This window comes from Poeciliopsis prolifica, unplaced genomic scaffold (assembly GCF_027474105.1).
Source record: "Poeciliopsis prolifica strain line A6 unplaced genomic scaffold, Auburn_PproV2 SCAFFOLD046, whole genome shotgun sequence".
Taxonomy (NCBI): Eukaryota; Metazoa; Chordata; class Actinopteri; order Cyprinodontiformes; family Poeciliidae; genus Poeciliopsis; species Poeciliopsis prolifica.
The window spans coordinates 1,548,886-1,692,362 of NW_026562421.1; the positions used below are offsets into that span (position 1 = coordinate 1,548,886).

General features: G+C 36.2%; 6 protein-coding genes across 6 annotated transcripts; 4 read left to right on the forward strand and 2 right to left on the reverse strand.

The window, feature by feature from the left end:
* Positions 1-1,997: 1,997 nt before the first annotated feature.
* On the forward strand, positions 1,998-23,798 carry LOC129377197 (ankyrin repeat domain-containing protein SOWAHB). The gene is made up of 12 exons (XM_055056989.1): positions 1,998-2,267; positions 6,183-6,244; positions 7,719-7,934; positions 9,222-9,344; positions 13,972-14,028; positions 14,377-14,478; positions 15,292-15,303; positions 16,434-16,436; positions 18,144-18,230; positions 20,908-20,980; positions 21,208-21,303; positions 22,238-23,798. Exons 1-12 carry the CDS (start codon positions 2,132-2,134, stop codon positions 22,408-22,410), a joined length of 1,140 nt encoding a protein of 379 aa, XP_054912964.1. The 5' UTR covers positions 1,998-2,131; the 3' UTR covers positions 22,411-23,798.
* A 6,508-nt stretch (positions 23,799-30,306) lies between these two features.
* irx7 (iroquois homeobox 7) lies at positions 30,307-32,634 on the forward strand. The gene is made up of 2 exons (XM_055056918.1): positions 30,307-30,555; positions 31,669-32,634. The coding sequence occupies exons 1-2, from the start codon at positions 30,325-30,327 to the stop codon at positions 32,404-32,406; spliced, it is 969 nt and encodes a 322-aa protein (XP_054912893.1). The 5' UTR covers positions 30,307-30,324; the 3' UTR covers positions 32,407-32,634.
* Positions 32,635-34,198: 1,564 nt separating this feature from the next.
* On the reverse strand, positions 34,199-39,646 carry cd40 (CD40 molecule, TNF receptor superfamily member 5). Its single transcript, XM_055056868.1, has 9 exons — positions 39,514-39,646; positions 38,927-39,008; positions 37,782-37,901; positions 37,557-37,700; positions 37,360-37,453; positions 36,373-36,431; positions 35,821-35,910; positions 35,693-35,724; positions 34,199-34,753 (listed from the first exon to the last, which is right to left on the reverse strand). Exons 1-9 carry the CDS (start codon positions 39,550-39,552, stop codon positions 34,463-34,465), a joined length of 951 nt encoding a protein of 316 aa, XP_054912843.1. The 5' UTR covers positions 39,553-39,646; the 3' UTR covers positions 34,199-34,462.
* A 2,939-nt stretch (positions 39,647-42,585) lies between these two features.
* LOC129377190 (uncharacterized) lies at positions 42,586-79,583 on the forward strand. The gene is made up of 17 exons (XM_055056978.1): positions 42,586-42,764; positions 43,396-43,503; positions 44,037-44,123; positions 44,817-44,990; positions 45,067-45,224; positions 46,393-46,581; positions 46,768-47,422; positions 47,983-48,145; positions 54,866-54,977; positions 56,064-56,154; positions 60,315-60,401; positions 64,425-64,577; positions 67,089-67,218; positions 67,359-67,391; positions 67,556-67,653; positions 68,787-68,870; positions 76,051-79,583. Exons 1-17 carry the CDS (start codon positions 42,618-42,620, stop codon positions 76,150-76,152), a joined length of 2,571 nt encoding a protein of 856 aa, XP_054912953.1. The 5' UTR covers positions 42,586-42,617; the 3' UTR covers positions 76,153-79,583.
* Positions 79,584-88,038: 8,455 nt separating this feature from the next.
* Positions 88,039-96,399, forward strand: cbln4 (cerebellin 4 precursor). Its single transcript, XM_055056984.1, has 3 exons — positions 88,039-88,696; positions 93,222-93,338; positions 95,220-96,399. Exons 1-3 carry the CDS (start codon positions 88,430-88,432, stop codon positions 95,415-95,417), a joined length of 582 nt encoding a protein of 193 aa, XP_054912959.1. The 5' UTR covers positions 88,039-88,429; the 3' UTR covers positions 95,418-96,399.
* A 26,749-nt stretch (positions 96,400-123,148) lies between these two features.
* LOC129377192 (N-acetyltransferase family 8 member 3) lies at positions 123,149-124,755 on the reverse strand. Its single transcript, XM_055056983.1, has 2 exons — positions 124,654-124,755; positions 123,149-124,118 (listed from the first exon to the last, which is right to left on the reverse strand). Exons 1-2 carry the CDS (start codon positions 124,670-124,672, stop codon positions 123,373-123,375), a joined length of 765 nt encoding a protein of 254 aa, XP_054912958.1. The 5' UTR covers positions 124,673-124,755; the 3' UTR covers positions 123,149-123,372.
* Positions 124,756-143,477: the final 18,722 nt, after the last annotated feature.

Sequence of the window (143,477 nt, forward strand, 5' to 3'; positions counted from 1 at the left end):
AAGTCCGGTACATTTAATATTTACACTGCAATCGCTCAATTAATCTGACAGTGTGTTCTGTGCTTAATACCTGAGCTGAGTGGATGTCCTGATTTATCAGTGGTGTGCACAATGGAGGGGGTAGCCAGTGGTTTCAAAACAGTGACCCAAATGCAACATACCTGAAATATAATCACAGAAAACAATGATTTGCGTTTAGTTTTATTAAAATGAATGTGGTATCCATATTTATTGTCTTTCTTTTCTCTGATACCCATCGATAAAAATCCAGGTGCCACAAGTTGTATTAGAAGTAAACAATTATAAAAAAGTGTATTAATTAATTCCCTCTCAACTTAACAACATTGAACTACTTAGCATTTTTCTATGACCCATAATAAGAAATGAATACATGAAAATTTGTGGTTGTAATGAGACAAAATGTGAAAAAACTGCAAGACTCGATTCTGAACAGTACCGGTAAATTATAGAAAGAAATAATTAAAATCTAGTCATGCACATTTCATCAAATGAATCCAATAAACTACATATTTATTTTCCCTTCTATTTAGCTCCCAGTCATCTCAGCAACAAAATTACTTCCTTTTTAAAATGAAGTGAATTCCAGTGCGAGAAAACCTGACAGGATGGCCAACTTCATTGGAAGGGCCAGAGGGAATCAAAATACTGGAAATGAAATCTAACACAAGCAAAATGACTGAACATATACACTTAGTTTTTTAAATAAACCAATATAAAATAACTTCCTTTAAGTATTTCAAAGACCTGGCTGTGAAAGAACAGGGAATGTTAGAGGCTAGACTCTTTGCCTTTGATAAAGAATGTTTAGACTTCCATTTAGGAAAATTAGTTTATCAGCAAAGATTTTTTTTCATGTTAAGACAATGTTTAGTCCAATGTTTAGGGGGATAGAGGGCTGACTTGACAAGGAAGGTAAAACACAAAAAGAAAGTGATTATTCACAGTGCTTTCCATTCAAGCATGTTAAAAGAAAGTTGAGTGGAAAGAAAAATTTGGTACGGAAAAAGGGGCACAAACAACACATTTTGCAAAGTTTATGGAGATGTTGATTTAATTTTCCACCAGATTTGACACCCTCATAAACGTCCATATGTACTGACAGATTGTTTAATAATCATTTTGTGGCGGCTTCCACAATGTCACTGTATTAACGGCCAGAGAGCTTTCTGACCGAAACCCGAAAGAGAACCAATAAATCATAGCTGAGAAAAAGATAAGACACATCAGACTTAACAACCAATATGATGTGATGACAACTAAAATGCTACATTTTTATTCTAGGTTAATGAGCTCATAGATAAAGCAATTATTGCATAAAACTAATTTTAAATATCTATTGTAGTCAAAATCTAATTCTCTCAAAACAGACAGACTAAATTTACTTTCAAGAGTCAGAAATGTTTTTTTTTAAATAAAGGTCTAACCACTTTACTCATAGTTTTTTTTTTACAGACTTCATGGAATGATGTCAATATTTTCTTGTTTCCTAGCAACAGGGATGACTCATCTTAGCTCACTTTTTCCTACAACATGGTACATAAACATACTTTTCAGCTGGCTAACGCTTTTAATTAATCTTCTGTAAGATTAAAAAAAATTATGTTGACAAACAGAGGATTGGATTTTATTTGATGTAAACCATGATCAATAACATCTACAGCAGCAAAGACTTGAAATAATCTGTGTAATGGATGTAGCTATATGCTTTATAATAATTCAACCATAATTTCACCAGGAAGACCCTTGAGATAAAATCTCTTTTTGAGGGAAACCAACTCCACAGCATAGAAAGAACAATAAAAAGGGATTAATTTCAATAAGAAATGTTTGAAATAACGCATACGTGTGCGTTTCAGCTTTTGAATTCAATAACTGACATCAATTCATTTTTTGATTACATTTACATGTGGGGGATACTTAAACGCCCATGAAGGGGATGCACTTAAAGGGTTAAACAGAAGGAGGCGCAGCAGCGGTCAGCTCGTCTGGGTGGAGTGAACTTTAGACATGTAGTAGAGCTAATTAGCCCAACAGAGAGCGTTATGGCAGAGTAGCAAAAGCTCCAAAAGACAAAGAATATCAGCGGGAAAAAGGAACAAGAGGCTGTGAGATGATGGGTGATGTGACTGAGGAGTCGCTGTTACATTATTTCTTCTCTGCCGGTGGGAACTCCGGCAGAGTGAAAAATGCAGATATGCTGAAGACGTTCAAGCCCTTCATTGGCCACAGTGACCCGCAATTACGCGGTAAGTAGACTGAATGTGACATTACTAAGCTGAGACCACCGGGGTGATTTTACTCTGCGTGATGCGGTCGCGCGGCTTGTCGGTGAGGATGAAAGAATCGTCCGTCCGCCCGCGTGCGTCTGTCTATTCTGGTTCAGTTTGAATCTGGGAGCATTTTTGTTACACTATCACATTTATCTGTAATAGGCAGCCTTGTTGCGATCTTTGCGTTGTTTCCGTCTGTAAAACCAACATCTGGTTAGCATTAAAAAGCGCCCATTCACTCCCCCGACTCCTTTCAGCAGGAATTGTGTCATTTCCTTCCACGAGCCCGTTGGTCACAACATTGAAGACCCATCAGCAAAAATGCAGTGTCACATGAACCCCCCAGTTCCTGCCAGGAGCAGCTCAGTGATCATTACAAACTACTGATAAAATATCTGTTTTTATCCACGCACATATATTAAGATTATGCAAGATCGACCTGATTCTTTGCTAGCACTGCAGTTCTACTCATTTTTGGACTCAAGTGACTAATGGGTATTGAGTAACTCTTTGGATTTTTCCCGAAAACAGAAACAGTTTAAGTAATAGCATAATTTTCCCAGCTAAAAAAATAGTTTTTTTTAGCTGGGAAAACAGCTAAAAAACAGTCAAAAACAGCCATCAGTTAGTTGGCCAACTGACTGCCGACTAACCAGTCAGCTGGCTCCCACAACTGACTGTTAGTTGTGAAAGCCAATGTAATGGCTTCACATTGCTTGAGCTTTTTCCCAAATTGTCACAGGTACATCAGTGAAGCTCAGTGTGTTTTGTTGGGATTTTATGAGTTGGAGCTGGAGCATCATAAAGTTATACTTCATTGGGAAGTATGAGGACAGGATGCACAGCTGTTTTACATATCAATAGACTGAAATGTTGAAATGATCAGTCCAGTAAGATTAAATTCACAAAAAACAGAATCCAAACACAAAGTGAGAAACCAAACAGTAAAGGAATCAACTAATGTGGCAACACCATACTAACAATAATGAACTCTTAGAAAAGAACTGAAAACAGCAGGATCTACTGAACATAACAAACAACAAGATAATGATCAAAAACAAAACAACCAAAGATTATGACATGTCCACTAAGGTACAAGTTTGTACATGTGACATAAAACTGAAACAAGTAGTAACTGTAACTGTATGAAAAGGCATATTGTCTTTTTTTTTCTCTAATTGTGTCAGGACAATTAAAAAAATACTAAAGATGCTTGTTTGGAAGGAATACAAAATAATAAAAACTATCTAAAAGTAGAAGAGAATAAGAACAAGCAAAAATCCTTCCAGCTGCACAGCATCCAAAGACAGAAGGAGTAACTAGCCAAACATTTGATGCCTCAACCAAAAACAAAAATTATCAAAGGTCTGCAGAAAGACCAAGTCAGAATTAATGTCATAGAGCTACTACAACATGCTGTCACTGTGAGTTGCTCAGTCCTAGAAAGTAAATCCAAAGTCAAATTTATGAAAATCAGTCCACCGGCGAGAAGTCTACTATAGAATGACTTAAAAAGAGGAAAAAATGAGGTGTTGCAATGAATCAAAGTGTCATCATGCCCAGACCTCGAACTGTGTGAAATTCTGTAGTGTGACCTTAAGAGAAGAGTGCTAAAAGAAATGCCCGCAAACCTTCAGTGAACTGAAGCGACAGAAGAGAGAGGGTCAAAATTCCTCTGCAATGTGAGACTCGTAAGTTTATACAGAGAACAACTACTGAAAGTTATGGCTGCTAAAGATGATTCAATAATGATTTAATATTTTGTATTTCACTCTGACAGGTTGAACCTATAATTGAAGGATTCTTTTCTTCATCTATGAGTGAATTAGATAAAACAGATGGTCCAGGATGTAGTGCTTTATCAACCAAAACCAGACACATGGCGCTTAGCTCCGATTCTGCAGTGCCTATACTTTCCACACAGGCCGAAATGAAGACATGCTGTGTTTTAACCCCCTTAAATGATTATCTAAAGTGACCTTGTGTCTGCAGCATGTACAGTCCAGATGCCGTGTCAGCACTGCAGTTGTTGACAGAGGTTTTGAGCGCTGACATCTGACATGGCTGTCCAATTAGAAAAAGTGCTTCCCACACATTTTAAGTCTGTCGTAGCATGTGGCTGCAGCATTTTATGTTGTAATTGTAATGATAGTGTTTTAATCATAATTAAGTCCATGCATGCATGACTGGATATAGACCCTTTAATGTGGGCGCTTTTTCATCAGCTTGCTAAAACTGGGACATGGTTTGGAAAATATGTGAAGGAGGGGGTTGTTGGATTTTTTGTGGAGACCATTGGCTAATAAATGACTAGTTTGTGTACTGTGTTACTGCCCTGGGCAGGAGGTTCTTTTGTTGGGACAGATGTAAACAGCTGCTTCCTGTGGATTTCCTGTTGTGAGAGCTGCCCAACTGTCTCGTTGCATAGCTCTCATCAAGAAAAGGAAATGCTTCACATGTCCCGAGATGGAAGCCCTGGTTTACCACAGGCATGTAGGGAATACCTATGTTTGCAAAGTGTTCTTAATCACACATCCTGCACAAGCCAGACATATCTGCTCTGAGAGGTAAACAAATAACTTCGACTGACGGGCTCTATCCCACAGGACAGATAAGCTGAGGCTTTTGAAATAACTCAGGTTTTTGCCACTGGGCTGCACAAAGACTGAAGATACTTCCTCTCTGTTTAGATTAAGGGTTGTGAACCCACACGGGCAGATAATATACAGTTTCTTTGCTAACTTCTTTTTTGTAAAAAAAAGTCACATCATGTTTTCTCTGACACTCCTGCATGAAAACAAGTGCAACCAATTGCCTTCAGAAGTAATCTAATTAGAATATTAGTAATAAACATGTGTGTAATTTATTTTTTAGTCATTACAATTACAGCTGGATGTTTTTTAGATAACAAGCAGCACTATGAAGACCAAAGGAACACACCCAGGGTATCTGCAGGTTTCAGCAAGTCAAATTGAAGACTTCTTAAGACCTTTTTAATGCCACCTTGAATGAAATTTGAGACAAAAAAAAAACTACAAATATAGGGGATGGTTGTGTAATCCTACTATAATACACTACATTTGGCTTTTTACAGCATTAACCCCATTGTGCCAAGTTTAAACGTCTTTTTTTGCACAAATGCATCTCGCCTAATATGGGTTGGCAACAAAAGTGAGCCAGTTTTTTTTAAAAAAAACGTCATTCAGCCAACTGGCAATAAATGTATCTATAAATTTATCCTCTTGCAGAAAAGCTAACAAGAGTTTGATTAGCAAGGAATTAGCTTCAACTTCAACCGCCTCGAGTCATGAATGCATCAAAGATGTCTCAGTGCAACTTAAATGTTTGCCTGGCAGAAATGTCCCATGAGAAACAAAAAACATGTGCAATTAAATAGTCGTGTCATCGCAAAATTTACGATCTGTGGTAAACGTCTTTAAGGCCAACTTACTTTAAAAAAAATTAACAACACTTTTTAAGTCCTTACTTTTTAAATACATGAATTTAAGACTCCCTATTATCCCAAAGCATGGCCCCATTGGGATGAACAAATCCCACACTTTGAAAAGGCCTAGTTTAGTCTGGTTTAATGCATATTTAGTAGCTTAGCGTAACAACGGAACAGTCAAAGATCATGGCTATTGTGTAGAATTGGTGTCAATCAAAAACTGCTGTTTGCCACATCTTTTCAGATTTTTAATTGTGAAAGTTTTAAAACCATAAATTATGTCCTTTCTACACCATAGTTTTAAAAAACAAAGAACACATTGCAGTTCATGACAAAAAGTAAAAATAGCAAATGGAAATACTTTCTCATGAAACTGTGTGTGCAATATGGCTCAACCATCCGTACAGGTTCAATCTTTTTGACCTCTCATATTTTTTCTGCAGCTAAATACAGAGAGGAATTCAAGCTTATCATCGACCGAATCGCTGTGGTGAAGTCAGAGAATGTAAGTGAATATTTTTACCTTTTGTGGAAAAAGGACTATCTAGGAAAAAGTTCCCCATTCGATTTGTGAGGAATGCTGACTCAGAACTGGCACATGTTACAACCGAGGAGTCAGAGGATTTAGTTTCATCCTCAGTGTTTCCTCTTGAGACTGCAGCTACATTTTTTCTATGTTTAGAAAGACTACTTTTTAGTTAATGTTCCCATAATGATAATTTTATTTGCTGAGCAAATAAAATCAGGAGGATTTGTTATTATATGTATGTTTTATCAAAAACAATTTTTATTTTTAAGTTTTTACTTTTATTTGCTTTATTGTACATATTTTTCTCTGGAATTGTATAAATAGTACCCTTGTCATATCTCTTTGTGAATAACGGAGCCTTAAATACACATAAATCTATAACTATAGGTTTGCTTCATACCTGGCAATATCTAATTAGTTTTATTTTAATTTAAACAGATAGTTTAATTTTTCACATTACCAATAGACAACATACAAAAAGCGAATCAGTAAAACAGCAAGTGGCACAATTTACTTGTTCAGGACAACTTTTAAGTACAAGTGGTTGGTTAATCTAGGTGTCAAACTCCAGTCCTCAAGGGCCGATGCCCTACAGTTTTTAGATGTGCCATAGGTTCAAAACGCTGGAATTAAATGGCTTAATTACCTCCTTGTGTGCATCAGTTCTCCAGAACTGATCTTGCTAATGACCTAATTATTCTATTTAGGTGTGGTGTAACAGAGACACATTTAAAAGTTGCAGGACTGGAGTTTGACACCACTGATTTCTAGTCCTAAATGTCCAGAAGACATATAGCAGAGTTTCTAAACATCAGAATTGTGTCACATTAGGCCATAACTGTGTTTTCTCTTTAGGTGTCAACATATATGTGGAGAACGTTGTTGACATCAGCAGGCAAAAGGACTAAACGCTTTTTCACTGAAGCTAGGAGGGTGGTGGTGTTTAGCATGCTGATGTTTAGTAATGCAAGTAAATATTTTCCCAATATTTTTCAGCCTTGCAATTGAGATTGATTTTGTTTATAGGGATCACAAACCTCACAAGGAGCAGGATTAAAGAAAAAAAAATTAGGAAAATGTGTTTAAATTTGCAACAAATGTTATTGCAACTTAACAAATTGACAGTGTCATGTAAATCTAATCTCTCATGTTTGTTCCAAATGAACCTTTAGTTATCTGAATCCTTTATTTTAAAAAAAATGGGTCACTGCACTGCCAAATGGAAATGCTTGACTGTTGTGCTGATTTGTTTATATATGAAGCTTGTTTTCTGGTCTAGAGATTTTATCTAAAAACAGAATTTTCCAACATTACAGTTTGCTTTTGCTGTGTAACTTTTGCATTACATCAGTCACAATACATTGTGTCTTTGCTACAACAGACAGAGCCTCCAGCAGCCAAGGCTTCTCATCATCCTTTTTAAAGGCTTGTTGCTCTGTTTAACCTTCAGGGAGAGAAATATCTCGTCCTAAAGAAGAAGTACAGAAACTTGCTGCAGGAGAGAGAAACCAGACATCATGAGACAGACAGAAACGCTCAAAGAAATCAGAACCTGGCCAGAGTCACAGCTGCTGTGCAGCGGGAGGCGACTTACATCCTGACATCATCTCCTTCCAAGAGAGAAGAGCAGGACGAGCCAATGTCATGTGGAGAGCCTGATGAAGAGGTGAGTTGTAGGTTATTGTTCAAATTAAAATGTAAAAAAAAATAAAATGAATGAGGCGTTACGATGCAGGAACAAATACTGGGTTCTGAAACGTGCTTTATATCTGCCATTGGTGCAGCTCTGCATGTGTCTTCTTTATGCATTTAGTCTGAACAATGTCCACATTGTTGGTGCATCCAGCCTTTCCTTTCCAGCCTGTGTCAGCCTAATGAATGAATGTTTGCATTGACAACTACTGATGGAGAAAAATGAAAAGCTAGTTTGCTGTGGTGAACCCAACATATCCTCCCAAAGAAGAGACAGGGTCAAAGATTGTAGGCCTTCACATAAAGACCGGATTTGTTCAACAAGGTTTCATTCAGAGTTGTTCCCTGAAAGTATTTTGCATATTATTTTTGGAGTACCGACAAACTCTCATCATAATTTTGGAAGATCAAACCACCAGTATGCTGTCGGTAAAGTGTCTTCACGCATGATTGTTCAACACCAGTACTAAAGCAAACATCTGCTGGCCACACCCAGTTGCATATTAAAGAAAGAGCAAATGAAAATGATGACGTTGATCCAACTGAGCGAACACTGTAGTCACACAGTGGAACGGAACCAACCATGCTTTTACACTGCATGGATCTCATCAATTCTAGGCAGTTAGAGATGCATTTAAGCCATTTCTTTCAATGAAATCACAAAAAATAATGTATTAGAGCTTCTCCCCACCCCACAAAGGTTCAGCATTCTGCACACAAGCTCGAATACATAAGTATGTTCCCACTACACCAGTGGAGTAGGAATGTATTGTTCATTTGGTGGTCTTTTTTTTCTTCCACTTCCTCTATGTCTGCTTCTTTAAGTGAAGAAGCAGACACATATGGTGTTTTTTGTAACTCTCTTCATCCTTCTTTCTCTCATCTATTCTTATCTTTTGTTTTCCTTTTTAACTTTTGCCCCATCTCTTTTCTTTGTCCTTTTTCCATGTTCATTGCATTTGAAATAAAGTCAAAACATTTTCTAATAATTTGTTTTTCCTCCAGTTGAGTATTATAGATAAAGCCATAATTCTCCACTTGTGAAAGTAAATCTGTTGGGATTCTCCTCAGACAACAATTCTTAGGTCTATCCTGCAAGACAGAAACATGTTAGTAGTAAATACATACATTTGCTTTGAAGATCACAGAATAAGCCTTAATTGACTTCTTTAAATGCTAAAAGTTGTGTCTGATTGTGGTGCAGATTTGCTTTCTTGCATTGCGTCATTGTTTACGCTGAATGTTCTGTGTTCTAATGTAGGAACAGCAGGCTGGAACAGACAGTGTCCATCACTCTTCACACCCACCTTCTCCTGCCCACATCAATGATTCCTCAGCACTAAATAACGGGGAGGATGAGCTGGACAGAGATTCAACATCAAAGGTAAAAATAAATTGTGTTTTAACCATACAGATGGCAAAACCAGCCACAAAAGTCGACTTCTACATGCTGATTCACTCTGTGAAAAACATGCCGATTTGTGTGGTTAAAATCTAGCCTGTTTTAGCTTAGCAAAAGCTTTTGATCCCAACACCATTGTGCATTTTAGAATCAGACAGTAATGGGGGAACATGATACACCAGGGCATAAAAATAGGATTGGTATTGCTTTAAGTGCAGTCATTAAAGTATCCAGATAGCGCTATCAATCTGTCCGAGCCTGGTGAAGTTTTCCATCCTGGGTTCAAAAAGTCCCAGGGTTCACTCCTAGTGATGTCTTTCTATCAGTTCTTTTAAGTTCAAGTTTTACAGTTTTATTCCTAGCAGAAACCCATAGATCCTACTTTTCCATGTGGTGTCAAATAGATCCTGTGGTGGCTGAGTAGGCACAAGCAGAATTCATTGGCTGTGGTTCTCTTCAGTTGTCCCTGGAGGGAAACAGGAGCTTGTGCCAGACTGAGAGTCCAGCTTTACCTCCATGTCCATTACAAGCACACTTTCAGGTTATGTTTCTGACATAATGCAGCTAGCTATAACTATGAACCTCCCTATTAAGTTACTTTCACCATAAATCTTTTGTGCTTTCACACTGAATAAGAACAAAAGGGGTGTGGCCTACACCATGGAGCCTACACCATGGAGCCTTCATCTGCGCAAAATTGTGTGGGATTTTTCCTACGGGAGAAATGTAGTGCTTTGGATACATCACATTTGTTGCGCATGCCTGTACTGCCCTGTGAAGTTCAGAGTGATTATGGCTTTATAATTACTTTCAAAGGTGGATCAGGGTACTGGTGGCTTACTTCAACCCCCATTCTGGGTCGGAACCTTTTAGTTGATCATAATTTTAATGAAAACTCAAAACAAATAATCTCAAAAGAACTGAACGCTCAATCTGTAAACATTTTTACTAGGGTTTTCTTTGTCAATTTAATGTTAAATCATTGTTGAAACTCCCTTTAAAATATGATTAGCACTTAACACAAGAGGACCACTAATCAAATGCTGAATTGTCTCTGATTGGAGCCATTTTTCACCTTCAAACGTTTTTATGTGCAGTATGAAGATCACTTAAAATATGAACTTTTGATTGATGTTTGTTCTATTTATTAGCCTGGGCATCTAAATTTATTAGATGGAGTGCATGTCTTGGTGCATGCACTCCAGAGTTAAACAATATCCAAAAAGATATGCGCATAATTGTGGTGTATTTTTTTTAAAATAGTTTTTATGCTGATATCACTGTGAAATGTTTCAGAAACAGAGTACTGAAAGCTCTACAGGATGATTGACTATTTTCACAAAGGTTTTCATTTCATAATTTCTTGGAAGTATTATGAGATTACATCATCTTTCTCAAATTTCTGGATGGTAGTGCACATGTTCAAACATCTAACAGCTGGACTGCTTTGATGTTGGTGGAACCAAGGATACAGTGACTTTAAAAATTACTCGTCCCTTTGGATGGTTGACCCTTTAACTCCAATTAATCATGATCAGGAAAATTTGGCTTTTTTGGCAAATGAAAAGACAAAAAAATGTTACTGTCAAATTGAACTGTGTTCAACAAAAATAATTAAATCAAATAATTAAATAAAAAGCATAAAATAAGTGATTGCAAAAATGTTCAGATAATTGGTGCTACTGTTTTCACAATGACTGAAAGGCAGAAAATACAATGGATTTAGCAATTTATTGGGAATGCTGGAGGACAATTTGTTTCCATTTGCACTGCTTCGGAGAAGCAAGATAATGAATTGATGCATCCAACTAAAGCTACCCAGAATGGTTTGAAGAGAACAGGATGAATAGTCTAGAGTGGCCCAGTCAAATCTACTTGATGTTGCATATTTGTATATAACTGCATTATTTTATAGAAATCAGTTTTCACTTTGACATTTAAGGATTCTCTAAAACCAGCATTTTGTTGATTGATTTGTGAAAACAATAAAGAGGGTAGTACATCCTGGGTTATTCCATTTTATAGTGCTTCTATTATTAACTTAACAAAAAAGTAATTCATTGGTAGCTTCTAGCATCAGTCTAAACATATTTGAAGCAAGAAAAGCCTTCATAGCCCTAAGTGATTCCTTGTTTTACCCACCAGGTGGAGCCAAGTAAATTACCCAGATCTTCATACTTCAGGAGGTTGTAGCAGAAAGTGAGGCCACTAAGTGTGGATAAAAACTGAATTTAAATGAAGCTGCCTGTTGTTATGCTAAGCAGGAGCGTTGGTGGAGGCTTTAGAAAGATAATAGCCATTTGTGCTCATTACTGCAAAGAGAATTGACCCACAGAAAAAATAGCATGTGGCTCTCATGACCTTCTCAGTGGAAACATTAAACATGCTGGACTTTGTTAATATAACTCTTAAACTGGATTAAGTGTGTTTATCAAGAGTATGACTCTCCACCTTAACTGTTTTAGGACTTGCTAACCTTGTTTAGACTGAGGTCATTTATATATATCAGTAGGAATACAACACAGTTCAAATTCACTAATAAAAACATTTCATAGGATGTTTTGCCTGTTCAGTAACAACATTGCGTAAAAGTAACAAAGATAGATGCTCCCATAAAGATTTGTCACTGAGACTTTAAAATGTGAAAACGAAACAAAACTAAATCCCAAAAATTAAATCTTAAAGATATTTTTTTCATACTTTGTACCAATGTTCTTTTGTGAGTTTTCATGCTTGAGACCTTTTGAGTGCACAACAAATACAATCTATTATACACAATCCTGGTCACATTAATCTAAAACACACATTTTCAGTTCATTAACTTGACAAAAATCAATGTCATAATAAACATAGTAAACTGCTTTACCGTAATGAAACAAACAGCAAAAGTCAGACATAAAGTTTTAAACGGAGTTAGAAATTTCTGTGGTCATGCACTATTTATATAAAATTAATTTGTAAAACAAATTAATTTTGTAAAACAAACATTTAAGATGTTTATTTAACATCTTAAATGTGTAAATAAAGTACTTGCATAATTTACATCACAGCAATTGTAAAGCCACTTTAACTGTCCTATGCATTTTTTATTCTTAAACTCATTTGAAGAAATACCAATTATTAATTGTGTATGATTTTTTTTAGATTTTGAAGTGAGAATATTATTATATCTTGTTATAGTGTCACATCTCTCATCAAGAACATACCTGGACTGTCGCCACCTTCCGCCCGCCACACACACACACACACACACGCACACACACACACATACCCACACACACACACGCACGCACACACACACACACACACACACACACACACACACACACACCCACACCCACACACACACACGCACGCACACACACACACACCCCCACACACACACACACACACACACACACACACACACACACACACACACACACACACACACACACATCTACACAGTTTCTTTAAGCTAGCGGCAGCAGCACTTAGCAAATGCTTAGTGGAAGCGTGAGTTTATCATAAAAACTACTTCTCAGTCCAGCGCTCCTAAGAAAAGTTGTAAACAACATAAATGGAGGAGCATTGCACTGAATGGGAGTGTTGAAAAAGAGGTGGCTCTTAAGCAGACAAATCAAGGGGTCAAAGTGCAATGTAAAATTTCCTTTTAAGTCACATTTTATATATGTAGCATTTCCATAAAAATTGAAAGTTAAATAGTAACTTGATAATGTTAGGGAATGGCACTATGTGCCTGAAAATGCATAAAGCTCCCCTTGTTTAATAAGTTCAAGTTGTTTTATGGATACAAATGGTGTCAAGAAATCACCTAAATATTTTACGTTGAGTCTTGGAAAAGTATGATGGATTATTTTAGTTTTGACAATCTGCATCAAATAGGAGCAAAAGTTATTCTTAATAGCTGATGACAAAATTTCTAGTTTTAGGCCAGAAGCTGTTGTGGTTTTAATAAAATGGGAAAATGCTGAGAGAAAATTTGAGCCCTCTCTCTCTTTCCATCCTTTCATGACCACCAGTGTTATTTTGTTTCTTCTGCCTGTTATTACTGGTCTCTAAAAGACGGGATGAAAAAAAGTACTTGTCAGACTGGAAAAGGCTGGATAAATACCGAGCCTCCACTTTTCGTGTTCAGAATGTTGACATGTGGCAGTTTGGGGTGGCAGACATTAAAGGACTCACTGTTTTACCGTCATGCGTCTGTGTGATCTGAGAACAATTTGTGAGTTCCTCAAAAGAGTTGAGAAGAGAAAGAAAAAATTCCTACTTCCCATAAATCAGCCTAATGACAGTTTTATAAACGGCTGGCGTTTTCTCTTGAGCTCTAAATGGATTAAAAAATCTTTTTGCCTTCCTTTTTCTTGTTAATTTTTAATCGGGTCGTTATTTATTACCGCCTATGTGTGAAAGCATCACCTCTGCCTCGCTCTCTTATTACCTCCCTATCTGTCTGACACTCCTTTGGTCGCATCACATCAGCTGGAAAACAGCACAGCAGTGTGACCAGTGAGCGTGTGTCTGCCCCAGGACAGTTGAGCCGTGTCAGAGATCAGCTTTTTTTTTTTGTCACAGATGAGTAATGCTCTGGTTTGGTTTGTGTTTTCAGTCCGAGTCGGAGCATGACGAGGAGTCCACTGGCAGCATGGGCTCCGCTTCTGTCGCCGTAAGTCCCTGTAATGCCTTTTCCAATATTCTTCCCTTTGCTTAATATTTACCAAAGAGGTAAAACATATTAACAGCACAGTTCACAAAGTCAAAGTTGCTCTACTTTTGTCTACATTCAGAATGACCTTTTTAAGGTTTGCCTCTTGCAAATAAAACCCACCTTGCCTGTGGTGTTGGTCCCCGTTAAACAAATATGAGGAGTAAAACTTTTGAACTCAACGGAGCGTGATCGTGGGTGTCTCCCACTATGTGTCACTTGACTCTGCCGCTTGTTGGAAATGGATTAGAGGTTTGTGGTCTCAGCATTGTCAAAAAGAGTCCCCAACAGGATGTATTTCTGTTGCAGCTGGATCCTACAGAGAAAGAGTGGATCTACCACGCTGCCACCGCTCGAGTGTCTTATCTCTCGCAGTTGCTCATGCAGGAACCCTCACTGGCAAATAAAAAGGTAGCACCTTCTTATGGCCTGGCTTATAAAGAGCAATTGCAATAAATCAAAGAAATAAAAGTGGGATTTTTTGTTTTGGAATGATGAGGGTAACAAATAGGCTTGGCAAGGTAGCAAATTTTGTGATAAACAACAAGCTGCAGTGATTGGTCTAGCAAGATGGATGTACAGAAAATATTGAGGTGATTGGCCAGATTTGCAGAAAAGTTACAATGACTTGTGAAAATTGCATGTTTGTGCAAGATTTGCGACTGATAAGCGAATTTGCAATAACAGGAGGGACTGACTAGTGCATTTTAATTACATACCAGCCTGTCTGTGGCTCAGAAACTGTTGTGTAAATAGAGGGCATTCTATTCAACACTAAATTTTAAATTTCTACTTGAAATACAAAATTCTGACATTCGTGAACCTTTTCTGACTGAAAGTGTAATGCATCTACTTTACCTTGTAGAGTTATATTTATAGATTTGCGTTCTGAAGTTTCAGTACATAAAAGTTTAATCTATTTGATTTATGTGTTTTTTTTTTGGTTTTCAAGTGATTTAATGAATCAAGTAACTAAGTTCAGTTATTGAGTGTCTAGGTCATTGGTTATTAAAATAGGCACAAAATGTCCCAATAAACTGGTAGATGACTTTTTCCTGCCTGAACAAATTGGGTATGAAACAGATAAACTTGCAAATATGAGAAGTACAGATGTACTAAAATGATCAAACATATCTCTTTAAAAAATATGAAATTGGTGAATATGTGCAATTTGATTAATTCATGGTTGTTGTTTTTTTTGTTCGTTTTGTTTCTTGAAACCAGGACTTCACCTCTGTGAGTATATTGAGGGATTTTTAGCAGAGTTATTATCATCTCTGTTCTGGATTCTTGTTTAACCTGAAGATTTTCACTCCCACATTCCGACGCATAATGGCTGCTGATTATGACCATAACTACTGCTCGCAGGGGGTAAGTTCCATCCATAATTTAAAAAAAAAAGGCCTCATCTGTTCAAGTTCACTTTCTACTGTCTTTAACATTTTTCTCCAGTCTCAAACCTGCTCTTTACTTTTCCACTGCCAACAATCTTTCTCCTCAGTGCTTCATCCAGATCACGCATTTCAAAGGTCCACTATCAAAAGGATTATGAAAGATAGCTTTTTAGCTCCTGTGGCCCCCTGACAACCTAAATCCCTTTATTTGTCTCCCAGTGCGCTTAAGAGATTTGAGCTCATGTTTGTTGTCCCTCCCCTCGTGTCACAGTTCTCACACCGTCCTGTGGCCATGGCAGACCACCTTCTAAGAGGCGCCCTAAGCCTTTGCCATCTCCACCGTGGACAAGATAGCTTGGCTGCCATTGAAGTGTTGGGAGCTGGGGAGGCGGCGGGGTCCAGATTAAGGAGAGTCTTAATGCCTCACAAAGACTTTGCCCATTTAAAGATAATCTGAAAGTAATAGAGCAGGCTGGGATTAATTGTAGAACAATGCTGCATGTGTCCCTGGGAAGGTGCTAAGTCCCCCTCAGGGCTCTTTGATGTTTCCGCTCTCAACCTGACACTGCTCAGCAGAGGTGAAGATAACACAGGGAGATACCGAAAATCAAAACAGTAACCAAAACTCTCCTGAACAGAACCTAAGAACTAAGAAATAGAACATTTGATCTGATGCTATCACTGCTAAGTTTTATAGGAAGGAGTAACAATCCAACACAAACCACATGTTTTATCCTTTTTGATTCAAAGGATAATGTTGGTCCATAAATACTTTGAAGTTTGGAGTTATTTTGTAGTAAAATGTGAGAAACCTCAATGAGCATGGATATGTTTTGGCACATTTAAGATTTTAAGGTGGACTGACTTATCTGATCTGAATTTAGTTCTCATCAAAGTTTCACCATATTTTTCTCTTCCTCCATGTGACGCATGCCTCCGTTCCTGCTGTGACGGACTTCCTCCCACAAACAGTTTGTAAGTGCATCACTTCCCCATCAATCCTCTCCATCTTTCCTCCACATCCAGACCAGACAGGTCTTTGTACTTCTGTCACTATGAGTCTTCTTTGGCCACCACTTTCTTCTTTGGGAGACTCAGTGCTGCCCCCTGAGTGATCCGACAGCTGGGTGGGAGTGGGAGTGGGGGGAAAAGGAACAGAAACGAGGGAACAAGCATCCTGTTTTGGGGCTCATACATCATTCCTGCTCACCGGGAAGCCCAGCCAGCCGCCTGTCAAGCACCACTTTGGACGATCTGTCTTCTGATGTGACACTGAAGATCAGGAGATACTCCAACCACGCTGCGTCTGTCACAATCTGAGCCTCTGACGCGTCAGATGGAGCCATACGAAAAGCGGATGTTTCTGTTATTGGCTGCTGGATGACCCTGTTGTACATTATTGTGATCAGAGGTTGTAAAGAGAAAAAGACTCATTCAGACAGTAATAAAATAATCACTATTTGCCTTGTGTTTCACACACAGGAAGGTAAAATAAGAAAAACATCTGTCGCCTCAGCTTTTATCCCTTTAAGCTGCACATAGTGCCTATAAAAAGTTCTTACCCTGCTGGATGTTTTACCATTTTTATTGCTTTTACAAATGAATCAAGGGGTGAATACTTTTTTTATGCATGGGATCATACAATATATTTTACAGTTCATAACAATGAACAGCATGCAGTTGTACAATATTATCATTGGATTATGAAAACAAGCAAATTGTAATTGTCCTGAAGGTTAGTACCTCAGCTTCTATGGCAGTATGATGTTTTCTTTAACCTAAAAATGTAATCTTAGGTTAAAGAAACAAAGACTCAATTTCAAGGCATTAAATTAAAAATACGCACATTTCTTTTATAGCAACTGAACATAGTTACTTGATTGTGCTATAAAATGGCTCCATGTGTCTGGAAAATACATAACACTGCCCCTCTACAAATGTTATTGCTCTCATCTTGATTGGTGAATAAAGTGTGGAGCTGTTTCTCAGCAGCACATGCTCAATAACAACTAGAGGTCAAAGCTGTTTCATCCATCCACTGTTAATATACAATTGTGAAATGATTGCTGTTTGATTTGCTGTGTGAAGGGTCAGATGGCAGAAGGGATGGATGTGGTTACTGAGCTGACATTTGCACCTACACAGATTTTACCTGTTGATAGCCCATAATTACACATCTCTGAGTGTAGGAGAAACAGGGGATCACAGCTGCGGTCCAGCAGGTGGACATGGTAAAACTCATGTTTTCACTCTGCCTTATTGGTTCATGTGTGTTTTTGTTTTCACATCCGAGCGTCTATGCACGCCGCCGTGTGGGTGTGTCTGTTGTGCGAATGGTGGCTCGGGTTTCTGTCCTCGACGTGTGCTGACAGTAGCGCTGTGATGTCTGGGTAGGTCTCCCCTCCCCAGGGTCACACTAACATCATCAATCTTTCCGTGTGGTGACAGGCGGCCAGGCCCTCCAACTGTGAGCACAGTGCTGTGTTGTTTTGTAATTAGGCTGCGTTAGATGGCAGGAAACCTTCCCCTTTTCTTACCGCTCCTCCATGCATAGACTCCTCTCTACATACACCTGGACCTCTGACCTCTGACAGCCAATAAGATGCATAGCAGCTTGTAAAAATGCTACAACAGTTGTTATATGTGTAACACCTTTTTTTTTTTTTTCCCTATTGCAAACAGACCGCTCTGCACTGGGCCGCCAAACACGGCAACGAGAACATGGCTGTCCTAATGGCTGACGCTGGAGCAGATGTCAACACTAAATCTGTAAGTAACATTTTTAAGGAGAGGTTTTAGGTGGATCTCTTTAAACTTAATGCAAATCTGGCAAAGTAAATGGCTTTTTTTGAAACAAAGATTTACAGACTATTTTGCTCTTAATAGGTCATGTGCAACATAATCCAGCACAAATTTCTGTCTTTTATTGCAATTTTATGTGGTAAAACAATACAAAATAGTACATAATCATGAAGTGGAAGAAAAATTTTCCATAAAATACATTTCTGAAAAATGTGGCATACATTAGTTCACAACCTCTGTACTGATATCCTTAAGCAGTGGTGGGCACTGCTATCTAAAAAGCTTCTTGCACTAACCCCAAAGCACTAATTATCAACATTAGTTCTGCTAACGCTAAATTGTTATTCAAACAAGCTATTTGGTGGAAGCTAATGCTAAAGCACTAAATATGATCATGTTGTATCGTCCTCTAAGGGAACAAATTTATTATTACACGCCTATCAACCCGGTTGCGCTCCATGAACAAACCTTTCACTCATAGTTTCAGTTTAATAGTCATTGAGTCTTGCTAACTCTGGTGCTGATATACCTATTTGTCAAAGTTTCTAAAACATCAAGAAAAACAATTGCTCTTAAGATATTTTTTGAAAAAAAATAATAATTTGGAGAAAGTTAAATGTGCTAAACATTTTCAAAGTTAGCAAAGAGGCTAAAGCAATAAACAAAAATATATGCTCCACTCCTAGCTCATTTGTAGATTTGCGAAACTGCAGCCAGTAAGTAAATTTGTTAGACTCTAACTCTTAATGATCTATTAAGAGCAACAGTTAATCATGTACTATAATACGCTTCCTATTTTTGGAGAGCTCTTCGCTTGCATTCACATATGCATTCGAACCGTACCAGAGGTCACTTCAACTAAACCAAGACGTAGGTTTTTAGGCTGACCAGAGTTCTCTTTTTGAGTCCATATTAGAGTTCGATTGCACATTTACACCTCCCAAAATGAACCAGGCTCTCTAGACAAACACATTGATTAAAGTGGACTAAACAGGACTGGTGTGAATGCACCATAAAAGACTTTCTGATTCTGTAATTGCAGCAAAATGCGGTTATAAAATGAAAAATCCCAATGGATCCACATTTTGTATTTTGCATGGATTACATAAAACAGAATTAATTACATTGTAATGTAGCTATATACAAAAAAGCTGGTGGTGTGTTTACTTTTGCAAGGCACTGTATTCACTGTATTAGATGGATATTTCCTGACAGCACAACAGCCTTCAGGCTCCAAACATGCACTTAATCACACGTCCACAATAGATTCCTTGGTAAACATGCTTGATCTCCTTAAACATTGGAACAATATAGTGAGTGTTCTGCTGAGGTCAGACTGTACAACATTAATTCCTGTTTCCCACCTCAAATAAGAAAGTCAAGTCCAGGCTGAACCGTTTCTCTACCTCGTGCTCCTCACAGCTATCCTCTTTTACTTGGTCTGATTGGTCCTGCTCACTCTTTATTATAGTTAGTTAATATTTTATCATCTGGAAACTTGCAAATACATGTGAAAGTCTGCGGTTTTGGACACTAAAAGTGTCACTAGAACTTTTTCTTATCAAGGCAAGACATATCCAATACCATTAAATAAGATGTCCAAATCTGAGCTAATTAAAACTAATGAAAAAGTAAAAGTAAAGTAAAAGAAAGGAGATATACTTTATTACATCAAAAATTAACAGGATGGTAAAAGATATCTTTTCCAGTTATAGTCACACTCATAAGGCCAAAAGTTCTTGGAAGATCACACATTATTAAATAACCTAAGCTTAGATGAGATTTCTCTTTCATTCTTTGCTTCTTTTAACCTCACGTTGTAATTTCTCCAAGACAAATATAAAATTGGTTAAATTAAGCTCCAGTTTTCCCCTTTTCCCCTGTAGAAACATAAATTTAAAGCAATTAATACACAGACCTTTATGTTTAAAAACTGACCATAGCTCATTCTGCTGTTGCAGATTAATATCTACAATTTTTTAATATTCACTTCATCCTGTTTGTGTCTGTCACCTAAAATGTGCACAGTTTGTTTATTTTTGCGCTCTTTGCACCGATCTAATTGCGGCACTCTTCTCTCTTGCAGCATGTGAGTAACCAGCCTTTCATCTGGCGGTGACAGGGATGTGCAGTACAGTAGGACGTTTGACTTGAAAGGTTGCTGAGGTGCCCCCACTTTGCCCCTCTCCCCCACCTGTGTGATGTAATGCCCCTTAAAAATCTCTGTGAAGATCCAGCTGTGCAAATGGATTACAGCAGAGAGCGGTGGGGCCGCAGGAGGACGCCGCTAATAAATCATGTCATGTCATGTTAATTGTCTCCCAAAACAGAGCGCCTGTTTGCCAGCATGCAAGTCCACGGCTGTGCAATTTTCAGCGAATTACTGAGCAATTATGTTTTTATCATTATCTGGTGTTTCCATAACCTTTCCTAATTTGTATCTTTTTTTTTCCATGATGTTTTCATTGGATGCATTTGGACATGGGAAACTCAAGGGGGTAGGTATTAAAACCTTCCATTACTTCAGCAGAATTGCTCTCTAAAAGTAAAACTTTAACCAACTCTTTGTATCTGCTGCATTTAGAGTTACTACATATTTAAAGCTTCCTCATGAACATTTTGGAGTATTTTTCTTCTCCTGCAGGGATATACACCTCTGCACATTGCAGCGTTGCATGGTCATCGTCACATTCTTGATCTACTCATTGGAACTTATGGTAAACATTTAACCACACTTTAAATTGTGCATTTTTTACATTTCACTACAATGTCAGTGTTGCCTTACCAGCTGCTCGGCATCGGATTCCAGGAAGTGTTGTTTACCTTCAGCTCTCAGATTGTCGCGATAAGCCATTGGTGTAAGGTGTCAGTAAAGTAGATTATATGCGGCCTGTCTTTCCTGACCACTCTCTGTGTTTTGGGGATTTGTTTCTCATGTTATCAGGCGCAAAAGAAAACGTCCGAGACTACAGCGGCCGTCTTCCCGGCCATTATCTCAACATCAAAGACCCTGAAGGTCCCCCGGAGGACTGCGACCTGCGTGAGTGTTTCGTCCCTTTTTCCTGATCAACTCTTAGAACTAAAACGGCTTTGAGTTTTTCTTAATATTTGTTTCTAAAAGAAATATTAAGAAAGATTATTTTTTGTTGTATATTTTTTCTTTAAACTTCAGACAAAGCTGATGGTTTTGTGAGATTTTTTTTTTTTGCCTTTGCCAGTTGAATAACAGCTCATAGTGTCAGAGGGGAATCACTGACTTATAAGTCCTCATGTAATAAAATATTATTAAAAGGAACTGGAATTTTAATAAAAGTGTGGCAGATTTTTTTTAGATTTTGAAACCATGGCATTTTCTGTCTAGATACCAGAAATTGATCCCTGCCCACATAATGGTATTATTTTAAATTATGTTATTTAAGATAATTTTTGTAGTTTACATTTAAATCTATTTTGTTTGCAAAGTAAGTGTTGGGAAACTCACTTAAATCCACTGGATTATTTGTACCTGACGTTTAACTTCTTTCTTATAAATAGTTTAATTAAGAAGTGAACCTCATGAAATGAACTTGAACTTCACCTAAAACAACAAGATAATTAAGCGAAACTAATTTAAGATAGAAAACATCTAAACCAATATCTTAGAGAACATCTATTACTGATTTTGATCATTTTGAAGTTTCCAGTTTGACTTTTTGCAGACGTCATTTTGAGTTGCTATATTTGGCATTGTCTAAGAAAATTTACAAAATAATCACCAACACTCTGAGCAGACAAAAATTATCTCTTGGTTGAGTTCATAATATCCATTATATAAATTCCACTTTGGTAAAAATGTTGCTTCTCTGAAAGTATAACCAGTAGAAACCATTATGAAGCATTTCAATAAAATCACATTCAGAATCCTGATGGATGGTAGTTCGTTTTGATACTGCGGATCTCCATCAACTTCAATCTCTCGCTTTTCTCGGTTGCAGAATTTCAAGTTGCTCAGGCCAGGGAGAGGAACAAGAACAGGAAATTGGTGTCATTGTTTCACTCCAAGAAGAAGTGGGGCTCAGCGGAGGAGCTGGCTCCGATAGAGGAGGAAAGGCCGGCGTCGCATCAGCTCGCCCTCCCTCCTTTCAGGCCCAGAAAGTTCTCCCGCTGAGGACAAACACCCATTTAACTGTCCTTGTTCACACACACACACAGACCAAACAATACTGCATATAATATGAGCAGACACATAACCTGGAAGCGGTTAATAACACAACTAGAAGGCAATATGGAACACAGATGCTGCAACGTTAAGTACAAATTTGAACGTGCTGCTTTATTCCTATGTACATTATGATATTCACTGAAGTATTTTTGAAGCTTGCAAAGTTTTAATGATGTTACTAAATGTTACTTATGATGTAACGTCTTACAGGGTCACATCAGTTCAGGCTGCAGGATTGTCAGAGCTTAACATTTTCATTTAGTGTAATTTGGGAGAGGTTGGAGGTGAATGGAAAACATTTAGTTACTGATCGTGTTCTGGAATTTAGTTGGAATTCAGTGTTTTAGTTTCTTAGCGTCTCCTGAGTTCAAAATCTGAACAAGAAAACATTTTCAAGTTATATATTTTTTAGTTAAAATTTACAAGGAATTAGGGATTGCAGAATGAATTATGAGAAAACAAACCCACAACTCTGTTAAAATGTATATTAAACAGGTTTGTTGCTATTTCAGTTATTAATTAAAATTTTTGTTCCTAAAAAATATGTGAACATTTTGCAAAAGATAGTATCAATTTACAGCTTTAGCTTTACAATGTGCCAAGTTAGGAATTCATAACCTAAAAAAAATAAACCTTTGGTTTGTGACATGTCAAAAATACTGGTGTCACAAGGATCAAACCTGCTCCAGGTTTTATTAAAGACAAAAATGTATTAGAGTTAAAATATTTGGAGCACCAATTTAACGCAAAAAGGCAAAGTGTTGAAAATTCAGTCCTACCTTATTTTAATACTTAACCTGTTTTAAACTTTATTCTAAATATATTTTTAAAATGTACCCTTTCATTACAATGTAATAAAAATATCCCACAAGAACAATCCTAACAAATCTGGCCTTAGGCACAATGAGGAAGCTAACTCTGCTCTAGCAGTCATTACTATAATTTCATAAACACTAAATTTTCTTTGGGACAATTTTGGGGAAACTTTTCTGGCTTTGCAAATGTTTGCAAAGAAACATGTAGTTCAGAGTTTTCAGACAAGATTAATGACAGTGTTGCATTTCAGCCATTGATTTGCATGTTTAGCATTTTATGGCATTGTTGTTCTCTGTTACTTAGAATAGATTTCATGAAAATGTTTTTCCATGTTCTGTACATTATAGTTCTTGTCAACATTTGTAAAACAAAAAAGCACTATTCTGATTTTCATTATTTTAATTTATTTTACAACTGAAACATCATTTTTTTGCAGTCTGCCTTATTAAGTCGTGTAATCTGAACATTGTATGCTTTTGTCCACCATATTTATATCATAAAATTATTTTTGAATTAAACTTTCTTTTATATAAAACTGATTTCTCATGATTCTTGACTTTGATGCATCAAAATAGTTTATTTTAAATACCAGATAGAATCTGAAGTTGCTGGAATCTGCAGCATCTTCAGATTGTATTCTTACTTTCTTTCCCTCGTTTCTACCCAGTAACCTGAGATTCAGAGCAGCTTTGATCTCATTTTAACTACCTGACTTTGAGGGCTGCAGATGGAGTAAATATGTCCCCCTCCGACTTTCCATACAGCTTTGGACTCCTAATTCCTGATTAGCTGAAAAAGGGGCAGCACTTGCTTTTAGATCTTAGATATCAGACAACACAGAGGGGAACAGAGGCAAGTGTTTTTGTGCTTCATTTTTGAAGCGGGGATGTTGGAGGGATAAGAGGGGAGTTTCTGTAATAGATACTTATCTCACTGCCCTCAAGCCCCTCAAACAAAGTCCCCTTCTGAAGAGATTATAACCCAGGGAGGGCACATTAACTTTAATCCCATGCTTTGAGGCCTTGCACCCCCACACCAGGCCTCTGCCCCACTTATTTTAACCCTTCTGTTGTTGTGTTGGAGAATGGGGGGATAGCACCTTGTTTCTAGTGCATGTATGTGTAAGTTCTGTGACTACATATAAGGGTTAGGTCTGTCTGTCTGTGTGTGTGTGTGTGGGTGTGTGTGTGGGGGTGTGTGTGTGTGGGTGTGTGTTTGTATGTGAAGCAGGAGGGCAGAGGGACTGTTTCAGTACCACGCTGACTAATGAAAAGCATTGAGGGGTGCATACTGCTGTGTAACTGATTCCCCTCTCTGAGGAGATTAGGCGCTACATTGTTGGTTTGGTTGCTCATTTCCATGAGAGCGCAGCCTCCCGCCAGCGCCTGCTCAGCTTTGTTTTTTTGAGTCAGGACAGCACTGGGCCCAATGTCCCGGGCTTCCTTGTTGCTATTGTTTTACAAATGGCCAAAATGTAGATGTCACGTCACAGATGCTCAATAACCTCATTAGCTACTCTCTGTGAGGCTATAGATGGAAAATAATGGATGGACGAACTTCACTTTGTTCATGGGATTCAGGTATGGTAATACGAATCTAATAATGTTCTGGGGTCCTGTGAACTTACATAATAAACTTTGGGTTGTGTAGTTTTAAAATGCACAATTTCTGCTCAGAAGTCAGGATGTCAAAGTTTCAAAATGCTCTGGACGTCCTCTTAAAGTTGGAGTTAATTTGGAGTCCTGGAGCAATCCTCACTAGTGGTGAAACTATTAATCATGACTAATCATAATTGTCAACTAATTCAGTAAAATATTTCTAAAAGAACAATATATTCATAGCAGTAACTAAGCCAAATTTGAACAAAAATAACTACATTTTGCATTTGAGATAAAAAATATATATTTAATAAATTAATTAATTGTTCAGTCCAAAAAATAACTAACAGATCGGCCTTACACTGCACTGATGTTAAATACAGCAGAAAGAGCTCCAGATGCATCATTTGTTAGAAATGGTCAATTGTACACCAAATAAATGTTATGTTGTTGCATTTTAGGCAATAAATTGTTTACTTTAAAAGTTATTGCCTTCTAAAGTGAATATTATTTTTAATTTATAGACATCTTGTCTTAAATTAATCTAAAACATAGTCCTGTTAGACATCTGATAATGTAAATGCCTGATTGTAAAGTGGTGCAGTGGCTGCTGCCTTGCTGCAAGGATACCCAGGATGGTTCAAATCCCATCCATAGATGGAGAAAAAGATCAGTGCACTTAGGGTAGTTAGTTAGAGGAGTTAGAGTTGATCCTGCTCTACCGCTCTGCAAACTAAACTTGACTGTTTTATTTTTTTTTATAGGATCAAATTAGTCGATACAATTGAGCTGAATTGAATACATATTTCTGCACATTAATTGTTTTTTTCCCATTCTATAAAGCTCTATGATACAACTTACTTACTTACTTTTTGCCAAAGTTAATAAGTTATTAATTAGCAAAAGAGCAACCAGTAGCTTAAGAGCCTCAGGTTGTAGACCCCTGGTCCAAAAATTTGGATTTTATTGGATTAGTCATTTATTTGTATGTGAAAATTGCATCTATTTCTCTTCAAAAATGTATTAAGATGGTTTACTGATAATTAATTGTGTCATCCAGGACATGTTCCTCGGAGCTGTCAGCATGTCATGACAGACTTCAGTCAGAGGGTTCTTCAGATTTGTTGCAAGACTGACTGCTACATGAGATTCTTGCCCTCATAAATAAAGTAGCTTTGAACTGAATTAAACTACAAAATGAACATTTTGAGGAATCAGACTGGGCATATTTTCAAGAAAAACCTACATCTGCTTGAAGAAGCAGGGAGCTAACAAGCTGATCTGTAGTGACAAACACACCAGGGGTATCAGCACTGACCGGAGCTACAGAAATCAAGCTGTGGAGCCCTGCGTAGGGGCCCCACCAGGCGGGGTCCCGCACTAAAGGCAGCAGGACCAGCTGTCACAGCGGCCCTTCCAGTCCATACCAACGCTGGCTGTCACTCACCCAGCAGAGGGCCGTCAATCAGCCTGCACACAGGAGGGAGCTGGGAGGCGGGCCGCCGGCCAGCCTTAAACAAAGACATACTTACATCTCAGGACATCTACTATTTTCTAAGAATGATAGAGTTGCCTTGATAAGAGTAATGACAAAGGATGAAGAGTGGAAGGGGGTCTGGAAAGAGGGGGGTCAGACAGTAAAGAGGTGGGAGAGCTTGATAACATTCACACTTTGCTTACATCTCCCATTTGTCTCGGTAACCCCAGGAAAATCCTATTAGGCAGGAACAAGGGAGCTGCATGGAGAGCAGCATGTAATTACAGATAACTGAGTCAGATGATTCTCAGTGAAGAAATTCACCCCAAATGTGCACTTTTTTTTTTACAGGCTTTTATAATTTTACACAATGCAGATCAATAAATTAGCAACTTTGGTTATTAATTCTAAATATGTTATAGATTATTCACACTGACAAAAATAATTTCCCTGTGTTTATTTCTGTTTTTTTATGATAGCTATTCATAAAAAAATATCTTTTGGTTTTATAGGAAATATAAAAAATTACTGAAGACCAAATAGAAAAAGGGTTTTTAAAATACAGAAATATCAGTCTGCGCAAAAAATCTGTATATATTTTACAACATATAAACTCAGTATTTGGGTTTGAACCCTTTTGCAAAAATCACAGCATCAATGCAGTACAGTGTCTTCAGCTTGGATGCATTGCTGCCTCTAGTGTCTCTAGTTTTTAAACTTTTCAAGACATATTTTCCTTACACTGAACTTTCTATTAAAATCTTGGATACAGCATTCTATAAACATTCAGCTTTTTTATATTACCACCCTGATGGAGGCAGTTAATCACTGCTGGACAATCATCAAGTCATTTTTGAAACTGAATTATCAAAATTGCACTCATTGCAATCAATCTATAGAATACAACAGCTTTGTGTTTGAATCGAAATATGTCAGATCAGAATTGTTTAACCCCGTCCCATCCTGTAGTTAAAATGCATGAGGCCTTGTCATGTTGCTTTGATTTAAAATCAAGTCCCACAAAAATAAACTAACAAGCAAAATGTGTCAAAGACGGTGTTGATTCACCGCCAGCTTTTGTTGTCTCATTCACACCCACCTATGAGTTATTCTAATTGCATGTTTAGTTCCTTTTGTCAGCCTGCAGGTAGCGGATGGCCTTCAACTGAGCTCACACCTACAGCTGTTGTCCTTATCTGTTTGCTTGCACTATCATCCAGCATTTCATCCAAAAGCACAGCTCTTTGTTTGGTTGATCAGAACATGGAATCTGCAGAGGATTTGCAGATAAAGAAAGTCACAGAAAGCACAGTTTCAACAGAGAGCGCCGGCTTACAAAGATAAAGCTAATTTCATCGTCTTTGTTATCTTGTAGAATCTCTTCAATCACTGAAGACAGCCGTCTTCCATTTGGCCACTTTTTCTTCTCCTGTAAACGACCAACATCCCAACAGCAAACAGGTCAGCCGAAACCTGTCGGAGCAGGACCAACACCTGCATTGTGGCAGAGCTGGCAAAAGAGGAAGAGAATGAAAGACGTTCTACGAGAAGGACAAAAGCTGCAGCCCTGAGCTGTTTGGATTGGCAGATGAAGATTAGCAATGCCATAATCCTTCTTTCTCTTTACTCTCTGGTCAAACCCATTGTTGCTCTTGTACAAATTTGCTTTGGGCTATGTGGATCCCACCCTAATAAATTCCTCCCCTCCCTTTACCTTTACCACTTTTTTTCTGTTGCTACCACAGCAGCTCTTCCTCTTTGCGTCACGGCCTTACCTTCCTGTTTGGTCTGTGAGAGGTCAGAGAAATAAAAAACAAATTTGAGAATCTGAAACACCAAGCCAAAAAAACTATCTGAAAGGGTCATCACGAGGAGCAGGAGCTTGAGCAAAATGTTTCCATTTTAATAAAACTCTTGCATGAAAAATCTGTGAAATGTTTTAGCTGAGTCAGTTTTAGCTCAGTCAGTTATGTCCCTTCACTTTTTCTTCATGAATATAAATGAACTTCATTTGTGAGGCTTTTATTTAACACCAATATCTAGATGTAAAAAAAAAAAAATCCCTAAATGATGTCCAAACATATTTAAACACAGAACAATTTTGTTCAGATTAAAATTTAAGACACTTTATACAAAACTTGTCCTCCAATGAAGTATAGTGTTTAATAAAGCACACCTCATAATACTTTATGAAAATGCTTTGTTTTCCTCACATAAAATCCAGTTTAATGATATTCTGGAAAAAGAAATATTTGAAATTACTATGCCAACTTTCTTTACTTTCTTTTAATAAAACCAACACGTGTAACATTTGTATTTGCTTTTAACAGCAGAATTTTTTTTCAAGGAATCTAATAAAAAATAAAAAACTGATTCAACTGATATCCATCTGACTGCATTGGATGGGAGATAATTCAATACAGTCAGACGTAGCTGAATTTTTATACAAACATTATCAGTTGATCAGGAAATCAGCAGACAGAATCCAGACTTTGAGGACAATCAGATGAGAAATATTTTACCTTTAACTGGAATGAACTTTCAGCGCCAAAACACAACAAATTAACTAGAAATAAAGGCATTAAGAAATTATTTCTCAGGTGACTTTTTAGGTTATGAATTTAAAAGGTGGTTTCTTTCCTCTGAAATGTTGCACCATCAAAGCACAGTAAGCAATCACTGCTTCTTTGAAATGTGACAGTTATTCTGCAGACATGAAAAAGGAAACATCAAGGGTTTCTGACTTCAGAAACGAACTGCACTTTAAATAAACACGCCACGCATTAAAGTTCTCAAAGTTTAAGAGCTCAACAGACAGAAATCCTTTTAAAGATAACAAAAAAGAAAATCATTTATTTACTTAATTTAAAGCCTGTTCCTGATGAGTAAAATCAAAAATATTATGGTGATAATAAGTGGGTAATTATAACTATTTTCTATTTGAACCGTTTATGTTGTCAAATGGGAATTTCTATTAATTTTCAATCAGAATAAAAATATTTATGACAATAAAACTAAAAATGAACTTGCGCATAAATTCTAACATATTTATTTATTTGAAGATTTAATGCATGGGTTTTCTTTTGAAAGGGAAAAAACCATAAGACGAGTAATCTGTGTTCTTATCTGTGACGCACACTCACACTTTGCATCTGCTATTTCACAGTTATCACATACATTAGTCAACACCTGTTTACCATAACCTTGTTTTAATTAGGACAATCTAAGCGCCACATGCAGAAGGAGCAGACTTGTGGTCCGCGCATGGATTTTACGCACAGAGGAAGTTATATTGGAAAACCATTTTCTTAATGCAATACGTGACACTTCTCCATTGTACTAAAATCTTATTAGTTTTTTTTTTTTTTGCGCAAGTGCGATTCCTTTTTACGCTGTTGAATCAAAATCCCAGATGCGTGGGCGCCGAAAGTGTCACAGCAGAGACTGGCAGGGGTTTGCTAACCGAATTGGAGACATTTTTCTTAAGTGTTCGTCGATCAGTGCGAGACATGAGATGTGTTAAAATCCTCATAAAACATCAAACGGCCTGGCAAGCAAATTAAGCACTTAGAATAGACAAATAGTGGGGATTCTGAGCGTAAACTCATCCTGTAGGCTGGAGTTGGAAATGTTTAAAGTTTTATTTATTTATTTTGTGAGTTATGTCATGTCTTGTGTTTTGCATTCATGAAAAAGTGTTGCACTTCAGTTGGAAGGGCGACTTTCCTGCAGAAATTGTCGATAAGAAGCGATAAAAGGAACAGCGGAGAGCTTTGATGGGATTTGCTGCCAGTGAAAGCTGGAGGTCTTTTGAACGGAGTTGTCAGTCAATACCAGTTGGAACTGCCCCCCGCCTCCCTCTTCTCTCCTCTTTGCACACACAGGGGCAGCTGGTTGTGTATATAAATAGAGCCGACAGGCTGGAGTCCCACACAGACTTTTTAAGGAACAGTTGGGGAAACAGGAAAGATGCCCGCGTCGCAAGCTGGATTTGGAAACTTCTTCTTAGAGAGGAACCTCGTAATGCCGACTGGATATCAGATCCCGGTCCTGGGGTGTCCATCGGGTGTACAGCAGCAGCAACAGCAGCAACAGGCTCAGCATCTGGCAGCTATGGCAGCAGGAGTTCCCATAACATACTCAGGACTGCAGGGATACAACTTTGTCCCTTATCCACACCACAGGCACATCGCGCACATGGTGAGCTCAACTTTTATAAAATATTCTCATAAGACTTCTTGTTTCACTTTAAAAAAAAAAAAAAACGTGTTCCAATCGCAACCATACGTGCGCTCTGAATAAACATTCGTTTACCTGTTGCCAAACTAACCACTCCGATATATGGGAAGCAATTAGTGCAAAACGTCGGTACTTTTCCCAACTGGTCTGGTGAGGAAATAATGCAAAAAATTGTTTTTTTTAAGTTGGGATTATGAAAAATTATCAAAACCCCCATAAGAAGGACATGTAATGTCAAGTAAAGGGTGCTGGAGAACCAGAAAAAAAAAGATGATCAAATGGTAAGCGTTGTTTCAGAACGATTCTGGTAAAGAAATTGTATAAAAATCACTTTCTAAAAAGTTAGGATGCTGCAAAACTCCAACCAAAACACTTAATTTAATCAAATAACTGCCATTTTAAACACAACTTTCTAACCAGCAAATTACCATTGTTGATTTAATCAGACAGTCAATGAAATAATGTGGAAATAAAACAGTGAGTCATCTGGTCATTAGACTCTGGTGTTCATTGTGATGTTAAGAAGCTGTTTGGTTTATTAATATATATTTTTTCTTCTGGTACTCTGAAGAAAATGATCAAAGTCATGTCATGAGGTACAAAGTTCTGTCCCAACGTGAAGGTGTCCTGATAACCATTTTAGATGATCTTATTTCCCACTAACTGCTTAACGTAAATTACTCTGTATGCATGGTATTTTGTGGAGAAACTTTTCCTCAATTTACTCAAATTCAAGTAGCTGAGGAAAAGTTTGATGTTTTGTTCACAAGTAACAACCGAAAAGTTTGTAATCGGGTCAATTTATGTGCAAATAATTACTCATGAAATCTGTCTCCTGGCTCAGACACATAACATGATAACATGACCATTAAGAATTGATTTATGAGGAATTCTATTAGTATGTGAACACTTGCCATATTTTTAAACCTGGTTTGTGTAAAGTCAAGTGGTCTCCTGTTGGCCTGGACCAACAGGAGAAGAAGCTACTATAAAACCTGCTTGCTCTTTTTGGCTGACTCTGGTTTGTTTTGTGCTCTTTAGCTTGTTCTCATGTTCTGTCTTTCTGTCTTCCAGAGCGGTGGCTTTGACTTGAAGGCTGCCTCTTCATATCATCATGCCCTCCTGGCCCGCGGAGGGGTCCTCTACCCTTCCTACCGTCCGGGTGCCGCGGAGGATCTTGGCAGGGTTGCCAAGGTGGCGACACGTGAGAGCACTGGTGCGCTGAAGGCCTGGCTGAACGAGCACCTGAAGAACCCGTACCCAACAAAGGGCGAGAAAATCATGCTGGCCATCATCACTAAGATGAGTCTGACGCAGGTCTCCACCTGGTTTGCCAACGCCAGGCGGCGCCTGAAGAAGGAGAACAGGGTCAGCTGGGCATCCAAAAGCAAATCGGATGAAGAGGATGAGGAGCAGGAGGGGGAGAGTGACGAGGAGGAAGGTGCCCTGCAGAAGTGCAACTTGGAGAAGCAAGATGATGAGGCAGAGCATCATAATGAGCAGGAAGCCGGAGATGAGCCTGAGCCGGAATGCTCTGCAAATGGAGAGGAGCGTTTGGAGAGACAGGAAGCTGGGTCAGAGAAGAAAGCTGGAAGCGGCGATTCTGACCACACATCATCCACTTCAGAAAGCAAAGAGAACATGGTCAGTCAGAAACCCAAAATCTGGTCGTTGGCAGAAACCGCCACCTCAGAGGTCTCAAAGAAAACTGTGGATGGTTTTTACCACCCTGCTGGGAAACTGTGGGCAGACTGGGCTTCACGGACCGGACTCTTTGTTCCAGCTTACTACACCGCTCATGAAATAGTCTGAGCTGATCAGAAGACAGTTACAAAAACCAACATTTTGCACTTTAAACCTTCAAACCTCACAGATTTCCTGAAGTTTGTTATGGTATAAAATCTGTTGAGAGACCAAAGACTAAGGATGTTCTGTCACTGTAAATAAATGTAGATGTATTTTTCCACCTGGATGATGTAAATAATATTTCCTTAGTCTAACCATAAATAAGTATTTTGTTAAAATAAACTTTGGCTTATTCCAAAATTAAGGTGTCTTTATTTGTTCTGACAAGAACTTTAACATAAGTGATAGAAAATAGTTTATGAATAAAAGCATAATTTGAAAGAAGTGTTTCACTGGGACATCAGCATCCGTTTTTATTATACCTTTAGAGTCTGATACAAGAAATAATAGTCAGAAAATTATTAACATCTTAATTTTTCTTAGTTTTTTATATCATAATTTATATATTAGGCATTTAAGGGAATGTCTTCATCATAAAATTGTTTGGAAAAAAAAGTCAACAACAAAAAAGATGGCTTACTTAAACCATATATTTGCCGCTTTTATAAACTATTTCAGAACATTTCCTTTCATACTTTTTGCATTTTCAGTCATATTATGTAATGATTAAGTATATTTTGCACAATTGATGATAATTAAAATGATGAAACTTATTTAACAGTATTACATTATTAGACTGATAAAATATGTACATATATGCTGTTTTAATCAGGATGTGGTTCCATTTGTGTAATCAAGTCAAAATGAAGTTATAAATATATATTACTTGTTTTATTTTTGGGTACATATAGTATATATTAAAGCAATTGATGCACTGAGCCTTAACAAAGCTATGGATAACTACAGTTTCACAATCAGCACAAGGAGCCATTAAAGTTGTTCTTGGAAATGATTTTAAAATTGTTTTATGACTCAATTAAACAAATATTTAAAGACAATCAAAGATCACATTAGATCACATTTAAATTGCCAAAAACATGATTTTAGAATGGCCTATAGACTCTTAACGGGTTCGCATGATTTCAGTATGTGTTCACGTTGAAGCATCAAAGTCTTCAGATGTGAACTTGAAGCAATAGAAGTTCCCACTGAAGACAAACACTGACTATGAGAGTTCTGCTGTGATACATGACACCCAGGTGTTTGGAGTAGATTCTTGATTGGCTATAGATCTGACAAGTTTGTAGACAAAATCAACATTTCAAAGTTTTCTGATCATCAAACCATTTCTGAACCAGTTGTGGCAGGATGGGTTAATTCACAAAAAGAATATACTATTACCTTTTCACTGACGTATTTGATCTGATTAAATTCATACGAAGGTGGTCATAATGTTAAGCCAGATTAGTGTTTCCGTGGGGCTCCATATAAAGCTACTGCAAGAGCACTGCTAATAGCCAATAGCAACGCACTTGCGCCTCTTTGAGGATAAAAGAGGTAACTGCAAGAGAAGTAACTAAAGCGATCGGCCAAATCAGAATTTATTTTGGTTGGAAGCTCTTTGCCATAACCCTAATCTTTAGCTTCCACCAATCCATCAATGTAAATCCTGAAAGTAACTATAATGCGACATAGTTACCTGCAGGATTAGCATAGATGCATTATTTGTTAGTTTAAAACACGTATAATAGCTCAGTCTAATTATACTACCTATAGTTTATTTGACAAATTTATATTACACCAACAAATTTGCTCAGTTGTTGTTGCCAAACTATTTCCTTAGTTAACCCTACATTTTTAAGGTAAACTATGTCTGCTGAAATTATTTGTATTTAGTTTGGGTAAAGTACACACGTCCTTAAAAAACATTAATAAAATTTAATGCAGTTTTTACTATAATTACACAGTGCTTCAGCACACCAAAAAAATGAATAGCAATAATGTGTTTCATTGCAACAAGTAGAACATCTAAGTACAACATGCAATAATACAACAGCGACAAATGATTGTACATCATGGACATCGATTCAGCAAAACATACAGGCACATTAGGGTTAATAAATACAGCTTTATCTTCGAGAAAGTCCGTTATGACACAACCAATTCTCTCTCCCCAGTTACATTACGAACTGAAGCCGACAGTAGAGGAACTTGATATTTGTGATTCCTGACGGGGGAGACGGGCAACTTTTCCTTCCTCCTCCACAGAACACACAATTTTTCCGTTCTCACTTCTTCCGTGCTCCCCAGCGGAACCTAAGGACATCGCACAAAAGCTTCTTGTATCTTCCTGGGAAGGGATGCTTCTGTCTTCGTTTTCCACCGGAGTCTGTGGTCCAGGAAACAGTGAGGCTTCTTCATGTGGCTCATTTGGCCTGTATATTGCCGTCGGCCCGATGGATTCAACAGAGTCCTGTGAGAAGGTAAAAGAAAATCAAATAGATGTTTGAAAGAAAAATAGTACATTCTATCATTTACTGAATAAGTAATCTTTAAATCCACATGTGCTTAGAGCCAAAACTGTTGCTTTTTCTGAGTTTGAATCAAAGCTTGATTTGAATTTGAACAGCATTAAGATGTTTTCTTTTCTTTTCTTTTTGGTTAAAAGAATGATGGGTTATTCACAGGTTTAAACTGATCCAATGCTGTATGTCTAATTGTTTTTTAATTGAAACAAAAAACAAGTACAAGTTTAATTATATATGGTTTAATTTAAAAATAACATTTTTGTGTCTAAAAGGTAAAACAATTTTCTACATTGAAGTAAAAAAACCTCCTAAAGTAATAAAAATACACCGATAGTTTTAAACAATAGCAAATTTTGCTGGACAATAAAAGGTCAGAGTAACTATTGTGATGATCGGTAATATTGTTATTTTGAAACCATTTTCAAGTGACATATTGACAATGGCATAATAATCTAAGGCATAATAATGCAAGGAACTAGAAATATAGTCACATTGTTGGATTTTTCAGTGTGAGATTATGCTACTGCATTAAAAAACATTATTTCATTAAGCTTTTTATGTATGTAATTTTGGAGTTAGCTGATTTATCAACAGCTTCCACATTCTTGACCACGTCTCTAACGTTGCTTTATGATGCTCCTCTGATATTATGAAAGTCACTTGTTATTCTCTTTTTATTTTATGCTGGATGTGTTATTGTTGGGTATTAATGATTCCCAGTCTATTTTATAATCATTATATTTAGAAAATACAAATAGTATTTCCATGACTTAAAGTGCATACAATTCTTTTTTTTAAAATAAACAGACAAAGCAATCAGCTACCACCAAAATATATACAAATATTTATTCAAACAAGTAATTTGAAATAAAACTCATATTTACCAATTTTGTCCCCTTCTCTGAATTTGATTTACCTAGAATGAAAAAGAGACAAAATAAAAAAAAAAACATTATAAATGGTTGATCAACAGTATTAACAGCACTATGTGAACTTTCAGAGTGAAGCTTACGTTGGCAATACAGAAACACTCCAAATATACAACATGCAACTCCAAAGATTCCCATCACAGAGCCAACTATGATATGGACCCGGTTCTTTACTGAAAGAGAAGCAGACAGGAGAAAGCAACAATTACATACTGACACATAAAGTCATCCCTAACAATGTCAGAGATCTTACTTTACATTTTTAGTGTAGGAAGTTAAAAGGATTGTTTTTCATTTCATAAAGAATACATGCAATGGAACCCCTGTAGCCTCCCAAAGAGTATAAAAAATAAAAAAAATAAATTATTTGGAGTTACGTGCCACAGAAAAATCCCTGAATCCTGAATGAACGGGCAGAGGTACTTTCAACTTTTCGTCTGTCCCACACAGATCTAAACAATGCTTTAGTAAAACACACTGCTGCTCCCAGTCTCGGGACCGTATTGCTAACAGGTTTACACGCCTGTGTCAGTGAGAAAGTTTCATTCTGAGCAACTCGACAAAATTTCTAACCACAGAGGCAACAGATAAATGTAAGGTAAAGGCGAAAAACCTCTGAGTCACACAAAACTCACCACATACGGTGTCAGATCGGTCGGTTCCAGCTTCCTGAACAGAGGAATCCAGGGGACATCTGGAAAGAGTTTTACAGAGTTAAGGTTTAATACCTACTTTATACTGTGAGTCACATCAATATCTGGCCAATGTGTGAAATCCTATCTCTTTGTATGCAGTCATAACTCATGAACTATAAGTTCAGTGTATGCTATTGGGATTTTATATAAAAGACTAACACAAAGTAGTAAAATATTGCTTTATATTTCAAACTGGATTTAGTTTTGTACTTCAACTACCCCTTCTTTATATTTCAGTTAATTGTTCTTGCTAGAAGGTGAACCTCATTCAGTAGACTCAAGTCTTTGTAGCTTCTTCCAGGATAGCCAAATACTTGTTTTATTTCTCCCCCCAAGTCCTTCCAAATAATAGCAGTTCAACAGCATTATGCTGCCACTACCACTGTGTCTCACAAAGGGAGTGTTGCATCATGATACAAAACAGTGAAATTGAAATTATGACATGAAATAGCTTTTAAGAAGCCCAGCATATTGCTTTAGGACCTTGCAGCAACATACTATGTGGCATGAAATCCAAATAATTCAATTTCCAGATATCTATGTCCCATGCAATGCCTGCTGTAACCATTAAGCAATAGCCGAATGACATTTTTTGAACAAATGTTTGCGTTTTCTGGTTGTGTCATACTCTTTCAATTTTCAGATGGGAGCTCTGTGTAATGTTCAGTGGTTGGAATGCAGTTTTATAACCTGAGTGGTTCAAATTCAATCACAACTTTGTAGTAAAATAAAAAAGGAGACACTTATATTTGATACATTAGCTCAAAGGTGATACTAAATGATTAAATAATTAAAATAGTGAGTGAAAAAGAGAGATCACAGTAGTCACCACAGTCAAAATTCAAAACAAAGAACTTTTGTCACCCTCACTGAATTAGAAAAGTATTCTAAGTGTTGTTGTCTCAATTTGTGGGCATCAACACTTACTTTGTATGTTCAATGCAGCTGTCATACATGGAGGTTACATTGGAAAATGTTCCCTTCACACATGGGTGGCACACTGTATCGTGCTTTTGATCCCCTGAAAGTCAAGAGTGATTTTTTTTTAAAATAGTGTCAAGACGAAAATAAAATTGTTAATTGCTCTATATAAAAATGACATAATTTAAACATTTCTGTCGCACCTTCGGACGTAACGCCCTCTCCTGGCCCACATTGCTTGTGTGGGATGCAGGTCTCACAGTATTCACTTGAGCAGTGGAACCCTTGTTTACATAGGCAGACAGCTTTCTTCTTCGTGTCATGGACTCCAGCATTCATGTTTTTATCTGAAAGAAAAAGGGCCACACTTTTAAAAGACATGAGGCGACAGAAAATACAAATATGTGTGAAATGTGCAGAGGTCTTACTTGGGTCACAATATGGCTGGGCTTCACACTTGTTTTCAGTGGTGTATGTCTCCTGATATTCATCCAGGCCACATGGCTCACATGTTGGAGTACCACAGTTTTTCACTGTCATTTTTGTTCCTGAAAAACATGTTATGGGACAGTGATTTATTTCCTTAACCACACATGAAAAATCAACTTATTCTGACAGGGAGGATCAGTTTAACCTGTTCTTACCCAATAGTGACAAACAACTCCCAACATATCCTCTGCAACTTATTTTCTAGCAATTCTTGCTTTTCCACTGCATTATTCTGATTATATTAGCATAACATCGGAACCCACAGCTGCTAATATTGAGATATATGTGGTATTGGTTGGATTTAGTGCAACTCCATCAACCCTAAAGTACAACAAGTGGGAACAATTCACGCGCTTGGGTCAGTTTACACGTCTGAGTTTTCATACAGCAGGCTTCAAGTTAACCACAACTGTAATATTTCTTAATATTTACCCAGGGTTTTCTGGCCGTATAGTAAAGTCATGCATGATTCTAAGCTTTTCCTGTGTGAATCCACCTAATTTAAAATACATGGGTCATGACAGACTGAGGAGATAATTCAACTTTGTCAACAGGATGCATTTAACAAAAACGTAGGATACTGATCTTCTATGGTTGGAGTTTTCCATCTTTGTTTTAATGACCTCAAAAAGAACTAAGAGAGAATGTGGTTTTTAATATTTCTGTTTTTAGTATGGCTTCGACTGCCGTAGGACATGTGAATCAGATGGATGGGTGAAGTAATGGAGGGACTTTTTTTGTATTTTCTCTAAAGGCTATTGTGTCATAGGAGAACTTTGGAACCTCACACTGGACTATACAGGAGGAAAAAAAAGACAGTCTCTTTCAGATATCTTTATAGATGAGTGTGAAACATTCAGAACCAAACTCCACAGGGAGGATGTGGAAATTCCCAAAGGCTGGGGAAGTGAAAGCAAAGGAGCAGAGGAAAAGTAAATGAAAGCAAAAGCGAGGGGATCTGCAGCTGGTGTAAAGGCGTCATCATGTGAACAGAGCCTCTTCACATCTACCGTATAAATATCATACATGAACTCCAACTTATAGAGCAACTTATGGAAACGATGTTTCCAGACTGGTTACATACCTGGTTGACACTTCATGCAGCACTCGCCATTATCTTCATACTGGGTTATCGGGTCGCAGTAGGACTGAGCGGCGCTCACGCCCTGCAAAGCAGAAAAAACCCCACTCTAATGATTAATTATTCAACTCGTGTCCTCATGTGATCCCTGGCGCAGTTTCTGTGGGTAAAAGTAACTTCACTTCCTCAGTCCACGCTGCTGGGGCTGGGCTGGAAAGTCCCAAAAATTAAACCCATTCAACGCTTCAGGGGAAGCAGCTGCAGGGTTTTTCTCTTGTTTTTCTTGCTGCTTATAACGTTATTTAACGTGTTCGGTTTCACTCATGGACCCGCGTCGAAAGTGAAACTAAAAGCCCCTCCTCCTCCTGCAGGGAGCGCTTCATCGTGAATAGACACAAATCAGCCTGAATTACCAGCATTAAAGCGACGCGCTGGCGTTCAGGTTCAATAAAGATTTAGAAACATCATTTAAAACCAGATCTGAGATAAAGCCGGGGAAACAATGCTGTTCGAGCTGTCGTCGGTTTAAAACCGTCCCCTTTTTCAACTGCGCAATACAGAAATACACATGAATTATGATTATTACTCACCATACGGACGGTCAGAAGCAGCAGCAATAATCCCAACATGATGATAGAAACAGATGAAGTCTCTCACACTGCAGCTCCTTCTGAATAACAGTGCAGCTCTAACCCTGCCTGTTTGTTCATGGGCTAGTTACTACTAAAGGGGAGGAGCTGAAACTGGTTTTCCACGTGATTTTTTTAATTCTTGACCGTTTCCTGTAAAAGCCGTAAGTACCACGTAGTTTCCGCCTTCCCATCCCAGTTTGTCCTCCTCACGGTATTTTCTCAACCAAAACGTGAAAAGTTTTGGGATCATTATGGAATGTAATCCCCCTCCTTCAGTATCTAAATGGGTTTATTTTGCAAATATAAGGATAAAATAAATCATATTCACCTATCAAAAGCCTTATAAAATGACTTGGATTATTCTAGTTCATCTTTAAAACATTAATGCTTATATTTTAGTAGGTTTTGTTCAGTTTCAGCTGCTTCACTCTGTTACACAACATGCAACATGTCATAACAAGTTCATCCTTCCTCATATTTGTTCCCTCTGTGTGATTTGTCTTCAGCAAACATATTTCCAGTGATATTTCCAGGCGAATATTCTAAATGTCAGAGTATTGTATTCAAAATATTATGAAATGCACCAAAGAAAGGCTAAACCACTTGCAGTGAAATAAAAAAAAAAAATTGGTTGTTTGGTTGTTTTGAACTGGATTTACGGATAACAACAAGAGAAGTAATAGAGCTTCTATTCGCATGCCATCAGTTCTCAGGAAATAGAGCATGAGTTTGTTTTTGTGTCCTGAAACAATCTGTATTATTGATTGTAGAGCAAAGGGATTCCCCAAAAACTTTTTATCAGGGGGATTTCCCATCTCTAGCTGCTGTGGCGGATTCCCCTCAGTTGCTCGAAATACACTTCCCTAAAAACTGATCATTTTACCAGCTCGGCTGAGAGTTTACCTTATTTTTCTTGTAGTATTACGTAGCCTAATGTAGTGGGAGGAAAAATTTTTTCAGGATATGAAAATTCCTAGTTATTGTCCTACTCTGGCTGTATGTTACAATTGTTCAAAAAATTATGCGAGAAATAGCAACACAACTAGATGTGTACTTTTTTAGGAGGCATTACATTGTTGTTGTTGTTGTTTTTAAATAAAAGTAAGTGAGGAGATAAAATCCCCTTCTTTCATTGTTTTTTTAATAATTTGTTTCTTTCTTCCTTCCTGAAAATGTTTTTGGGAAAATTCTTAGTTTTAGGAGCAAATTTACTATACTCAGCTTTTTACTGCAAAGAGCAAACTTTATCTGCATAACATATAGATAAAGTATATGTATCTAATACTATAAGCATTATTTTCATATTTTTTTATCATTTGGAAAATGATTCTTATGCCTCAATCTGTTATTTTATATTACTTACATCATATGTAAGTAATATAATGTATTACTTACATTATAATTAATAATGTTATTTATTTGTATTAATTTTAGTCTTTTAAATACCATAATCTGTACATGACTGTACATATTTGTCTGTCTTCCTCATATTTGTTCCCTCTGTGTGATTTGTCTTCAGCAAACATATTTCCAGGCGAATATTCTAAATGTCAGAGTATTGTATTCAAAATATTATGAAATGCACCAAAGAAATGCTAAACCATTTAAAATGATGCAGACGACATCATTTTAAAATATTTTATAAGATAATCCAATCAGTTACTCAGCACTCAAATAGCTTTTAAATAAAATACTTATTTTTACTCTTAAATAATTTCTTGGACAGTTATTTTTTTTTTTTCATTTTACTTGAGGAAAAATATGTTGAAGTGGTGTAACACATATGAGAGTATAGGTTTAGGATACTGTAGTGGACTCTTTTTATTAATAGGGTAACAAGGTGGTATTTTATTTTAAGGGTACTGGAGTAAAAGCAGCTGATGGACAGATCCATTGGGACTTGCCCCAGCTGAATACAAAAGCTCACAAATATTCAGAAATCTGTTAGAGAAATGATTTTTGATCATTCAACTTCAAAATGATGTGCTACTTAATGGGTCAACCATATGAAATTGAAATGAATAACATTGAAGGTTATAGTTGCAAAATGACAGCAAACAGGTGAAAATGAAAAGTCTGAGGCGTATGAGTACTTTTATCTGAATTGTGCAGCTGCACTATTTTAAAACAAGTATCATTCTTTAAACATTCAAGTAAAAAGTTATACATTTAAAGCCAGAATTGATTCTCCCTAAAGCTGTAGAGTATTACATATTTCATACATAGTAACATTTTGGAGAAGCTCTATCAAGTTAGTTCTAAGTTGTTCTTTTTCTACACTTTTATTTATAGTTCTTTGGTTTAATATGTTTTTTTTTTTTTTTGGATAGCTATTCCCTCTGGTTTTGGATTTTGTGCAGCTCTAAGGTTTTTTTGGTCATTCTTTTTTATTTTTGGACACTTTATAAATGGGAGTAGTGGAATATCAACTCAAAATCTGAAATCATGCCTAAACTGTGACCCCAAATTCCAGAGGAGTTCAAAATCAGGCGTGTTAAGATTTAAGATTTACATTTATTCTTAGATTTAAAGAGGAGCAGCAGAAGCAAATAAAGTGGATTAGCAGTGCTTGTTAACAACTGATGGTGTCAACCAGTAACATAATATTCCACGTCACTGCGAAATATTGTCTCTGCTGGCCAGAAATTACGCTGTTAGCATTGATATATTAATATAGTAAGAAGCCTCATTAGATTTGATGCAAAACTAACTGGATAATATGATAGTTTCCTTTGGAATAAATAAAGTTAATTTCTATTATAATCTTTTTTAAATTTATGAAATTTAATCTAAAGTAACGTCCTGACTTCCAACTTTGTTCAAAACGACTCAAGGAGAATATAAAGACATTGTCATGCAAGTGAAGACATATCAGCTGAAATCTCTGCAGGTATGCACAGAAAGCCTCTGCTCTGTAGGTGTGGCTGAACAGGCCGAGCCTTTTAAGCGCAACAACAAAAAACATGTAACCTGAGCTGAACGAGGGCGGTCGCAACAAGAGAGCCACAAATCAGTGCAGTTTCCCTCTCGCCGAATGAGACAGATGTCTCTGGGGTTATTGCATGACAATCAAAACAAAACTAAGCACTGCATCTGTGAAGCAGCACCGTGATCTGCTGGATAGATATTTGTTTGTAATGCCTGGTTTAGGATCAAAGAAGAAAGACTATGTGTCCAGACCGGACAGATCCATCGGGGACTTGCCTCAGGTAAGACTCATAATTTACAGTGGAAGGCTGGAATGACTACAGCTCTATTTACAGTAACTAGCAGGTCATTTGCCATGCTATTGACATCTGTATCTGTTCTTCTGCTACTATGTACCATCAGCCTGACTTTATCTTTGTTTAACAGAAGGCAGCCCTCTCACTTTCATTCACGTCACATCAGCACAGAGAACTTTGGTTGAGTTTATGGGGCTCTTTCAAGCATTTCTCACTTCCTCATTTCAACAAGACTTTCCTAAGATTAGTACTTTCCCACAATGGGACAGTTTATTTACTAAGAAATGTGTCACATGAGGACATTTTTGGGGACGATTCCTGATAAATCACATTATGTGTCTGGTTATTCATGTTACAGCATGATGATTTTCCACTGAGTGCCGACTCAAACATGACCAAATATGAAAAGTGCACGTTTGTGTGCTCTCATCAGTCACAATGAGGTTCTGTAAGAACAGTGTTTGTTCTTACTTTTTGTTTACATAAAAATTGTAATTAGTCATGAAAGTCTCAAAATAATGAGGAAAATCACCAAATTTTGCTCATATGACATCTGCATAAATATCCATGTCTTGTGTTTTTAGTCAAACCTCTTATCTCTGTGTATTTATTTCAGCTGAGCAATGAAATGCAGCTTAGCATCATGAACAGGGTCAAAAATGGAGAGATATCCATTGATGACGCTCTGAATCAGGCAAGAAAGGAAAGAGAGCAGCTCCGCCAGGTAGGTGTCCAGTCCAATCACAAACAGAAAGCACTGAAATGAGACTCCTTTTAGGATGAGTCATGCTTCAGGACAGGTCTTAATATGCTGGAGAAATGAAGATTATAATGACACCAAAAGAAGGGGTTAGAGAACAAAGAAAACACTGAAAAGAAACTGAGTCTGAGAAGCAATTACATAAAGAGGAGAAAGGACACGTTTTATTGTTCTACTGCAGCTAAACATGTAGTAGAACAATGCATGCAGTTGTAACTGAATGTCTCAGTTACAAAGTCCAAGCTGAAGAAAACTTCTTCTGTTTATTACAAGCTTCTAGCTTTTAACGTTGTCTTTGCTAGTATGTTGCTCAGCCTGCTGAGTCAGTTTGAAAACAAGCCGTTTTCTGACCAGTTTCCTGGAGCCAACTTATTTTTGCATTTGGATTAAGGAATGCCAAGTGTGTCCTTTGAGGAAACAATGAATTGTTTATGCTATTCTTTGAAATGTTGTTTTTCAAAAGTGACTTCCTCTTTGATCTATAATTGCTGTTACAGGAACAGCCTGAGAAAAGTTCAACACAACAGTACAACTTCAGCGTTCATAAACATGGCCGCTACATGTGGCAGAAGCGGGTCCTACAGGTGAGTTTGAACAGGCGCTTGTCTACTTGCTGTAGCACAGCAGGGCCATTAACAGCTCAAAGGGCAACATGGTTTGTAAGTTTAAGATAAAGCACTTTATAAAGGTTTTCCTACCTCCTAAACTTTATCACACTTTGTCATTTTATGAACACAAACTGGAGTGCAGATGCATATTTTTAAATCATAGACTAACCTGACACGACTTTTGAAAAATGTTTTACAAATTAAAATCCAAATTGGACTCGATGCATTATTCACTGCATTAATGACTGACCCCTATCTAAGTTGTTTTTGTTCATTCCAATTTTAAGTCAAAAATATTTTATTTATCCCAAAGGAAAATTAAATGCTGGCATAATTTATATCTTCTAAGTATCTTCAAATAATTGTTAGGATGGTGATGATTTGGACAGGGAGGACCTCCAGTATCTGTCAGCGTAGCAGCAAATTTGAAGAGGCCTCTGACTGCAGACTGTTGATGTATGGCTATTACTACATGTTAACAGCTCAATTTCTGGCCGGAGGAGACAATATTTCATAGTAACTTGTCCTAGATATACAGTCAGCCACTAGAAAGCACTGCTTGTCCACCTCATTTGCTTCTGCTGCTCCTCTTTAAATCTTTTTCTGTTTTTTCCATGCCACTTTTTTCCAGTCTCATATCCACTAACTTTCAACCTTGTGTGCATCTAGATTGATTTCAACACCAAACTGCTGTGCAGCATAGAGAGAGGCATCGTCAAACGCCAGCTGCCTTTCTCCATTGTCAAGAGCTGTGATGATGGGGTTGGTTCCAGGTTCTCCATTTCTTTTAAAGGACACCATGACTATGAACTGGAGGCGACATCGCTGGAGGACAAACACAAGGTAAAGTTGTGGAAAATCATTATAGAATTGAATGTGTTGAGATTTTTCATGCTTACAGCGTTCTTTTGTTGCGTAGATGATGCAGCTTGTGAATCAGATAATTCATGGAAACATATACAGCGGTTCTGAAAGTGGGAACTCAGAATTGCAGCAGGAGCCTCAGGCATCACAGAGCCTTAAAGAAGGAGTATTGTTACTGCACAGAGGAGGACTAGCATCATTCAAATGGGTGAAGTACGAATGCATCCTTCTTATTTCAAGTTTACAGTTTAAAGAACAAAATGTAATAAAAATGTAAATATCATTAGAGAGAAATTTAAGAAATCTTGACCACAGACTCTAAGTCCTGCAGGCCCTGATATCAACTCTCTGAATTTGAAAGACATAATTATTATCTATTCAAGAACAGTTACTATACACTGGATTTTATCTGTTTTCTCTCTTGGCTACTTTCTCTTTTGTCTTGTACTATTTACATGAATAATGCCACAATGATGTATAAGAGCTTCAGTCTGTTCAACAGTCTGCAGTTGTTTATGGTAATTCTACTTTACGGCAGAATTCACGACAACTTTAGTCCTCAAGAGCTGCATCCTCCAGCTTTTTAATGTTGTCTATTCCTATCAGTCTGTTTTTTTTAGACCAAACTGAGAAAACTGGTTGCAGAAATTCCTATTATTGTGTCTCCCTTTAATTTTTTATGCTTTGTAATTGTGTTGTGGACTATTGAAAAAATACAATAAAACTAATCACTGAGGAAACGTTAGTGAAATCCTCGTGAGTCTCTTCATTCTGAGTCTCACCTGCATTGAGTACAAATAAATGCTTTTTAAAGTTTATCATTAAAATGTGATGCATATTCATGCATTGTTATCCATCTACTCAATGCTTGAAAGGGCTTATACTCAACTTTTGACATTGTTGTAAAGAGCTGTGCATCATCAGCAGGCTACTTATCTTATTTGATATAGTCAGAGCTAATGGGAACATATGTATACACAAAATGCCTCTTTTTAAAGGAGAAAACAACAAAAATAGAAAAGGTTAAGACAACAAAGACAGCTCTAAATTACTTAAAAGTGCTATTTTTGACTTGGAAAAAACTAAAATACACAAGGACACATTTTATTTCATTCATATAACCAAAACCAAAGTTATTCAATGATACATTATTATTATTACATGTTACAGTAAATTTAAAGTTTATAGATCAGAGCAGAGAAATACATGACTCAAACCACACAGTTTAAAACAATGAAGATGTTAACGTGGGTTACCCACACAAACAATGTGCAGCAGTTCCTACAAGGTAATAAAACTTCTGGGTTGTAAACAGTGACAACTTACAGTTAAAATGGTTGCTTCACTTTGCACCACATATTTCCCCTTTGTTTTGTTTCAGATACAAAGCTCAGCTCCACCCAGGGGAGCTAACACTGGTCTCACTCAGGCAGCGAAGCAACGGAGATGGCGACGTGACATCCTCAGTTCCTCTTTCCACTGTAATTCACTTATCAGACGGTGACACCAGTGTACAGAAACCATATGGCAATGACACATTTGTTCTTATCACCCACAGAAATGAGTACCAGTGAGTAAGAATGTGTTCATTTCAGTCTGACATGTTAATACCAAGCGTTTAGTTTTTTTTTTTTCACATCAGTTATTGTCCAACCTAGTTTGATTTGTAGACATAAATATGATGTTTTTAGAGTTACTTATCAGAGTTTTTCAGTTAAAAAGGGAAGTTGGGTGAAGTTTTATTGATATGTTGCAGGTTTAAAGTCCCCACACAAGAGGAAGCAGTTTCTCTGGGCAGTGTGCAAACGGAGCGTGATGCCTGGGTCAAAGCCATCCACAATCTGTGTTCACATTGGAAAAGGAAGTCCAGATCTGAACACATGTTTGCAGAATCAAATAGCTTACAACATCTCAGTATACCAGAAGATGATGATGACAATGACACTGATCTCGAGGACAGTGGTAGATTTGCTGCTGAAAATTTTGTTAAAGAGGACGATAAAAATTCAGATTCCACATCCAGAGATAGAGAGTGCTCATTATCTGAGGAAGGTCTGAATTCTCCCTCAGCTGATACAAAACCAGTCGCAAAACCCCGCATTGGCAAGGCTGCCATTCAAGCTACTCCTGGATCGAACAATTTGAGTCCCCTCCCGTCACCAACCTCTCCGTCTGCCTCAAAATTACCCATGTCCCCTCCACCCTCAACCTGCCATGCTGGCCTCATGTCCTTTCCTTCAGGCCCAGAGCCTCAAAAACCAGCCTCGCCAGATGTGAAAGTACCTCCACCAACGTTCATCCCACCTCCACCACCGTTCATCCCACTTCCACCACCTCTGCCTGTTAAGCGAAGTACTCTTAAAAAATTCCGGACAAAGGCTTTCCACTGGGACCTCATTGGGCATGAGAAGGTACAGCCATCTTTTTTTAGTTGACCTTCTTTCCAGAAGATGCTGAATGAATAATATTTTGATATCATTTTGGAAAAAATAAATATCAATTAGAATTACATCATATTTTCTTCCTTACAAAATTCTTGAAAGGAACTGGAATTAGGGTTAAACGTAGGGTTGGAATTAGAGTTGGTCAGAAATAGTGAACATTTTCTCAGTAATTTAATTTCTCAAAACCTACGCAAGGAAGGGTTATCAATTTTTCTGTTTGCTGCAATCATAAAATGTCAAAGGAAAAGAATAAAAGTTCTGTTCTGTTAGAAAAATTAGCTATTGGTGATGTTTGCAACAACTTTTTCATCAATGATTCTATAAAGCTCTATTTCTTTGCATAGGATTCCTCCCATCCCCACTGAATAAATTGACTCAAATAAATGGTGCATTTTTCATTTTGTATTTATCCTATTAAAATGAAAGAATATTTTTAAAAGCCTGCTTTTTACTTTGCCAAGGGCACTAACAAATGGACAGAGAGTATGTGTGTTTTCCCCTGGATTATAATATTTTTCTTCCAACAGATTGCAAAAACATTTTGGGTTCAGGAAAAGAGCAAGAAGCCTGAAATCGACACATCACGGTTGGATGAGCAGTTCACTGTCATAGACCTGGGATCATTTGGCACAACAGACTCAAGTTGTTCGCAGCACATCATGCTCAACAAGAAGATTGCACACAACTTTAGTGAGTAACTACTCTCTGATTGCATTTCTGAGTTAATTTTTAATAGCATTTGCAGCAGCATGGCAATTATTAACACATTATTAGGAAGATCAGAAATCTTCATTTCCTGTTGCTGCAAAACCAATTCTTCCGGATTAAGTCTAATAAAAAAGCTCATTTCCATGGGAGGTAATAGGCTACCTGTTCCCACCCAGTAGATGGCAGCACCACACAAACAGTAACAATAATTTCTACAGGAAGGCAACAGATGGCTCACAAACTTTGGAGGTAAATTGAGGACCAGTGTGAAATAAAAACAGGTTAACTGGAAATTCAGCAAATCCTCGGGTTCTCATTGAAGACTGGGACATTTTGGCTGCTAAGCAAACAGATTGTTGTTCTTTATGTTTGCCAGCAGGGGACAGTGTTGTACCAATCTTTAGCGTCACTCTTGCCCCTGAGGGAGATCCACAGTTGATTGTAAGACATTCTATCTCGCATCTAATGGCTTTTCACTTTTGATTACCTGAGGCTTGTACATTTCAAGACCTCACCCGAGGGAGAGTAATTCCAAAACCTCCCCTCAGAGGTCCTGCTTGTAGCTCAGTCCCAGCTGGTAAGACGTACAGATGTGGTCGTGGCCGGCTGCTAAATGGAATCAGTGCGAATGTGCAGACTGGCAACATAATTCGAGTTCATATGTTCATAAAATATAAATAGGAGCATGTCTAAGAGACAGCAGCAGAGATTTCCGGCCCTCGTGCAGAACACACTAATACTACTCCTAGACTTGTTAACTTTTGGTTGTGTCAGGAACTGAGCGATGACAGCCTGCAGACAACCTGGGGCCATGCATCCTTCTGCTTCCAGCTTTTTGAAAAATGTTGACATTTGATAAACAAGGGAGTAAGCCTGGCTTGATGTTCCTCCTTCCTTTGTTCCTCTTTATATCAGCACAGAAAGTCACGTATTTGCTTTGAAGCATAATGAACCCTTGCAAAAGTCTCAATAAACTGGATGTGTTACAGTACTTTCAGAGTCATTCATTTAGGAAAGAAACACATGAATATGAACATGAAAAATTTAACTGTTAATGTTTAAAAAGCATTCTATAGTCGCAGCAAATTTAAAAATGCAAAAATATCAATACATGGCTAAGGTATCCTTTACATCTGAAATGAAAAGTATAATGTTTTCATAGAAAGTTCAAATAGAATAAAACAGAACTATTGTTTATTGTTCTTTAGTGGGGGAATTAAAGTTTAACAGCAGCAAAGTGATGGGCAAATGGAAGCAAACATATAAAAAAAAATATTACTATATTGAAACAAAAAATAACAGCTAGAGACTGTCCAGTAAGAGCAAATTTACAACACCCGAAAATAATACTGCACACTTAATAAAAATAGCACACCCAAATTAAAAGAAGTGTATAACCAAGTAAGATAAAAATGCTAATTTATGCAGGACAAACATACATTTTACATGAAATGAAAAACTGCTTGTAACAGCAGCGGTGAAAACACTTACTGGTATTCTGATTTTTGGGATGACTAATTATAAATCTATAAAGTGCAATAGTTGTTGTGTATTTGTACAAAGGATTCATACTCCTTGATTTTTCCCCCATTTATCACACCAAGTTCAATATGCTTCATTGAAATTTTGTGTTTGTAACATGATAAAACATAAAAAAACAACAACAAAAAACTTTCCAGTGGTGTACATACAATTGACATTGTAGGATATAAGTTATTACCAGGACTTTAATTTGTGAAGATAAAGAGGGGGAAGTCTTACAGTGCCTGTGGATCAAAGTATTTTTTATCTCTTAAACTTTTTCCACAAATTTTCTGATTATTATCAGAAACCTTAATGCACTTCTTTAGTATTTTAAGCAAAATATGGTATAACAAAAGCAAAAAGAGACATTTCTTTTTCATTTTCTAGAATCAAATTTTGAAAAGCATATTTTGTACTTCTATTCTGACCCTGGAGTCACCTTTCATTGTAAGCACAGCTGCAACTCCTTTAAGATGTGTTTCTACCAGCACTGCACATGTTGATATTGCAATTTAACCCATTATTCTTTAAGTATATCACTTGTATGTAGATATGCTTAAGTTAGATCATTCTAACTCAGTGCAATGCTCAGCAGTGCAGTGTAAGTTTTCCATGAAGCCCAAAAAGTTTAGTTTTGATCTCATCTGATCACAACACCTTTTTCTACTAATTTACTTTGTCCCCTGCATGACTTGACCAATAGTCTTGACTCTTTGCAGCTTCTTTGATTCATACTTTCATTGGACATGTTCAAGTAGTTTTGAAGTTCCTCCATACTGTTTGTACTTCCTGTCATCGGACTGAGCAGAGCTCCACAAAGTATTTACAAATGAGATAACTTCTGAGGGCAGTTGGTATAAAGCAAAAGAGAAAAAAAAGGTCAAAAAATCAGAACATAATGCTCACATGCCTTTAATCACAAAAAGAAAAATACAACAGGAAAATATTTTTTTGTCCTTTATCCAAAGAATACATTCATTCGGTCCTGAAATTTTCTTTCTAAAAAGAAATAATGAATGACATATTCTATACTAACATTACTTAACTGAGCTCCAACAATGAATAAGTATCGTTTTAGCACTTTCAGCCTTTGTACAGTAAACTTACATTAATTTCTTAGACTGTGTTGAGTGCTCTGCAGTACAAAATATTTTAACCGCTTTCTGGCAAGGTCTTTAAACTTACATAAAACATTATTTGGATTATTTATAATAGATCCTGCTGGGAGGAAAATACTTTTTAATCTAAATCAGGCAGTTGTTTGAATAATTTTGAGTATTGCATTAGCCAATTACATAAAATCTCTTCAAAGTTTATGACTAAAATGTGACCAAATCTAAACAAATAATCGCTTTAAGAAAACTTTGAATTATGGAATTTTTAAGTGGCTTGGTTTCAGAACTGTCTTTACAGGCCAGTGTGAAAACCAGTTGCAACAAAGTATCCAGAAGAAAATCCTACAATTATGTGCAGATTTACAGCATTCAATGTTCATCAGCAGCAAAAAGGTTTTTTTAACACAATATTTAGGTGAATTGATTTATCTTCGAGTAAATTCAACAAAAACAATACAGAAAGATTTTAAAAAAAAAGGCCGGTGTTCCTGCTTTGACTCCTGACTGAATCTTTTATAAGTTGACTATCTTACCAGCTCATGTAGGTTAAACTTCAAGACCTGATTAATAACAACGCTCTTCTTTGTTATTGCTTTCAATTGGACTTGGAGGCAAGAAGACTATTATACCTCAAAGCAGAATATTACCACACGTCTTTCTGTTTTGATTTTTATTTAATTGGTTTTAGTAATGTTACATAGACGAAAATGTTCAGAGTTCTTCTTCTACCACTGACTATATAAATATCCAGGTGCCAAAGGTTATAAATGAAGCAAAACAACTTGTGTTTGGCATTCCCCTAGCACTGCTCTGTAGATGATCTTCATCATCACAAATCTTGTGATCTTTTTCAAATGGAATCCATGATTAGATCTCTAAAAATATTTAAAAAGTGTTTCCAGTAATGATCAAATTGACCAAAATAACATTTGGTTTCACTTGAGAAGAAATAATAAAAGGCTAATAAAAAATAATTGTCTGTGCTACATCACATTTGAAATATTGATCACAAAATAATTACTTTTAAAGTTGTTCACTGTGTTGGAAACTTGAATTTACTGAACTCCCCCCTTGATGACTTTGTGTTTTTGTGTTTTGTTATTATATATTTCTTCAACACTAGCAGTGGCACTAGACTGTTTTGTGGTATGAAGATGATGTTTTAATTGAAACTTTTGGGGTGAGCCAGTGGAAAAAATACAAATTTCTTGACCAGGTGAATGCAATACTAACAAGACTGCAATGTACAAATCTGCTCAGAAAAAACCCCCTCAACACTCAGTTCTGGAAATAAGTTGGCAAAGTCTGGGGATTTTCTGAGCAATGATCAGACAATTACAAAAGATGTGTTTGACAGAAAAACAACCCAGCAGGGCAACAAATTACCTCCAAATCTAAAATAAAACATGACATTACCATAACCGGGTTTTACTTTCTTTTATAAGGAACTTGAAATTTATTGAAATACATCCAGAGCAACAACATGATGTCTTCACCAGAATAAAATTAAAGTTTTGTATGACCTTACCATATGAGAATCAATATCTAAATTTTGTTTAAAAAATCTGTGACTAAAGAGGGAAGTGGAAAAATCTCACAATCTGATAAATTTGGAAAACAGTTGAAAAGTAAGGAAGCTAAATGTTGGCATGAGATAATGCAGGATAATTGCAAAAGATTCAATTTCTTCACAAAAAACAAACAAAAAAGCAGCCTTTTAGAAAAGGAACCCTGGCAGTTTTTCACTTAAACGACACGTATTTATGGTAAAAGTCACAGTAACAACACAGCAGCTAAAAAAACTCCTAAGTCCTTTCAAAAGAAAAAGAAACTTAAAAGAAATGTAGAAAGCAACACTGTTTGAAATGTTAAGAGGCTTCTGCTCCTTGCCTTTCCCTTTATGTTTGAAAAAGCTACAATTCCTGTATTTGACTTGCATACTCGTTATGTCATTCCATCTCTATATCAGTAAAATGTGTTTGGAGGGTGGCAAGCCAGCCAGAAACACCTACAGAGCAGATGACAGGACGTTTTTGTGTGATTTTCCTTTGGATTGCTATACATTACATCCCAGCACTTCTAAAGGCCGTGCCTGCTTCCATCGTGTTTAATGTTTAAATCAGTCAGGTGCAATTCAAAGGCTTAGACAGCATTTGGGTCTTGCTGTCTTTTGACTTTATGCATGATGATTGGGTGTAAAAGGACATGACATTCTCCTTTCAGAATAAAAACTTCCATGCTTGACAGTTTTTAAACTCATGCCTTTCTTCTGCATTTCAACTGAATTGTTATTCTAGCAGCTGTAATTGACAATTACTGCTTAGACAATTAATGAAAAATTAATAATCAAAATGAAGCTGTCATGGAAGTTCAGAAAGAAATAGACTCTTTAGTGTAAATGTGAGAATTTGCCAGGAACTGATTGATGTTTTTGAAAACCCACATATTATTTTAAAACTAAATCCCACTCTGGTGAAAAAGCGCAGATGTCAGAACATAGCTTACAAAAAAAAAAATTAAAATCCAGTTTTTCTATTTATATATGCAACAAATTAAAAAAAATGAACCAAAAATGAAAGAAGGGTAAATATTCCTGATAATAATGATTAAATAAAATTTAATGCAGAATTGTATGACCAAAGTGCATTTATCTGTAGAATGTCTGCCTGACCCATATGAACATTTACCTTGATCGTTCCACTGCATGCAGCCTTTTCAATGGCAGGACATGTCGCAGTCCTAATTAAAAGTACACCTGTGGCTTCCTGCCCCCAGTGGGATACCCTCCCTGTCTCTGTGCTTCAATATACCAGAACAATGCCCAGTTTGTCTGAGTGCCAGTCGACAAAGGGCTTAATTTGCACTTACATGTTTGCATGTGAGGGATTTTTGGCTGGGAGGACACACTGGTCTATGACTAGTGCAAAAAAAAAAAAAGAAAAAAAATGATACAGGATGTTTGATGTCATTTGAAAATGGGACATGAAAGACCTAACTTCTGGGTCTTTCATGTCCTAAAAAATGGGACTTGCCCACATGAGGAAACTGTTGTCTCAACTTCAATGTCAAAGACTCAGAGGTCTGCAGAATAAAATCATGCTAAAGAGAGAAGAGTTTAGCACTGTTTTATCAATCAGTCATGAGAGAATTTTCAACAATGAGTTCATTTAGGGGGATAATCTGGAGGTCTGTCTTATGAGCACATCTACTGGAGCAAACATTAGAAAGACAAAATAAAGAAATGAGTCTGTTTTCAGTTTTACCAACAAGTCAAAGACTGCAAAGAACTTTGCAGTCTTTGCCTGCAAAGACAATGTTTTTGCAGGTTACTTGTCAATATTACATTGACAAGTAACATTGTCAATGTTACTTGTAACATTGATCGAAGTAACAAAAATCTTTGGCTAACTTTATTTAAAAAAAAAAGAAAGTGAAAGAAAATCAGATTATGATGACATCCTCCAAACACCAGAAATCATTATGTATATTTTTATTGCTTTATTGCATGAAAACATGCACTAAAATCTGAATATTGTTCACCTTATATGTATTTGTTGTGACAAATCCTACCCCCAAAATTATATAAAAAATACATTGGAAGTCAAATATTGTCAGCATATTTGATCGGTTCCAAATTCAGCTTTAGAAATGCAAATGTTTTAAGAAGATGCAAACATCATTTGGCTTTTCACATAAAGGGTAAACCACAAAAAGACACTGCTTAAGAGCTGGTTGTTTCCAGTGTTCAATCAGAGTAATTGAAAGCTCAGGGGAAGAAATGAAGTCTTAGACACTAAGAGAATCTTTACATTAAATCCTGAATCATCCAGACGTTTTACCCAAAATGAAGAAAAAAAAAGACCCATACGCTTCGACTTGATAGGATGCAAATGTGTGCATTTGCCCGAGGCTTCAGGGAGAAAGTAATTAAGTAAAGGTCCCTTTGTCTTCGGAAGGTTTTTTTTAATTCATTTCATCGTTGGATAAGAGGACTATCTGTCAAGAGGAAAGCTTTCATGTACCATAGTGTGTGTTGATTTTTTCTAATCTATTGTTCTTCCAGACATTTTCCTCAAAAGTTTTCCGGTGCAACCAGGAGAGCTGAAGGACAAACTGTTCATTATTAATGAGGAAGATGGAGGTCTGTCTGATGAGCACATCACCTCTCTGAGAAGGTATGACTTTGTGCCAGAAAAAGTGCTAATTTGTATTCCAACCCTAGTTTTCTGCATAATAAGCAAAAGTTGAGAGTCAAATGACATTTGGTGCCCTAGTCTTAGTGTGTTTGATACTTGCTTGAGTGGGTGTAAACAAAACTAGCAGCTCAACAAACACCCAAGAAGGTAAGCAGGTGTGAGATATCCAGGATGATGTGAAACATATAGAACCAGAACCAGATGATGCTGTGCAGGAGACACAGTTTACACAGCAGCCTTCACAATCTTCTAATTCTAAAAATAAGCTTTTATCAGAGTGGCTTACTACTAAAAGTTTTATTTCTGGTTATTTGCGGAGATGGAAACTATTGACTTGCCCCCAGGAGTAAGGCACTGAAAGGAGGTAGAACACTTCCTGGCTCTTACCTGCAGTTTACTCCATAGCTTGGGAAGGTTTCCTCCTGGAAGGCAAAAGTGATCTAAGGTACTCTCCTATGGTGCTTTTTATTTATTCTATCAAAACGTAATATATATTTTAATGCTCTCTGGCATAGGCTCGAGGAAAGAACCACTCCCAACAGGTGCTGCAATATTAATGGACACTGCTGTTCTCCAGCGGCACGGCGGAAGACTTTTCTCGTTGAGAAGAGAATCCCTCTAGTTTTGGGGTCAGAACGTTCAGAAACGACAGGAGAATGAACTCCAAATGAGAATTCAGATTCAGTGAGATGGCAGCTCCAATCAGTGTCTTGCTGCTTTATAGAAGCTGTCAAAAACCATCAACCCAACTTGGTTCTGAAACATTCCTCAAGGCCGTTGTAATAAATCAAAATCAAATCAAATTTTATTTGTATAGCACATTTCTGCAGCAAGGAATTTCAAAATGCTTTACATCATTACAAACACAGAAACACAAAGTCATCAAAATTGTCCCTCACAGATTTTTGTGCAATGTTTTGGTACCTGTTAGGGTCTAGAATTTACAGGGTTTCTGTTTCACACAATCACCCCTTGAGGGCACTTTATGTGCAAAGAAAATAACTTGATGTGTTTTCAAGATTTGTTTCATATCCACATTGAAAAATGTTTGTTTTTATTTTCAAGGTACGTCCCCACTTTGGAGGATGTGGAGATGTATAAATCCCACAAAGGTCCAGTTTCAGAGCTGCATATTGTGGACCAGTACATGATGGAGGTACAGTTTACTGTTTTACAGATGTGGGGACTAAAAGAAAGTAAACATGTTTTGACTCGTATTTCTCAGTAAATATCTTAGGCCACAAATCAAGTTTTGTGCAATAAAATGGAGTGACAAATGAAGAAATATTGAACACATGACAAAAACAAGAACTGAAAAGGAATGAAAATCACAGAGCTCTGCCAACATTTGGAAAGCAATCCTGCTTTCTGTCAATGCAATTGAATTAATCAGTTGATCTAGTTCTAATTGACAGTCCATAGCAAGCCTTCTCATCTGCAAAGAATCACAAAACAAGCATAGTTAGGCATAGTTAGGAAAGAACTCTATTAAGATCTTCAAAACCTTATCGTTTAAAATATACTGGCTAAAACATTGATTGTAAACTTTTGGCTGTTCATGCAAGCCTTTTATGGCCACAATATGGAAGGAGAAACAATCTAATTTCATTACAAACCAGGTCACAACAAGATGCTCGTCACAGCATTTTTGACTGAGGAGCAAAACCCTGATCAGACAAAGGTCACTTACAAAGAAACCTGAAAATATCAGGTGCAGTTGTTTCAAATAAACAAAAACACATTCAAGTGCTGAATGTCATGACTTCTATTTATACTCATTTCAAAAGACTCTGCCAATGAAGTTTGTTCAAGGTTTAATTTATTCTGATCAATCTAAAAACATCTAAGTGCACAGAAGAGGCAACATGTATCCTCATGTATCCTCATCCTCAAACACCTTCATGATCCAAGCAAACATATAAATGTTGATGTTAAGCAATCCATGCAACTTTTCTATTTGGTAGGGGTCTACGGCTATGTTTGATGTTTTTCATTGATCCATTTCAATTCCCTATATTCCACTAGATGAATTCATTGACATATGATAGCATGTCTTTGTTTTGCTTTATCTGAGGGCATTCTGACATTGATTGTGGTTTTCATATCTGCAGCCCAATTCTGTAAAATTTACATATTGAGGAAAAGTGTTAATGTGTCATAACCTGTTACCCCCATTTATTTAATATTTACTCATGTTGAGTAAAGATGCAAACTTGTTACAGAAACTTGAAAAAGTTAATTCCCAAAACGTTCTTATTGTAACACGGCAGAGCTAACCAGGACGCCACTTTTCTGCCTTACTTAGTATTATAATTACCATAATTAAGGCAGCTAGCGTTTTCTGCAGAAACACTTTTTGAATCTGTTCACCTTCCTCCTCATTCACACAGTGGGTGTTATGACAAGCTCCATTTGGAAATCATATTCCAGGAAAGCAGATCACCTGGACTGCATGCGGAAGATTAGTGGAGAGATAGCAGATGATAAAGCTGCTGAGAAATATCCGGCACCTGACATAAGGGCTGTCAAATGCAGAAAACAGGTTTAGTCCTTATAGAGATCTGTTGTCGATTGGAGTGGAAGTCCAATTGGGTACATATAGTTTAGTTCTCATGATTTATAAACTGTTTTTTTTTTGTTAGTTCCATGACAGAAAAACATTTTTAAAAGAGGTAGGGCAGCAATTGCAACAATAGAGGGAAACGATGAAGTGGGAAATTGCCTTAAAATGGAGAACTTTGAACCAGCTTGTTTGAATTTGTGCCAAAGTTTGCTGGGAACAGATCAGTTCTGTACTTGCCCCTTTCTACTCTATTAACCAATCCTTTGTAATGTGTGCAGTACAGAGGTTTAAGTTTCTTTTTTAGAAAAGTGCATCTACATCTCAAGAAGGAGATGACATCTGAAATCACAAGAAGCTGTTGTAAAACCGCTCATGAAATTTTCTGCTTTAGTGTTCACTTTTATAAGAACATCAGCAATTTAAGAAGAGTCTGGCTAAAAACAGTTCATTTCTGTATTTGGTGACAGCCTGGAACTTCCCTTCTTATCTTCTTTTGAAAATAAACACAGAATTTGCTTTTGTACCAAATCATGACCACAACCTGATCTATTTACAATGCCTCTTGAAGGTAAATCCCAGCAGAGTATTTCAATGTACTCTGCTGGGATTTATATGACAAAATATACACAGTTGTACACAAATGAACTCTGTTTACTAATAAAGCCACTTCTGAAGGCATCTGCTTGAAATTAGGGGTATCATAGTTAAGGGGATGCAAACACCAACTAAGCTTTACTTTGTTTTGGTCTATCACATAAAATCACAACTAAAACACATTATCAGTCAGCCTTCTCAATCACATTGAGTAGAACAGATTCATGTAATACTGTGAACAACTATAAAATTTCACATTAAATTAACTTTTGTTTTATTAAGTGCAAATGTTATTAAATATATTAAACTTAAATGTGGAATTTGTTTCAAACATGTTGACTAAGTTGCGTGTGGAACTTCAAAAGAAAAAGCAATTATTTGGTCTGTGCAACGTATTTGTATGTAAAGAACAAAAATGTCACATTTACAGTCCTAACATTAAATCTTCACAAAACGTTCAGTGTTTGGGTATGTCCCCAGTTAAACTCCACTTTGCACACATTGCAAAGGACTTGTTATCTTTATAAAATATTAAATGTCAGGAATTTCAATGAAGAAAATCTTTGTGATTTATATTGTACTGGATCATAAAATCTGGCAGCTGGAATGTTTCCACAGTCTGATTGAAAAACTATGTTTGCTTTCACTATCTGCCAAACAAAAACATATTATTTTTGGGGGGCTTTCACCACAGAGTATGAAAAATAGTACATGAAAACTTTTTCCTTATTTCTTGCTCAAATGCATCCTCATCCAGCAGAGAAATAATCTGCATAGTTTTAGCCCTAATGGAAATTGTGCTGTTATCACAATTTTTCCTAAATATTTCTGCATCACGTTATCAGGTATATAATTGGAATTGTTTCATTGCATAATTGCCCTATGCCACACTGTGTGTGTGATGCAGTGACATTAAAATGCGTGTAAATTAAGTGTATAGCAATTGTTAACAACTTTATGCTGTTATAATTGAATCTGACAAAACAAGACCTCAGAAAAAGTTAAACACCTAAAGGTGTGATTTCCCTACAGAATGTTTCTCATGTGTGAACGTGTTTAAATTCTGCAGATGTTTAATATGTAGCAGCTATCTTTACAGTTATCATGAAAAGTAATTAGACCTTATTACAAGTAGAATATTTAACATATCACAAAATGATAAAACTTTGATCCTAAGCAAAATAAACAAACAACAAACAAACAAACAAACAAATAAATAAATAAATAAATAAATCTCTTTATTGAATTCCCACTTAGGCTGAGCCATTGTCCAGTCAAAGTTCAAATGAGCCAATCGAAGTAGATTCTTCGTTTTCTACTATTCCTTTGTAGGTTTGCTGCTGAATGGCTTATTGACCCAATTTGAATAATGTTTTTTCCGTTTGGCTGAAAGATGTATAGGTTCACTGACTACAAAAGAAGCCCAAATTATCACTCCTCCACTACCGTGGCTGACAAAAATGGTGCTGTTCATTTTGAGCCAACATCAATATGCAGCGTGGACAAATTAGCCCTGTGATGGATTAGCAGTCCATCACAGGGCTAACCAGAGATGGAGATTAAATGTAAATAACAAAAAACACACACACTGAGGCATAAAACTCGATTATTTTAAAAGGTTGTTATTTGTTTTCTCAGACTGCACATTATTCAAATCAGGAATATCAAATGTTTTAAAAAGCATAGCATGAGCAAATAATGCTACTTCTGTATGAGGAGGAATTCACCCTTCAATATAACTACAAAAAATAAAAAAAATCCAGATGATTACATGGTTGGGATTTCCAGCTCTAATCCTAATGTCTTTCCGTAAGTATCTGTCAGACAAACTGCCCTTTGGCTTTGGGGAGATGATATGTGAGCATCAAGCAGACGGTCTGACAATGTGGAGTGATTTATTAGAGGTTAGGTCAGACACAAAGGTCAAACCGGCGGTCCAGTCAATCGTTTCAAAGTGTCAAGCTTTCAGTTTGTCTGTTAAATCAGCCTGTCAACAGACCTGGTGCACAGCAGGAATGGGCTGAAAAAGCATGTGTAAATTGCATCAGCAGCTGCTTTAGATCATTTGGAATAATCACATGGAAATGGGTTGTCTGATGGTATGATAATTGGACTCTTCCCCATGCACTCATTAGTCTTACGTTTTTTCTCTGCTGCAGATGTGCAACATCTCCTACGTGAGCACGCAACTCGACCTGCTTTTGACGCTGAGAGAGCTCCCGATCAGCATGAAAGACCTGCAGCCTGTGAGTTCACTTCATCATCCAGAGTCAAATCTTTAACTACTGTAAATCCCATTTCCTCATTCCTTGACAGCTAATTCAGGTAGTGTTTAAAATATCCTATTGCATGCTGTCAGAAGGCTGATTTCCACTACATAGACAAATAAACATGCTGGTATGCGTTGATTTGTGGTATGAATTCTGCAGCAGATGTAGAAATGTATTATTTTACATGGTTGTTGAAGAACAAAAAACATAAAGCCAAGAGTATTTTAATGATAAAAAATTTTTTCAGTCAATTTACATTTTCAATAATGTGTTGAAAGCAATCTAACACAAGATATTTGAATATTGTGGGAAAGTTAAATTATTTCAGTAATTCAATAAAAAAAATCTAATAAATTACATAGACTCATTACATACAGAATTATGGATTTCAATTATTTTTTGTGAATTTTGATGATTGCATTTCCAGCTAATAAAAACCCAGCATTCAGCTTCTTGAAGAATGTGAACATATGACATGTATTTGGAAGATGATGGCCGTGGCATGTTTTGTAAGGATTTTTTAATGCTGATTAGTAATAATTAATAGAGAAACATTGACAAGCTATGTCAAATATTATTATACATAAGTCAGTTTCGTCATCTATCAAAGGAAAGTCTGAAGGATCAAATGTTTCCTTCAAATTAAATTATTTCTCACAAATGAAAAAAGCAAACTGCTCTATAGTTCTCATTATCAAGATTTAATTCAGCCTCAATTAATGATAATTACACTTCAGTTAAAATGGAGAAAACAACCAGACCTTCTAATCAAGATAATCAAGACTTAAATGTATTTTAATCAAATTAATGCTGATGATAGTTTATTTCTGTAGGAAATAAATGAAGATAAAACAAATGCATTCAGTCTTTCGTCCAAAACGGAAAGAAGTGAATGTCTAAAATACATTAAAATTGATTAAAAATATAACTTTTATCAACTTTTGCAGTATTATGTTGATTTGATTCCCCCTGCATAATTTACTTCATATCTTCCTATTATTTTTTTCAGACCTTTGTTTTATTAAGCTACTAGTAGCCATTATTGAAACAAAAGTCTACAACAAGAAAGAAACATCTGAAATGATGCATTCAGAATACGTTAGCTGGAGAAGTATTAACATTTGAGAATAGATTTGTAAATCTTACCCATTCATAAACACAAATCTGTTTTTATGAGCTAGATTCCTCTTTCTGTTTGGCCCTTTCTTGCAACACCAGTTTCTAAGGAAGAAATGTTTGGGAGACGGATAAAAATGAGGTGAAACAAGACTCAGCTTTAAAGGTAAAACAAGCAGGAGATGCTTTATATTCTGATCTGCATCGCAGCTGCAGGTGATTATTAAAACATCTTTCTCCTCTGCAAAAACACCCACCCACACAAAGATCCTTTATTCCCTAATGCAAACCTTAATTATGACTTTATAAATGGATACAAGTAAAAAAAAAAAAAAAAAAAAAAAAAACATCTGTGGAGCAGTTGAAATTATTACATGAAAGCTTTTCTCCTAACTTTGTCTTTTATGTTTAAGGGGTCATTTAAGAATATGTTTTTGTTCTGTTCACTGGTTAATAGTCTTGAAAATAGAAAGGTATGAGGGGCACTTTCAGACACTTCTGTGATCAAAAAGAAAAGATAGATCTTAATCAAATCAGGTTCAATTGTTCTGTGGTTGGCAGAAAAGTGCTTTAAACTCAATAAAAACCCACTCTGGAGTTTTAACTGTGGGAAAAGTGGAAACTTTTACTTTTGTCTGCAAACTGCTGCTGCCTGGTCAAGTGAAGACTTAAATTAATCCAGGCAGAGTGAAATAAAGTCACAACTCAAACATATTTCTTAATATTCTTTAAAACAAAATATTTTAGCCCTGTTCAATAGGAGTAAATGGACATTCCCAGTTTATCATTAGTCAAAGTAATCTTTAACATTCTCATAGTGGGTTGTTGTTATTGGCATTGGGGTCCGCAGGCTGTGAAAATATTGCAGTCACACAAAAATACCTCCCAGCTCCTGCGTTTTTATTTTTTTATTTGATTCTCAAAAGCTTTTGTTTCTTTCTGCTCTGCTGATTCAGTCCTAATCTCCTGTCTGCTAACCACCTGAAAATGAAGAGAAACAGCAGATAAGAGTGATGGCACTGTGATCCATTCACTGCAATACTAATTTTTCTTTGTCTTACACACAGAGACAAACATATTGTGTGCCTGGAAGATGACTAGAGAAGAAAGATTAGCAATTTCATTAAGTTTCAATTTACTCCTGGCTCTTTCCTCCTGTTGTTGTTTTCTCTCTCCTCCCTCAGATTTGTTTGAGAAAGGTCACTCAATCTTAAGTATGGGATTTGCATGCATGTGCTTTGGGGAAAAATAACCCTGATCCTTAATCTTCAACATTTTCCTCTATGTTGTGCTCAAAGTTTAGTGTCCTATTAGCTGCAAAATATTCTAAATCCCTGAATCCTCGTCGATTGACGTCCATAAGCCTGAACACTAAGATGATTTACATTCCACCTGTCAGAGAGAGAACAGAGTCGCCAACCAGGGGAATGCTTCTCACCTGGGACGTTTTTTTCCCTTGTTTCCAGGATGACAGGTTTTACTCTGTGTTGTGGCCCTAACTCCTTCTTTAAACTATTTGATGTGCCCAGTTTGATGCCGAATGTATTAGAAAATGTCAAAGGCACACAGCTTAAGCTGATGATGCAGCAGACAGTAAGGTGTCACCTGAAGCTGTGATGCACGGCATGGCAAAACTAAGTGCAACATTTCAGGAAATGAATGGAGAAATGTATTCATTTCTCCATTCAAGAGCAAAGCTTGAGCACCTATATTTGTTTTTATGTTAAGTGAAATCACAAAGATTCAAATTAAGCAGTTCATTTACAGTAAGTATGAATATTTATGTGAATTTAAAGCAACACTACTGATGATGTTTTTTACCCATTGAAATAAAATGCTATAAAGACGAGCATCTCGATCTCTCTCCCTTATAAAAATATAAAATGTAACAGCAGTTGCCATGTTAAAAAATAAAAACTTTTTTCTTTACATTTTATTTAAAATGACTCCTCAAAAATTATTGAATTCCCTCCCTAATAATCAATGTAAATATTATTTTTGACATTACAACAGTCAGACTCTTTGTATCACTATCGACTGGCATTTGTATCACTATCGACTGGCATTTTTTAAAATGTTTCCACTATTATTTTGATGAGTTATAATTGGTGACGAGGTCTATGTCTCTGGGATTGGAAGGCCTCTTTCCCATTACCCTAAGCTTTAACAATGGATTTACACAGATGGTTGTGTTCCAGCCAATTTATATGTTGAAGCTGGATATCTGATTTCCCCTCAGTTTAATTGAGACTGTCCCAACTGTAGACATAGGGAGGTTACTCTTGAAATAGAAACATATGGCACGATTGTTGCTGGCTGGCATGGGCCTGAGTTGGAAAAAAAAAAAAAGTTTTTCGAGTGGCATAATTCCCACAACACCAACTCCCCTTTCCTCTCATAAATCATTGGCAAAACCCAAAATCCCACTTTGATTTCTCTCCAGCATGATTTCTATCCATATTCAACAGGATCTGTTCAGAGATGGTTAAACATGGAAATTGTGTGATATTCTTGGGGGATATGTGGACTTGACACAAATGCATACCAAATAATAATCTTACCCAACAACAGGAAGCTGATTATTCATTTTATGAGATCAATTGAGGTGCTGTGATGAGGCTGTTTATGCTTGTAGTGTAATGATTTTTGTTAACTGTATTTCCATTGACTACATAACTGCACAGTTTGATATATTGAAAATGCATTTGTTTAATGGAAAAAAGAACTTGTCTTTGGATAAATTGTTGTGGTGCTAAGATAACGTGATTTTGTAACAGAATTTCTAACAGAAACACAACTACTGTACACAACTACATGAGTGAGACATAGGAGCTTGAATTACATGAATGACTTTAGTCTGTGTTCCTTGTGTTTGTCTTGCAGCTGATTAACCAGAAGATCAGAATGTGCAAGCAGCTGTGCAACTCCAGGTCGTTTGTTTCTGTGTTGGAGTACCTTCTCACTATAGGCAATTACTTGAATGAGAACGCCGGAAAGGAAAAGGCCAAGGGATTCCGCCTCTCGTCCTTAACCAAAGTACGATTCCAACACTCTCGTCTGACCTTTGATTGAGGTTCGCCTCTGCCTAATAACTCTGCTCATTGACATACACAGCCTGGTCCCTGAGCATCTTGCCATTTTCTCTTGGCCAGGTAGGTTCAATCAGAGCTGTGAATGTGTCGCTGCCTGGTTGGCACTAAATGAGAACTCCATGAGAACTAAATGAGAACTGAGTGGCTTGGTGCATAAGATCATAGAGCAGAGCCAGTGGATCTTTACATCAAGTAAAAATTTATTTACTTGGACTGGATTAAAAAGGTTATGGTTATTACATCATGGTTTCACATTTGCACCAAGAAACCTTTATGTGGTATTCTTACTTCCTGGATTTATCAAAGTATGTGGATAAATGTTTCTGAAACATAAAAAAAAAGTTACAAAAAGAAAAGAAATCTGATCTTTAACCACTATCCCAATTTTAAGAGAGACCTTGAGCTCCACTACAGTTGCTCTGAAAACCTTTTTATAGTGTTTTCCAACATCCTGAGTTTTAGGCTGTTTTAAAGTTTGTTAATAGAGAAATTAAAAGGTGAAAAGAGAAGAAATATTCAGATGTTCAAGAAAAAGGTCAAACGCATCCAAAATATGTTAAGAACAAATCTCAGTGGAAGTCACTTTTTTTATTTGCACTGAGACCTTCTTAGTTTGTCACATCAAGGAATGGTCGATTACCTGAGAAACAATCAGCTTAATTGTATTTTAAGTTTGATTTAGTTAATTTATACGCATTTTTTCTCCATGAAAACGTGATGCCGGTGTTCTTTTTATTTAATTCCTCTGCATTTAACTTGGTCTGCTCTTTGGAGTTTGACTCTCTGCTGGGGGAGTTTGAGGACCAGGGTTCTGGGCACAGAAGTAAAGCATCCTCGGCTCTGTTTAATAAAGCAGAGACCTTGTGTTCCCTCAGAGGAGTTTCCAGGTCTAATTGAGAAGAGTAAACTGTTGCTGCTAAAGACAGACTCTCTTCAAATTAATGACCAGCCGCTTTCAAGAAAATGCATCGAGGTTATCTCAGATCTTTTTTTCTTTTCTTTTCTTGTGAGCATCAATACTTGCTGCAGGTGTTGCATATGTAGCCCTTAGAGGCCTAAGCTGGTAAACAACATAACCTAGAAAGAAAAAAGGACGAAGTTTGTTAAAGGATAAGGGAGCTACCTTTGGAATTTCAATTATCTGCCAAACCAACATGGTTGAATTTGTATCATCGCTATTATTTTATCAGACTTATTACCATTAATTTGAAAAAAAATTGTAGAATTTCACAATCATCTTTTTGTTTAATTATTATATGATTCACATCAAATTTGGTTCTTATTTATCAATATTAGGACATTATGACATCTGTTTTGTTACAGTTACTGGCAAATATGTGTATAACATGTTCTTTCATGACAAAGAACATGTTATACACATGTATCAGCATACTCTCACACAACATTTTTCACAAATGTAACCTTTAAGTACGAAGGTTATTTATTATGAGTATTCACATATTCATAATTTCTGTTGCCTCAAACATCTACATTTCTTTTTTAACTTGATGTGAAATTAACTGTTCAGGAAATGAACAGTTCTTTAGTAGACATTTTAGAATTTTTTTATAGATCAACTGACATTTGCCTTTCTGATATGACATGTTCTCTTGTTTTAATTGTGATTAAGAAAAATTGGCCTCTTTTTCTTTTTACATCACATTAAAACACCGGGGAGACATGAACTCATTAATTGTAAAGTAAAAGTTCTGAAACACTAATCAAATTAAAGCAAAGTTTAAATGAGGAAAGATAGTTACAGATACGTTTTTGGATAAAAGTTGCAAATGTGAATAAATGTGCCTCCAGAACAAATGTTCTCTAATGTTGGATTTTTTTCCATACTAAATAAAGGCACTTAAAACGAGGTGGAATTTTTCTTAATTATTTCAGTGTGAGCACAATATAACACAGTGCTGCATGTGTTTATATGGGTACCTTGTGTCTCACCATCATCTTCCAATCCACTCATATCTTAAAGCATTTTATTTCAACATAGTTCTCAAAACAACACATTCTTAGAACAGTATAATGATATTAACACACTGGCAAATCTACAAAGAAATCAGCATTTTACCCTATAATATTTTCCACTGATTGATAATTATGCAATATATTGTATATATATATTGTTGTTGGTCCCAGCTTCTGATGGGGAATTTATTTAATTATTCCACAGATGAATATTGCATTGGTTATACTTGTATCTATATTTAAATATATTTTTGAATGTAACAGCTATTTTACTTTCTGTGGTAGTCGATTGCCCTCTAATCAAATATTTGCTTTTAAGTGTTTGTAAATGCAGTGGAATGTGCCTATCTTTTTCAATACACTGTAAATGCACACAAGAAAATAAATAAGGCAAATTATTACAGAAACAAAAAACAAATATATAACCTTTAGTCAGCCGGTGTGTTTTCCAAGCTTCAGTCGGCTTTTTCTTTATCTCCAGCTTTCTCAGCTGCGTGGGAGGGACAAGAATTTCACCTTGCTTCATGCCCTTCTGGAGCAGATCATGTTGCAGGAACCGGGCCTGGCCACTTTTACCCAGGACTTGGCAGAATTTGAAACTGTCCCTGGAGGTATTCGCTCGTCAAGATTTGATCAAAACAGCAGAAGAAAAAAATCTGTGGGGTTCTTTTGAGTTAAGGGCTGTTAAATGAAACATACATTTATATTTAATACCACTGTGGGTTTTTTTCTCCCCCTCTCCTTTGGAAAGCTTCCATCAAAGGCTTGACCGCAGAAGTGGATGGTAAGTAGATCACATTTTACTACAATATCCAAAGTCTGGTGTTCACTATGCTGATCCTGCTGCAGGTGGAGTTGTGAGAAAGCATTGCATCTCTCATTGTATTTCAGTATATTTTGTGAAAACATTATGATGAGGTCTGAGCTGAGGCTGTTATGTTTTTACAGTGCTGAAGAACGAAGTGCAGAAAGTACTTCAATACAGAAAAACCATCAAGAAGAAAAACATTGCAGCTCATCACCCAAACTTCTCTAAAGATCTTAAGGTGAGGTAGACATGTCTTATCATTTCTAGTTACCTCTACAGTCAATAGGAAAATATCACCATTAATAAAAAACAAATCATTTTGGTGGACCATAATTTCTTAGAGCTGCACAATACATTAAATCTCACTTGTCTTTGCAATATCAATATTTTCAGTATCCCAATTTCTAAGAACTGTTTTGGTGCAGGATTTGTTAGGCCATTTTACATGTATAAGCATCTTGAAATTTTGCAGCTCTGTGGTTTTCCACATATTGTGCAGCCTCATCGACATCCTCTAAAATTGACAGGTACCAAGAAATTATAGATTATAATGACTTATTCAGAAAATAAGAGCACACTGCCTAGCATCTTCCAAGACAAATAAGCTGCAACAGATTTCAGTCTACAAGACATTTATGTATTTATTCTTTGGGGTGAACACAAGTTGAATTTTGTCACAAGCACAAGTTTATATGGCTCGGAAAGGCGACAGGAAGATTCTTGGTGAAACTTTAAAACTCCTTTAAATAATTTCTGCAGAGAGACAAAAACAAACTTGAGTATTACTGGCTGCTTCAGTCATGTGGCAGCAGACTAGACCTGCTGTCAGAAACTATACATCAGAAAAAACAAACATCTAATTCTGTTTCCATGTATTTTTGTGCTGAGCAAGCAGCTTTGGCAAAGCATCATGATATGATGTTGATTTGCATCTTTCTGCCCTGCATCTTATCTCTTATTCTGTACTTTTTCTTCCAGGTATAATTTGCAAGAATTTGTTTCTACTGTGTTAAATGCAAATAAATGGCTATGTAGTCCAAATAGCTCTGCCCTTTTTTATTATGACCATAGTTTGACATATTCAGAAATGGAACAAATAAATGTAAATGTAATGTTGGAGAAAATAAATTAATTTGAGTTCCTTTTTTGAATATGCTTGAGTTATTTCCACTTTTTCATATAATCTGAAAAAGAAGCCAATATGTAGTTTTTGAAGTTCTTGGCATTCTGTTCTAACATCTTTAAATCCTTGAATCTTTATTAGATTTTCAATTTTGCTAAATTTTCGCTTTTTAATCACATCAGTTTTACAACGCATAGAGTTGTGTGTGGTTTGCTCACAAACTCCTTGGGCTCTCCTCTGTATTGCAGATGGCAATAGAGAAGTACAACGTGCAACTCGAGTCGCTGACGAAGACTTGTGAGGAGATGAAGAAACTCTACTCTGTCATACTGGTAATCCCTGAGTTATTATTTCAATCTCTCTTTTGTACAGCTCCAAGGATGGATGCCCTGGGCGCCCCCCGTCCTGGTAGTGTCTAGATTGCCGTCTTCAATTATTTGTCACCTCATCTCCCTGATCCTATGCTGTCACAGCTGCATATAATTCAAAGGGGCAAAGGTTAAAGCACCAGATGTTCATAATGCATATTAAATGGTGTTTATTGTAACTGCATTTGTGTAACGTTAAATCTACAGTGCCTTGCAAAAGTATTCATGCCCCTTTGTCTTTTTCACATTTTGCCATGTTAGACTTCTGGTATTACAATGTGATCTTTTGTGAGTGATCAACATAAAGTAGGGAATGCATTTGCAACAGCCTCTTAGTACTTGAATCATTAGACCAAAGGAAACACTTGAATACTTTAAACGTTTTTTAGCTTTGGCTGGATGTTTAGGTTGGTTGTCCTACTTTAAACCTGCATCCCAGCTAATAGAAAGTTTTCTTCCAGCATAAACTGTTAGTTTGCTTCATCCTTCTTCCTATCAACTCTGACCAACTTCTGTGTCTCCACTGAAGAAAAGCACTTTCTTTGTCATTGTGACAGTATCTCCCTCATGGCTTGTGCCATGCTGCAAAAGGGACTTATATAGTTTTATTTTAACAATGGCTTTCCATTGTTACTTTTCATGAAGACCAGACTTATGGACTGGACAGCTCTCAATTTTTGCAGCTCCTCCAGAGTTACCATCAGCTTTTTGACTTGCTCTCAAATTAATGCTCTCCTCACCCAGTCTGCTGGGTTATAAAGGCAACCTTGTTTTTGTTGATTTGCAATTATACTATTCTTTTAATAACCTATCTTGGCTTTAAACTTCTTCACAACTTTGTCCCCAAATGTTCACTTGAGCACAGTAGCAAGTTGTCCTGCCCACTCTAAATATTGAAAAATTATTTTGAACATTTTTTTTTGTCATTTAATAAGAAGCCAGGAAGTTAAGCTAACCTAATACAGGTAATTTAAGGGAAAGAATTTTATGCATAAAATAAAAATTGGCTTGAATCAAAAATTGGTTCTGAATCAAATCATGACCCTAAAAATTGGAATCAAATCACCAGACACTAAAAGATTCAGATCTCTTTGTAAAAGCAGTGGGTTGCACTGAAGTTCATTTGAATGTGTTACAGTAAAAGAGGCTGATCACACGTTTCAAACTTTTTATACTATAGGTGTTTTAAGCCACTTCACATGTTGCTATAGATGTGTTTAGTGATTATTTCCAAAAAAGCCTCTATAGAGGTGTAAAGTATTTCTGACGTGAATCAGCCTCTAGAAACAATGAAATCTCATAAGTCTGTTTGTGGACCGCCATCTCCTCTGAACATTCATCTCAACAAGAAATCTCCCTTACAGCAAACTCCTCTGTCACATATATCAGATTTAGTGGAATCGCTGCTCCCTTTGTACTCTTTCATCACTCCTTCTTTTAAGATGAACATTTTGTTTGCTCACTAAACCGTCGCAATTAAGCTTCTACAGCTCAGTCCCATTTCTGACACCTTACCTGGTGCTATGGCTTTTTCTTATAAAGTTCCCACAAAAAACAATCAATACAAAAAGTGGCTGCAAGTTTCTCATCACTTTTGTATGTCTGAGGACAATCTGTCATCATAGAGTCCACTCACCCTTCCTGCTGTATTTGAACACTGAAAGATGATAGTGCAAGATGGAGCTTTAGGCCTGTGAGGGAATTGTGTTATTACACCCACTGAAAGTCTCCACTGCACTCCAAACAGTCACATAGACGTGGATGCAGAGGGACTGTCAGCATCTCTCTATATAGCTCTTTTTATCTGCTGATGGATGAGCTTATTTGGTGGCTTTCGAACAAAAAATTCTGAAACCTTTGCAAGTTCAAGAAATAGATCATTGGGCTCCAACATGCTTTTTAGAATTTAATCGTAAAAACCATGAGCACCTGGAAGTCTCAGTTCAACACAAAGACAGGAAATAGTTTGTAAACAACACATTTTTCTGACTTTATTGAGTTATGCATATTTTCCACAAAACTCAGGAAACTTGGGCAAAATCATCCTCTGATAATTTTTTGTGTTCAGATTGCTTCTAAATCAAGGTCTGGGTCTCTCAAACTATTAGTGTACCAGTGCCTTGAAACTACACCAGAAAAACAAAACAAAATAGATCGAAAAAAGCTGTTTGACTCCAGGACAACAGGTTTTTATATTTTCTTATTAGCCAAGAAAGTGTACAGCATATTGACTGTTTAGTTTAGCTTATTAGTTTCTCAAAAACAAAGACAACGTGCAAAAAAACATTAATGACAGATGCTTTGCACCAGATTTAGCATAAGCTAGTTTCCATCTGCAGTCCCTGAGCTAGCAAAACAGTCAAATATCATAAAAGATTCACTGAAAGTCTCCATATACCCTACATACAATCACTATACAAGGTCATAAAAATATGACATGATCAATACTTAATGCCAAACTTCTGCTCTGTAGTCATTAATGCAGAGAATTATTTTTCAATGTGAACACTGCTGGTTTTCTACAAACTGTTTTGAGACTTTACAAGAAAAGTCCTTCAAGTTAGCAGAAAGCTTAAGATTTTCTGGGAGTTTTTTTCCATTCAAAGGTATATGTTATATACCTTTGAACCTTTGTATATGTTATATACAAAGGTATATGTTATACCTTTGAATGACAAAGCTGCCTGTCAATTGCTGAGGAACATTTGCTGGAAAAAAAACCCCAGCCAAAACAGCAACAAAAAAATTGTATCCATATTTAGTGTTTGAGAGTTGGTAGACCTACTTACTGCCATGCATGTGGGTCAAACATGAGTTGTTGTGACTCTTTAATTAGATCAAATTAAAAGATATTTTGAAAAAATGTGCTTGAGGGTGAGGGCCAGTCTTAATAGAGTTAACAGCCAGTGCTCACTTTCTCTAACATGGAAGATCTGTTATGAGGACTTAATCGGTGTCATAAAGGTTCAATAGATTTTTCCAAGTTAAAGTAATCACAGAGCAAAGCTCAGAAACCACTCGGTGGATTTGGGTGCAAATATCACACTTCCTGAAAGCAAGCTTTCCGTTTTGGAAAGGTTAACAGGTTAATATTTGCATAAACTGAGTGAAGGTTAGATGAATTAAAAGCAGACTCCTTAGAGAGGTTCTGAGTTTGGAGGAAATGTAATTAGGCAAAAAAAGGGACTTAATAGAGAAAATGTATAATGCATTTCTCCACATTTAGTTTTTGTAGAGATTTGGGTTTCCTGTGTGTTTATTTAGGTTTCTGTGTTCTGTGGAGTCTCTGTGTTGTCCCGTTTATCCCTTGATTGAGTGTTCCCTGTTTCCCCTGATTGTCTCCCTGTGTATTTAAACCCACTTGTGTTCCTTGTTCTTTGTCGGGTCCTTGTCTAGCTGTGAGTAGTTGTCATGCCTGCTGTCAGTTTCCATTTTTACCAGTTGCTACCAGAGATTAGCTACTAGCCCTGCTCACTCTGTGCTGCCTGGATCTTCATTTATGCTCCATAATCTGGGTCTTCTGCGTCTACCATACCACTCAACTACTGCTCATCATGGCATCTTTGCCACAGGATTAGGATGATCATCAGGGATTTTTTAATTTAGTCATAACCCCAGTCATTTACAAAATATAGTTTTGAAATGATTTAATTTATCATTGAAAAATCTATTAAAACAAACTTTGTCTAGTGTTATTTTTGCTATAAAATAACAGTGAATAACCACATCCATTTTATGGACTGTCAATAGCTACAATCAGACCTGCATAATCAAGAAATAAAATTTAAAAGAAAAATCTGCCTGACAACATGACATAGCCCCAACAAAATCTGAAAAAGCAACACAAAGAAATTGTTAAATTAGAAAGCAAATGACAAAAATATGTAAATATCATTTTACAAAGACTTTTTAAAGGCTTTAGGAAAAGCGGTAAACCAAGGTGATCAGTGCTCAAACTTCACAGGTGTGGACGGTCACATATTTTTTAATTAAGACACCACAGGAGTACCTAACAAGGCTTTTCTTTTAAGCAATTTCAATGCTACTCCTGCTCAGCCACTTCATTCTTTTTCAAGATGGGCTCAGTAACATTTGAAGCAAGTTAATGATGTGAAAGAAAATCTACAGAGTGGCAGTTTCACAAAAGCCAAATTAACAACTTGAGCTCAGAGTAACACTCAGCAAGCTTGTAGAAAAAAAGGGGGGTAGCAGTTTGTAGCAGGCACCATCTTTACCTAATTTTTCTCACGTAATGCTTTTAACAGACCACTGAAGCCAGTTTGTAACATTTTAATCAAAAATCGGGTTTAATAAGTCTTGGCGTCTTTGTGTCTCCAGCTCTGATTTACTTAAGTTGCAAACTGTTGCTAAAAATGGCCAGTTTTGCTGTAATATAACCATCTCTGATTTTTTATTGACTTTTCTATACCTACGGATACATTAGCAGCTTGAGAAAGACTTTTATTATTATTATTGTTATTATTGTTATTATTATTATTATTATTATTATTATTATTATTATTATTATTATTATTATTTTAGTTATGGAAGATAGTGGTGGAACATTATTTGGCAAAGGCAGCTTTTCCATTGATGCATTTGAATGACAAGGTAGATATTCAATAGGAGTAGGAAAAAAATTATAAAGCGATTGCTGAAAAAAGTAGAACGTACAATGGATGAATGGTAACAAGATACTGTATTTTTTGTTTCCTTTACTCAAAACTTTTCACACTAAAATATAATATTAAGTGCTACATCAACATTATCTTGAATCTGTTTTCCCAGTGTTATTAGTAATGGAGCCACAATAGCTGTGACATTTAAAACGTTTAACACGTTGACCTTTAAGTGTAAAATTTTCCTCAGGGAAAGAGTTATAAGTTAATCACCAGGGAGAGTGGCCAAAATATGGCATTATACCTGCTGGTGTTTGAGCATCAGCATTTGCCACTGGAATCTTGTTATTTGAAAAGTGCTGTCTAATTTCTCATAGATCTTCATGCACCTGCCACTTTAACATTTGACTTTTGCTACTGTAGCAACCTAGGAGCTGATTTGTTTTCCCATTGGCCATTAGTATTCTGTTTCCTGTGTGCTAAAGTTGAGGATGAGGACAAGTCTAAAGCCCTGACTTGTGTGGAAAGCACCTTTTAGTTCAGAAAAAGAATAATCTGAAAAACTGTCACATTGCCCTTTTATAGTGAGCATAATAATAGTGGATATAGTCAACAGGGAGTTGGGGAAAAATAAACAACAACAACAACAAAAAATCTCAGAAATATATTTTTTAATTGGTTGTATTGACACTAAATGTGACATAAAATACATAATTGGATGCAATCTCCATAAAGTGTATTGCATTTTTTAGCAGATGAGCATAAGTTTGCAATCTTCTCTTTTCATTATCACATAAAGTAAATTAAGACAACCCAATTTAAATGAAATAAGGATATTGTGCCTCTTTATTCATTTCATAAAAATATGATATATTTTTTCTGGTATCCACAGACAACATGGTTGTAATAAATGTAGAAGCTTTTACACAGCATAAAATAACTGTTTTATTATGCATTTATTAGGGGAAATGATCATCTGAAACATTTATTGTCCAAAAATATAAAGGCCTTATCAATTTGAAATGAATTGTCTACTTAATATTTCTGCACAAATTTGTATTTGGCATCTTTGTTACCTTAAATATGTATAACTGTCCTAAAAAATGGTGTACAAAAATATTCAGAAAAAACACATTTAATTGGTTTTTGTGCAGTTTAAAATACTAATCAGAATATGTCAAGGAAACGTGAGTCATGAGTCCATGCACACATGGACTTGCTTCTTGTCTGCAGTTTTTCTAAAGAACATTGATGGACTAATAAAAAGTAAAACACAAAAAATGTTTTTTGTTTAAAATCAAAGACAAAAAATAACCCCAAAAAATTGTTAGATGCCTTAACAAACTTGAAAATGAGGTTTTCCTTCCAGAATGTCAACAATGAACATGAATATCCATGTGTTAGAATGGCCTAGTCAAAGATATATTTGGCAGTTGATGCTCACAGGTGTTCTCTATCTAATATATTATCTAATATTTTTTCAGAAGAAAATAACCAGAAATACTTGTTTTTAGATGCGAGGGACACATGTGACTGAGTCCAAAGAAGCTAACATAATGAAAGGAGTTTCGACAAAGTGTTTTACAGGAATAAGTTGTTGTTTTTTCCCCACCGGAAATATAAAATCAGGCAGAAATATCTGGTATATGAAAAAAAAATTCCTTCTTCTACAGATAAAGATAATAATTCCATTACAAATAGTACAAGAACTCTGGACACAATTTAGAAACTGTCTTTGTAACATTTATCCATTCGCACATTGTTAAAGGGCTGAACGTTAAAGGCAAAAAGGTAACAATTTGTTTTTTTGAGGATTATGTATCTGAAAGAGTATTGCTTTTAGAGCAGGTTCTCATTAATAGTGTTATTAATACAAAGCAGGATCTTATTCTGAAGGAATCCAGCATTGTTGAATGATATTTGATATTGTTCGTACTGTTTGTGTGTATTTATAATGAATGATGACTGCAGTAGCATTTCTTGAGCTTAATGCAAGACAGTCAGCATGTTAACTAAATACATTTTCATCTCCTTTATGAAGAGTTTATTTTTACTTTTGATTTCTAAAAGTTAATAGAGGGAAAAGTGCAATAAATATCAGAGGAGTTCAGATCTGAACTCCAGGCTGTGTCGTTGTAACAGCATTCAATAAGTCAATTAGCAGGGTTTGCTACTGTGACCCTTTCAGGACAAAATTTGACTTAAGAAATTCCAATGCCAGTGACCCTTAACCACCACAGGGTAAGTATTAATTAGGCAGTACATAACTTCCTCATTGTACGAGTGCACTCAAGAACATGAATGCATGCTGAAGCAGTGTATGAGCTAATTACATCAGAAAGCCATGCACAGAAAGAGCATGCTGTTCTCAGACACCAAATCATTAATGAAAGTAAATGTAGTTATTAATTCTTAAACTGTTTTTGCAGACCCAAAGGTCTCATGAAGTGTAATTGCTGTCAAGCTGAATATTCAAGGAAGTAATCTTGTTGTTTTTTTTTTCTTTTTTTTTCAATTATGTGTAGGTTAAATTTGGAGAACCACAGGATCAGGACTCCCAGGAGCTGTTCGGGACGATCTGTCAGTTCCTCCATGACTTTCAAAGGGTGCACGCTGAAACGGCTTGAATTGAAACTGTGAGGGCATAAATTAGTGAGGCGGACATTTTCCGGGTTTTATTTAATCCCATTGTGGTATGATTGATGTCAAAGCTGATTTTGTACAACTACCAGTTTGGATTGTTGATTTTTAACATTTTTAATGGTCATACATATGTATACCGTCTTCTTTAAAAGTTGAAAAAGTAAATGAATGCCGAAGAAGACTCTTGAGAAATGCAAAAACATTATATTTTAATTTTATAACCTCTTCTGCAGCATTTCAAATCATCATGAGCCGAGAGAAATGTTCCTTTGTTACAGCTTTTTAAAGAGATCCTTAAGTTCCCTTTGTGATATTTCCTATCATGTGCGCTCAAGATTAAAAAGCTGTCAAAAGATGAAAATTCAAGGGCTCTGTAGCTTAGTGATAGCAGAAAATAGTGAATCATATTCAAGGCTGGCGTCAGCATGTGAATCACTTATCAAGACATTTTGACAATGTTTGTGCAGGGATTATTGTTGGAAGGAGACCATATGAGGGATTTTAAGAAAATCTGGAGTTTTGTCGGACATTTTTAAGATGCTGAAGTTGGTCAAATATGACTAGTATAAAAGCCCTTAACTATACAAATCCAGCCAGAAGCATCTCTGTCATGAAATCAAGTTTTTTTTCATGCTTATGTTAAATGTAAACATATAAATGAAAGCACTAAGCCAGTAACACAAAAATAAATAATGCAAAAAGAAGAGACTTGAGTTTCAATGATCCCTAAAAACAGAATTGTCAATTAAAATAAGTCAATGTCACGCTGACTACCCTCCACATTCTGCTCATCGTGACATTAAAAATGTTTCAGTCAGTGTCTCATTTACTGCAGACAACACTCTGAAGAGTCTTAGTCTGGATAAACAGGCCTTTTGACCATCAAGCTAACAAATAGTCAGAGTGCAGCAGATTCCTAAACAGATTAGTTCCTTTTTAAAACAACCGTAATCATGAAAAACAGAAAATTCATAGCTTTTAATGTAATAAACACTATATTGATTTTTTTCAATTCTACAATTATTTATATAAAAAGTGATTCAAATTAATACACAAGTTGGTCTGTCATCCATGAGCAAGAATTTTCCAAGCATATCTTAGTCTATTTTAGTCATTTGTCCCTATACAGTTTTACATTGGAGAGGGATTTACTCAGTTCCATCACATCACACACACACACACACGCACACACGCACACACACAGCCACACTGACAACTAAGGTCAATTTGGAGGGACTATTTAATCTGACATGCTTGTTTTAATATTCTCTACTCATTCACATGCAGAACAGGCAGACTTTTGAGAGAAAAAGGCTCCAGCTGAGATTTGAATAAACCTTCTTCTTGCTATGAGGCAACAGTGCTTCCTGTCACTCCATGGTGCAAGTCCTTCAGGTGAAAAATCTATTTCAAAACAGAACAAAACAAAACACTGCTCATATATTTTATTCTGATTTTGTTTTGTTTTACACTACATCAGACTTACATTAGAAGGTAAAACTGGTCAGTTAGTTTTCAAAGGTGCTGTTTATCTTCCACATAACTTGTATCTAGAACACATGAAGTATTTGCCTGTGTTTACTCAACGGGGCAGTGTGATTATTTATGTTGTGTAATAAAATAATCATACTGCTGTGCAATACTTCTGCAGCATACATGCTCAAGAAAATATTCATATCATCCTCAATACCAACCTGTGCAAGCACAATAAACTTAAAAATCCTTCTTTATTTAACCAGGAGAAACCCACAGAGTTTAGAGTCCCGTTTAAAGTGGTGACAGCAGCTTAAAAATCCATAAGAAACTAATAATGAGAGCAGTGACATGCACCATGATCCAGTCAAACAAACAAAATAATTTATCATAAATCAAAACATTAACATCCAATATCGACAATTCTTACATAATGTTTCAGACTAAATTGATAATTCAGCTTATGAGAGACAGAGCATTTAAACTTTTTTCCCATCTCAGTCTGAGCCCTTGGCAGAGTGAGTGGATACAGGTCATCTGAACAACCATAGTAATATTCCAGACCTTGGACGGGAGAAGGCCAGAACTTGTTTTAAAAAAAGTATAAGCCAGTTTTTATTTTTATTTTTTTATTTTTTTTTATCTTTGCACCAAACCAAAGAGAATGTCCAAAGTATTACTACTACAAAGAATGAGGAGTCAGACTTAAATCTCAGAACTTTGTCAGTAGCGTTTTAAACAAGCATTATATAACGTCCATATCTGTTATCAATCGAAGACCTATTTTAAGATCTATTGCTATTTTTAAGTAAACAAAAGCTTTAAATGAGAACAATAAAAACCTTAGGAAGTAGTCTATTTTTAATGGGAGTTTTTATCCAAATTGAATGCCCTTTCAAGGAATAGTAGGACATTTACAAAACAGGTTTTGTTAGATTAATTTCAAAAGAGCCACAGTTGATATCACAGAGGACAGTTTCAAATTTCTGGTGACTTCTTATCTGATATTGACAACCTGGTACTATTCTTTAAAAAAAAAAACATTGTGACTAACAGCATTCTAGCAAACGTTTCTGTGTATATAATTTATGATGGAACCTTTATTTCCTGAAGACTCATGCAGATATTCTTGTTATCTGTAAATGAAAATCAATTCATTAATTTAATTTTTGCTACATTACTACATGTGAGAGGTTCACTTGATATAAATTAATGTTTTGCTTGCTATTTTTGTTTGCAATTGAGCTTTTTATTCAAATTCTTAAGGTTAAAGTGAGGATGTATGCATGAAACTTGGAGTAACTTGGAGTTATTTATTATTTATTTATTGAACTACAAGACTTTTTGTGGAAATAAACTACTACATCCTGCGTCAAAGTACATCCACAAAATGCATCTACTTTGGTGACAGAGAACAGTAGTAGTTCACCTCAAATGATTTTAAAGACACCATCACATTGGTATTTCTTTGTAGGAGATAATTGAAAGATTGCAGCATACATATCAAATATAACTGCACCAGTTCTTTGATAGAATGAAAACTGAAAGAGACAACCTTTAGTGGTGGGTGTGATTATTTTGAACATTTAGTCAGACTCGGGGATTTTTCTTCTCCTACTATTACAAAGGAAGCTGAGTCGAGAGCATGGCTTTACTGTAGAAACACCAAACTTTTCCTTAGGACAGAAACGTGTTTCCAGTGATGGTAGAATGTGATTTAAGGGTCTGATGGCATCATGAGTGGAACCATTTAATTCAAAGAAAAAGTTTGACATTTTTATTTTAGTGAGAAAATGACGACTTTAATTAAAACTCAGTGTGCAAAAACTGCCAGTTCATTAGCAAGAAAGTCAGAGAAAAGTATCATTAAATGTTTCTTTCACCGATATTTATCTTAAGACTTTTTTTTTTTAATGTGTTAAACTGGCATCCAGACGGCTAATTAAATGTGATTCTTCTGCTGACATGGTGACAGTTTTTTTTTTTCGTCTTGCTTTTGGAATAAGTGAGATTCAACACAAGTAAATTATTTATTTATTAGGAAAAAAAACAAAACAGATGAAGAAACAAAAGTAAAATTTTGACAGATTTTCCTTTCCTTTTGTCAAATTGCAAAAACAGTTGAAAAGTTAAAACTGGACAGACAAAAACATTGAAATTTATACAATAATGATTGAAAAGTTTTCAAATTTGGATAATATCCACTAGCATGAACAAGACTTTCGCAATCTTTGATTATTTGTGCAAAAAATTGAACAGAAAGTAACATTTTAAATATATCTTTCTCGGCTAAATAGGAATAATGACTAGCTATTTTTAAATAACTGCAAAATTGTTGCTCATAGCGGATTTTCAGCTTTACAACAATTTGTATACATAATGCATCATCTGGTGACAGAATGAATAGGAAGTGTCCAAGTAGTTTGCACAGACATGTTGGAAGACAAGTGAAAAAAAGGACACCTTGTGCAGAAAATGGAAACGGAAAATGGAAATATCGACAGATTTTTAATTGTGCCTTTAACAGGATTTTCCACATCTCACAGAATAATAAATATCTAGTAAAAATCTGAAAAACATTTTAAAAGAGGATTTGACTGGTCAAGCTGTGAACATTTACGAGCAAGATGTTGCAAAGTGTGTTTGAAACCTTTTCTTAATGTGAGAGAATGAAAATTGCAAAGTTGCAATGTCTGATATTTTCTAGTGGTTTTGTGATGAAACTGAAACATTATCACACAAGCTCCACAAAGAGAAAGAGCACAGAGAAAGTGAAGCTCCTTTGTTCCGTGCTGAAGCCACACAGCTTTATCTGGGTTATATTCCCAAACACACCAGAGGCAGGGAGTGATAACTCCTCAACACATCACTCCTTATTATCTTATAACAATTCAAATTTATGTAAAATACGTTAATTTACTGACTAAAACTGTTTAAGACAGTTTTCATCTGGATCTGGTGAAGATGATTTAGGATTTTGTGGAGCAGTCGACACAAGATCTCAAATGTCATTGAAAACATCAGCAAATATGCTTGACTTTAGCAAATATGAGCCTCTTGTACACTGCTTTCTCCTCATTTATCACTATGACATATCAGATTGCATTTTGATGTGAACTGTAATATTTAGAGTGAAATAGCACCCTGCTTGATATTCCTAATGTGTTACAAACACAAGTTCCCACATTGTATTTTTGCATCTTGTCACTCTCCCTTTTCAAGATCAAAACACCAATCTACAATACTTCCAGTTGTGAGATTGTGGCTCTTCTAAACATGATCTGTATTTTGGGATGTAGGTGATGAATGTAAACTCCTGCAGATAAAGTCTGGGGATGATTTGTCAGATATTTATTAAAGTCCAAAGCTATATTTAATGCATAAGTCATCTAAAATTCAGGATTTTTCTTTTTTATTGACTCGCTTTTTACCTATTTTCTCCTGCAGAAGAAAGTCATTAACAAACAGCAAAAAGTGTACAGAGGTTATTATAGAAAAACAAGGCTTCAGGTTTGTTTCAGACTGTGGCTCATAACAGCAGATTTTGTAGAGTAGAAATTTCTTCTTTAAAAGAATATCCTGCAAGTGGCAGCAGCACAGATCTAAGTAGTCACTTAGAGATAGACACACTTTCACTGATCAACAACAACATCAACATTAAAAATTCAAAACCTAGGTTCTAAAGCAGCTTAAAAGCAATGACACACAGATTTCTGCCAGAATCAGTGCAGACTCTGGGAACCGTCAGTAAAAGCAGGTCCTGTGAGTGCAGGTGAAACATCCCTGCAGGCCTTTGGTGGATATAAATGTTCAGGTAAGGAAGACGGAGCCCCAATACTGCCTTATACGTAAAAATATGCCAGTGAATCAAACAGTGAATGGAAAGGGAGAACCAGCCGAGATGAGAATACAGTAGACAGTGATTAGAGAGATTTTAAATTTGTGATGAATATCAGTGCCCATGAAACACAGAATCCAAACAAGAACACTTTGGACACTCAGAGGTAGCATGAGCATATGAAATAGTTTTTAACATCCTTTGTGAAAATTATGGTAGTTGATTGTATAGTAAAAAAATTATGGCAGATTTCATAGAACTGATTATTATAGAACTGAGGGTACATTTTCAGCAGTGTTCTCGTCGAGGTTTTTACAATGATAAGAGACCAAATAGCTGTGGTGATCAGATATGGGAAACCACATGTAGCTGTAATTTAACCATTCTCAACAAAGTCACTCAAACATAGCAACCCTGCTGTAATCCATTTGACCTTGCTGTTGCGTGCAGCTGCTTCAGCCTCACAGTATACTCAGTGAAGCCAGTTTTATATCATCAATGGAAGAGGGTAGCAACCAGGCAAGAAATTTCAAAATCAAAACCTTCAAGTTCAGCTGAAATTTACAGCTACAGGGCATTTAGCTTGTGCATTGACAAGCTAAATGGCAAATATATATTAATGATGGGGAAAAAACCTTGACAAAGACAAGACAGGATTGTAATAAATGTCAAAATTGGTGGTGGTGGTAGTGTCATGCTAAGGATATGTTTTTGCAGCCATATATTTAGCTATTGAAGAAAATACATACCATAGGGAATAAAGAGGTATTTGTCAAAATTCTTAAACTTCACCTCAAAACACCTTGGGGAAATATGAATGCAGCAACAGAACAATGTAAAAGCAGCTTTTCCAAACATTCAAAAGTAAACCTGGATTTACTTGGCCACAGAACATTTTATTCACTATCAACCTGATATATAAAGTCATCAATATGTAGTGCTGGTTCCGTTTACATCCATTAATGAAGTGCTGCATGTGCTTGAGTGTCAACAGTTTAGTACTCTCCACCCCAAGTGTTACCTCAGGGGGCTTTGTGTTGATTTTACAAGCTTCTATTCTTTAGGTGATACATCACAATGTGGGAAAAAAAAATGTTTTCATTTAATCAGGCTGTTTGGAAGAGCTTCAGCAGGTTTGGGATGTCGTTGTGGTTGGAGATTTCACTTCACAAATGAAAAGCTAGCTTCTTTTTCAGGTACACAAGGCTTTGAGGTTTGGCAGAAATGAAAACAGCCCTGACCAGCTGATTTATAAGCAATGTGTTTTCAGACAAGCCGAGGAGACGTTTACGGCACCGTGTCACCAACATGGAAGAAAGTAATTTTACAACTTGAAAGAAAATACAGATTCTAACATCCTTTTCTTCATTTTGTGAGACTTATATTTATGTGAAGCTGAACATTTTTTGCCAAAGATCCATGTCTATGTACCAATGTAAACATAGCCACATAATCTGGATGTGATGAAAACTTCGTGAAGACTTCTGAACACCTAAAAGGGTGGCTAAAAATATTTTGCATGCAAACAGTGAAGAAAGTATTTTTACTGTAGGAAAGGTTTGACTTTTATTTATACTAAACCACTAAGACATTCAATTGATTAATGATTACCTGAAGAGGTCTCTACATAACAAATTTTATGATGATGCTGACGTACAGGATCAGTAAATTTCCTCAGTAAAATGTGAAAATATTATTGATGATATTTTACCTTATCATCTCTATCTGAGTCATGTGAAGAATATACCATAAAGCCGATTTTGACTTTGATAATAAAATAACAATGGACCTTGTAAACAAGCATAAAAATGGTAAATAAAATAATTCCACTCTTGAACACCACTTCACTCATTGTGTCATGAATCAAGTTACTCTTATTTAGTGGAAGTAACAGCTGTACTTTATATCTAAAACAAGAGACTAGAAGATACAAGCTACTCAGGAAAATTAACTATTAATTAACATTAAAATAATTATGGAGCTCATGTCAACCTTTGAGCAAATATTTGTCTGGAAGCTGCATATGTTATCATAATACATTTGTCCCTGGTATAATGTTGTATTATCAGAGCAAATACTATGTAACATTCTAAAGCAGAACAAAAAATTCAAATTAAATACTATATAGACATTCTCAACCATTTTAACTGTTTTGTTTTAATTGCAAATGTTTCCTATTGATCAGCTTCGAATTAATGTGAAGACATAACGACATAGATTTGTTTATGCAATACGTCTCTTGAGAAGCACGGCGTAACAACTTTTATTTTTTAAAATTAAGTCTCATTCTAAACATGCAGGCTACCAGTAAACAGCTTTTTATGAGGGAGGTCAGAGGTCACTATCATTCTAACGGCCCACTGAAATCACAGTGCTATCAATGCAGAGATTTTAACCTCTTTGACATGACCCATCCGGGGTCAGAGATCCAATCACTGCTGTGTGATAGGTCAAAATAACAGATTGAATATAAAATGTTACTTGTTTACTTGAATTTTTATTCAGAATTAAAATATTGGGATACCTGCAGAGGTTTAATTTGGCTGCAGGTGGTAAAAAGAAAATGTGTTAGTATCCTGGTAACCTGCTTCTCTTCAGTCTGGCTTGGCTTGATTCTTATCTTATCCTGATTACTGAATTATGCTTTAGAGATGTGGTGACTATTACTGTGTTGCAGAGTCTGATATTGCTGCATGAAATGTGGAGAAAATGCATTCTTAATTTTTGCTTGCTTCACAAGGTTGATAGAATACTAGCCTAAAGATGTGATGGAAAACTGAACATTTTAGGGCAGGAGAGAAGATGTCAGTCAGACATACAGCACTTATGGCTTAGTTAGTCAGGATGGCTTACAGTTTTCTGCTCCAAGCTGGTGCCACTTCTCACAGTGAGGTTGAAGAATATGCAGGAAAGTGGCATTGTGAGCTTCACTGGTGGATAATTTGGCATTATTTGTTAGATATTTATATTTTGTACTGGGTTCTTTAAACATAAATGCTTAAACTGCTGAAAAAATTCTGCTCTTAGGGCAATTTAATTGAAGGCTATTGACAAAATGTCATACAACCTTTTGGTCAATATCCTTTAAAGCAACAATATGTTACTTTTGTTACATCTATCATTATGAAAAGTTGAGCTCCTACACATCCTGCCTGTGCTACTACTGCCATCTGCAGAAATCTACTGCTCCTGTCAAAAACAATCTTAGGAGCATCTTAGTGCTGTCAATCAAACTGGTGAACAGCTCGCTAAATGTGCTAAGAAACAACTCAGCATTACAGAAAAACTGATTATTGGTGGCTATGCTAACTCTTATTAGCATTCACGACAGGCTTTGCAAACGGGAAGAAGAAGCTCCACAGCAGAGAGTAAGTGGGACGGGGGTGTGTGGTGCACACAGTCTTGACCGACAGCGCTAAGACTCGCCTCTAGGCTGTGATTGTTTCTAGTCAGCACTATAAGCACTGGAAGAAGGCAGAGGAGCTTGATTTTTGCGTAACAGTTTCAACAAAAATGTAAATATTTATTTTTTTAAATAAAAGTTACACACTGCAGTTTAATTTAAGCTTAAGCTGAAATAATGAAATAAAGTGTTTGAAGTCATTTCTTTTTTACTTTAGCAGAGGCTAATTTTCACCCTGCAGACAATGTAACAAATCCTAAAGGTTGCTAATATGTTTTTGATCAAATTTGATTTCTTTAGGAGGCTTCACACAACATTGCAGAGATAGAAAAAAGGTGTGAGTCACCTGACCTTGGGGGTCTGGGTTACTACCAAAGCTGCTTGACTGGAATTTCAAAGAAATAAAAAGGCACTTAAAATCTTTGTGGTGGTTTAGCAGTTGTTTTTGTGGAGCTTATGAATAGAAGGTTGAGCTTTATGTCACAGACCTCCCTGACTTAATAAATACAAAGACATTCATTATTTATAATCAAAGCTTTATTTAAAAAGAACTCCAGAAACTTAAAATTTTACACCGTGATGTGTTAGAGGAAGATTTTTGATTTTTAGATATGAGGTTCTGTGAAACCAAAATCAGTAGCAGTATCCTTCATTTGAGAAGTGAAGAAGTATGAAGAGATGTGGAGGCCGAACAGATGGTAAGTTGGACCTGCAGTTTGTTAAAATTCTTTCCAGTTCTCTACTTGTTTGGAAACTCAATTAAGTGAGAGAACTGATTGCCTGTTTGGGTGGGAAAAAAGAGTCAAACTCAATTGTCTCTTACAGAACAGTAGATGCTAAATATTGACAGATACATTTGTTATAACTTTACAGAACATCAGCGAAGTGTCACCTTAGTGTGCCGACTGCAGCCATGCTTTTAATTGTCTTATGTTTGAAAAAGTAAAGTTTATTTTCATCTTTTTTTCAGCAGGCAAGTAGTCGTCTTTGTATTTCGCTAAATAAGGTATTTCCAGAAACCTGCTGATTATTTTATAACTACAGTTTCAGGCACAATTTTAAAACCTGAGTATTTTTAGCTTTCCCATATTTTTGTGTGGGGACGTCTGAAGAGACTTTTGCCTTTTTAACTTGTGAGACCAACAACAGCACCTTGCTATCTGCATCAGACACAAACATATCTTAACTGTAGCAAGGTTTCAAGAAAAAAGAAAGAGAAAAGGTGCGAAAGCTTTTCAAAAGGGACATGATTATCGGAGAGTGACTCATTAGTAACCATGTTAATGAGCTTGTTCATTTGGGAGCAGCTTGTTTCTTTGGGTGGTGAGACAAACAACTTCACAAAAGACAGAGTCATGAGGTGACAATGTAGGTTCTCCTTTGCTTCAGTAAAACTAAAGACGGAAACTAATCATCTCAGGCTGCTATATTACATATCATAATATTAAATCATTCTGACTCCTGATGGTATAAAGAAAACCTTTGAAAGATACAGACATAATTAACTTAATATAAAGAGCAAAATGGGTAAATGAATAGATGTGTGCAATCATCTGGGTTAGAACTTTAACTCATATTGAAAAACCCAGACAGGCATGGAAAGTAAATAAAACCTCATCTAATAAAAAGCCTTTAACTGAGGCTCAAACCAAGATCCTTCCTGCAGTGAAGCAAGAGTAATTACAGTGTTGACATGATCAGAGCTACACAACTGTCCGTCATCGCCAGACTCTCTGTTCAGCTCCTTCTGTTCCTTTAATGTTGAGTGTTTACTGAAATAAGGAATTACCTGAAGAAGAAGAAAACCTGATCACTGCTGCATTGACTAAACTCCCCAAAATGAGATTATTTTTACACTTTTAATCTGAAAATGAAATGCAACCTCAGACGTGTTGGATAGTTCTTCACTCCAACAATCTGAAATACTGTAATGTATTCACCACAAAAATGCTATTATCCATCCATCCATCCATCCATCCATCCATCCATCCATCCATCCATCCATCCATCCATCCATCCATCCCATCCATCCATCCACCATCCATCCATCCATCCATCCATCCATCCATCCATCCATCCATCCATCCATCCATCCATCCATCCATCCATCCATCCATCCATCCATCCATCCCCAGTCAAAGTCACTGCTATACCACAGCAATGATGGTAACAACTGCATTGCATTCTACAGAATAACTATTAAGATTCTAGACATGTTTCTATTTTTGTCTCACAGCAATTGTTTCTCTGTCCTTTGAGATTCTTTGTTGTCCTGGTATGAACTGTCCAGCTTGTATCTTGATTTAATTCTGCTGAAACTGAAAACAATCTACCAAACATCCTAGCAATGTTTGACAGTGATTTTTGGAAAATCTTCTAACAATACATTCAGCAGGAGCAGTTGATATAATGTCTTTGAAAAAATATCTGAACTAAAATTCACTGCTTTTTAGATTGAAACCAACTCTTGAACTAGCAGTGAATAAAGATCTACAGACTTTAAATGCCAAATGAGCTGAACACTTATTTTATTTTATTGACCAGCTTTGACTAATTAGACTTGTAAACATTTGAGTTTCATATTGTTCTTACAATGTACATATTAAAATGCAAGAAATCGAGTTGATAACAGGGGAGAAATTCTTTCATCTTATGAAAAGTTCTGCCTTTTGAAGATATTCATAATTTGACAGTAGATTCTGTGATGTCAGGAGCCATGAAGGTTCCTTTGAAAAACCACAGATCAACGCACTAACTTTGAAAAATGTCCAGTCCAGCTGCGCGCGGTGAGACTCAGACGAATCACAATATTACACTGAGACTAGTCTGGACAAATCTGGACAGATGCAGATGTCTTAATGAAATATTCTTTATTGCACTCAGGCTCCCAAAGCAGAGACAGAAAATTACCTGGGAACAATTTTCTCGAAGATTGTTCCCCCCTCCTCATTCTTCATCCAGTGCATGTTCTTATTACTGTCCGCGGATCAGAGTGTACTTTGAGATTGTGAAGATCAAATAAATTTTGAAGAGAATAAGAAAATGTAGCGTAAGCTTTGGGACATTTACGCACAGATAGTTAATTATTCTTGTGGCACACGTGTGTGCGTAAAGTGGAAGTCTGAGCGCGCACAAAGGCGGAACATCACTGCGGGAGCAGCTGTTACCAGATGCGTTATTCGGAGTAGGAGTGAGGGCTATGGACGGTTCATCGATTGATTTAACTGGAACCATTTTTCATCCAGCTTCCACGGTGGTCCACTATGGTCTCATCCACGATTTCTGAATGAATTCTAACTGAAAATGTTAACATTTTTGTTTATTTTGTTTCTGCGGGACGTGATTTAGATATAGCCTAATAAGGATTCATTGTCACTGACGTTTCGCTCGATTATGGCTCTTTTTTGGGTCCAGTAAGAGAAGCTCACAGCGTCAGACGCGTCTGCGGCGGTGAAGACCGGTGGTGGGACTGGAGAACTCGCGGCGCGCAGGAGAAGGTCTCTGCCTCTCTACAAATCGGAGCTATTACAACAGAAATAGGAGCGCCATGGTGAACTGGCTCATACTGCTGCTCAGCTGGACGATGATCTCCAGGGTTGCGAGAGCTCAGAATGATACGGAGCCGATCGTCCTGGAAGGAAAATGCCTGGTGGTGTGCGACTCCAACCCGGCCACGGACTGGAGGTCCTCGTCCTCTCCGCTCGGCATCTCCGTGCGCGCCGCCAACTCCAAGGTGGCTTTTTCTGCAGTCCGGAGCAACAATCACGAGCCGTCAGAAATGAGCAACAAAACAAGAATAATCTACTTCGATCAGGTTCAAACTTTTTTATTGCTGTGATAATTAATGTAATTAAAAATGTGTTTGAAGTTTCAATAGGCTATTCTGTCAATATGTTTTCACACCAGTTTTACTCATTTGGCTTTTTCTTAGTAGTAAAACTTGTCTCTGACGTGATGCAGAACATTAAAATATAATTGCATGTTTTAATGCAGCTGCAACCTGGAGTTTAGTTTTGAAGGTGGTTGCAGCTGACACAGAATATTTGGTTGGCCGCACGCAGATCCAAGAGTAACCGGATCTTGTGTCCTGTATGAGCCCACAAACACGCACCTGTGCTTTCAACCATCAGCGCCATGCACGCGTAACGCTCACCCAGAGCCGGTCCAAGGCAAACACGAACAAAGCTGCAGCTTAGGCCCACCCGCCAGCAACAGGCCCCAAAGTTTGAACTTTTCACACAGTTTAAAGTTTTTATTGCTTATCAATTATTCAGATTAAAGAACAGGTTTATTTAAAACGCAATTTTTTATGCTTGAGGATTTATTCCACACCAGATAGTATGCAAATTATTTACGTATTTATAAATAGAAATGTATTCAGGATTAGCAATTAGATTGAACTGTATATAAACCAAAACTTTATGTTTATTGTTGTAGTTTCTGAATTTCCCTTTACAGATGCTCATCATACATGGTGAATGTTCTGCTGTGGTGTTGTAACAAAACCAGGAATGTCCAAACCTCATTTCAGCATTATTTCACTGGAAGTACATCCTATGGAAATATCTTGCTGTCACAAAGAAAACATCTTTTTATGCGCTATCATGTTATAACAAAATAATTATATTGTACAATAATAGTGATATTACACATAATAAATGTGAAATTTAATCCAGAAGGAGGTGATAGTTTGCTTATAAAAATCATATAGTATGCACACTCATAGAAGGTTTCTAAACAGAAAAATCAGTCCAATCGTCCTATTGACCATTTAGGTTACAGGAGGCATCATTGATATATGTGACTGAGATATTGATATGTTGTGACTCAGAGTTCAATAAAACATTTGTTGAAATTTTGTGATCCCAGTAGAGTGGATTGACAGCAAAAGAGCGACGCATTTATGTAATCCTGGACCTAATTTCAAATGACCTGTTGATTCCTCCAACATGGTTTCCATAGGAGTCACAACAAAGGCCTATCCAAACTTTTAGCCATTCATTTAGCATCACTTGCTCCCCAAGTGCAAGTGATGCTATGCCAACTTCTTTCTACTGTCGAGTCCCATAAATGTAGCCAAAGGATATTACAGTCACCATCTGGATGAAATGATCACGTCTATAGCTTTTCAAACTTTGAAAAAGTTTATAACTCAACTCATTTGATAACATAGTAGACATGTTACCTGGTAACCTGATAACCATAAACAATTTAAGTTAAAAAATATCTTTGTAGTTATGTATTTTTAATTAACTATCGTTTTTTTAATACTCATAAAACACTCAAATCATATGTATAATTAAACTATTTCATGTCAATACTGTATTTACATTTATTTCAAGCAGTTGATTCAGTGAGGGATGAAACATTTACATCCCGGATGGAGATAGTGACAGACATTTGAAACCCTGTAGCAGATATTCAAAAAATGATATGAAACAATAAATCAAAAGGTGAAGAGACAATTTGGGTGAGCTCTCTATTTAATGCATAATGTCATAGTAAATTAATGTCTAAATGAGAATTATTTATGTTTTTTCAAGAAGAACATTTTACATAGCCTATTGCTCCCAACTTAAGGCCTACTGGAAGAAGTAGGCAAAAACAAAAACACAGTTTGTGATATGTTGACTTCTGTATTTGTATAAAATAATGTCAGGGGAACAACATATATCAAGTAACTCATATTCTGAGATATAATTAATTTAACCCATATTTAATGTGTTTAAACTATCATTGTAACAATTCCCTAATAAGAGTCTACACAGAATGTTGACCTACTTATTTGTTGAGAATGAATAGTCTTTGACAATAAAAACTGAATAATCAATCCTAAACCAAACTGTCTGAGCTTTCTTGAGCTTTATGACTTGTTTTGAAAAAAAGATGCCTGAAATCACCCACCATGCTTTGGCTTACCTCGCATAAGAAACCAAGATTAAAGATTCAAATACTTTTTTATTGAAGATGAAAACTGAAATTACATTCTAGAACTGTTCTGGGACATAATGTATAACTCGTTCTAGCCAAACAAAAGGCACAGTCCTCTCTGTTATATCACAAAAACTCTCTTTACTGCTATCTGTAATTATCAGAACACAAACTCAACCGTATACTTTTTAGATTCTCTTGTGGCATTTAAAAATAACAAGCAGATGCTTGTCTCTGCAGGAATCCGGAGAAATTCGGTGGAAACACACAAGACAGATTCTCTAAAATGACATTTTCCTACACTGCTGGCTCTAAAATTCATTTTTGAGTTTATAGCTTTTGGGGGAAAATTACAAAGCAATGAGTCTACTTGAGTTTTTGCAACTGTTTTGCATTAAGTAGATGCAGGAGCAATCGTCCCATAAAGTCCAGCAGATGTGAGAAATTCAAACTTTGTATCCGTTTGCAGTTGTTTTCTCATCAGCAGTGGATACACCTGGTTCAGAAGTAGTAAAATTGATCGAAAGAAAATACTTCATTATCATTCAGATTTTCAGAGAAGTCCAATTACTGACTTTTGGAGGCTTTACTCAGATTTAACTTGAAGAAAGTAATTTGAGTGGAAAAATCACAAAATGGACTTTCTGTATCAGTAAGTGATGATGAAGACTTAATATAGTAGAATGATACTTCACTTCATCTAATCCATTCAGAGATAAGGTAAATATTGTTCAGATTAAAGTATATTAAGGTATATACAAACATACTAAATTAATACTGTTAGCTTGGATTTGCTAATATCAATATATTTCTTAAAACATACTCAAAACCACAAAAGTCAGACAAAGGTCAGGACAGTTACACAAATATTTATTTAATTTACAATTATATTGAAATAAAATAATAGTAATTTTGCTTAGTAAGCTAAAATATACAGCAGACCATTAATTTATTTTGAATTTCTTCCCTACGCTGAGCAGACAAAGCAGACAAAGGCAGATCCCTGAAACAGTCATCTGCCTTCTCATCTGAATTGCACACCGTGATCTTTTGACGTGTCTGCATGACGATCTGTGTGAATTCAGCGAATCCCATGACTAGATTTGTGAAATGTTCTGATGTGTATTTCAATGTAAAAATTGTTGTATTTTAAAGAAGCAAAATGATTTTTGATCAAACTACATACATGTTTATTTGAATACACAAATTAGTTACAAGAAAAACCATACACATCTGAATAGAAGGCATGATTTCTACCTAGATGAGTTGGTAGAAATTATGTTTAATTTTATTCTATTTTGCTCCTACTTCCAGCAGAATTTCCTAGACAATTTGTTGGTGCAATTTGGTTCTAGTCCTTGAGATGGAGGTATAAATATTGTATTTTTCATATTTTGCGTCACTTTCGTAAGACCAATTGGATTTCAGGACAAGAAAATAGTATTACAGGTAATTATAGTGACAAGAAATGTCAAACTACACCAAAACAGACTTGACAATTTAAAAAGCTCTTCTGTGGTTAGTGACAGACATAACTGGAAGCAGATACAGCTTATTGCCTTGACATTCTTGGACTGGCCCTGCAGTCTCCTTTGAGCATGAAAGAAGAACCCAAACATGAAAAATCAGAAAATTTACACATCCATTGGCAGCATCAAGTGTTGGGATCCCTGAAACAGTCATCTACCTTCTAGTCTGAATTGCACACCGTAATCTTTTGACGTGTCTGCATAACGATCTGGTGTGTGAATTCAGCGAATCCCATGACTAGATTTGTGAAATATTCTGATTCAACTTACGTTGGATTTTGAGCAGATGCAAATCAGGAGGGTGTGAAACTGCAGATAGGAAGAGAATTGCTGCCTACATTAATTAAAATCTACAAACCTCTTTTCGTTTTGCTTCAGTGGCTCTAATGTGACTATAGTGTGCAGAAAAACCTTTTAGTGACACCATGAGATGGTTGTGAATGGTCTGCTGGAGATGCTGACGGGCATATTCAGGTTACATGGATTTCAACATGCAAATGACTGAAAAAAATATTTATTTGTCTACTTTCTTATTGTCAGTAGATTATTTTGTATATAATACCACATGACAAAGCCTCCAGATCATTTCAGGTTTGGGGTTGGCAATGGAAAATGTGATGTGGCCATAAAAGCCAAAAAAATCCAAAAAACCCCCTTGAAACCTTTGAATGCATTTTTCAATCTACCTAAAACAACAGTTGAATGTTTGGCAAATTGTGTAATTTCAGTGTCTGACCCCAAGGACACTCACAATAGAGTTGATTACTCTTTTTATTTAATCACAAAAGCCATTTGAAATAAGGCCTTTATTGAAGTATTGAATAAATAAGGACTGTTGTCACAATACATACTGTTTTTGCCTTTTCTTTTTTCTCCCAGGTACTTGTGAATATAGGAAACTACTTCACATTTGAGTCTGTCTTTCTTTCCCCAAGAAAAGGAGTCTACAGTTTTAACTTCCACGTCATTAAAGTGTACCAGAGCCAAACTATACAGGTACCGTCTTCATGTAGTTCACACACCATTTTCTATAAAAATGGCTAATTGTATTATAGTAATTCATCAAAAATATTAGCTTACACAATTATATCAGCTTAAAAAAATGTTAATCATCAAAAACTTATAAAAAAAGTACTTTAAATATCACTTTTGGCAATTTTGTTTAGGAGAAATATGGGTGAATTTAGCATTTTATACCTATGCTGTCCTCAAGGCAAGCACAAATGATACAGAAGTAAAGTAAAAATATCTGATACCTTCCTTTCAGGATTCTTCCTTTCAGTGGAATTGGTAATAATGCATCCATGACAAGTGGAAAAAATAACTTATTTTATAAATGTGGTCTAATGGAAATAGTATTGTATTAACTAAAAAAAAAAGCCATTTTGCAGATTGCTAATCATTTGATGGCACACTTTTCTCAACATCACTCACTCTTTATGCAGACTTCTCTATAATTATGAGATCACTAATTGACCAAAAGATTTGAAAGAGCTAAGCTGATAAGCGTGTCTTGTACATACGTGAGAATATTCCCTTCACTGCCTTCATGGGAATGAAAAGAAATAAGGCTAGTCAGTAAACTGAAAGACTATGTTGATGTAGTGGAGCAGACAATAAAGCCAAAATATAAAATCATTCAATTAACAATGTTATAAGTCCATCACACCAAAGGGTTTGGACTCTGGGCAGTTTTTGGTAAAACTAGATTAAAAAAAGCAAGAGGAAAAAAGACCAGAGCATATGCTGGAAAGGTATATTTATTAGAACTTATTTTGGGGTAAATCAGACAAACAGTACCAGCATCACCTATTCTTTCAAACAAATAGAATAGGTGTTTTGCTAACCAGCATCAAAAAAAAAAAAAAAACTTTTCACCAGGCATTAGTCATATCAACCACAAGACAGCTCTGTCAGCTCAGGAAGGAGCCGTTCTTATTGCTGCAGTTTTAATAGTGGTAGCAATTCACCTTGGATTTTATTGGATTTTTGCTTTTCAATGCCCCACTGCTCCTTTAAATCTCATTAAATTGGTTTAGTAGCCTAGACCACTGGTTTCCTAATTCGGGGTTGGAACCCCACTGGGGTTTGTGAATCAGCAAGTGTGGAGTCCAGAACCCCTCTGCACAACTCTGATAATAGAAAGCACACTTATGCTGTAAATGTTATATGTCATTGTTAAGTAGATAAAAGTAATATATTTGCTCATGATTATGTTTCTATTATCAGAACTCTCTTATTTAATTGACCTTCTGGTATGATTAACTGGTAATGATGGTCTTTTCCACCAGTATTTTGTGCCTCAGAGCCTCAAAACTTTGGAAATCACCAGTCTAGGCAATAAATATATACTTCTACAAAAGCAGGATCAAAAATAAAAATAGTCTCATAATAAACTGAAGTATACTTATTTGAATAATCATTTAATACAAAGAAAAACAACACAAGATAGCAAACAAATTTCAGACTGAGAGGAAGTTGGGCTCCTTTGTTGTTCAAGTAAGCAAAAGTCTCCATCACAGAGGGAAGCATCTTACTTCTTGAAGTTATTCCCAAGGCTGATTTTTACTTCACATTTACATGTTCTTCAGAGGCAAATATGTAAAAGGTTAAGAAAACAATTTTAACTTTTTCACAAATCCTCAACTTCTGGTATCTTAGTCTCAAAACAATCAAAAGTGAGTGGTTTCATCCAATTTGAAAAGCTCAAACTTGACACTGACAGAATATTATTCTATATTTACCAGCACACCTTGTCTTAATTTGTCTTAACTTTAATAAATGTCTGTGTTGCAGTTCCGTGCTTGTTGTTTGCACTTTATTGTCATCCTTTCATCTGCACATTCATTAATTGTTACTTTCTTGTGAATTATTCAGGTTAACTTGATGCTAAATGGAAAACCAGTCATCTCTGCCTTTGCAGGCGACAAAGATGTGACTCGTGAAGCTGCCACCAATGGAGTTCTACTTTATCTTGAAAAAGAGGACAAAGTTTATCTGAAGCTGGAAAAGGGAAATCTAGTGGGCGGATGGCAATATTCAACGTTCTCCGGCTTTCTTGTTTTCCCTCTGTAGAAGAAAATAAAAAGCAAGGAAAAAGAAAGGACAATTCATAATGTGCTGTCACGGTATAATCAAAACATTGCTGCTTCATCTGCTGGATTCAGCCAAACGACTGAAAAATGACAAGAATAAATACATCACTACATGGAAAGGAAGTGACTTTGGAAAATGCTCACATTCTGGGGAGAAGTCGGGTTTGGATCAAAAAGACTTGAAATATTCCTAATCGCTATCATGTGTTTCTGTCACTCAAGCAGTCCCTGAGAAGAGCACTCACACAAACAAAAGACACTGTTCAAACCGAAATACGCTTAGGATCCTGTGAATTTTTTTTTTTTTTTTGTGCCACGATTATGGAATTTAGTTTAATCTGCTTTTGTTGGTGTAAACTGTATTTGCTGGCTGTATCAACTACTATGACCAATGTATACATATGAGAACATGAGAGCAATGAATCTTAATCAGATCAGTAACACAAAATGCTTGGTTTCTGAGTTTGTTGGAGCAGTAACTTATTTTAGAACCAGTTCAAGACATAAATGAACTAAGCCCAGTACACATTTTGTACTTTGTTAAAATATAAATGTTAGGTCATGGGCTGCTATTTCTAAAAGAGATTCTAAATCAACTTTTGGTATTAATTTAATTTGACTAGATTTTCAGAGTAAAAGAAAGGATTCTAAAATAAAGAATTTATTATAAAGTGCTCAGAAATCTGATGTTGGAAAATATTGCTGAGTCATATTGTAAATTTGTGTTATGTGTGACCTTAGGAACCATAAAAATAACCACAAACATCATATGTAATATTTCATCCATTTTCCTCTCCCTGTCCATCCATCTGGTGTTATCCTGATTGAGCAGGTTTGTAATTAAGGTCAGGTGCCATGTAATCCAGTTGGCAAGTGAGGCAGGCGCCTATGTTTTCACATTCCTGGCATCATAATCTAGCTCTGGGGATTACTTAATTTCCAATAAAACTTGCTTATTATAACTTCAAGTGTGCAAACAGCATCCTTTTTTGCACAATCAGCTTGTGCTTCATGAATCTTAAAGTTGAAAAGGCTGGTGAACATGAATTTAACTTGTAAATTCTTGCAGCAGCCTAACTGTAACAAAACTTCTGTTGAATTTAAAAATTTAAATGTTGTTACTCAGCTTAGCGTGCGATGGCTTCTCTGCAAACATAGAAGCAAATTTACTCCTTTTGTAAAGTGTAGAACTCACAATTAGCTTTGTTTCAACCAGAAATAAAAGCCCACTTTCTCACGTGAAATGCTGTCTTACACTAATTAAACTAATGGTTCTTATTTCTTGTGCATCATTCCTTTATTTTCTGTTTTTGAATGATGAACTAAACATCACAATCATATTCTGTAAGAAGCTATAAAACAAGGAGATGGACTGTAAGGTAAAAGGTGTTATTTATCTTAGCAGACATCCTGATAGGTTAGAGTGACACACATCAGAAACTGTTAGAGAAAAAAAGACAGGCTTTAACAGCAAATCCAGAATATTCTCTGATAAGGTTCTGTCCCAAAAGGTTCTTTCCAAAGTACAAAACATTAAAGCGTTTATCAAACGCCTCGGTAGAGCTTCATGTTGGTTTGTTGATTTTAATTGTCACAGAATTGAAACAAATGAAATCTGTATCAACTCACTAATATTGGTTTGCTGATGGGAGCAAAATTCCTTGTTAATGGTTGACAGTGCTGCTAAAACTCATGTAGCTTCAGTAGGTGATTATTTTAATATTTATACAAATTATTTTTTTCAGTAAATATATACATCAGTGTATTCATATATTGAAGAATAATCACACTTTATGATGAATAGACATTGTTTTTTACATGGATCAGAAAGATGGTCACTGAAAGGTTTTATTAAAAAACATTACTAAACATCATTGAATCTTTTAAACCAATTTCCTCAGCTAAAAATATGCTGAGACCTGACAACAGTGTTATTTATTTAAATAGAAATGGAAAGCCATTAGTAAAATTGTTCACAGTTGGAATTAAATTTGTCTGAAATGTTTAGATTTTACTTCCACATACAATATGTCAGTAAACAGAAATCTCAAGCAAACAGTCAGTGGGTCTCCTGATGTTTCACTAAATGAACTACCAAATTCAACTGGTGAAACTATCACAGTTCAGATTCACGGGAGTCATGGAAACATTTATCTGCAGCGATCTTGAAAAGCTTAAATTGCATGGAAAAGCATTTTTACCATTAAGGTTTTTGGACATCTTTTTATTTTAAATCTACAAACCTCTTTATTGTTTTGGAACTTCATGTGCTCTATCTACACATGCAAATGTAAGGTGAAAGGAATATCAAAATAAATCCAGAAACGTGTGGCACAACTTCACCTGCCCTCCTTTACCTCAGGTTAAATCCAGTGCAACATCAAGTCATTTTCTCTGCTGCTGATTGGCTCTGTTCTCAAGAGGGAAGATAAGAAAGACTCACTGTGGATGTTATCACCTATGGTAGTGCCAAGACAGTTTTCAATATGAGGTTTAATGAACATTACGGTATACTTTGACTTTCCACAGTCATACAAAATGAACCAGTAAGATCCCTGGCTGTGTACGATTTCAGCTCATGTTGCCATGATTGCAGAGTCAAAGAGGTGTGGCTTTCAACTGAGAGGTGATTTCCTCTGGGATGTTGCAATCTTCATGCATGCTGTCTAAATGCATTTAGGGCTTTAAAGCCAAGAAAAAGTTGTTGTTAAACATCCTCAGCATCTTACTAAATGCTCGATGTGCCCTTTAATCTCCTATTAATAAGATGAGGTTATTTTCTCAGAAATATTTGGAGTGAAAGTGATTAATAACTATGAAGGCTAAGACTTATTAAAACATATATATATATATATATATATATATATATATATATATATATATATTATATATTATATATATATATATGTTTGGACATCTATATATATATATATGTTTTTTAATTCATGATAGTTTAGTATTCAGCGCACTGCAGCACTACAGTACTTCTATCCACCAAACAAGTCTGACTGGCAGTTTAATAAATGTCGAATGACTCACTCACAGCTATGCTGAGATGCTTTTTAAATCTGATTGTGTTGAATAAAAATGGTGATATTTTTCCTTTAACTAGTAGCAACCAGACCTTTGACTCTAACTGAACACACATAGCATGTTTTTAGGACGAGCTATCATTACCCAAAATCTGCATCATATTTGATAATGTAATGTCCTGTAAGTCTGTGTTTTGCAGTGTTGAGAACTCTAGGTCACCACCATCTTGTGTGTGTGTGTGTGTATATATATATATATATATATATATATATATATATATATATATATATATATATATATATATATACACACCTGCCTCTCCAGGTTGTGGAGAGGCGGGTTATTGGTCGGTAGTTGTGTGGGACTGATTAGGATTAGGATTGTTCGCCCTTCAGTTAACCATTCAGGGTGAGTCCCACTTTGCAGCAGCTGGTTCATTTGGCCTTCCGGTCACTCATGGAGAGCAGTGAGTTTCTTTAGCCAGTAGGCATGGATCATGTCAGGCCCTGGTGCTGTCCAGTTTTTCATACCTGACATAGTGATGATTACCGGGGCTTGCTCAGGGAGGTTGCTGTGGTCCTCTAGTAGAGAGATCAGTCACTGTGCATTACTGTTGTGGGACGTCTCCCTTTCCCATATGCCTTTCCAGTGTTGTTCAGTCTCCAGCCTTGGTGTGTCTGCTCTGTTGTTATTACCCTGCCATTGAGAGTACACCTTAGCTGGTTGAGTGGAGAAGAGCCGGTTAATTCTTCTCACCCACCGCGGGTGGTTCTTATCCTCTGAGCTCGGGTCCTCTACCAGAGGCCTGGGAGCTTGAGGGTTCTGCGCAGTATCTTGGCTGTGCCAAGGACTGCATATTTCTGGACTGAGATGTCTGATGTTGTTCCTGGAATCTGTTGTAGCCATTGATCCAGTTTGGGGGTTACTGCCCCGAGGGTCCTGATGACCACAGGCACCACTGTGGTCTTCACCTTCCAGGCCCTCTCCAGTTCTTCCCTGAGGCCCTGTTATTTCTCCAGTTTCTCATGCTCCTTTTTCCTGATGTTGCAATCACTTGGTATTGTTACATCTACCACAACGGCTTTCCTCTGCTGTTTATCCACTACGACAATGTCTGGTTGGTTCGCCCTTTTAAAAAAAAAACCCTGCCATATGCCTCTGGTAGTGGCTACAACAGATCCCAGGAACAACATCAGACATCTCAGACCAGAAATGTGCAGTCCTTGGCACAGCCAAGATACTGCGCAGAACCCTCAAGCTCCCAGGCCTCTGGTAGAGGACCCGAGCTCAGAGGATAAGAACCACCCGCGGTGGGTGAGAAGGGAATTTTTATATAGTTCATTCATATTATGCATACTGTTATTTCTAGTCATGCATACAGTAATGAGAAAAAAGAACATGTACTCTTTTTGACTCTAGTATCTGGACACTGAGTTAGCCGTCCAAGATGGGGAGTGGAATATACTTTATTTAAAGTGCAAGAAAATCCATCTGCACATAGTTTTCTAATAACATAAAAGTATTGTTCATACATATCAAATCTAAAATTAGTATTTCAGAATGATGAAAAATGTGAATATCCAAGCAATGAGAAACATATTTGTGGCATATAATTGACAAACATATGCTATCTTCCTCTTCCTCTAGATAATCAGGTCAAAGGTTGTTAATTTTCCTATTGAACCCCTGAAGAGTAAATTAATCTCAAACTGAAGTTGTTTACATGAATAAGCCTTCATTTCATTTTAATTTTGCTTGAATGTTGATTTTATTTAACTTTTTTCATTTTTACTCACTGTTTATTGTTTTTATGTTGATTTATCTCTCATGTTTATCTAAGGATATAAGTTTAAATTAAACTTTCCTTACTGACGTCCAAGACTGCTATGGTTCACTTAGTTTGTAGACATATGGATCTGCACAACTCTATCAAGAACCTACCGAAGAGTGTTTTTTAATGATGTTGACATCTGAACTTTGACTGGTCCACTGCAATTTCTCCGCCTTCCTTTTGTAGGTTTGCTGCTGTGTTTGAGGTCATTGTCCTGCTGTGTTAACCCATTTCTTTACAGTTTCAGTCGTTGGACAGACTGTATCACATTGAACTCGAAGGTACTTTAGTGTAAAGGGGTTCAGATTTACTCAGACTGCAAAGTAAGACCTAACAAACCAATCTCCATCCCATAATGACTTTGCTCTTAAAGATATATGTTTGGAAATTTTCTGAACTGAAGTCTAATTTGTTAACATGTGGCTTCAGGCAATGAAACATGCTGTTCAGGAGATGAGAAAGTTTGTAATGTCTCCATTTTTTTTCATATTACTATAAAACCAAGCCTGTTCAGAACCGCTCCAAGATTTTATGATTTATTTATTGAATATTTGAGGATGTGATGACAGAAAAAAGATGATATTACGCAGAAGTATCAATCAAACTCTTATTTATAACTTGCAGGCCTGATTAGGATGTAAAGCAATGGCACAAAACTCAGTGTGAAAATTGAAGCTACTTCATTCAAAAAGCAGTGGTGTGCTTTGAATTTCTAAACTAATTTTGACCTTTCCACAGGTCTGTTTGAGAGCAATGTTGATGTACATTTGAATGCATTTTGTTTTACCTTTTCAGCACTTAAAGCTGATTGTTTTCAGCTCTCAGTTTTAGTTTTACAAAACACCATTCACTTTGATTGTATCCACCATGAAACAACGCCTGAACGGAATAACAAGTCTGCATTAATTCAACAACAAAACATGAGTCACTTCTGAATGCACGCACATTCACATTGTTGTCTTTTTTTTCTCCACAAGGACTTTTACATTATACAATGCATACTTAAGTCCTTTTATTATCATGAGTTACTTTCTGACAATATACTAATTCCAGCCCAAAACCAAGATTTAAACCTAGGAATCAGGTTGTGGACAGTTAAAAAAATAAGTAATGTTCCCAAGAAAATAGAACTTTAAGGGGTAAAAATGGAGAAGGGTAAAACAATAAATTATGAGCTTAGGCAGCAAGAAGTTAACACAGTAACACTTTACTTAACTCTACTGGTAAAAGCTGGTCATTGGGAAAAGATGGTATCTCAAACCTCCAGCAGATTATGTGATGATTGCAAACAGGTGTGGAGTCTGCAGCAGGATGGCCACTCCCTCCAGTAAAGATCCTCCATTCAGGAAAGATTACACACACACAGACAAAACACATCTTTGAACAGAGGAGTGTTTGGTTATTAACCCATACTGATGGAAGAACTGTCACTGAAAGAGGGAGTCAAACAGTAGTTGCTTACTCTTTCTGCATGTCTTTCTTATTACAAATATGAAAAATAAGCTGTGGACTAACATGTGGAGATTCGAATCAGATTTCTACTTCCACTTTCCTGTAATTTTACAACTCACTCAAATAAGAATGCAAGAAAATTTTAATCTCAGTTGATAAAGTCTATTCTGGATACCTGATTATCCAGTTATTGAATCCAACATTTGGAAATTGGATAGAAAACAGGGGGAAGATTGAACTTGTTATGAATTTTAAAAATCAGAACATAAATTTACATAAATTTAAACAGATTTAAATTTATGTAAAGGCTAAAGAATAAACTACTAGGATTTCCAGTCCGTGCTTCTACTTTGAAATATTAAGCTAATATATGATGAAGGGAGTTATTAGCTTTAAAATGTGCTTAAATCACAGTAGGAGCTGCCTTCTTTCTAGCCAACACAATTTGGCCCAGTGAATGAATGAAAAGGACAATCCAATTACTATTACTTAAAAGGTGTTAATTCCTTGTAACCCTCTCCTCTATGCTACCAGTGGTAGCAGTGGTAGCATTCATCTTGAATCGTAAACAAGTGTGGAGATAAGGCAGCTCTGTGCTTAAGGTAGCAGAATATGAGAGTTACATGATTCATGAGATCAGAATCAGCCTGCTGCCACTTGGAATGGGAAATCACAACAGCTACCATGCAGAAAGAATGGGGTAAAAATAGATTTTATTGTGATTCAATATAAAAACTCAGCAAAAAGCCATTTCTTTATAAAGCCATTCCTTATGGTTTTGCTGATGTCATGTGCAAGAATTGAACATGCAGGATTAGATCTAATACCTGGGGCTGCTCAAGATTGCGGGCTGTATATTTATTGAGGTGTGATTATGAATGAGGCCCCAAACCCTGAATTTAGTGTCTCGGTTAGTTTCAAACACACTGAACGTCTTCGCTCAGATCATTAACACACGTTAAGCTGCAGTTTTTCTGTGATAAACATAAAGCCTGTGCCAGAGTCGTCCAGCTTGTGTTGCTGGAAAAGTTAACATCACTTGTGAAATTTAAAGCCCTTGTTTTCCATCATAAGGCAGAAACTAATCCCATAGGGGATTATTATCAACCTCAATATGTAGAGCACCGGAATAAAACAATAAAGATGAAACCATGACAAAAACAATCTTCAAAAGCAATTTTTCTACATCAAAATGCTCCAAACATTTCAGTCGCTACGGGAACTGTAATAATGAAAATGAATATGATGCCTAAACCTAACGGCAGTTTTTACACTAAATTAGCAATTACATAGATAAAGTACAATGAAACATTAGATGTAAAATATTCATATGTGATTATCCCATCAGTGCATGGAAATTATGCTGGCCAAAAATTGGTTCAATTTACTGTGATAAATAAGAATAAACCCTTAATTCAATCCATTCATTCATCTGGAAAAAAAACTTTACATTAACATTTGTAATCAGATTCCTGAACCATCTCAGCTGACCTTCTTTTGATGTGGAGGACCAGCGGCTCCACTCCAAATTTCCCACTGGAGCTTCTTTGCTCGATATTAAAAGCAGAACTCAGCCACTCGACCTTAACCTGTACTGGACAAATATTAAAATTCCTTCAAACTTTGGTTAGATTTAAGCTTAGGTCTCCAAAAGTCACAACTTGTTATTATTTCAAAGTAGTACTTGAGCAAAGCCACACTTTTTTTTCTAAGTCTGCCTCAACAAGCAATAAATCAATTAATTAGATAATAAACAAAAATGAGGATAATTTTTAATTGCATGCTTGTTTAAGTTCCTCCTCTCCCTTTCTTTTTCTACTGGACTGGAGACTGGATAACACAGTCGGTGCAACAGAAACCTTGAATTTCTGTTTCTTTAGCTGAATGAGGAGTTACATAGTTTTGTAACACAGAAAGAATGAGACCACTGTCATTTTATTTATTAATTTTGGTTGTTTTGTTATTCCTTTTGTATAATCAAAAAGTCTTCAAGTTTCACCATTAAATGCTATTTAGAAATTCCACTATATTGTTCTTTGACATTATTTTAGTTGAAAATGGTCTCAAAGAAACAATAACATGTTTTAACATCCAGCTAATTTTTTTTATAGTGACATGTCTAGCACTATCCAAATAGTACAAACAAAGCTGATACTAAAGTGGCATTTTAATGCCTTCAGAAGGCAAATATGTATAGTAATCAAAACCAAGAAACATAAATATGAATCCATGGATGGTTGCCGTGAATGTGAACCTAGCTCTTGCTTTGTGTATATGATGATGAGATAATTACAATGTGCCTTGAAGGAAATTATCTTAAACTTTCCATGTGGATGTGTTCACCAAACTCCCATGAGCCCCCCAGTGGATGGACCAGGACAGAAATTTGTCCCCACTGTTAAACAGACAAGGCAATGCCATACCACTCCTCCCAAATCTAGGGCTCGACCGTTGCAGTTTTTTGATTTTTTTTAAGTTGTCTAATAGCAGCATGCACTCTGTGCACAAACCAAAGACACTCTGCAGGATCTTCCCTTGAACCTGCCACTTTCCAGTGGGGATTCTTTTAATCAAACCATAAATTTGATAGAGTTTCATTTTCCCAGTCAGCTTGGCTAAATGATGTGTTTAATACTGGTGAATTATGCATTAGGAAGATCAAAGTATTGGTCATTAAATAATAATGTGTTTTGATTCAAAGACAAGAAATGAAAGCCAGGAGGAGAAAGCAGTTTTTCAGAGCCATTTCAAACTGAGTTGCAAACAAATTTATGCATGAAGCGACGAGGTTGCTGTGAAATTTGTTCTTTTGAGTTGCCATGCTGAATATGTGAATGCTGTATGCAAATAGGTTTGGAACAGAACGGTTGATTGTTGGGCTTAGAAATCGTAGTGGCCACGTTTGCATGCAGAGCAATTTTTCAGAGGACCTCTGTACTTACAACAGGCATCGTTCTGATTTCTACACTTCAGAAAAATCTCGCTTGGTTAGGCTCAGAGGCTGCGGGTTTGGGTCAGAGGGGCTGCGCTGAGTAACTGAAAGACACTGTCATAATATTTGAACTGCATCATTATGCACATTTATACCAATGCAATTGTCAAGATCCAGAGGGATTAAGAGCTATGATAGATATTTTAGACAAACCACTGTACAAAACGAAATCATGTCAAGCAATTTTCATCAGTGAAGTTCCCACATTTAAACTGACATACATATTAAAATATGAAGCACTGAGCATGGAGGGCAGTGGAAAAAGACTGCTGCCAAGGAAAACAAAGTAATTTTGTTGATCATGATCTAGTTTCTGTCGGAAATGTAATAAACTATTCCACATTTTGTCAAAGTACAACCACAAACTGCGTTGTGTTTTGTTGAGATTTCCTGTGATTGACTAACACAAAAAATGTATAGGAACTGGAAGAAAGAGCAAACCTGGTTATAAATATAAAAATGTGTTTGTTTTTTAATCTCAAAAGTGCTGTTGTATTTGGCCACCATCTTCTTCCAAGTCAGTACTTTGTAAAATCACCTTTTACTGCAAATAGAGCTGCAAGTCTTTCATGCATCTAAATATAAAAATATTTTCCATTCTTTGCAAAAAGCTCCATCTCTGTCAGATTGGATAGCTTGTCAGTTCTTTCTAACTGGAGCTACTGCCTGTCCGCACTTAGTCTTTGTCATTTTAATATCTGCTGAACAGGCTTTTAATAATAATAATAATAATAATAATAATAATAATAATAATAATAATAATAATAATAATCCTTTGTACTTTCCAAATAAACTCTAAAGCGTAAATTTATTTGGCTGTTCTGCAAGCTTTTAGTTGAGTAAAGTTTGACAACTATGTTAAAGTTTGGTAATCGACTCCTAGGTATTCTTCAAGTAGTAACACATTTGTGTTCATGACTCATGGACAAATGAGTCCTCCATGATAATTTCAAGGTTGTGATATTATTTTATGAAACAAGAATGAATCTGGAACATCTAACGGCAATTGGATGCACTGTATTTTATAATCCAGCCATGTTATATTAAAATGGGCTGAATGTGAAAGAATGCCTCAGTTTTCAGATTGTCTTTTTTTTTAAAGTAAAACCATATGTCCTTCTTCTACTACTCAATTATGCACTGCTTTGTCTTGCTCTGTCACATAAAATACCAGCAAAATACGTTGGAGATTGAGCTTCTCATGTGACAAAATCCAACAAATTTTAACAGATAAGAAAACCATTTTTCAATGTCATAATTTTTGTGTTAAGCCTTTTGTTTTGAGTGTTTTTTGGTAAATTCAGCTCAGTCATCAGTCACTCTGCTCTTTCTTGATGACTTGGTGATAATAACCGTGAATGACAAGCTCATCTCTCAGGATATTGTACTTATCCTTTGACTGCATTCTTGAGGGAGATGAGATGCATTATGTACGAAAAAGCACATTAATGGTAATGTGGATGCCACAATGAAGATGAATTGTCAACTGTCTTCTGTGAAACCTCAGAAGAAAGGACAGGGAGAAAGAGATGCTTTACTTACTGGCAAAGGCAGTTTAGGAATGTCAAAAATAAAAGGTGCATTAGTGGCTTTGATTGACAAAAGGCATGTGAGTTTTGCGTCACACAGCAAGAAAAGACCAATTTTCAGACAGCTTCAAAATGAATATTCAGGGTGACGAAAGCGTAAAAGCACCAATCCATCAGACAAATACGTGTTAAACAAGCTTGAAGCTGAGCGAGATGCATCTGCGGCGAGATGAAGTCTGATCCCTGTTAAACAACCAGGGGAAAAGAAAATTCTGCTATTTTTCTTCGATATTTGGTGGCTGTTATCCATGCAGATTGTTGCTGACTCATTGAGCTGATGCAGTTATTTTGGTCTCAGTTTGATTTAACTTTTAGAAACTGTTATGTCTAAAATGTAAACAGATCAGTGTGAAAGAAAACATATGATTACTCTGCTCCATGAGTGTGTTTGGACAGGGTGTCACAGACCTAATTGCTGGGCTTCTGCAGCAGGTCATTCACATGATGAGCTTGGATTACCCTTACACAGTTGGCAGAATAATAGCACTTGTTCAGCTGGAGCTGATTGCAGTGATTATTTCTGCAGTGTTATTTACAAACAGATTGCCTACCTGATTGTGATTATGAAGAATCTATGGATTGGATTAAAGACATTTGGTGCAAAGTGGACTTTAATACTCTTTTTTTAAATGCATGAATGTAATGCAGGGACTGAAAGAACTAAAACACAGTTTTGAAAACATTTAGACCATAGCGATTGATATTTTTGCAACAGATAACATGCAAGACCAGTGTGACTGAAGACATGATTGCACACTGATGTTTTAGACATTCACAGTCAAACCTCTTGGTTCAAATCTGATTTCAGAATCAGATCAAAGAACCTGATCAAAGTCAATAATTAGCAGGGACAAAATCTCCTTAATTGATCTCACTTACAACTATAAAGTAGAAGACATATGTCTGCAATCGTACTTATTACCACAGGTAAAATTATAGTTCCTTGACAGTAAAATGTAATCATTTTTTATTTGTGTTTGTGAAGTGTGGCTGTTGACCTGTAAGTCAGTTCAACCTTGTAAAAAAAGCGTTGATCTAAACAGGCTTTTACTTATTTGCCTATTTTCAAAGGATTCCACTTTACAGTATCATCAAACATTCACAGAAATAAACGATTTCATATTTATTTTGTAAATACACAGTAGTACATTGCCTGCTATGTACTGAAAATACATAAAAAAAAAATATTTCAATACAAACCCTTTAAAATGTTGGACATCTGTCCATCTGTTATGTTTTTCACTTGTATTTGGTACTAAGAGTATTTGAAGAGCAATGAGCAGGTGTACATTTTAAATACAGGAGTCAAGTTACAAGCAAAGGTGGCAAAGCGCACATGGAGAATGCTAATGAACACAAAGACTCATAGAGATGAAAGAGAGGTGGGGCTCTGGTCAAAGGGAAGGACAGAAGGGCAGAATGGACAAAACTGAAGCAGCTGTTGAGAGTTTCGTTTTAATTTGTGATCAGACGTGTTATGTTTGAAAAGCTCCAGATTTATGCTTATTTTCTAGAGATCTGGCAATAAAAAACAGACCTCAAACTGATGAAACCATGTTCTGTGTTCAAGGAGGTACAAACACTTCTTAAACATTTTTTTAAAGCTGAAATTGAGCCAGACAGGAATTTTTTTTAAAATTAAAATTAATGCTTTGGCAGGATAAACATCGAAGAATATTATAACATTATCATGAATTAATTAGTAAAATAGAATTAGAATCAGTTTCATTGCCCTGTTTCATGAGCCAGCACTTTTTATGGTTATTGTCCAACTAACTATACAATAAATACATATTTATGCTTTAATTAACCTAATAAATAGTGCATTGATTTGCTTAATTTTGTCACTTCTGACAAAAACCTCAAGCACAGGACTTCTCATGTAAAACACCTTCAGCACATGAATTTGAGTTTAATGTTTAGTTATTTCTTTTCACCAGAATATAAAAACACTGCATGGGTTTTTGAGCCTTCATGAAGCTTAAATAGATAGTTAAAAAGAGCAATAGTAGCATCTGCCATTGCTCTGTGTTCCTGGTAAGCAATGGGTCAAGCTGGTCCCATTCTTTATCGGTCAGAACAACTTTGCCCAGAATTTTATGACAACAGAGGTCAAGGTCGCTGGCCGGAAATCATTAAATGATTTGCCACTGGTACAAATATAGATTCCTTCCAGAGCTTGGAGCCCCTCTGCTGAATAAGAGACAGGCTAAACAGCTCTGTAAAATGATCACACAGTTTGCTATGGAGGTTTTATACTGTGTGTGTGGAACATAAACCTGACTGACTGAATACAGACTGAAGACGGCAGGCTCAGGAAATACAGGACACTTATCCAACGCTCCAAAAATATTCCTTTTCACATAAGAAAATAAATAAAAATCATTCATAGCATCTACAAGCTAATTCTTAAACTTGTAGCCACCTGCTCCTTACATTGTTTAGTCTACTGATGACTTTGAAGTAATTCCATACAACCTTAAGATTAATACAAGATAATTTTTACTCTATTTTATTTTCATATTGAAGCTTTCTCCTCCTGATCTCATTGAGTCTTTTATGAAGAGAATATAGGAAAATCTCACACCAACCCTCTCATTCAGAAATGTTGGTCTTATTTTTGATGCATTTAATAATAATTGTTTCTGTACACTTATTTACCATTGTTGATAGGTAAGGTTGTTTTCACACCTGATAGACTCGGTTCAATTACAGACCAAAATTGAAACATTTTGCTACATTTCCAGCTGGTGTCAAACGATCCAAACTAATTGAAAACTTGTTAACTTTAGCGATTGTTGGATTTCTCTTTTGGCAAAAGACCACAAGCCATTTCTCTCTTTAGTTCTAGACTCATGCACTTATGTTGGCTCTGTTGACCCAGAATGTCCTGCATCAGTTCGCTCTCTCCAGTCTGGTTGTATCTGCATTTGAACTGCACCATAGTTCATTTCAACCACATCAACATTTTTAGTAACACTTTATTTGAATAAAACTTGACACCGTCATAAACATGACATAACACCCGTCATGAACACGAGAAAGTCTTTATAATAGTTATGACTGTTGACATAAAGTGTCAAAACACTTTTAATACGAAGTTGACATTATTCAAAATGTCTTTGTCATTAACCAAGAAATCATGATCTCAAAGTATTACTGATTAAACTCTAGCTTTAATAACATCTACAATACGATGTCACCAGGTGACTCTGAACCCATCTAATCACTGAATAAATGTTTAGAACAGATAAATGTGTGGATGTGCCAAAACTTTCTCCAGCTGAACAGAAACAAAACTGAAGTCATTATTTTTGGACCTAAACAGGAACGATCTAAAGTCAATGCACAGCTTCAGTTATTACAACTAAAAACTAGCGATCAGGCCCGAAACCTGGGAGTAGTGATGGACTCGGACTTGAACCTTGCGAGCCACATAAAGACAATTACAAAGTCAGCCTTCTATCACCTAAAGAACATCTCCAGGATTAGAGGACTAATGTCTCTGCCAGATCTAGAAACTCATCCATGCGTTTATCTTATTGTAACAGCGTCTTCACAGGCCTGTCCAACAAATCAATCAAACAGCTGCAGCTGATCCAGAATGCTGCTGCTCGCGTTCTCACTAAAACCAGGAAGATAGAGACATAACACCAGTTTTAAAGTCCCTCCACTGGCTCCCTGTAGCTCAAAGAATATATTTTAAAATACTGTTGTTAGTTTATAAATCACTGAATGGTTTAGCACCACAATACATCAAAGATCTGCTGTTGTTGTATCAACCTTCCAGACCTCTCAGGTCTTCCGGTTCTGGTCTGCTCTGCATCCCCAGAACCAGAACCAAGAGAGGAGAAGCAGCTTTCAGCATCTATGCAACAAAACTTTGGAACAAACTTCCAGAAAACTGTAAAACAGCAGAAACCCTGACTTCTTTTAAATCGCAATTAAAAACACATCTGTTTAGAATTGTTTTTGAAATGTAATATGTAACAATGTATTGTCTATTATATGTTGCATGACTTTGTGTTCTTGTGTTTATGATGTAAAGCACTTTGAAATGCCTTGCTGAAATGTGCTATACAAATAAAATTTGATTGATTGATTTTTATAATAGAGAAAATGATTTTGCTGGAGCGTTGACAAGTTTTAGAAGAAACTCTGTCCTTTTTATCTCAAGGGGACAACAAAAATGCATTTAGTGACTTTTCTACATCTTTTAGTTACACATCTCCAGCCGTGGTTGTTTACTGACAACAAAAACATTGAAATACTCCATAATATAACTGCTAACACTGGTTTCTGCAAGAAACTGTGCTTAAGTGGCAGTTTGGTGTGGGAATTGCATGTGTCTTTTATTGCTGTTTCAGGCTGTACTAAATATAAAAAGACCTGGGCAAAAAGAGGCAGAAAGGCTGTGGCTATCAACATTCAGCAAAAGTGGCTTCAGGAGAAATTTTCTTCGATAAATGTATAGTGACGGCTACACAGTGCCTTTCAAACATATTCATTCCCCTTGAACATTTCAACAATTTGTCACATTACAACAACTAACTTCACTGTAGTTCATTAGAGTAAAATCTAAAGCACTGGAATAAAGTAGTGCATTTGTGAAGTGGAGCAAAATAGACAGAATTCTCAAAAAAGGCAAACACTGTGTAGTATAGTTCCAGAATCATCTTTCACTTCAATTACAGACTTCCTTTGGGGTAAGTCTCCATCAGCTTTTGGAGACAGAAATTTTTGCCAATTCCTCTTTACAATATCCAATATGGATGGAAAGCATTTGTGAACATATTGTTCACGTTTTGCCACGGGTTCTCTAATGGAATTAGCTCTGGACTTTGTGATGCTGTTTGTTCACCAATACTCTCTAACCATCCTTCACAGAACAGCTCCAGTCATAAACTGAGAATAAGATGCAGAGAAGTGAAGTCTTTTTCAGCTCTCATTGTATGCTATGAAGTTAGTTGAGTGAACATAATTATATTTAGGGGTATTAGAGTTGGGCTAAATATGTAAAGATTTGTGAAACTCCACCAAAGTTCCTCTTATCTTATGCTAAAACAAGACAATAGCAAAAGAAGAGCATGCTACACAGTGTGGAAGATATGAGTTAAATCATTCAGCTCTTAATCAGATATAAATTAAAACATTATTGAATAAAAACACATAAATGGTGCCTTTATGCTTCTGTTTGATAATTAAAGATTAAAATAATTACATGTAATATTCTAGCTTCATTATACAGGTGAAAAAAAATAACAGGCTTTTAATTGGGTTTTTACTTAGAGAGACATGTCAGTTTCCCTAAAATAATCATAAGTATTCCAAAAGGTCTTCCTGAAGAGTTTTTACATATCCTAAAAAACAAATTATTTGAAAAAATGCATGAAACATCCAGAAAAATATCAAGAAATAGGGTGAAAATGAGCAAGTATGTCTTTCTGACTCTTGAGAGAACCCAATGCATGCAGGGTTTTTTGCTCTTCTTCTTAGTCCTGTTGAGAAGTGTTGTAAATTTCCTCTTCACTGAAATATTTATAAGATTAGATAATAGTATTTTGGGCTCACTGTGGGCCTCAATTATTTTTAATTTACAACTGAACCACCAATCCAGATAAGACATCAAAATAGCGTTCTGTTTACCATAGTATGTAACACTGACGTTGGGTAGCACAGCATACGTCCAGACATTTTCTCTCCCTGAGCATTTTGACAAGAAATAAAAGGAAAATGTTTTTGGTCTTTAAATTCACTTTAACTTAATCAGATAAAGTAAACTTTAAAATAATGCACTTACCATCAAGTTTGTAAAATGCATCGTTAGTTGTGGCAGTGAAACATATTATGAGTATGATGCAGCCACCACCATGCTTGACAGCATACACTGAATTCTTATTGAACAAGAAAAATCTATTGTTTGCTGTATAATAATTCCACCCAAGGAAAGAACAAATAATCCAGTTAATTATGAGTGGATCTAGACTTGTGATTGGAGTTCAAAATCTTAATTTATAAGATAATAAATTAGTAATTCACCTGAACAAAGAAATCTGCTCGTTTTCTACTCTTCCCACATCCTAACAGCACAAGCTGTAATATCACCACCATTATATAGTTCAGCAAAGTTTTGCCAGTTAGGAACAGAATAAAACATCAGTCTGTCATGGAGAAATCCAAGCAAATTTAAGATGCAGGCATGATTAGGCCTGTGTGGTTTGTGCGTTTGACCCCAAGGAGGTGATGTGACTGATGAGGCCCCTCATGTGGTGCTTATTCTGGTCTCATCAGCTTCTTTTCTGCCCATGAATCAGTCAACAGAATGAGAATACAGCACAGGAACCCTGGTGTGTACCAGCAGCTAAAACTGAAAAAGATGGAAACTTTATGGCAACTTAGCAGGGATTTTCAAATATTGTCCAACAACAATTAAATCTCCTGAGAAAGGAGCGGATGGATGTGCTTATTTATGGAATCTAAGCTAGCTGAGGGTAGAAGTGACCCACAGCAGACATCTCCATTTCCGTGCAGCACACAGAATTAATAAACATCCATCTCTCTACCCTTCCTCTGCAGCCGATGTTCAAGCTTCTGGGCTGTAGGAAGTTGTAACTGGGTAAAAGTCGTTTTGCCCCAGAGCCACAAGGCAGGCGGCCTGGAGGTGTAGCATGGTCAAATTTAACAATATTAGTGTGGCTCTTCAGGCATACAGTGGGACACAGACAGAAACAGGGCCAGCAAATGAAGGATGAAGGTTTGTCTGGATGCGTGTGTTTGTGTGTGTGGCACAGTGGTGACAGTGAGTCTGTCTGTGGGAGGATGGATGAGTGGGATTTCACCCAGTTGGAAAGGAAGACTTATTGCTGTGGTTTGGAGACAATATTTACAATCCAGGATGGTTTTGCAAACAAAACTGTAGTTTCTAAATCTTTATCTTTTATTTTGCTGGATCATGCCAGTGAAAGAATAAAATGACAGAGTAGCTATTAAGAAAACAGATTTTCCGCTAGGTTTTTGTTTATTGATAAATGTTATGGGACCATTAGGAAAAGAGACTGCAAACATATTCTTCTTTAATGGGGCAGTATTATGTTTTTTCCAGGCACATAATGTCATTTTTAAAGTCTTTTACAATAGTCAAGGCTGGAGTGAATCAAAACTTGTAGAAGTTGCTCAATGAAAAGTGTGTAAGCGTGTGAATGAGAGAGTCTGTAAAGTTCATTGTAGAATCATGGAACAATTAAAAATGTTGTTCAACAGAAGTCAGTTATGTGAAACAACAAAACTGAATATTGTTGTTTAAAACAGTGTTGCTGATGTCCAAGAATCTGAAGCTGTTTTTAAATTTTCTCTGGGAGTAATGAAGGAAAAGACAGAGTTTATAGAAGACAATCCTTTCCGTGCTAGTCAAAACTGTTCTCTCTATCTTCCATATAAATTATTTTATGGCACATTTCTGAGATGGAATGTACAACAAAAATGTAAATGTACATTTTGATGCCTCACTTTATCAACACCTTGGTGAAAATGATGGAGTTGCAGCTTTAGCATTGATTAAACCTGCAGTTCTTCTGGCAGCAGTTGTGAAAAGAACTTTTTTGTTGTGAATATAAACTTTTTTGGGGAAAAAAAAATTATATCTGTTCAAAATTGCAAACAAATTATGTTTTTCCAAGAAGCGTCTGCTTCACATTACCTCGGTGGTTTCAGACAGACTGCCCATTCTTAATTTGTGCACCGTGATGGAGGAAGAGAGAAGAAAGCACACACATCTGCCCGATAATTGTTAGAAGGAACGGAAGAGTTCCTTGGTTGTGGTGCTGATTTCACTTGTCTTTGGACAAAAAAAACTCAGAATGTCTCCTGATGTTGCAGCAGTAGAATGGTGCTATTTCACTTTTTAATGAAGAAAAGGGATTATTTTTAGAATATGGAGTTGTATTGATTTTGAAGCAATAAAAATGTCACTTTATTGAGATATATCTTGAGACAGACAGTAATTCACAGAAAAGTAAATCCCAAAAAAATTAAATCAGTCCGTTGAAAAAAATAGTATTCCTTGGTTTCATTGTTAGAAATACTTCAGTAATTATGTTCAATTACTTTCAAACAAAGTAACTGTTCTGCAGAAGATTATTATACTCAAATGAGTCCAGAAACACTTAATGATCATGGTGCAAGTAATCAGATTGCTGGAACTGTATTTATCCGACAAGATCCATTTTAAAACAGCTTCACTGTACAGTCCATTTTGTCCATGCAGGTAGGACTGTGTTTCATTTAGAAAGAAATCCATTTTGGACGGAAGAATCCACCTCAAAATGATCCTCAGAGACACCGGAGCTGCAGCAAGCACAATACACTGTTTAGATATATTTGTCAGCCTGTCCAAACATTAATACTCTAGAGATACAGTTTCATGAAAAATGTACGTTGTTTCTCTGTCTCGACCTATTAAATCCTCTATTGAGCTTCCAAAGGCAGTCAATACCAGCTTCTGAGCCATTTGGTTTACCTTAAAGCTTGCGTTTCATCTTGCACATTCCACATTTTACACTGTTTTGTCTCACAGCTCAATACTGACAGCATGTAAAGGTGAGGAAAATGGTTTCCAAGAGCAGGTACAAGAGATCTAGTACACTGTAAAAAAAGTCTGTAGAATTTACAATAACTTACCGGCAGCTGGGTTGCCAGCCAGTTACCGTAATTTTTACGGTAAAGAAATTAAAATAACTATACAGTATCCTTACTGTGAATTTTTTTCATAATAGCCTTACTGTAATTTTATTACAGTTTCACTGTAATTTTATTGCAGGTTTATTATAATTTTTATTACAATCTTACTGTAATTTGATTAGTTTAACTATAATTCCTTTAAAATAGCACAGTAATTATATAAAATTATTTATCACATTTTTCTCATAATAAGATTACAGTAGTCCTGTAGTAGAGTTACAAAGAGTTGTCATTTTACAGTAGTTCATGAAACTGCACACTTTGATAATTAACATGCAACTTAATTTACCAAACTCTCAAAAATGTTTTATTTTTCTAATACAAAATAAAACAACATATATTTTAAAATCACTTTATTTTACTGTCAATTTAAATCTGACAAACTGAAGCAAAACAAAATGTAGTATTTTACAACAGCAATATTTGCTTGTTACATAGAAGTCAAAGTATTGCAACCATGGAAGTTACAGAAGGATATCTTACACTGCAACCATCGAGTCTTAGACCTAAGACAATTTTATTTTGGATAAATATTCTGTGGTCTGAAGTGTTTGACACAGTAAGAGCTGTTATATTTCAATGGGGGACGTTTTTGCTAAACTATTCATGAGTTATTTCCCCAAAAGAAAGTCAGAGATTTTGAATAAGAAAGCAAGAAAGAAAGCAGAGAAAGGTCAGAGCCAGACATCAGGAATTATAGCGTATTATACATGCAGCAGCATAATCTGTGCTAATATGACAGCCACCATGTCTGCTGTTACATAACTGATAGCAGAAACTACGCCAGTGTCACTTACTTTCTTAAGAAGAAATCGAAGACCTTAACAGATCTATTTCTGTCACTCAGAGCAGCAGGCTCTTCACGCCAGAGCGAAACATTGTCCTCGCACAGCAACATATGCTGTACGAGGACACAATCTGTTGCTATGTTGCTATCCTCACCACAGAGCAACATAATGTATGTTTCACTGAATGGGCACATTATGAAACTGTCCTCCAACTCCTGTCATGGAACTTCAGAAACCTTTAGAATGACATGGAGCTCAATCAAAGGAGGAATGTAATGTATTATCCTTGGAAACTTGGAATCATGATTAAATTCTGCTGTATATCAATGTGTGGACGTGAGTTTAATGCAGTTGGGCAGAAACTCACCCGGCGTTATCTGTCTTTAGCAGAAGATGAAATTAATTGCAGTAGTTGCAGGTCAATTTTCTATGGCTTATTAGCAAGACAGTCTTTTTCTAAATGTGACAGCATAATGTGAAATCTGGGAACTGCTGGGGAGCAGCAGACTTGTTGATTCTTGTCTATCTCTCACACCTCATAGACCTGCAAATGCATGTCTTCCTTTGTTTCCTGTTTGTGAACAGTCTTGGCTTTTCACAAGCTCAATCATGTAGCAAACAATGCAATGTAGCTCATTTAAAATACTGTTACAAATATGTAACGGTATTTACATAGTGAAATAATAATGCACTGCAATATTACTAAGGCAGTGGCTAAATGGAGTTTTTAGCTGCTACGTTTCTAGCTTGTATCTAAAGCTAGCTGTACTTACGTGAAAAGAGAATGAAGAGAAATGTTCTTCCTAAAGGCAATAATGCATCAACATGACACCACATTTACACACATAACACACATAGGCATAAATCCTAAAGGGTTCGGGGGAAAAGTCTAGAATGGGAGGCATTTAAATAAATCAATGTTTTTGATGAATTTTATTAAGAGGAGTTGCTCATTAAAGTTTTTTTATTTAGAACCTTAAAATTTTATAATGATGTAGCTGTCAGTCAGACTGAATAAAACTCATTTCTAAGCAACATTTGAATTTTAGTTTTACTTCTCTGCAGGCTACTTACAGGGAAAAAAAAAAGTTTGATGTGCATTTTTGGCTAAAAAAACTTTTTAAACCACGTTGTACGTTACAATTCACCCCCAAAAAATAAAAAATTGCTCTGAAGAAATTTTTCTGTTTAAGGTCCACCCCAATAATGGGATGGGCTTTACAGCTTTGGTGACAAAGTAAATATCAGTACATACAAATAAGTAATGAATGCAGCAATATTTTCATCAGTAAGTATATTTCCAATATTGTGTTTGACAACAACCTAAGAACTTGCCAATAACCTAAGAAATAAAAGCACGTAACAATTGAAAAGACAATGAGAAAAAGCATCGTACACACAAATGGATTCCAAATTTAATAGAAAAGCCTTTTCTGAGCAAAACATTCATTGCTCAGAAACTTTGACCAATTTGAAGACACATAATGTCTTTAAATCTTGAACATTCTGGAGATTGTTTTCATGGACTTTGGTTCCTTCTGTAGATTTTCGGTTAAATAATAGTGACATTTTTGGAAATCTGCACTCGCCTCATTTGTCGTTTCTAACAGATTTCATCCAGTTTTGCCCTGCAATCCCTGACCACAATAGTCTTTCCTATTACTTTTGTAAGTCACTGTATTAAAGAAAATGATATAACTGGGTTTATTTTGCTGGGTAATGTTAGTGAAAGAATAAAGTGACAGAGCAGCTATTAAGAAAACAGATTTGCAACATTTTCAACTCCCAGCAACACAAAAATGTAATTGTTGGTGAATATAATGAGGACCAGGATACCTGCAGCTCCTTTTTCAATGAGAGTGAATCATTACAAAAACAAATTTATACTGCAGCAGAGCCCATTACTTCACTTTTAAAACAAGTTATTTCTATTTCTAAGAGAACTTTTGTCTCACGACATCTGTCAGACAAAGCTCAGGATGTTTTATGAGTTTGTGGTCACCAAAGCTCTAACTGGAGCAGCAGACTGAGAGGAGTGAATGCCAATAGGCTGAATAAACCGATCTGCAAGGCCGGTAATGTTGTTGGGGTTGGAACTCGGCTCTTTAAGTCCACTCCATGCTGGTCAGCAACAGAAGCGCAGACTCACTCATCATTTTGAACCAGTGAAAAACCCAGGAAATCATTACTGACCCCCTGCAATCGCTCCATGTGACAGCCCAAAGTCCATTTATCCAACTTTGGAATATTTTACTCATTGTTGTGTTGATTGTAATTTGCCTTTTTCATTTTATCACTGCAATCACATGTTTCTGAATTAGAAGTTGTTGTATTATGTTGTAGAGCTTTAATGAGAAGAAAACCTTATGTATCATTTCTTTGCTTCCTGGGTTCATTTCTTTCATCTAATTGTGTTTTTTATGCAGGGTTTGATTCTTCATAGAAACCACCCAGTGGTGTGAACAATTTTAGTCTGACAATAAAATCTTGGTTAAAATGGATTCACTCTGCAGTATATCACAAAAGGTCTAAAACGGCACAAAGGGGCAAAAAACGTATTCTATTTTGTATGTTTTGAAGTCCTTGACATCATAAGAGGTCGAAGAATTTGGCATTAACATATTTTAACATCTACATTCAGGCTCCGGTCTCCATCAAATTCTGTCTCCATGTGTTTCAATGCAGCCAAATGTTGCTTAAATCTATGCAAACATATGATGATTATTAGTGAAAGTGTTCAAATGAATTTGATTAAAAACATTCCAATATGAAGAAAAAAAAAAACACCAAAAATAGGCTTTCAAGAGAAAAAGCTTGTGATTACAGAAAGTTTGTTATTGACAAGGTAAATTTAATCTTCATAAAATGAAGCTTTACAACAAAATACCAAAATATTTTAAAAAAACAAACAAAAAAAACACTGACCTTGACTGTTGCTTTGTATACCAATCTAACTGTATCCAAACTGATAAGTTAAATTCTTACATGGAGTAATTGAAAAACCTTTCTCCCATTTCAAATAATTCAAGATATACACATACCCATTTTGTCTTTTGACTCTAAGAATCCAAATATAAAAAAAATAGTACTAACCAGATTTCAAATGTTTAATGCAATTCCTTTCTACTGTGCAAGGACTTTATCAATGCAACTGTGTGCACAGTGCTTGCTCACTTTTTCAGTCAGTGCTTATAAAAGTCAAATTAAAAACCGATTCCCATTTTCCATCAGTTGTCACAGTACCTTATTTAAAACTGCAGTTTGTAAGTCACTGTTGTGATCGAGATGTGACCGCGACACGAGTCCCTCAGTTCATTAGCTCAAAGAATATATTCCAAAATCACTTTAAGCACAGGAGGATCACGCTGGAACTTTTACACCTCACTGTATCGGATTTGTAATAAAAATTGATTGTCCCATATTTCTCGTAATTACAGCAGCTGCAATCAATTTCTCAGTTGTTGTTGTGTCCAATTACTTCGTTGAACAAATCCCCGCAGTCCTCTTCCACTGAAGCTGCAGCTCAGCAAACGAGGCAGAGCCTCGTCCTCTGCGACATTCAGCCACCATGCAGCTGTTCCCTGTTTAAAACACTTATCAGCCACAGGGCCATGCAAAAGTATTCACACTTCTTTAACTATTTTTTTATATTAATCACATTTCACCCCAACAGTTAAATGCAGTTTTTTGAGGGCAAGAATAAGTAAATAGTTTGTAACGGGAGAGAAAGCTGTTACGTTCTGTTCTAAGTTGACAACCCTATAAAAAAATTCTAATTAAAACAATTGCTTTCAGAATTCACCTGATGAACAAATAAAGTGCTCTGAGGTATAATTTAATCTCAGTATGTATCCAGTTGTTTTGTGAAGGACTCAAAGGAGAACGTGAGAGAACAAACAGCATTAAACCCAAGGAGCAATGCAGACAAGTCAGAGAAAAGTTGTGAAGTTTACAACCCAGTTAGGTTAAACTATTACTGAAGTTTTTTAATCCATTATCCAAAATTGAAAGATTATGCACAACTATAAATCTGCCAAGGTGGGGTGGTCCAGGTAAAGAGAAGCATCCAAGAGGATCATGGGAGGTCTAGAAGAGCAGCAAACAGGTGGGAGAAACTGGATGTGGCTTCTTAAATGTAGAAACATTTAAAAAATGTATGTAAGAGTGGAAGTTATTGTTAAATAAAGTCATAAGAGATATTGTTTGCAGTTTTTCCATTCATGTGTTTGCTATAGCTAATATATTAAAGAAAGCAATGCGAAGTGGAAAACTAATGCTGCATATCACCTTAGAGCAGTGGTCAGTAACCTTTTAAGTCAATGCTGAAACAATAAGGTTTATTTTGTGTCCCCCAAAAACAACAAAAAAGATTTTAGAACTATGTACTACAAAAATGAAACAAAAATGTACCATTTTCAGATTTTAGAACAAAATGAATCATTTAAGTTTTACAAAGGAAAACAAAATATTGCATTTTTAAGAGTGAGGCTAGCTTAGCTTCATTTTCCATAAGTATGGAAAATAAAGAAAGATAGGTAGCTCACTTAAATATAAAAGCACATAGTGTGAAACAAAAAATCTTAAAATTAATTTTAACAGCTTTGTACAACTACAACCCTTCGGTTGTGTATGCTCCATGTGGATATTACAAAAACATCTTATTGTTCTTGCAATTGAAACCATTTCTCATGTGGTTCTTTAAGATCCACATGAGAAATGTGGCGACATGTTGTAAAAAAACTTTAAAAACTAATAAAAATCTCAATGGGCATAACTTCTATTCCCATCCATATAAAATACATCAAATTGCACATTCATCTAATATTTCATCTTTGAATCGTAAATATTCATAAGCATAATTTCCCACATGCTCCACCTTTCTTAGCTTGGATTCATATGACCTATTTAACAAATTTCTACTGATTTTACTGTGAGAATCTAGTGTGTGGTCTTAACATCTCCTCTGAAAGAGGATTATGTCCAATCATTCAGTGAAATTAGGGGCAGATTTTGCATAATTTCAGCTTTTTAGATGTAGTAACAAAAGTTAGAAGAAAATGTAGACAGGAAAAGCTTTGCAATGTTTCTTGGATTTATCAGCTAACGTAATTGGCCAGGTGTTCTGCAGTGAAGCTCTAGGGAATGAACCAAAAGGAACTTACTTCCTGTGGTGCGACAATGAAGATGAAATGCGATTATTCAAGACAGTGGTGAACAACACATGATGATGAATGATCCAAACAATCTACGTTTGGCTCCAGTACAGCAGCACAAAGCGAGCTGGTATCCTTAAGCAATTAATCACCATAATGTTTGCCTATTCAACAAGGATACTAAAAGAAACAGCCCTGTTTACACACAGTCGCTGCTTGTAATGTTGATTACTTGCTTTGTTATTGTCATCAAAAGTTTGCCTAAAAGACATATAAACTCTTTCTATCATAAGCAAAAACCCTTAGATCAAGATAGCAGTTTGATTTATAAGATAAGGAAAAATACTTTACTGCAAGAATGCAGGAAGATACAATATTATCTCCAGCTACGCTGAAAAAAGTTCATACACACACACACCCACGCACACACACGCACACACACACACACCCACACACACGCACACACACCCCATCCCACACCATCCCATCACTTTTCCTCTAAGAGCAGACAAAAAATGTTTTCCAATTGGATTTTTGATCTCTTCCTTTAAAGATATTGTGCCCATTTTTTATTGATCTTAAGCAATCTCACATTGGGAATCTTCAATCCTAAAATGACAAGCTGATAGAAAAGTCTCTCAATTCAATTCCAAAGAAATTCCTAAGAAATCCTGAGATGAAGGTGCCAAAAACATTAATGTTTAAGAGTGGGCAGCCAGAGCTGGAGCTGAAAGAAACGTGAAGCTGATAAGTACTTTAAACTATCATGAGGACATGAACCCATCGACTTACATGTAAATATTTATAGGAGCTAAAGAGACTAAATAAATATTTAAAACAGAAAAAAAACTGACTGAAATTATGTAATTTGTTACTTACCCGTTCACCGTTTTCCTGTTATACATTGGCACAAGTTTAGCTATGGTGATTAGCACAACCACAAGATTTGTGATGCATCTTCATCTCATGTTGTCACCAGATCCAAACAGCAAGAAACTTCTCAGGGCTGCATGGGTATGAGTGGAATTACAATTAAGCTGTCATCACCTTGAAGCCAGTTGTGCTAGTAATTGTGAGAGGATGACAACAGGTTGGCCAGCATTAACTCTCATCTTCCTTTGGCGGGTTCAGCACCTGCCTGCTGGCCACCGGCCGAATGTTTTTCTGACAGGCTCAGCAGGAATGATTGATGCCTAAAGGTCTCTGATGGTGAGTGCATCTCACTGCCAAGCTGCTCCATCCAGCCAGCGTTCTCTCTTGAAACTCATTTTGGCCACACCTGTCCTTGCACGCTTTGATTCTCGATGTTGTTTTTTTTTTTTTTTTTGCTTGTAGGCTTATTGCCTGGTAACATGTTCGTACTTCCAAGATAAACCAGTGCTGGGTGGCACTGATAATTTCTGGGAAATTTAATCACCTTTGGGGGATTTCTGATGCAATGTAGGATGAAAAATCTGTAACTCCATGTTGTTTACCTAATGAATCTTGGGGTGTGTCAGAGCCACTTAACAAAATTTAAAGAAGCTGTTGAATTCCCATGGTCGTTCATGGTCCTGTATCCTGTTCAAAGCAAATATTATTGCAAAATGTCAACCTTTTGATTGATATCAAACACAGGATTCTTTTTGTGTATTTCACTGGAATGCTCTGCAGTATTGAGAAGTCTTTATCTTCTTTTTATGCCACACACATACACACACTTCACACCTTATCTCCAAAGAATTTTAAACCCGCCAATGTCCTGATACTACTGCATTTCATTGGTATTTTAAGCAAAGACTTGTAGGGTCTTAGAAGTCAGCTGGCATTAATTCCTCTGAGACGAAGGGATTCTACTTCCCCTAGAAAGAAGCTTAAGAGAAAGTTCTCCTGCTTTCAAATGAGTATTTCTCCATTTTCACAAACATTTTATGTCATTTTCTGGACAGCTAAGGAATAGTAAATTATTTCTGATTATGTTTAATTTTCCATAATCACTTTAACAATGCTTTATATACATTTTTTTCCCCCATTTGCAAATAAGCTAATTTGACCAAGCGAAAGATTTGACTAATTGTCTCATTGTTCTGAAGGTTTGTGGGCAATGGACTGAAATGAGAGCAGGTGTATGCATAATGCATCATAGTAAACAAAAATACAAAGAAACTGTGAATATTGATGCCGCTTTGTAGAGAAAAAGGAATATTTATTCTTCTCATCAAAACTATGAGGCGAGCAAGCTAACAAGTGCAACTAGCTACCGCACACAGAAAATGGTTTGAATTAAAAATGACAAAGAACATAAGTTAGTTGTAATATTCTTGCTTTACTGAACTATTTGCTCAGTCTCAGGTGTCGAGGTCAAACTAGAGTCCATTTTTCTTAAATTAACTTCTCCATTTCAATCACATTTATTCTTGCTAGTTTGGAGAACCAGGGATTAGCATGGGTGTTATGGTCGGATGACGTTTGAACAAAGCCTAGTTTTTGACACATCGAAATGGCCGCGGTCTGTGGCGAGCTAAGCTCCATAACGAGGCGGGAGAAGCCTCGCTCCTTGCAGAAATCCAGAGCCTTCCGTGTGAGCTGTGAGCCCAGGTTTCTGCGGCGCCACGTGAATGCCACGACCACATGAGTCATCCGGGCGTAACTTCCGTCTCCTGCGTCTTGAGCAAACTCTGTGCCGCTGACTCCACCGTTCAAGTCGTCAAACCTTTCACCTTCTTCTACCCCCCTTTGACCCGTCACCGCCACCATTCCCACCACCTTGGCCTGACCGTTGGCATGTGCCTCTGCCACCCAAAAGCCGTTGTCGGGGATTTCCAGGTAGCTTGCTTGAATGTCAGCCATGTCTGTGTTTAGCCTCCCCATCATGTAGCTATCATAGATGTCATGGCAGCAGTAATAAATGAAGCCAGCCCAAAGGCTCCCAAAGAGCAATGCTTGGAAATAGGAGCTACCTCCGAGGACATAGCCAGCCATGGAAATACTGAGAGCAATCCCGACATGGTCCGGATTGCTTATTGCCTTGAAAAACGCTGGGTAAACATGTTCAAGTATCCCATCGTGAAAGAGTGACATGACCACATCTTGATCTGAGGGCTTGTATTTCCTGATGGTGAACTGGACTGAAAAAAGAAAGGGAGGGGGAAGAAAAAGAGTTTTCAGTGAGACTAATCTGCCTATATCCATCAGAAATAATAAATTCCTGATGGATTTCACAAGAGGCTCAGTAAGCTTACCTAATGCTTTTAAAAAATACAGCCATCAATACACCTCTTACAGAATCTTACAGGTTTTATTGTAATTAATGTCTTTGAGCTTTAATACAAAACCTCCATTTGCATGACAACCCGAGGTGAAACTCACAATTGAAATTATTAGCCTATTATTTCATTTTCACATTCCAAGCGTGAGTCATTGTGGGATGGAATACAATTAGGTCTCAAATGCACTGCTGATAAAAATCCAATCAAGGTGAGATCTTGAGGCAACAAACAAAAGGTCTCCGGTTTCAGAGTGCTGTTATATGTCATCCAGGCATTTAATTGGTGACACTCATTCTCTCTCTTTCTCTCATATTAGCAGCTGAATCTCAATTATAATCAACTCCTCTAGCAGGGAAAAAAAAACTATAAAAATGCTGAATAGAGTCTAACTTACAGTCACTTTTGTGGGCCATGCCGACTCTTTCCCCTTGTCTTTCGCTTGCACTGAAGAAGTTAATGCTGCTGCTGTGCCTGGACTTAAGCTACAGATTCTGATAATCAGTCGTTCATGAAAGGGATTGAAATTGGTCTGAGCATGCTCACCAGACACACACACACAACAGGAAGACCTTAGACGACTTATGACCAATGATTGCTGAAAGCACTGAACAATGACTATACTAAACCACACAGTGAAATTGAGAAGATATCAATGTGTGGAAGTGTGCTAAAAGTTTGATTGAAATTATTCACAGCAATGATTTGATTAAGAAACATAGACTCTTTTTATAAACTTAATTAGCTTAGTCAACAGAGTAAAGAACTCAATCACTGGGTTTCTTTGGGAGGATGAGCACAGATCCTGAATAAATTGAGAGGGGAAACTGAGCAGAATGTAAATACATTGCATGATTGAGGTTTTAATCGACATTCCCCAGCCAAAAATAATCATATTCATAATACAGGTGCATCTCAGTAAAACAGAACATCACTGAAAACTAGTGAAAGTCATATAATTCACAACATTCAAACTGATCACAAATGTTCTTTAAATGAAAACTAGTAATTATGTTTCTTTGAATTCAGAATTTGAATATTAAACTTGACCAAACATACAGATTTTTTAAATACAGAAATGTCAGCCTGCTTCACTGTACATATAGTACGGCAAATGTACTCAGGAATTAGCAGTTTTTGAATTGTTCTAAGAAACTAAATGAAATCTCAGATGATATTCTGGGTGATCGATTTATGAACCTGTACAAGCCTTTGTGCGTAAAAACATTTTGGAAAAGTTTTGGGTATTTCTTTTCTGCAATTGAAGGTTAAAATAAAATGAATACTGTCAGCCTCTCTAACATAAAGGTGTTGGTGTCTTATGCAATAATCTGGTGGCCCTTGGACATGATTTAATCTTTGTTGGCAGGAGAAGGGCCCTTACACCTGCTTAAATCAATAGCACTGTCTCATGAATCTATAAGGGCTGGAAGGTCGAGTTGAACCGGAAGCTTCTGGAACCGACTCACAACCACCATGCAGGTTCTAAATCCTGGACCTCCAAACTCACCAACACTGAAATCTCTTTTGGTGAGGACAAATCCCCTTAATAGTCTTCCTTTCTCGTTTTCATCTCAGTCTGAATTAAATCCCTTGGGATCAATCTAAAAGCTTCAGCAACATTAAAGAAACAGAGGGAAATTAAAAGCACATCATTGTTGGTTTGATTAAGCTCAGTTTGATACATTTGTCACAAAGTAATTAATCCCCATGTTCTGTGGAAAACTTAATTAAACTCAATGAATTAATTTAATAACGGCTAAAGGCTGTGAAAATGTGCTGATTTTCATTTATTGGTGGTAGTATTATCACATATGTTTTGGTGTTGTTAAGAGTAGACACAAAATGTTTAGTATTGCAATCTAATCATCATGATTCAAAGGTTTAGATGAATACAGTTTATTAATGTAAAAAGAAAACTTTCTCAGTTGACCTTTATTGTCTGATTTGACCAAAAAAAAAAAAAAAAGAAAGAGTACTAATGCAACAGAAATATTTGAACTCAGATAATCACAGCATGGTGGAACAGAGGATGCACAAAAGATGAAGTCTGCATTTTCTCTCTGTGCATGCATGGGTTTTCCCCAGGTTTTCTAGATTCCTCCCACATTTCAAAAACATAATTCTTTGGGTTACTAATCCCTATGGTTTTCCTCTGAGTTTTCTTTCTAAGCAAACAAAGTGTAGTTTGAAAAACAAATGTGGTTCTGTTGTTGGTTTTGAAAAAAGACAATAGACTGCTTGTTAGAGTGAGGAGTTGCATGAGCAACTTCTGAGGAGCGAGCTAGCTGACCAAGTTGGCCTAGTTAAGGGACATGGAATGTGGATTGCTTGGAGAATAAGGCTGAGCAGCAGCCATAAGCCGACCAGAGCTTAGAAGCAACCTGCATAAAAAAACACCACCAAGTCTTGCACATATTCAAGACTTGAAAACGGGGACAGATTATTTACAACTGCAAGTACACAAACAATTTTCTCCTACAAGTAAGACAACTAAATCCACAGCATCATGGTATTTGTAAAGGTGGTTGAAATCATGAATACGAGCCAATTTTCATTCAGATATCTGCTACAAGACTTAAGAGATTTTTTTTTGTATTTTCATCATTAAGTTCAAGTAATGGTTTCACCACAAGAAATTTAAAGCTTTTAACTTGCCTACATCTAATTTAGAAGAAGCTAAGAGAAATTATATAACCTGTGAAAAGAATAGTAGACAAGATATGACTTGCAACTCTTCTATCTTCCGTAAGGAAAATGAGAAAAAAGCTAGACTAATTTGTCTCTGTTTCATCAGCAGAATGACTGAATTTCTCAGTAACATGGAGCAGAACATCACAAGTGACTTTCTCTAAAATTTCTTCTCATTTTATCTCACATCTTCTTTGTTAGTGCATGAGGAAAATACAATATAAAGAGCAAGGACACCATTAAGTGATGAAACTTAACAAAGACGATGTAAAGCTAGAACAACTATAGAGTGCAATTTGTTTTTACCAGAAACAATAGAAATGCTAAATGCACAACTTCAACAATTTGGATGTTTCCATGGCAACAGATACACCTGGCAGGTATCACTAATAACGAAGGGTAATGAATTTTAAAATAATATAGATTTGACTGTTTTGACAAGATTACCTATAATCACCTCCTGGAAAATCTGACAGAAACACAGTAACATGAGTCCCCTGTACTGTACATTCTTACTAATGTGAGGTTTGGCTGTTGCAGATTCTGAAATGATGACAAGTAACAAAACAATGATCGAAAATTACGTGAGAACATTGATGTGCAGGATTTGGGCTGGGAAAGATAATGGAATCTTGCCTGGAGGAAACAAAGAAGCTGAGACAAACAAACACTACCAGACGAAAGCAAGACTAACATAGCCTTGAAAATATGATTGAGAAATATTCAGACCACAACAGGGCAGTTTGAGGGCTTCCCTATTAAATATTGTCACAGACAACATATGGGTCCCGGTCTGTGGCGTCAGGCCTTTTATGATCGTCCATAATTTAACTTATTTAGCTCTGGAGATAATTACACGGTGAATACGTCGTTGGATGAATACAGAACAGTTCAAAGACGCAATAAGCAAAAAATAAAAGGATGGTTTAAATGGAAAATAACAATGCAGAGCTGTGTGCTACCTGTTGTGCTCTCTGTTTTGGACAGGGGAAATGTACAACTCAGTACATCATGGGAATGTATTCCTACATGTGTCTGTAAATATATAACTACCATTAAAAGTCACAACATTTCAGTTTTATTATAAGTACTGAAATTAATTTTTGATCCAGTTCTCTTGGATGGCAGCCTCGCCTCAGTCAGAAAGTCCCAGAGTTTTAGAAATTTTCAGGTTGGGTGTTTGTCAGGCAGGAAATGACAAGTAACAATGAGAATGTGAATGCAGACCCTGTTTCATATAAAGACTCATTAATAAAGTCCTCCTGTCTGTAATACTTGAAGTAATTAAAAGAGTTAGCCTTTATTTGAGGAAATGTAAATGGAGACATATTGACTCTTTGCTTCACTTTCCTTTCGGATGCTTTTAAGTTTCTTCAAGTTGGGTCACCATGTTATATTGATTGCAGAACTGCTAGCAAAATAAAAGCCTCTTAGCTGTGTTTAGCGTATCATCATCATCATCCTCACCATCATCATCATCATCATCATCATCATCATCATCATCATCATCATCATCATCATCATAATCTCACTCTTTCTCACTCATACACAACTTAATCTACTTTTCTTTGACTGAAAGGGAAAAAGCCTGTTTAGTATGTTTGCCATAATGCTTTGACATTAAGGGATTAAACCATAAAATTGTGATTTCCCCTTCATATCCAGTGGCAAGACATCATTTAATCAAGCCCCATCTCACCACTTTTCCAGAAACTTGGAAACAAATCTAGTGTGCGGCCAATCAAGTGACCACAAACAAAAACTATATTTGCTGTCAGCTTGCTAGACCAGTGTATTTCATCTGATTTTGGACATCCAAGTTAAACATAATATTTTTTAAGCTGGCATGCTAGCAATGAAACTGGCAAAATATATGTATAAAAAATCTGATTTGGTTCTATTAAAACGCACAAATAATGTCTATCGGCATTAATACATTTGGCATGCCCATCAATAAATAGCTCAAGTCTCCTGCATACCTGATTAGGACTAATTTATGGTCCCCAGGCATTTCATCATAGTTCTTATGTCATTGAATAAAGGCATATTTACAAATACTATTTTATTGTAGAGGCAACCTTGATGCTGGGCAGATAGAGGTTTATCTGCAGAATCACATGTTTGTTATTTGTTTCTTCAGAGGTGAAGTTTCTTCACCTCCACCATCAGTTTAGCCTTCTTGAGTGAAGCTCGGTGAAGATTTGATCTATAATCTGAGCCTCACACACAATACGGGCCATGTTGAGCAAAAACAATATGCCTGATGGTTGGGTTTTTGTGGCGTGTTTTCAGTAAGCCTAAAACACACCACAGAAGAAGAAAAAATAAGCTAAACTAAAATGCAAAATATAAAGTTCTGTTAAAGTATTTATCACAGATTAAACAGAGCAGCAAGTAGTTTAATCTGTTGAAGGACCCGGACTGTTCTGCTCCTATCAGTCACACATGACAGAAGATTTACACTTGACTCACCATGCAGTTAAAACACACAATAATATGGAGCTGAAATATGTAAAAATATAAATAAATAAAAAAATAAAATAAAGGACATACACAATACACTGGCATTTTCCAAATTGATAAGTAACTTCACAAGCCAGAGCAACTTTATTTTCTATTACGGTATCGCATTGATTGAGCTTTCGGAGCCAAGAAAGTAGAAAAAGGAGTAGTACTAATAGCTACCAAGTGATCAAATTCTTTCAGCATTCATCAGATCTAACCATTCAGGCAGAACATAGCTCATTGAGGTTTCAGGCTACAGTAAATTTGTGCATTTTGAGAGGAAATTGTTTCTGCATGAATGTTTGACAGACATCTTTTCAACTTGGATACAGTCAAAAAAGTACACAGTCCTCATTATTTCCCTGAATGATTACATTCTGGTACTTTCTGCAACACACCAGGTTTGTTATGTCATCCACAAGTATGGTTTCAGTTGTGTTCCCCTTATTCCACACACGCTTGTGGATTCCCAACTTCTGGTTATGATAAATCTGAATTCAGAATGCTTAACATGACCAAAGAGTGTGAAGTCACAGGGAGGTCAACCTGTAAATCGGACCTTCCTCGCTAATCCAAAGACTGCATTCCTCAGAGCATTCCTCAGTTTCCAATCTTATTCAAAGCACCTTTACACTATCAAAGTCTGTTTTAGCCTCACTTTGACAGAGCAACCACACAGTGTTGCTCATGAGTTTTCAGCTATCAAAATGTAGAAAATAAAACAAAGACTTTGGAAAAGGGAAGGAAATTTGCAATCATAGAATTTTGATGTGATGCATTTGCGTCATGTGGTAAAAGCAGCAGACATACTGCAAGCAACCCGCTGTTATAGAGTTCTCTGTGTATCGGCTGATGCACAGCTTCAGGCAAAATATGTGATTTCTTTTGGATATTTACGATTAAGTTGGGTTTTTACACATCTCAGTCCCAAGTGCTGTTTAAAGCCCATTGTGTTTGAAATATTATAAAAGCATCTCCACTGGTTTTTGCTATAAATTTGTACTAGAAATATATCGGAATCAAAATAGGCTATTGGAAAAAGAATCGTGGTTTAATAACTTATTACTAGTCTTGTTGAGATTCAAGCTGATATGAGAACTTTCATTTGGTTTAAACATATACGCTAATGATGTATAGAGGTAATAATGTTTGATTGGCTAAAATTTATTTAGTAGGGCAACAGTCCCTCATTAACGATCTAATAAATAATAAAGAATACGTTCATTTGGCCATTCTATTTTGATTATTATGCTGCTCAAAAACCCAAAGAAAACTTGAAGCTGGCTTGCAGAAAGAAGATCTTGGGTTCAACTCTACTTTGGAGCTTGTTTTATTAAAAACTTCTTAGTTAATCACCAATTTAGTTCTGTCAAATAAAGCACCAAATTATGCTGTTGCAGTGAAAGATTAATTTATCTTAATTATTATTTTATTTATTTTTAACCAAAGATGCCATTTAGGGTGAAGTGCGTTGGTCATGATCAGGTGTTAATGAATAAATCCTGATCATTTAGACCAAGTTCTATGCCTTGGTCTAAATGTGAATCTGTTAGTTTATGTCTTGTTTGTAATGACACACTAAAGTAAATAAATCCAAAAAATAATGGGAGCTTGTTATGCTTTGGTATTCTTATGACTCTCAATCTGATTGTAAAAGATAAGAACAATAAAAGTCAGAAACAGCAAAAGGCCCATAAGGGGATGGAAGACGTGTTCTTTCAACTCTTGCTTCATTATCTTGCTTTATCACAAACCAAGTCATGCCTCGTTTTTTTGTAAGTGCAAAAACACTTCACAGCGCTCAGACAAAAGCGTCTGTCTCACCTTAAGTGAGGATTCTAGGTAATTTTCATTCTGTCTGTCAGACTGCACCCAGTAAAGGTGCAACAGTCTGCAGTATTTTTAAAATTCTGATCTAAAGAGGTTTGATGGGATCAGCAAACAGTAGCTGAATAAGTTATGATCATTACAGGACATAATCAGCTCACTTGGCCACAAGTGGAAAATCTGGATCCCACAGAGAATAGTTTTAAGAGTAATTCTCCCTGAAGTGGACATTCACTTTATAAATAACAGAGATGGGTAGATGAATTGAAGGTTACATCTTGTCTAAACCATCCATGCAGCAAACAAAAGGGAACAAATGGCCTCAGGGTTTTGCTAGAGGAAGGCAACATCAAAGTTTTACTACTTTTCCAAAGCACATATTTTAATATTTTCTTTTTACCTCCAATTAATTGAATTTTTCTTTTCTTTTTCTAATAAAAAGATTTATTTGCATAAATAATATAATCAAACCTGGTCAAACCTCATATGTGTCATTATTACACATCTAAATAAATTGGTTTCTCTAAAATAATTGTTTCCATTTGCATAAAAATACAAGTCTTTTCTGTCTTCTCTGTTGTCTGTCACTGTAGGCTGTGAATCATCATGAATCCTAAAGTAAATCAAAATGGTCCATCACAGATTCAAGCATTAATAAACCAAAATCTCAGAAGTGCTAACCGACCAGCCTATTTGGAACTGTGTTCTCGCTTTACTGGATTTTGTTTTCTGTTATAAATCTATTTAAATATAAAATGGGTAATGTTTTGAGAAGACTGATCATATATATGAGTATTTGCAACTTGTCTAAGTGCTTCTAATTAACAGAGAAACAAGTTACTGTTGCAGAAAAAATGTCATAAGTGGCCATGCTAACTACCCCAAGCAGCCACAACAGGTTCTGGTGTGGAGAACTAGCTGCCTTGCAGACATAGAGGGAGAGGGGCTGTACATGAGCTTGACCTACAGCACTAAGAACCTCCTCCTGGCTCTGATTAGTTGTTTTTAACTGGAAAAACAACTACCAACTAATGGGAAGGATGCATTTCTGTAGGTGGCTGTACCACAGAAAGGAGACAGGAGAGGTTTTTTTTGTTTTGTTTTTTTTTTACAGATTATTTGTCACATATCAAACTGTCACTGTGTTGAAACAGTTTTATGAAATATGTTTTTAAAAAAGTATATTGTTTCTAAAAGTTACATACTGCAGTTTTAGGGAGCTTCCTCAATCTTGCAGATTTTCTCTCTTCATGCTCTTTTGATGTCAATAAACTTGACCCAGAAATTTTCTTTCTCTTTAGGCATCACTTTGAGCATCCCAGTGCAGATTTTTCCATCCCTGGTGTCCTGCTACCTGGTAACTTTTTACTTACCTCAGCAATTTCAACCAACATGATGGATACCTCTGGGTCGTTAGGCTCTATCTCCTCCATAGCATGGTGACTTAGAATCAAGAGATTGTCAAAGTGCTCCTTCAACTGTTATAAAATTAAAATAATATTAACATAATTTTAAAAAGTTTAGACATCTTATTTTCAGTGCATGACTTTTTAATATATTCATTTTTTTTTAGTTTTTTATTTTATTTTGGTGACCAAATATTTCCATTTCAGAAGCTATTTTTAACATATATTTGCCCTTTCTTGCATTTTGACTTAACAATTCATTAAATCCCATTGAATCACTTGGATTATAGCAATATTTTTCTAATCTCCTTTCTGGAACATTCCTGGGTCCCAACGCTTTCCATGTAACAGTCAAGTAAACACACTATTTGTAGAACTTGTCCTTAAATCTATGTTAATAGAAAGCGGCTTAGCGGAGAACTAATGAACTGAATAAGGAGCAGAGAAGGCCAGATTGCTGAATAATCTTTTAAAAACAGATTTAACATCAGGAAAATGCTTGAGAACAGAACTGTACAAAGGCTCAGATCCATCCCCGTCTCCCACAGGGGATGGCCTGGACAGAATAAGAAACTGCAGCAGCCTCAAACTAAACTCCATCTATCTCACTTAAAAAGCTGCCCACCTCCACCTCGCCAACCGATACGCTAGGAGACATAAAGGGGGATTAGGGAGGGATTTGGCAGATGGATAAAACTATGAATAACCAGTGGCTTGTTTCTTTCATAAGGAGAAACTGATTTTGTTTAAGGTTAATTATGGTCTCGGGGAGGTGGTTGTAGGCTAAATTAAACAAGCAATTTGTCTGGAGCAAAGAATATTTTGAAGTGTAACTAACATCTTATTGAATCCCTGATTAAAGACAAGAGGCATTATTATGTTGAGAATGAATAACTGTAAATGATCAGGTGAATAGGGAAACGATGCTTAATTCATCCAGAGTCACACAGCAATACAGTGCTATAAACTGAGAAACAGAAACTTCTACAATACTGTTCACTTATCTTTATCATGCAGATTCTAAATGCAAGAATTCTCTTAAAGTGATTAAAATGAATACCTGATCAAAGCAAGTGTTATTTGTGCTTTTCTCTCTTTTCTACTTATATTTTTAGATAATCTATATGGATGGATTAAAGATATTTGCGTCACAGATGGATTATCAGATATTAGAACTAGCAACTTCAGCTATTTTTGTAGCTGTTGCAGACAAAATGCCTTTAATTAACTTCAGTCTCTAGTTTTATTTTAAATCCTGGATTGAATGTGGATTATTACTAAAATAATGTGAGATGACCTAACTGATCTTTCTAGATTTATTGCTCATTTTTATACAACACCCTACCAAAGAAGTACTCAATTAAATTTGCATACATTTAGGACACATCAGTTTAATTCTGACAAGATATTTGACCACTCTTCTTGGCCAACCTAGCAGAGTTTATTAAAACTGATTTGGTTCCTTGCACAGGTTTAGGGAAAGCACACAAATTCTTTAGACATGAAAGGTCCATTCCAGATGATTGATAGTCACCCACACCTTTCATTCCAAAACTAATTTTGATGTGTTTGTGGGAACTTTGTCCTGTTTCAACTTATGTCTGTCTGTCTGGGTGCCAATTTGAGGGGAAGTTGAAACTTTTGTTGATGTTGAGGCAGAAAGTACTGTGCCACGCTGACAGGGGGCACTGCTGAACCCCAAAGGTACAATGCTCTTCTTCTTCACATTGAAAGGTCATAAAACAATTGCAAAAATAAAAAATACAGTCAGAACATTACTGTTTTTGTACAATGTTCTCTTGCCGATTATCTGCGCTGTACTTGAAAAGAAAGGCAAACATTTTTTTTTATTCCATCTTAAAACAAGTGCAAGTTTTACAACATAGTCACAGAAATAATAGTGAAGAAGGAAGAAGTTTATATACAAATAAAGCTTAACTTGTATATATTTTTCAATCTTAATTATTAATTATTATTATTATTTTTCTATTTTATTATTGGATATTATGGAATTGATCATAGATTAATTAACTTCGGAGCCGAGCCACAAAACATTAAGTTCTGTCATTAAAAAAATATCACAGAAAATGTATTGTGACTTTTTCTTTTAAAAAAAGAACGGCTCAACTGAATTATTAAAAGCCCAAAATTATGACATTTGCTCCCATAAAATAATGTGAGTGCTCTTCTTACATTTTTTGTCAACTAATAGAGTTTAAAGACTTAATGCAACTGTAAATTTTACATCTCTGTTTAAACAAAGAGGCACTTTCCATTATGGGGCCTTTCAGTTATTTATATTTCTTTTACCTGGTTGTGCTTGGTGTTCATTTAAAAACAAACAGCCTCTTGTTTGATAAAAGGGATTTTATCAAGCAAGAGGGAGCATTCTGCTGAGCTTTTTTCTAAAACCGGATTAGATAAAGGAAGTATTCAAGTGTAAAAATCTATCTATGCAACAAATTATCTGATCTACCATATTTCAAATGTACATCCCATAATGCACAAGGAATAAAAACCTGGCACTTGGTTGATAAGCTGGTAGCTCTGAAAATGCAAATTGAACTGTGGGATTTAAAGGATGAACAAAGAAAAGAATTTGAAATAATCATATTCTTAATATTCACTGTGCGGTGGCGGCAGCGACAAGACGATAGAGTAGCAAACAAACAAAAATGAGCAGCTGCTGCTCATCCCTGTTGCATTTTGAAGATTCCCCATCTGACCTCTGCTCCAGCCAATTCCAACATCTCCACCGCAGAGTGGAGGTATAATTAGTGAAACCAATGCGACAGCAACTGCTGCATCAAGCTGGCAAATGGTTTCACACATCCAAGATTACTGGTCATATTTCATTTCAGATTGGATCTGAAAAAGATTTTTTTTTTGTCTTTGTTCAGGAATTTTTGGATAAGCAAACGTCTGCAACAACATGATGCTGCAGATTCATACCTATTGAATAAATATTAGGCATTTTTCTTTCTAGCACTATTTATTTATTTTCAAACTGCTTTACAGTTTAAGAAGAATGAAAAGAAATGTTAAAAACTTTAAATACCTATAAAGGATACAAAAAATATGCATTACATAAAAAATAAAGTGTGACATGATAATTCAAATTAGAAGTAGCAAATTTTCCAAGACCTCTGTTGATCTTCATGGAAAGCTAAAGAAATTGACTGAAGTCAGCAGTTCCTGGACAGCTCAAACTTTCAAACTTACCTTAAATACTAAATAGTTCATCTCCTTGTTGAGGTTTGAACCAGGCTCTTTGAAGGCTTTAGGAAACTACATCAATACACCTGAAAAGAAAGTCTTAATGTATTTAAATCCAAGACGTTTTAAATAAGTAAAAACCTTGTACCTGCTGATCGTGTCTTGATTTTAATAGTATCACTCATTTTACACAACTTAAATTTAGTTTGAACAATGTAATCAGTTCTATGATTATAGTTTTTGTATAATTTTGTCAAACTGATAAAATTCAACTACCTTCTGCAACCGTTCCATCAACAGTTCTTTGGTTTCCAAGAAAAGCACAGACCAATCATACGTGTTTCCACAACTGAAAAAGGTGTGGTGAAAAAAAAAAAAGTTTGTAAGTAGACATACAAGCAAAGTGAAGCTAAGATCTCTGAAATAATTGTATTGTGATATGGTATTTGAACAGAACATTGGCCTCAGGCAAGTAGACATTGCGCAATATCCTTAAGGACAACATTACCATTTGCAAAATCCTCAGGTCCAATGTGAGAAGTTAAGGTGAACTTTTATGGTAATTTTTCTCAATAAGGAGGAAAAAGTCTTGGTAACCTAAATAGAGACAGTAAGTTGGGAGATCATCTTGTGACTTACAAAGTAGATGGAAAATAAAGAAATTCTGCCATCATTTAGTTAATTTTTACTCCCTTTTAGCTTCAGTATTACTACTTTGATTACTTACCAAAATATCTAATTGACAAAACAACTTGTGGGTCTCTTAAAATATATATATATGAAAACTTCAGCTTATTGTCTTAATAATCATTTCATGTTGGAATTATTAATTCGGGTGTTTAGTGCAGGATTTAAGTATTATGGTTCTGTGTGTAACGTAGGCAGAATAGAAGCAGGACGGGGTGAAAAAAAAAGGATTTAATGAGGAACAAAAAACCAAAAGCATGCAGTTACAACATGGAGGGAATGTGGCATATAACTGAAAAGAAGCCAAGAAACTTAAACATAGAGGAAAGACTGGAGAGTTGCACTGACATCAGGTGAACCTAAGTAGAGGGAATAGAAAGAGAGTATGAATGGGGGAGACTGAAGAGACTGAAGAGAGGAGAATAACACAGAAATCAGATCAAAACTGGAAAAGATTACCAGTTTTGATATATATATATGAAGGAAAGAACTGGATGGGGCAAGAATAAACCCACAAACTGATCAGAACATAAACATTCTGATTAGCAAGCAAAAACAAACAGTTGTCATCATGGCATAATTGACCTGAACGCAAGGTTTCCCTATTAGGATTGTTTTTTAGCTTATTTTATGATGTTTGATCAAACATTTGGTTTAACTTTTTAACTAAAGAGGTGCAAATTTGCTCTGACTGAAGAAAAGAAATCAACACTCAGAAGAGTGAGTCATGTTTTTGATGAAATAGCAACATTTAGCTTTCCATTCGCCCGACTAAAGGGCTTTCACTGCCAGTTACCCATTCACCTATCACTTGTCATCACCCGTTTACTCAGACAGAGAAAAACTAATCCATAACTAATGGCACAGTACTTTAAAAGAGGAAGACAGATGGGCGTGGCGCCACACAGGAAACAGCAGCACTGAACTGCAATGAAAATGTCAGCTGGGTTATTCATGGACTGTCTGAGTGTTATCGGTGGGTAGATAATTTCCAGTGTTTGGTTTCAGAATCATGACAAAGTGACTGAGCAGCCAAGCAGAGCGGGTTTAAAATGCCTCATTAATGCTCCCAACAGTCGCAGGCAACAAGCACAGAAATATTTTAATAGTACCTCAGTTTTCATTTACCTTCTTTATATTTCAACATTAGTCATCACAAAGTTGTAATTTCCTCTTTAGGTGGACAAACAGCATTTTACAAACTATGAAAATATCAAAGGAATAATTAGACAGAGAAATAATTGCTCTGAAAATAAATGAGGTTAGCTGCTACTCCAGGCGCCTGAGGTCCGATCGAACCATGCTCATGCCAGCTTTGTTGCAGCATCTGCTCAGTCTGGGACAATCTCTTTTGCCATCATGTCCATGTTCTGATGTTCGTCTCCCCAGCAGTTAGGACAGGAATTGCCGTTTTAATTATTTTTTTCCACTAACGGATGACAACAGTTTAAAATATGCAGTGGTTTGCGTGGTGCAACACGTTTATGCATCACGCCATCTGCCCTGCAGAAACATTGACGCTGTCAAAAATACAGTGTGGTTCAGAGATGCACCGTTAAAAACAGCGATGTATGACACATTGAAGGATTCCAGGGCTCACATCTTGTCTAATCCTTACAAAGCCAATGTGGAAAATGGTCCTCATATTTTTAATCAGGTCACCCTGTTAATATGGTGTGACTGTTGCAGGGCATCAGTAATATCTTTAGATCTGTAGACTCAGAAGGGGCTCGTTTTAAAACTAAGCTCCTCCAGCCTGTAATCGACATATATTTAGATGACACATTTATAATAATTTTTTATATGCTGTATTTCATGTGAAATAATAGGACACAGATGTATTAAAGCAAGAATATTTAGATCTAAAAAAAAAACACTGAGGTCTATTAGTACCTGGTTTCAGTACTTTCTCCTGGCCCCTTAAAACACTTCTTTGCTTGTTATGAAGAAAATGCTCTCAGCCACTTTTGGGCTCTGTGATAAGCATCTAATATTGCTGTGCTTGATGCTGATTTTGCTCTTTCTTAGTCAGCAGATATATCAAAATATAAATTGCATGTGATGACAAGGAGTTGCTCTACGTTCACTTTCTTCTTAAACACATGGGAAAATTTGGAGTAAAGAAACATCATTAGGTCCCACCGTATGAGCGAATACTGTCTATTTCAATAGTTATAAGTGCTTTTTTTAAATTACATTCGGTCCATGTTAATCATAGAGTTCAATAATTACTCAAGATAATACAGTTCATAAAACAAAGTCAGACTTCTCAATCGTAAATTAGGAATATTTAGGATGTGAAATCACAAAATTGAAAAGAAAATGTCAAGAAGTATCAATACTTTGGCTTACCATTCATTTATTTTAACATTTAATAAGCTTTAAGTCAACCGTGAATCATAATTTAGGAATATCACCTAAGTTTGGAAATTTATAATTGTGGAAATTTTCTTCTCAATTTGTGGGTCTAAAAGTATTTATTATGCGTTCAATCATAGCAATGATAGCATAACATTTTTGCCCAACTTTTGGATTTCCTTTACCACGGCACAGTGACAGCAATACCTGTTATAGATTATCTCTATTGATTTGGTATTTAGGTTTTCATTTGTCTGCAATAAACAAAGCCACAGACTTTTCATTAGCAGAATGTCACAGCAGGTAAGATGGTGAACGTGGAGGAGGGTCAAAGTTATCTTGTGTGCTCTCAGTCCAGCACAGGGGACCTTCTCCATTTGCGTATTTGACAGAAACTGAAAATGCAGACAATTGACTTATCACATATTCTTGTTATTTTATGTCTATATCCTTCCTGTAGTGTTAGCTTACAGTTAGTGTCCAGGGTATTTTTCAGTTTTGACCTCAACCTTTAAATCAACAAAAAATTTACTCAAAATATTTTTTATTGGCTAACGTCTTGGTGACTTTATGACAGTAACATAATTTTTGTTAAATGTTTACAACAAGGAAAGAAAAGTATCTACTTTGTTAACAAGGGTCCATTTATAATCCTATGTTTAAAATTATACAGAGTCACTTGTGGCTGCTTCCTTGATATTATTGTGAATTTCTGGATGTGGATCTATTCCTGTTCAAACTCTGCAAATTTTGCTCTTAACCAGTTTGTAAAATCTGCCTGAGTAGTGAATGTATTCTGAGATTTAAATGCTCTAAATTGTTGGACTGCATATAATTTGTGTGATCTAAACATAACATTTAATGTTAAAACATGCAATATATTCAAAAGATTCAATTTTTTGTCTCTGAAAAAGTACAATCTAACCAAAAATGAAACTTGAATCAGAAAGACCGAGAGAAAGAATGATTTGAATAACATGCAAGAATGGAGAAGCAATTATGCCTAATATGCCCCGACAAAAAAATGAAAAGCACATGGAGAGGAGATGGTGATGTGGCAAAGTGTTTTTTGATAACTGTACCCTTCAAACCTTGCTATTATGACTCAGGTGAAATCAGAACAATCAGTCCCCATTACTTTTCCAAATGTTTTACTTTATTTTGGTCCAAGCAAATCAGCCATCACTGAATTCTTATGCAGTAATAAATCAAAGATAAGAGCAGAGACTTTTTCCAAACTCCACTCACATCACTAAGGTCTCTTGTGTTTTTCATTCCACTAAACATTAATATAACATAATTTGCTTCAACATTCAGGAATGGGATTGCCAAGCAGATAATTCACATCAGAGTTAAAAGTGGAGCCAGCTTCCATTTTTATAACCCCACAGAGTGAACTCTTTTCAGTGCAAAGTTGTGCAAACTTTCTTATTGTCAAAAGATAAAACAGGTGTTGTCCCCATATAACACTCTTCTATTGTGCTTATTGACAACTATCATTTGTTTTCTACTACAATACTATTTTCCGAAAAGGGCACCTTTAATATTCTTTCAAAAACCTAAATGTCAAGCAGAAAGTGGCCAAAATACAAAAAGGAGCACAAACAGACCAAAAGACTGTTCACAAAAAATCAACTTCTTGTTGAGAGCAGCAATGTGACAAAGAAATAGCAGAAAAGAAAGAAAAAAAGCCTCAGTCTCATTCATCTTCCCTTTGTGTTTTGTCAGGTGCCCACAACAGATTCTACACTGATGCAAGGAGTCAGAGATGCCAAACGTCTCATCTGAGCACATATTCTATTATAGAAAAAGCCCTCCACAGACTAGGACCGGCCCTCTCGTCTGATGCTTTCAGCTTATGAATGAGGATAGAGACGTTTTCCTCTGTGGTCCTATGCTCTGAAATCTCTGTTGATCTGACAAGCAGGTGGAAGGGCTGCAATAAAATATGTGGAATGCCAAAGAAACATATTCATACCTGCTCAACTTTGTCAGCTTTTCTCTCAATACAACCTCAAATTTCAATCCACTTTATGGAAAATGTGGTGTGATAGACCATGGGTCTGCCACACCAGTCCTCGAGTCTTAAACGTTTTGGATGCATTTCTGCTCTAACACACGCAAACTTAGTGAATGGTTCATGACCAGGCTTTTGCAAAACTTGTTGACAGGCCAGGGAGCAAATGCATCTAAAAGTTACAATTAAAATCATACATGTATACGTTTGTGCATGTGCTAAGTCATTAAGACACATAATGTGCCATCACCCTCCTACCATTTCCTGTTCTCTTCTGTGTCTCCTCCTGTAGTAACATCTAGTTGTTGACCACGATTTATGTGATGCAGAAAAAGTGTTCCCAATTGAGTGTGATACAGTCAAAAGGAAAAGCAAAAACGTTTAATGACATTTTTTTTTTTTCGAAATTGGCATGTTTCCATTAAGCAAATTAATTTTTGTGATTCTGATTTGCATAATTAATCCGATTAATAGAAAAGCAACTAGTGACACTCAATAACTAGAGCTGCAATAGTGCGATATTTTGGACTGAATTATTTTAACACATATTTGCTCTTGGTCTAAACCAGAAACTTACTTCTCCCTGTATGTTAATGGCCATTACAAATTCGCTGCAACCATAGGATTATTTTATAAAATGAGTCAAAAGGTGGCTGAAATAAATGTAGAATTGATGGAGACTTGATACTTGAAGCAATAGTTATCTAGTGTGCCTGACCAAGGTAAAAATGAGGGACTCAGACTTACAAAGCATCTGCTACAAAATGCTCCACTGGGTTGGAGATTCACCCCTCCAGCATCACCTGAAGCAAGTATTAGTGAGCTGGGGAATCACAGTGATTCTATAGTATCACTTCGGGCCCTCGGCTCCAGCTGTGGCGTCACTGGAAGCTGTGGCTCTAAAAGCAAGTGTCAATGCATCCAAAGCAGCCTTTGCATTATTCGTTAGAATGGAAATAATACAGCCCAGTGGGGTTTCTACAGCTGTCATAAGTGAGAGCCAAATTTGAAATACTAAGTGGTGAGTGAGGGAAAATCAGCATGAACTCCAGCTAGTGATGACTCTCAATCAGCATATCTTTATAAAACATGTGCAGCTTCTCTGACTCACATCCAAGGGCGAGGGCTGGAAGAGCTGATCTGACCGAAGCTAATTTAGTGGCCTGCATGTCTCTTTCAGTAATGTAAAATTCAATAAGTAAACCAAACCCAAAAGACTTTGTTGCTAGCAGCAATCTTCAAAAAATAACATTCTATAGAATGCAAATGTTTCTGTAAAAAAAAAGAAAGAAACAGCAAGAGAGAAACAATGACAGAGCAGGTGTTGAAATGTTAAAATTTACAAACCTTACCAAACAAGCAAGTGATCATTTGAATATCATATTCATAAGCAGTTGACCAGACATCCTTATCCAAAGCCTAACAACCCATAGGATATGTAATGTGTTACTGAATTGATACAACTCTGACTCAACTGTTCCGGAAAATCCTATGAAATTCATGTCTTCACATGTTGCCTACATGTGGGCTACATGCAGGGAATGTTTCATGTTCTTTTCTCATGTGGAAGATGCAATTTCTCATATGTGTAAACGTGGAAAAACTCATGTCAAATGCAAGAATCACATGTTTTTGTTTGTTTTGGATTTTGTTTTACTTTTTATGATGGAACATTCAAAGTCCACATGTAATAGAAACAGCATTTATTCTCCTTCAGAGGGGGAAGTAACAGTAGCATCACAAAGTAAAGTGTTTTTTTTTATGCAACTCAAGTCACTTGCGATGCGGTACATATTTTTTCACATGTGATTTTTGCATGAAAAATTTATGGGATATTCTCACTTTTTCTTAGCAAATTCTCTTACCATAGAATTGAAACTTGCCATGTTGGTCAATTAGTTCCTGACCAGTGCCGGACATTCAGAGCATTGAAATTTCCTCCCCAAAACCTGAGTGGAGTTGATCCCCAAAGCTGAGAGTATGATGTCCTGTTTCCTGATACTGCAGAACACTCTGAATTTCAAAACCCTTGATCCCAAAACACATGCATTATTCAAAACAGGAGTTCATTACAGATAACAAACATACCCCCAAAAAACCTGACTGGATTTGATGTTCCTCAAATGTTTGGATCAATATAACATCCAGCAAATAAGACGAGATAGAAAAAAGTGTGACAGGAACTGGAGTAATCCTTTATGAAATCAGCTAATAATAAGCAAAGTTTCTTGCTGTTGTTTTGAATAATAAATAAGGAGATAAGTTTACGTGTTCTCCCTTATAGGTTGAATTTCTTCCAGATTGAAGGGAAATTTATTACTACTATTGTTATAGTAATGTGTGCTGAATAATAAGAAATATGCTAATCCTTTCCAATTTTCTTCCTCAAACATTGTTTTTTTTAATCAGCTGAACTCCTTTGTGATGCATTTGCTGACAAAATTGAAACCCTTTGTCTATCTCGGGCTCCTCAGACATGTTTCCTTTGCACCAACTCATGATTGCAATCAGCTG

What these genes read in the sequence shown, in the direction of transcription:
- LOC129377197 (XM_055056989.1), top strand. Translation starts at nt 2,132, where the DNA reads ATGATGGGTGATGTGACTGAGGAGTCGCTGTTACATTATTTCTTCTCT. An exon ending in CTGTGGTGAAGTCAGAGAAT is followed by an intron (nt 6,245 to 7,718) that starts GTAAGTGAATAT and finishes TTTAACCTTCAG; the next exon opens with GGAGAGAAATATCTCGTCCT. An exon ending in GTGGAGAGCCTGATGAAGAG is followed by an intron (nt 7,935 to 9,221) that starts GTGAGTTGTAGG and finishes GTTCTAATGTAG; the next exon opens with GAACAGCAGGCTGGAACAGA.
- cd40 (XM_055056868.1), bottom strand. Translation starts at nt 39,552, where the DNA reads ATGTTGGGATTATTGCTGCTGCTTCTGACCGTCCGTATG. An exon ending in CCAGCCATATTGTGACCCAA is followed by an intron (nt 37,701 to 37,781) that starts GTAAGACCTCTG and finishes TTTTTCTTTCAG; the next exon opens with ATAAAAACATGAATGCTGGA. An exon ending in AGAGGGCGTTACGTCCGAAG is followed by an intron (nt 37,454 to 37,556) that starts GTGCGACAGAAA and finishes CTTGACTTTCAG; the next exon opens with GGGATCAAAAGCACGATACA.
- LOC129377190 (XM_055056978.1), top strand. Translation starts at nt 42,618, where the DNA reads ATGACAATCAAAACAAAACTAAGCACTGCATCTGTGAAGCAGCACCGT. An exon ending in CCATCGGGGACTTGCCTCAG is followed by an intron (nt 42,765 to 43,395) that starts GTAAGACTCATA and finishes TATTTATTTCAG; the next exon opens with CTGAGCAATGAAATGCAGCT. An exon ending in GGCAGAAGCGGGTCCTACAG is followed by an intron (nt 44,124 to 44,816) that starts GTGAGTTTGAAC and finishes GTGTGCATCTAG; the next exon opens with ATTGATTTCAACACCAAACT.
- irx7 (XM_055056918.1), top strand. Translation starts at nt 30,325, where the DNA reads ATGCCCGCGTCGCAAGCTGGATTTGGAAACTTCTTCTTAGAGAGGAAC. An exon ending in ACAGGCACATCGCGCACATG is followed by an intron (nt 30,556 to 31,668) that starts GTGAGCTCAACT and finishes TCTGTCTTCCAG; the next exon opens with AGCGGTGGCTTTGACTTGAA.
- cbln4 (XM_055056984.1), top strand. Translation starts at nt 88,430, where the DNA reads ATGGTGAACTGGCTCATACTGCTGCTCAGCTGGACGATGATCTCCAGG. An exon ending in GAATAATCTACTTCGATCAG is followed by an intron (nt 88,697 to 93,221) that starts GTTCAAACTTTT and finishes TTTTTCTCCCAG; the next exon opens with GTACTTGTGAATATAGGAAA. An exon ending in ACCAGAGCCAAACTATACAG is followed by an intron (nt 93,339 to 95,219) that starts GTACCGTCTTCA and finishes TGAATTATTCAG; the next exon opens with GTTAACTTGATGCTAAATGG.